Source organism: Poecile atricapillus, chromosome 22, assembly GCF_030490865.1.
Source record: "Poecile atricapillus isolate bPoeAtr1 chromosome 22, bPoeAtr1.hap1, whole genome shotgun sequence".
NCBI lineage: Eukaryota > Metazoa > Chordata > Aves > Passeriformes > Paridae > Poecile > Poecile atricapillus.
This window is the reverse complement of record NC_081270.1, coordinates 6213175-6335070: the sequence shown is the minus strand read 5'-3', so window position 1 is coordinate 6335070 and position 121896 is coordinate 6213175. Positions and strand designations below refer to the sequence as shown.

Here is a 121896-nt window from a genome sequence, read left to right as displayed (position 1 = left end):
CCCCTGCCCTGCTGCTCTTGGTAGAGGAGGACCATGAGGTCACCACCAGGCTGGTGAAGCTCAGGAGGTCCAGGCTGGAGCGTGTGGGAGGTCCAGGCAGCAGGGCTGTCTCTGCTGAGTGCAGTGTGTGGAGCCCTGCTCAGTCCAGAGATCCAAGGAGCTCCCTGGTGCCACGGGGAGCCCAGCCCGCTGCTCCTGGTTATTGCTGATGTGTCTGACACCCCTCCACCTGCAGGAGAAGCTGGGACCATCCCACGGGGTGAAGGGGTTGTCTCCTGACCTGCATAGTTGTGGGGAGACCCCCAGCCCCACAGGGAAACAGCAGAGTCATGAAGTGTCTGCTTGGAAGGCTGCTCTCCCCTTCAGGGGGGGAAGGAGGCACCAGGACCACCAAGGTGTCTGGAATAACCACGCTTGCACCGATGCTGAAATCCCAGAGGTGCTGGCAGGGCTCCAGCTCCTGGTGCCCCTGTTCCTGCTCACCACCCTGCTGCCCCTTTGCCAGGGTAAGTGTTAAGGAATGCCTGGTGCAGCTCTGCAGAGCTGGTGATCAGAGATGTCTCCTGGGGCCGTTTGTGTTCAGCAGTTGGGATCTCATGGCCTGGATGCTGCTCAGGATCTTCTTCTGGTGGCCCATCATGGTGATGCCCAGACTCCGAACATCCCTGGAGAACAAAGATATTGTCAAAGACACCCGTGCCAGGCCCCAGGGACACAACTGCACCCCATGGGCCAGCCCAGGAGCCTGGCTCTTCTCCACTTGCCCATCAGCACAAGGCTGAGGGCCCATGGGCATCCTCTGAGGGACAGAGACGCTGCCATTCCCTTGGGCATGTCCTGACAAGGCCACTGTGACAGCCCCATGGGGAGCAGGAGCTCTCCTGACAGGCTGGTAGGTGACAAAATCGATGCTGTGAAATTGGATTCAGTTTTAGTGAGATGCCCTCAGATAACCCAGTCAGAAAGACGGATGGATGATGATCCTTCCTCATTCAAGAGATTCTCTGATGTGCATGAGAAACAAGGATCACTATCAGCTCAATCCCAGAGCAAAGGCCCCATGCACAGCCCCGATCAATGCACATGACAACTCTTGTCTCTGTCTCTCTGCCTTCCCTTTCCCTGCCCAGGAACCACGTCCAGCAGCTCCAGGGATCAAGGGACAGGATTTGGACAGGGATCAAGGCTCCTTAGAGGCTGAGCAGTGCCAGCCCTGTCACTACTGGTAACAGCAAGGGATGAGAGATGTAAGCAGGTATAAGGGCAGGAGCTGGCACAGTTGCCTTCTTTTCTGCTACTCCTTGGATCCTCCACCTTGGAAACTCCCTAGACAGGTGGGAGATCAAGCTCCAGAGACAGATGTTCTCTAGCTCTCCTTACTTAACCCACCCTTGGTCATGTGTTAATGACCTTCCAGTGATGTCTCCATCCTGGCTGCCCTGAGCAGGGATCCAGTCCTGTGCACGGGGGTCTGATAAAACTCCAAGGGAATGCCCAGCTGTGATTGTTTCCCCGTGATCCCAGAGAAGCTGTGGCCACACTCCAGCCCAGAGATGCCTTTTGCATGGGAAAAAAGAAAAAGACGAGGAGCACAAGGAGACAGCAAGCTCCTGCCTGCCCCTGCACGGGTTAGGTGACCTCCTGGAGCACCTTGCAACCTGAATTACCTCCTGTGGGCCTGTGGTGACATTGGAGAGCCACCACAGAGGTGACTTGGAGCTCACAGCCTCTCAGTACAACTCCCACACCTCCCCTCAAAGCTCAGCACAGCCTTGGACATCGTCCCAAGTCCCAACACCCTTTTCCTAGAGATGTTTCTGGGACCAGGGGCCAACTGGAACGAGCCAGCTGAGGCAGGACAGTCACTGTTTGGGGCTGGTACCTGCACTAGTATTTATATTAAAACGTTAGCCAAGAGCTGTGGCATTTTGGCAACACATCTAATGTTTAAATTTTAGAAGAGATGTACAAATAGGCTTGTAAGTACTTTATATATCTATTATGAAATCAAACATTTCATATAAAGACTAAGTGCCTGCCAGGTAAAAGCATTTTACGTGGTGCCCAAGCTCCATCTCAAAGGAACCTATTTCTAGTTACATTTACTCCTACAACTGCGCTGCCACTTGATGGAAAAATTTTAATTTCTCTAAAGAGAAACCTTCTCAATTTTGTTTATTCCATGGGTATAAAGCTGCATAAACTATGGCAATTTTTTGCTACTCTTTTTTCTGCTACTCACTCGATGTTCATGCGCATCACCATGCCCAGGGAGGAGTAGCCAGCCATGGCAAAGTTGTCCCGGTAGTGCCCCAGCCGGATGGAGTCCAGCCAGTCCTCCACAGTCAAGCAGCTGCTCAGGTCAAGGAGACCCCTGTCCAAACGTGTCTGGGTGAACCTGGGAGCAGAACACAAGGGGTTAAATGAGAAAGGTTGGTCCAGGCTGTGAGGGCCACGTGAATGCTCCTATAGAATCAGGAGAGCATGAAGGTTGGAAAAGCCCTCTGAGATCATCAGGTGTCCCCAAGTGTCTCATCCACAGCTCCAGGGATGGTGACTTCACCACTGGGCAGCCTGTGCCAGGGCCTGTCCACCCTTTTCATGAAAAAATTTTCCCTAATATCAAACCTAAACCTCCTGTGGCACAACTTGAGGTGATTTTCTCTTCTCCTGTCCCTCCTTCCCTGGGACCAGAGGCCAACTGGTCCTGTCAGGGAGTTGTGGAGAGCCAGAAGGTCCCCCTGAGCCTCCTTTTCTCCAGGCTGAGCCCCTCCCAGCTCCCTCAATCTGGAGCCAGGGTGCCCCAGACCCTTCCCCAGCTCTGTTCCCTCCTCTGGACACATTCCAGCCCCTCCACTTTTGTCTTGTCATGTCTTTTCCCCAGGACTGAGGCTGATGACAGAGAGAGGCTGTTTTCTCTTGTTCAGGCTTGGTCATTTCTTCTTTCCTTACCCATATTACATATACACAGAGTACAAGGAGCTACACACACTAAGATAGAGAGGTGCAAAATGGCAAACAAAGAACTTCTTCAAGGTCCTTTATATGGTTCTTTGTCCAATAATCAAATGACAAGTAAGTTATTTATTTTAGTGACCCAATGACCTGTGTGCTGCACTGCAGATTTCTTTATCCAATCACTCATTATTACCCAAAAACCCTTAGAAGAGGAAAATGAAGAAGGGAGAAGGAGAAAGGGACAACACCCTAAATCCTCCATGTTGTCTCTTATTTTCTAAAATAGCTTAAACCCAAAACTCTTAACTTTTTCACCCAGTGACTTAAAAAAACTCTACACACTCACATTCTCAGTTTCTCAACTTTAACAGCTGTTGTTGCCATGAAAACTGAACCTTCTGATCTTGTTTTCATAGTTCTAGCCACTTTCCCAGGAAAGTAACTATAAACATAAATGTTTATCACATTCTTTTTAACAAACGTATTTTGATGGACATTTTGCATGATCAGTGTGATTGGGAAGGTAGTAACTTAATTATCCAATCCCTGGTCATTATCAACAATCTATAAATACTGGAGTCAGAAAAACAAAGTTCTTCTTTTCCTATCATCCCACTGAGACATGTTTGTGTGAATCATTCCATGTCCTTTAGCGACAAGCTGTCTCCATGGTGTTTTGTGAAACTGTTATAGATGCGTTTTATATTGTTGGCTTTTCGCAAATATTAAAATGAATGTTATGTGTATAAGAATGAGAAATTTTGTTGTATTAATATAGTTTTCTATATTTCTGTTATTGATGAAATTTAGAAATAGTGGTATAATACATGTATGTTAGGCTATGGCATAGTATTAAAACAAAAACTACTTCTGTCTGTATAACCCAAAGACTGAAAAAGATAGCTGGAGATCTTTTTTTTCTTTTGTAAACTCTCTTATCCAGATGAAGACAGCAGTGACCAGAACTCTGGGGGGAGGAATTTATTGCATTTCTGGTATCAGAGAATGTAAATCTCAATGGTGCCAAGAAGATTGATCTATTGGGAAAGGGGCAAGAGAAAACTAAACAGAAGAACACCAAAGATCCTAAGAAGAATGGATGAATATGGGTGAGAATTTATGGATATGCAGTAGGATTCTGTTTTTAAGGGACAATCCTTTGTTAGTAAGGTGAATGCAGAGACATCCAGCCATGTCTGTATACTTTATTTTTTCTCCTAATTGTTTTTTTTTATTAAACTTTTAAATCCTATAAAAATTATGTGAACCTCGTTTTTCACAAACCTCAGAGCTCTTTTGGGTGCCAGAGCCAGGCACCACAGATAAGGGCACATATCCCATACCTGTGACCCCAACACCTTATTCCTGCCACCCACACGCTCTGACCAGCCTCGAGCCACCATCCCTTGCTCACACAGGGGATGGAGTTGACCCTCACCTGTTGATGGTGCCCGTGCACTTGAGGTTGTCGGGGTTGCGGATCAGCTTGTCCAGGATGCCGACGATCTGGGAGAAGCGGGGCCTCTCGCTGCGCTCCTTCTGCCAGCAGTCCAGCATCAGCTGGTGCAGGGTGCTGGGGCAGCCCATGGGGGCAGGCAGGCGGTAGCCTTCCTCCACGGAGTTAATCACCTGCCAGGAAGCCACAAGCTGTTGTAGTTGATAGCTTGAAATGTATTTTTCTCATCTTTTAGTTGGGATTTCCCCCCCCCTCCCCCCAGCTTCTCTTTCTCCTAATTGTTTACCTGGCGTCAAGTTACCATGGTTACTGAAGTTTCTCTCCTCAGCCCCACGGCGAGAGGCTGGATAGAGTAAAGAGAAGACCGTGCTGGCATTTCCAGCTGCTTGAAGTTTCTTTAGCCCAGGAAAGCACGGGGTTGGGAGAAGAGAGACCCTTCTTTCCAACACTGAAGTTTCTAACTTTGTTTTTCCTGTCCCAGAATGCCTCTGAGCTATGGAAGCTGAGAGAGCATGCTTACCTTCCCTTTCTTTCCCCCCTGTGCTGCCAGGAAACCAAGCCCCCCCCTCTCTCCCCCTCTGTCCCTCTGTAGAGAATACTCCTATACCTTTGTGGGCTTTTGAAGAAGTTGGTGTCTGTTATTTCTTATCTTGGTGTGTGTAACCTTGATTTGTAGAAAGTTTGTAAGATGTACTAACTGAGAAAAATAATTGGTTCTTTCTCTGATGTTCCCACCCTCCGAGAAACCCTGTTAAAAGAAACCCCCCAGACCCCAAATCCTTGGTCTCTCGTCCTTTGGATTCCCCTTCACAGAAATAAACTGTGGAATGCAAACCAGAGAGAGAGAGTCCCCCCCTGATTTCTTTACTCGCTCTATAGACTTGGATTCTTGAAGAAAATCAGTGAACCCCACAAACATATGCTGGCTCGAAACTCGAGTGAAGAGAAACCTCATCACTGAGCTAGCCGGGCCACACTGGAGAAGATCGAGTCAACAAGCCACCTGGAGCTGTGTCCCTACCCCATGAGAGCTGCCGGGGCCATGGGATGGGGAGCAGGGGGCTGTGCATGAGCTTCGTGCTAAACAAGTGAAGGGCTGAGGGCTGGACATGGCACACATGAAGGAAATCAGGGTTTTTAGTGGCTCAGTAGCCTAAAATATTGCAACTCCCCTCCAGCAGGCAAACCACGAGGGCTGCACTCAGGCTCAGCTTCTGTACAGCCAGGGAGTGGCACTGGCCAGGCTGGAGGAAACTCTGCTTGAAGGAATTGTGTGGAGGAGGTAGTGTAAAGCACTGCATTCATACCCTGCTGTCATCAAAACCACCACAAAATGAAAAAAAAACCTAGAGGGACTCCCAGCACAGTGGGAGATTCATAATACTCATCGGTAAAGAAAGGAGTCCTGTGGTCCTGCAGAGCCAAAATGCTCATTTTACACCCTCCTTTTGGAAATTTTGCCCTCAGGTTGTGGTCAGGATTATAATCTATTTTTCCCTTCAGATTTTATGCTGCTCTTGAGGGTAGGTCTATATATATATATATGATATAGGATATAGGATATATGATATATGATACATGATATATGATATAGGATACATGATATGTGATACATGATATATGATATATGATACGTGATATATTATATATGATACATGATATATTATATATGATGCATGACACATGATATGATATATGACACATGATACATGATATATGATATAGGATATGTGATATATTATATATGAGATATGATACGTGATACATGATATATGGTAAATGATATATGATATATAATACATGATACATGATATATGATACAGGATACATGATATATGATATAGGATACATGATATATGATATAGGATATGTGATATAGGATATGTGATATAGGATACATGATAAATGATATAGGATATGTGATATATGATATATGATACATGATATATGATACCTGATATATTATATATGATATAGGATACATGATATGATATATGATATAAGATACATGATATATGATATAGGATACGTGATATATGATATAGGATATGTGATATATATATGAGATATGATACGTGATACATGATATATGGTAAATGATATATGATATATAATACATGATACATGATATATGATACAGGATACATGATATATGATATATGATATAGGATACGTGATATATGATACATGATACAGGATACATGATATATGATATTGGATATGTGATATAGGATACATGATAAATGATATAGGATACGTGATATATGATATATGATACATGATATATGATAAATTATATAGGATACATGATATATGATACATGATACATATGATATATGATATATATATGATATATGATCTAGATATGAGCTCTGGTCACTCCTGGGAGCCCCAGGACTGCAAAGGCAAAGGCTGTGCAGGGCAGGGATGTGCTGCTGTCACCGCAGACGGGACGCACACCCTGTGCACAGCCCTGTGGGGATGTGAGGAGGGGCAGGAGCTGATCCTTGGGCCCCTGTTGCCCTGCCAGGCTGGCCTGGGGAGGGCAGGAGGAGGTTTGGCAGCACTCACGTCGCGGTTGGTCATGTTCCAGTAGGGCCGCTCGCCGTAGGCCAGCACCTCCCACATGACAATTCCATAGCTCCACACGTCGCTGGCCGAGGAGAACTTGCGGTACGCGATGGCCTCGGGGGCCGTCCAGCGGATCGGGATCTTCCCCCCCTGGAAAAGTGAGCGAGAGTGGAGGCTCAGAGCAGGCAGGGCTCAGCACCTCGAGCTCTGGGACAGCTGCTGGACAAGTGATAAACTGGGGTGGCATCTTCTAAAAAGGACTGAGGAGGTAATCTGCACAAGACAAGCCCGGAGGTGTACGTGAAGGACGACTTCAAGGTGTTTCCAGCAGAGCAAGGAGAACACTGTGCTCTTTTACAAGGTCTTCATGCACAATTTGGTCCCCCAGCTCAAGAGAGAAGGAATTCAGAGTGATGAAGGGGAGCCCTGGGCTACCAGAGCACACAAGCACAGAGCTGACTCTGTGTGCAAGCGGAGAGCCTGACATGAGCAGACAGGGAGAGTGATGGGATGTGCTCCCTGTCCTTCCCTGCTTTGACAGGCAAGGACTGGAAAAGCAGATGCATTCAATTAAAGGACCATGCTGACAAAAATCAGCTATATTTGGACTAAGAATGTTTTTAAGCTGGAAATGTTGTTGCCAGCCATCTGAAGAGGAAAGTTGCAGTCTAGGGGATATTGGGTGGGCTTCCCAGAGCATCTGGGGCAGGAATGGTGCACCATCACCATTCAGAGATATCTGTATAGGGAGAGATATCTGTATTGCTTCTACCCAGCTGAGTCCTGCCCACTCTGGCACATGCCTTGATAAGGACTGAAAATGAACAGAGTCTTTTAGGAGAGTTCCTTGGGAGAAGCAATCCCCTGAGCACGTTGAAGACAGCACAGGAGGAGCTCAAGTTTTTGAACACAAAAGAAACCTGATTTTCAGGGTTCCCTGACTGAGAGCTCACCAGAGATCCTGACTCTGCCACTGCATCTTTGTGGTTCAGCTCTATGCACTACCCAATCTTCCTCCAGAGCAACCAGCTCTGGTGGGTTTTACTGCACCAAGATACCTCAAAGCACCAGAATTTTTTTTAATATTTTCTATGTGTTTCATGAAAATGTATTTAATTTTGCTTCTGATGACGTCCCATGGAGGAGGGCATCAAGAAACAGAGCGGCCAGGTTGGCCAGAAAAATCTCAACATGACAGAAGTGTACTGCATGAAACAAAACCACAGGTTGCAGAACCAATTCTCACCTTTTCCACATCCATGAATGAGGCAGAGTCAGATGGAAAATCCAGTGTGTGGCCACAATGCTGAAGGGTGGACCAGAACACCCTGCTGTGGATTGATGGCTCTAGGACAAGTGAGGAGTGGATGGAGCTACACAGCCTAAGGAGGGACTCCAGTGGGGACACAGAAGCCACACACACACCCATGGGAGCAATGGGGATGTTTGGTAACTCCCTGCCCTCCCATCCTGCTGCTCTTTCTTCACTGCACACTCTGTTCTGGGACGTCCCCGTGTGAAGGACAACACATCAGGGCTCAGGAGCCCTTTGGCTTCGAGCTGTTGGCCCAGACACCAGCGGGAGGTGACACTGCCATTCCTGCCCTACCAATTTCGACTTGAGAGTCTCTGACTCTCCCGTGTGGCAGTGGCCTGGGCCAGCAGCCACCAGCGCTGTGAGCCACCCACCGTGGTGGTGTACGCGGCGTCGGGGTCGTCCTCCAGGATGCGGGAGAGGCCGAAGTCGGACACTTTGCACACCAGGTTGCTGTTGACCAGGATGTTGCGGGCAGCCAGGTCCCGGTGCACGTAGCCCAGGTCAGACAGGTACCTCATGCCCGCCCCGATGCCCCGCAGCATCCCCACCAGCTGGATGATGGTGAACTGCCCGTCGTGTTTCTGGAAAGGAAATAACCCAGAGTTTGTTCCGTGGTGCTCACCACCATCCTGTCATCAAACCCCCAGCACCTCTCATCTTTGGCTTAGTACCCCCTCACCCCCAGTGCCTCCTGCTTGTGCCCTGCCTGCTTCCTGCCCTCTCAGTGCCTCTGGCACGTGCTCAGGCAGCTGTCCCTGCCTCTGCAGTGTCACTGCAGGGAGCCAGACACGATGCCTGGTGCCCGTGTCTGCTGGAGAGGTGAGAGCCCAGCACCCACAGCTGTCTCCAGCACTGGGGTTTCAGTGGCTGTGAGGCTGAGGAGCAGGAACCAGCCCTGGGGGACGTGCAGCGAATGAAAACACCAGCTCGCTCCTTACCCTGAGGAAGGTGTCTAGCGAGCCGTTCTCCATGTATTCAGTAACAATCATTACCAATTTGCCTGCAGAAGACAAGGGAGGTCAAGTTAGCAGAGAAGTCACCTTCCTCCAGGAAGCCCAGTGCCAGGTTTTTACTGGGAGAGACACGAATTCAGGTCTGTGGGTCTTCTGCAGCCCCTCAGACTGGCTCAATGATGGGGATGTGGCAACAACCCAGACAGGTACCCCTCCCTCCAGGTGCTGTTGATATGGCTGGGTCAGTTTTGTTACCCTGCTGAAATTTGCATGCCATTAATGTAAGGCTTTGCATCAGAATGTGCCTTTTTTGAGGAAGACTTCAAATTATGATTCAATACAGGCAGCCTTTTAAAATAAATGCCTTTGAGTAGGACATCTCCCAAACCAACAAATGGTCTGGAAGACACAGCAGAGCGTGGTGTGGAGCTGCCACGGGGAAGTTTGTCCTGGAAGAGAAGGCAAGGGGGTGGCTGTCCCAGGTAAATGCACAAATCTGAAAAGCCACTGGGGCAGTGAAGGATGGAGCGCACCCAAAGTGAGCTCTGACCCCTACAGGGAGATGCATCCCAGCTCTGCCCCGCCAAACACTCCCTCCCCTGCCAGCCACATACTCCTGGTGACCACCCCCTCCAGGTGGATGACGTTGGGGTGGTCGAACTGTGCCATGATGCTGGCCTCACTCAGGAAGTCCCTCCTCTGCTTCTCTGTGTAGCCTGCCTTCAGCGCTTTGATGGCCACGGGAACCTCCTTCTTCCCTGGCAGCTTCAGGCGGCCGTAGCACACCTCTCCCGACTCCCCTGCAAGGCAAGGGACAGTGGGGGCACGGAGAGCTCCTCAGCTTCTTGCACTCACCCACCAACACTGGGAATCCTCCAGTCTGTCAGCATGCTCACAGCATGGCCCAGACCCCTGGGTTTCAGTCTGGATTTTGATCCCATCCAACCCCTCCAGGATTCAATCCTCTGAAAGGATTGCTCAGCTCTGGCTTCCAGTTCAGAAAGGGTGGGAACATCAGAAACCACCTCTGTCTGGTGCCTGTCACTGAAGGCAATGGGCCAAGGGCATTACAGTGGCACTTGCTTTCCTGCTTTTAATGAACAAATTTGAGGGTCTCAGAGCAGCCAAAATAATTCATTCTTCTGGGTTAAGCTCTCAGGATGCTGCTGGTGAAGTTCCAGCTCCAGCTCTGCACTGTGTCTCCCCAAAAGCCCCCTGTTCCTATGATAAAAATTCCCTTTTGTCCTGAAAACGTACCATTCCGCTTTTCTGCAATTTCATTTGCATCTTGTCAGCCCAGGTTTTTCATGGGTGCACGTTGGGACGCCCATGGGGACAGGCTGAGCCATCTGCTGTGTCAGCCTGAGCCGCCAGTGCCACACCTGCTGACGAGCAGCCCCCTGCACCAGGCTGCTCCAAAGGGTTTATTTCACCCTCCCCAAACCCCCAGTCCCTCCAAGGTTTTGATCTCACAAGGATGAGGAGCAGATGAAGCCCTGCTGAGCACGGCTCTGATCCCAGTGGCCCAGGGGCACTGCACAACCTCAGATTTCCCTGGTGCAAAGAGGCAGCTGGGCCCCAGGACTCACCAGACCCAATGACCTTCTCGATCTTGATCCGGGAGGCCTCAATTTCACGGGTGAACTCATGCACAGCTTGGCAGGGGTCCTCGTATGTGTGGGGGTCCACGTAGAATTTGGACTCAGGGAACTTCACTGCCGGGTTTCAAAGTGGAGAGAGGAGATCAGCACTCTCAGGCAGCCCTGCTGGGAGGAGGGACACCCAGCAGCAGGGGCAGGACAGGCTGAGGAGCCATGGAGATGCAGCACAAGGAGCCCTAAGTCACTCTTTGGCCCAGCAGCATCCTCAGAGCAGTTCTGGCTGCCCAGGTGTTCTCCACGTGATTGTCCCACTCCATCACCCCCTACCTCTGCCCCTGGCCTGCTGCTCTCTGGGGTGATCCTGCTGCACTCTCAGTGCACAGTGTTCAACTTCCCAACCCCACAACCAGGATGCCCCTGCCATCAGATCACCCACTCAAGTCTCCCAAAACACATTCCCAGAAGGAGGCAAGATACAAAACCCTTCCCCTGGAAACCACAGCAGTGTCAGGGAGGAACAGTCCATCTCTGCCCATCCATGGACATCTCTTCCCAGAGAGTGTCCTACCTTGCCCATTCTGATAATGCATCTTCTCCTCATCAGAGTCCTGGAAAGCCTTGCTGTACCCACAGTGCCTGCCACGGGAGGACAAGGGTCAGAAGAGAAGCCCCCATTCCTCACTCCCACAAACATCCCAAAAGCAGGGTGGAAGGCAGTGCAGGCTGGGGCTGTGGGCAGCCAGAGAAAACACTTGGCCATCCACCAGCTGCATCCCTGCATCTCACTGGGCTGACACTTTGGTCTGGCTCAAAGTGCTCTCCAGGTGCTCTCCCAGCCTTGGCAGTGCTAAAAGCAAGTGTGCTCCACGTGCTTGGCTCAGCCACGCTCATACAGAGCACACAATCTCCCTTGGATCTGTCTGCTGTACAAAAGATCCCTCCTCTCCTCACCTACCCACCAGTCCATCCAGTCAGCTCTTGTACTGGTAGTAGTTCTGGTACTGGTATTGCTATTGCTTGTGCTACTGATATTCTGTGTATTATATACTACATATATATAGATAATATATATATTATAAAATACTGATTAATATATGATAATATATATTTTATAAAATACTGATTTATTACTATTCAGCCTGCTGGCATGAGGGGGAGATCTGGAAACCAGCTCTGCCTCAGTGAAAGTGGTGAATTCTCTTAGCTGCTTATTAATCTGGACTTATGCTCTGGGCAAACTGAAAGGAGAAAAGTTGTGCCCAAGTTTTCCCATCCCTCCTGTCCCTGTTGGAGACCTCCAGGAAACCCCACTGGCCTCCAGAAAAGCCTTACCTCTTCTTGCAGATCAGAACCACCAGCAAGGTGACAAGGCCAGCGATGAGTGTCAGGCAGATCCAGACAATCGTCATCGTGTCGTAGCGGAGAGACACTGGGAAAAGCAGGGTAGGAAGGGGGTGAGCTGGAGTGGGGAATGCACTGCTGGGCTCAGCCATGTACCTACCCTGTGGTCTTCAAAGATAAACCCTTGGGCTGGCAATGGGGTCATGGTCTTCAAAGATGAAGCGCTGTCCCACCTACTCCCAGTTTTGGCCTCTCCCAGCGTGCAGGGACCATTTACACATGGGGAAACCAAGGAGAGATCTGAGAAAGCCATGGTGACACAGCAAACCAGGACAGGGAGGAGATCAGAGCCTCAGGACCTCCCCAGCTCTTCCCTGCCCTAACTGCTACATCGTTCCTCCCTCTTTCTAATGTATAAACGTAGAATCATGGGATCGTTAAGGTTGGAAAAGACCTCTGAGATCACCGAGTCCAACCATCAACCCAGCACGGCCAGGGCCATCACTTAAACATGTCCCCAAGTGCCACACGAGCACTTCCAGGCATGGTGACTCTACCATTGTCCTGGACAGCCTGTTCCAATATTTCCTATTATCCAACCTAAACCCTGTTTCCATTTGAGTCTGCTTCCTCTTGTTCCAAATACATCAGGAATTCAACCCCGAGCAATCCCTGCGGGCTGAAACGCCAGGGGATGTGCCTCCAGGCCCCCTCCCTGTGTGGCAGAGGAACAGTGGCCGTGGAGAAGGGCATCACCAGGCTCCATGCTCCCTGCCCCACCCTTCCCACACCCCACACCTGCACACACTCACCCGGCTTGCCCGTTTCCACCTCCACAGTCTGACTGAACCTCCCGCAGCCGGCAGAGGTGCGAGCCCGCACCTGGAAGATGTAGCGGGTTGCAGGCTTGAGGCCAGAGATGGTGGCAGTGGTGCTCTTGGATTTCAGAGTTGAGTAGCTCTGCATTTCCTTATCCTGGGGAAAATCCACAACAAAACCTTCTCTGCACCAGCACAGCGACCACAAAGCCTTCCAGAGAAGAAGACTTCTGAAGAAGAAGCCAGCAAGGCTGGCTGATAGCAGGGGCCTCTCTGAGAAAGAAGCTCGCGTTACCTTCTCGTAGTACTTGATCTCGTACTCCAGGATGATTCCATTGGGCTGGTCTGGCTCTTGCCACAGCAGGGTGACACTGTTCTGGCCTGTGCTCTCCTGATGCACCACCACCACCTGTGACGGGGCTGGGGACCAGACACAACGGGTTAGGTGCCTGCAGAGGTGGGGCAGCAGGAGACAGCAACAGGGAAGGGCAGAACCAGAGCCCCAGGCAGGACCCTTGGCTTAAACCAGGTTTCTGGTTTAAATAAAGCCACGTGGAGATGAGTGCTGTGATGGGGATTGCAAAGAGGCTTTCCCTGGTTTGGGCTGCATCAGTCTCTTTGCCATGGAGTAAAGCAGCTCTGAGGAGATGAGAGAGGAGGGCACTGGCCCAGCACAGGCAGGAGGGGACACTGGTGATTTGCTGTGATCTGGAGCCAGAAAGGAGAAGGACCAGGGTGGTTGCAGGTCATGGAGATCCCTAACAGCACTCTGTCCCCTCTTGTTCTACCTGGGGTAAGGGGAGAGGGGCAGAGGAAGAGGGAAAGGGGAGATGATAAGTGTGGTCAGGGTCTGAGCACAGTCTAGAGCAAGGGGTGCTCTACTGCCCTGGGATATTTGTCATCTTCCCAGTCCTGAGCTGAGCCTCTGAACCAGTTCTTGTACCTGTAGCCATGCATGAACTGTCCCTGGGTGTCCTCTTTTCCTGCTGGGAAAACATCCACTGGAAGCTCCCCAGGGTGTGGTGGGTGCTGTGATGGCCAGCTGCAGCCACTGGGTCTGACTCATGGGAAGGTTTCAGGCCCCACTTGTGAGCTTCAAAAATGGGATGTGGCAGCTCTGGGGAAGCTGCCATGGCCATGGCTGCAGTGCAGGGGTGTCACCAGAGCAGCACAGAGGCCAAAAGAGACCCCAGGGGCTGCAGTGGGGCACTCAGGGACTGAAAGGCAGCAGTTTTAGCTCTTTGGGTTTGGCTCCTCTGAGCAGCAGAAAACACTGCTGGTACAGAGCACCCTGGGGAGATTGGACAGGTTGGGATGGTGGGAATCAGTTAAACAAGGGCAAAACCTTTACTCCAAACTGCCCAGGGAATCTGTGCTGCATCTGCCTCAGCCATGCTCAGCCATTGGGGCTGGGGGGACAAGGGTGACCAGCACCCAGGAGGTCCCCCCATGCAGTGTCAGGGTCCCCCCATGCAGTGTTGGGGTCCCTCAGCCCCCTGGAGGGCAGGGCAGCTGGAGCAGAGTAGCTGAACTACCAAATTTCCAACCCCGCTGCCTTCCCAGCACCTGCTCAGAATCCATTTCGCAGCTGAGTGGTCGAAATGGGAATATTCAGCATTTCCTGAGAGCATCTCCATCTGAAGCTCATCAGCACTTGGAAGGATTGTGAGGGATCAAGCCAGCAGGACTGAGCCATTCCTCACAGGCTGGCATTAGTGACAAAGGGACCTGTTCTCACGCCAGCCACGAGCTATCCAGCAGGGCTCCCCAAGTTTCTCCCACTGGTACCCCTGCCACGAGAGCAGAAGGGGCTCAGCATCACGGGAAGTTCTTGTGGGATGATTTCAAACTGGGAGGAGTGACAAGGAGGGTCAGACGCTGCCCAGATGATCTCTCTGCCTGCAGTGTGCTCCACAGAAAAGTGCTACAGAGCAAAGTCCTGTCCTGCCTGGGCTAGAGCACTGCTCAGAGGAATTTCCTGGGGAAACATCATTTAGCAGTCAGGAATTTGCAAAGGTGAGACATGCATGGGAGAGACTTTCCCCAGCAAACCTTGCTGTCACAGGGCCTGACATCGATGGGAGATAAGAGCAGAGCTTGAACTGCTGCCTCACCCTTTGGGAAAGGACAAAAGGCTGGAGGATCAGCCTGAAACATTCATGCTCCACTTAGTGCTCCTATCAATAACAAGTGTTCTCTGTGTCCTGCAGAAAAGGAGCCTCCAACAGTGGCTGCAAGCTCAAGTGGAGGGAACAGAGAAGGGAAAAGCACACCATGAAGCAGAGGCAGAGAAGGGTAAGAGTTACCTTGGGCAGCAACTTGTCCCCAGCCCATCCCAGCTCCCTGACCCAGCTCCAGCAGCAGAGAGGACAGGCTCCTGTTTCAAACCCATCACCAAACCAGGCTCTGGACACTGCTGGAGCACCATCAGCATCACCCCCACGGGCCAAGCCTGGAGGGCCGGTCTGCTCCTCCTACCTGCCTGGTTTGTCGTGATGTTGGCGACCGCGGCTCTCCTGGACTCCAGGCTGAGATCAGAGACTCCATTGACGGCCTCCACCCAGAAGGAGTAGTTGGTGTGTGCCAGGAGGTTGGTGACGGTCAGCGCTCCCTGCACCAGGCTCATCTGCTGGGGCACGAAGCGGATGCCGCTGCCGCAGGCCTCGCACGGCCCCGCGGCTCCCGCGCAGCGCCGGCACCGCACGTTGTACACGACGTCCGCTCGACCGCCCTTGTCCAGCGGCGGGCCCCACTCCAGCGTCACCGAGGTGCCGTTCACGCTGGAGATCAGGTTCACGGGAGCAGAGGGGGGCCCTGGAAGAGAAGCAGGGATTGGGGGCTGAACCCAGCAGAGTGAGGGCTGCTGGTGTTGCTGCTGGAGGTGAATAGGTCACACGGACACAGGTGGAGGTGTGGTGAAAGGAAGAGGTAGTCAGGGGATACTCGGTGTACTCAAGAGGTACTCAGGAGCACTCAGTGGTATTCAGAGGGTACTCAGGGGTACTCAGGAGGCACTCAGGGGTTCTTGGGGGTACTCAGGGGTACTAAGGGGATACTCAGGGGATACTCAGGGGGTACACAGGAGGTACTTGGGATACTCAGGATACTCAGGGGTACTCAGGGAGTATCAGAGTATACTCAGGGAGGTACTCAGCAGTGCTCAGGGATACTCAGGAGGTAGTCAGGGGATACTCGGTGTACTCAAGAGGTACTCGAGGTACTCAGGAGCACTCAGTGGTATTCAGAGGGTACTCAGGGGTACTCAGGAGGTACTCAGGAATACTCAGTGGCATTCAGGAGGTACTTGGGGTACTCAGGGGGTACTCGGGGGATACTCGGGGGGTACTCACGTGTGCAGGCAGCTGAGGGGGGGTCCTGCACGGCGCGGTAGAAGCTGCTGTCACAGCGGCACACGCGAGCTGCCCGGCTCTCCGAGTGGCTGTGCAGGGGACACTTGGCACACAGCTGGTCCCCGGGGGCTGATTTGTAAAACCCCAGCTGGCAGGCTGCGGAGAGAGGGGCACAGGTCAGAGGGATGTGCCTGGGTGAGGATCACCCCACAGCTCAGAGCATCCCACCAGCTCAGAGCTCAGCTGTGTTCTCACTCAGGGCACGGGAAATCAGCCTCTCTCCCCTGCACCTGGCTGAGTCCCCTCCAGCTGTCTGGAAACGGGGCTCTGTGGAAACTTCTGCTCCCCCAGCTGCCCTTCCTGTCAGCCTGACACCCAACTGCTTCACAGGCAAACGTGGGTGCCTCTGCTGCCTGCAAAGCTCCAGGTGTTCCTGCACCTGTGCCTGCTGCCCAGCCCTCGGGGCAGAGAGCACTGCAGGGATCAAAGCACCACACAGCACTGGAAATCTATTGGCAGCTATTCCAAAATAATGTTTATGGGGCAAATTCACAGCCCAGACCTCACTTCATGGTGGTTGCCACAAACAGTGGCTGTGCCCAGGTTCCCAAAAGCGTCTGTGTGGGAGGTTTCAGAAATTAAATCTCCACATCTGGGACATGGGGCATGTCCCTCTGCAAGACCCTGGGGAGCTGCCACACAGAGCAACAAGTTCCCTTGCACAGAACTATAAGGAAAGAGCCTCTTTTGGGAAAAAAGGGTTTTTTTTTCTGACAACACAACCTGCCTGCAGTTCCTCTGCCTCCTCCTGATGCAGGAGCTCATCCCACAGCAGGTCTGGCATCACTCTGCTTCATCCTACCCCCTTCTCCCAGCAGCCCCTCGGGCACATCGTTTGTCACACAAACAAACAGCTCGTCTCTCGTTAAAAAATCGATTTCTTCAAGAGTGACATGTGGCATGTCAGGTATCTGTCTGGGAGTGGAAGGATCTGCCCTCTCCTGCAGGCTCAGATTCCAAATAAGAGAAAGCAGGCTCTGTCTGGGTCCCTGAACTCATGAGGTACTTTTAGGACCAGCTCCAGTGATTCAAGGATTATTCCTGACTCTGACTCATCTCTGGTTTTTCCCACTGAGGTAGTAATACCTTCATTTTCTCATCTTTACCTCCAGTGGCCAGATCTGCATACAGCCTCAATCTTTGCTTTCAGGCATGTAAAAGGGATTTTTTTGTGACCCGGCATCCTCAGTGGGTTGGGTCCCTCCGTGCTGTTTGTTCTGTTTCAAGGTGCTGATTTCCTTTCTTATTAACAGCCCTCCTTTCCCTGCCAGGGATCTCCCTGGATGTTACCAGCACATCCCACCTATCACACACCACACAAGGGTGTTCTTTTTAGAACTGAGCTGCTCTGGCAGTGGCAGCTGAAGGCAGTGCTCCAGTCACACATCCCTGGTGTGGGGAGCACCTGCTGGTCCCTCTCCAGGCTCTGGCACCAGTTTCTGTGGCACTTTTGCACCAAATGCTCTGTTAACAGCAGGGGAGTGACACCACTGGCAGGATGGACACGTGCTGCCCATGCCAGAGGTGACAGACTGCTGTCACATCTTGGTACAGCAAAGGCCAGCAGTTCCAGACTCTGCTCCTAAATTTCTGCTCCTCCACTCCCCAAAGGGCATCAGGGCAAGGAGCAGAAACGCCCAAAGTTTGGGATGCAAGGGAAGGCAGATGTGAAATTGCAGCTGGTTTTGTTCCCCAGCTCTTCTGGCACCTTTCACTTCCTCAAGGGCATCAGGTGAGGAGAGAACTCAGGGGCTGCAGATTTCAGGAGAGGTTTGCTGTTTTTTCCAGCTGCACCAAGACATTTGGCAGGCTCTGGTGCACTGAGATGCAGTGCAGGTCCTGATGATACCAAGAGATTCAGGGACTCTGCCCTTGCCAAGTGGCCCTGGTGCAGCACCCTCCAGTCTGCAGCCCATTGGTTTTGGGTGTAAGACTGAGATGAGCACGGATACACCCTGTTCTCAGCTGGGGACAAAAACCCCAACCAAACTCCAAAATAAATCCGAAGAAAGAGAATTTCCTGTTTTTTTCTGTTAGGGAAAGGGTGGAGACACTGCATGAGCACGGATGGGACAGCCCCAGTCGGTGCTGGGCAGGTGAAGGTCAGGAATTGCTGCCTTTAACTTGTGAGAATGTCCCTTGGACCTGCCAACCACCACCAACCATCTCCAGCCACGCAGGAAAGAGGGATTTGTGATTCCAGAGGCACTGGAGTGGTTCCCCTCACCACTATTTAATTAAGGGCAGAGAAATCAGTGCTACCTCAGGTATGGAGAGACAGGCAGCAGGAAGGATGGGAACACGAAGCACAGCAGATTTTCACGGAGCAATTGTAATCACTTAGCATTTAATGCTGCAAAAAAACCCCATTAATTACCTGTAGCAATGAGTCACAATTATTTTAGGTGCACTCAGGGGGAAAATTATACTAAATGACAAATTACAGGTGAATTTGTGCACCAGGGCAGAGCCATTGGGAGTCAGCTCCAGGCACTTGGACAGCAGGAGCAGGCAGGGAGGGCTGGGGAGCACCTGGGGCACTGCTCAGGCACCTCTGAGTGTCTCAGTGCCCACTTTGGAGGTGTTAGAAATGATAATATAATATAATATAATATAATATAATATAATATCATATCATATCATATCATATCATATCATATCATATCATATCATATCATATCATCTATTGTCTATTATCTATTATCTATTATCTATGTTATATTACATTATATTACATTATATTACATTATATTATACATTATTTTCATATAAACTATATATACATAAACTGACAGGTTATACTATACAAAAGCAGTTAAAATAAGCATAACTTGTACTATATCAAAATACTTGTAGCACAAAAAGTTAATCTATAAATGCAAAATATTATATTATATTATATTATATTATATTATATTATATTATATTATATTATATTATATTATATTATATTATATTATATTATATTATATTATATTATATTATATTATATTATATTATATTATATTATATTATATCATATCATATCATATCATATCATATTATATTAATTATATTCATTGTGTCATAGGCATTAGCAAACTGTTAAAAATAGAGATTAAAAATACCTCTATGTAACCAACTTAAAGAATGGTGCAAAACCACTAATTTCCCTTACATTTGTGAATTGACACACAATCATCTGGAGTGTGAAGTAACAGGACAGGAACATGGGAAGACCTTACCTATAGAACATCCTGCAGGGAGGTCAGAGGTTAAAAATCAATCTAAAAAGATTAAATTAAATTAAAAATCAAATTAAAAAAAGAAGAGAACCTGGAATATCAAGAATTCCCAAGGAAGTTTGGCTAATAAAACATATGAATATGCATGAGCCTCAGGAATGATACAGTATAAAGAAAACCATTTCAAATCTAGGTGTGTTCTTTGGCTGTTTGCCAGGAGCACTCCAGCACTGGACTTTTATTTTATTCTCTATTTATACTCTTATTTTATTCCCTATTAAACTTTTCAGAAATCCTGAAGAGTTACTCTGTTTTTCACAGAGGGAAGCAGGGCACAGGCTCAGGTATGAGATACCTGCAGTACAGGATGCCAGGCATGTCCTACTCTGGACTGAGCTCTCTCGTGACATGTGGAGGAGCAGAACCTCCCAGTTTAGCTCTGGGAAGAGCAAACAGCAGAGAATTGACCAGCAGGAAAAATTCAATCAAATGCACCAGGTCTGGAGCACGCTGGGCTCCACAGCCCTGGTTGTGAAGCCTCCCAAATCTGCAGCCAGCCATCAGAGAGCTGCAGAGTGGTTGTTGTGCTGCCTGCAGCTCTGGGGAAGGTGAGGGTTTCTTTTATTCCCATAATTTTATGTAACTTGCTCTGAGTGTGAGGATCTCGGGTCCTGCCTGTCTGTGAGCCACCAGAAGCGCTGCTGTGTCCCCAGTGCCACCCCCTGTACAGCCAGCCCTGGCTGCCTGTCCCTGCAGCTTGGTCTCACTCCCAGGGTGGTTTTGCAGTGCATGTGGGACAGGAGCAGCCCTTCACCTTTCACTCAGCTCAAACCCTGCTCTCCTACACTTTCCCTACAGCCCAAACCCCTGGGTGATCCTGATAGCAGAGCCTACAAAGCCCAGCGCTGAACCTGTGCGTGGCAGAGCTCCTGTCTGGCCCTGAATCACACAGGTGAGTCCCAGTGATCACCCCAGACCCATTTGGGTCCATCCCATGGGGTTTCACTGATCCCCCCACCCTGCACCACACACCTTGCCTGCTTTGCCCACCAGCCCCACTCTCACGTCTCGCCTGCCCAAAAGACCCCGGAGCAGCAGGTTTGTCTCAGGAACAGGGAACGTGGAGGGATCTGCCAGCCATCTGGAGTCTGATCCATTTGTTTCACTCCCTCTCCATCCTCTGGGGACAGGACAACATCTGCTAATAAGCTGGCAGAGCTCAAGAGATGATGGATGGACCTGTCAGGATACGCTAGCAGGGAACGAGCTGCTCCTCTCCCTCTCAAGTGGCTGCCTGGGAGCAGCGCTCTGCAGGTGGCCCTGGTGGGACCACCAAGGGCTGCTCCAGCAGGGCTGGCTGCCCCCATGTCACCCTCTCCTGGCTCTGTCCTCAGCCCAGGCAGGATGAGGGCATGGCTGGGGGTGACATGGGGCAGCTCTGTGACACTGGTGCCACCAGCTGCCCCCCTTCCTGACCCTCCAACAGATCTGGGCATCTGCAAGCAGCAGAAGAGCAGTCACGTGCCTCCCTTTGGCCATGTTGGGAAGAGATAGAGATGGAAATAAAGGTGTCACAGCCACTGTGACAGCCAGAGACAGGCACCAGTCCCAGAGCCCCCCAGGCTGCACAAGCCAGCACAGAAAATCCCAGCCTCCTTTCAATCCAGTTTCAGCATGATGCCTCAAATCTCAGCTCCCATATGACACAGACGCTGAAACAGAAGCAGGTTATTCTCAGTCATGTCTTCAAATGAGGCACTTTGCCTCATTGCACAAAATCCTCTGTTTTAGCAGGGCTGTGCTCCCCTTTCCCTGCAATCCCAGGTGAGCCCAGCTCTGAGCTGTTCAGTGGAGGGAGTTTGGGGGCCTGGCTGGGCTGGTGCTCTCAGTGATCTCCTGAGGTGATGCCTCACCCACGGCCCTGCTGGTGCTCACACACCCTCCTTGTCCCTGCACTGCCTCATCCCTGTCACCTCTGGTCCCCACATTAGGCTGTCCACAGCCCCACTCCCACCCTGCAGCCCCTCTGCACAGCTCACAGCAATTCCCACCCCCAACAGAACCCACCACACACCCCTCAGTCTGTCTCCCATCCCCCAGACTCCACCTCACATCACTTCCCCACTCCTTGGCCCTTTTTCCCACAATTAACCCACTTCATACCCCATTGTACCCCTGAGTCTTTCAGAAGAGGGGAACAGGAGGAGTTTTTTACCCAAAACTTTGCTTTTATTTCTTAGCAAAGCCAGCAGGACCCTGTGCTTGGTGCTCTCAGCAAATGGCACACACAGCAAAGCACACCCTGGCATCCTTCTTGGTAATACCCAGATTTCACTGCCACCACAACAAGTTGTATTTAGGAGGGTCCTGCCCTTCCAGGTGGGATAATTCCACTTGCAGTGCTGGGAGAACTGGAAGCACAGTTCCAGTTCCAAACTGGAAATCTGCATGATGCTGCTGTAGAAAAACCAGCAGGTCCTGGAGTCACAGAATCACTTAGAATTACAGCCTTAGACTTCCAGAATCCCAGAATGGTTTGGAAGGGGCATCAAAAATCATCCAGCCATGGGCAGGGACAGCTTCCACTAGCCCAGCTTGCTCACATTCAGCCTGATTTCAGTACACACACCTGACTCTCTTCTGCTCTTCCCCACATCTTAATAAAAGGAAAAATAAAAGCAGGAAAATGCCCAAATCCCAGTTTGCCACAAGTGCTGCTCTTCTGCCTGGTGCAGACATCCTTCTGTGGGGGTGGTGCTGTGCAGACTCGTGGAGGTGAGACAGCCTGGCACGCTCAGAGCAAAGGGGTTTTTTTACAAAGCTTATCCAGGGAAACGCTACAGCTTGCTGGAGTAGGATGGAAACAGGCAGCCTAGTGCCAGAATTAGAAAAAAAAGCTGTTTCCCAAACCCAGTCTTGTCAAAGAGTTTTAGACAGAAGTATCCAAAGCTTCTGAAAGAAAAACAAACCCCACAGGTTTCACCAAAGCGAGGAACAAACCCAGAAGGCTCAGTCTGGAGGAAGGGGCGAATGGGGCACCCCTGAAGGTGACAGTGCTGGAGGTGACTCTGTGTCCCTGTTGTGAGGCATGAAAGAGGAAAGGACACACAGAACACCAAGAACTTCATCCCATCCCTGGCAGGAGCTGGAATGCAGTTTGGGGGGGCATGTGAGCCCTCTCAGCACACCCATATGGCTGTGGATGTGTAGAGGAGCTGTAAAATGAGGGTGCCCAAACTTCCCAGGGCCAGCACAGCCCTCGCCCCCGCACAGCTGAGCTCCACCAGCCTTTGGATCCCTTTTTGGAACCCTTTTTGGATCCCTTTCTCCTTCTTGGAGAAGTGTCAGCAGCAGCAGCTTGTTTTCAGGAGGGGAAGAAGCCCTCACACAAACAGTGACATGAGTGGCATCTGGAGCTCCTGCCAAGGGCAGAACAAGTTTCTGGCAGGGCCCTACTGCTCTGTGGGATGAGGAGAATCTTCTCCATGCGAGGCAATCTCACCAAGCCTCTCAATGTGGGGAATTTGAGAGTGCTACGCTACCCCCAGTGTAAGGACTGGTGCAAAATTCCAGGTCTTTCTTTTGCTCTGTGTCCAAACTCCCCAACAACAGCTTCCCAGGCACACTGGAAATCCAGAGCAACAACCTGTGCTCACCACCCAGAGGCAGCCAAATTTTGTTGGAAGAGTTCAAAACAAAAATCCCTGAACAAAAAACCCACATTCCCAAAGCGGTGAATGTCTATCCATCACAGCCCAGCTGCTCTTCACCACTTCTCAGAGGGCCACAGAGACCTGCTAAGCACAAATAAAATTTGATTAATCCCCATCACTGCCCTGAACTCCAGCTTACTATCATTCTCACCCTTCATTTCTGTCAGCTCCAAAACACAGAAAACTCAGAGGAAAAGTGGCACACAAAATAGTCAGCCAAGGTCAAACCCCATATTGTTGTGTTGGTGCTCTGCAGGCACCTCCATCCTTTTTGTTTGTTCCTTAGAAGAGAAAGAAATAAATGGGTTTAGGTGCTGGGGCTCTGTTTTCTTTTGTTTTCCAAGCAAATGCAATCAGCCATTGGATTTTAGAGGCCAGAAGTGATGCTGGAGATCCTGGGATCACCCTGTCCTGCCTCCTCCCTCCTCCAGTGATCCCACTGGTCTGAATTAGCCACACACACAGAGCCCAGCACCCCTGGGGTCCAGGCTTTGCAGTCAGGTCTGTGACAGAGAGCTGGAGGTCCTGGTATGAGACAAGTGTGAATCCAAGGATCCCACCCCGAGGCTGGGTAAGGCTCTAGGAGAAGAAGTCCTTCCTAATGAAAAAGGGATGAGAGCAGGGTAAGATGGCACTGGGAGAAATTCTCCCCTGGGAGAGGAGAGGTGCTGGCACAGGTGCCCAGAGCAGCTGTGGCTGCCCCTGGATCCCTGGAAATGTTGGGCAGGGTTTGGAGCCACCTGGGACAGTGGAAGGTGTCCCTGCCATGGCAGGGGGTGGAAGCTTTAAGGTCCCTTCCAGCCCAAACCTTTCTGTGATTTGGTGTTCCTAGATATTCACAGCTTTTGTGTCTTGGAAAACAAACTGATTTTTTCTTTCTTTTTTTGCTGGGAGGATGCAGAGCTTTGGGATAACCAGGAGGTGACATGATCTCACCAGCCAGTACTCCCTGTATTCTACAGAACACAGCCTTGCAAAACACAATGAAAATCTTGTGATTCACCAACTTTTTTTCATTCCCTATATCCTGGGGTGACTTTATGATGCTTGTATCCCAAATTTTCTGGCATCACAGAAAGGATTTTTGTACAGCTCCCACAGCACAACTTTGGAACTGTTTCCTCTCCTGCCCACGGAAGCTTTGGCGTGGTACACTCATGGCAGAACCCCCGTGGGGGACACCCAGCAGCTCTGAGCCGGGCACCCAGACATCAGGCAGAGGATGCTGCGAGCTCTGTGTGCTGGGACCTGCACAGAAATCCCTCTTGGAGAAGAAAACTGAAACATCTTCCAAGATGTTGGCTTGGAGCTGCAATAACAGGGTATTCCCATAGAATCATGGAATCACCAAATGGTTTGGATGGGAAGGGACCTTAAAGCCCATCTCATCCCACCTGTGGCAGGGACACCTTCCACCAGACCAGGCTGCTCCAAGCCCCAGCCAGTGGCTTCACCTGGGATGTTTTTCCCCAGGTATTTCCAGGGCTTTGGGTATTTCCAGTCTATGGATGACATGTCATTGCTGGATGGGGTTTCCCTTCCTCTCACACAGCTCTGCTCCCCCCTCTGCCCCACCAGCTGTGGGACTTTCTTCATAAACGTCCATGGATACAAAACTGTATTCACAAGCACATAATTACCAAGCTGGGTATTTTCTCCTCTTAATTAGCAATGCCGCCGTGCTTTAATTGCTCGATTAAAGTTGCCCACAAGGAAGGTTTAAGGTACATTAAATCTGCTGATTGGTTCATCAGCATGAATCCCACCAACTGGAAAAAATTAACTGGCTTCCAGATTGCTAACCAGACTCTCCAGGTCCATTTCCACCAGCTGTGTCCCACAGGAGGCACGAGAGAGCTCAGCAGTCCTTTGTCTATTCCCACCTCTCCTTCATTTTGGGGGCTGGAGGGGAAAGGATCCCAGCAGTGGTAGTGTCTCTTTCTACTCTTGTCCAGAGGAAAAAAGTAATTTTGTTGTTGAAGCAGAGCTGGGTAAAGTCTAACCCAGGGCCAGATCCTTGCTCAGCAGACCTGTGTTTGGTGGCTGTTCTCAGGCTACAAACACCCATCCTCATGTGCAGGAATTCGGGATTTCTGCTCCCTCATCACTGTTTTCCATCTAAAGGGAGCAGCCAAACTGAAGCTCCCAAGAGCAGCAGAGGGAAAGCAGCCAGAGCAAGCAGAACACCCAGAGGATAAGATGCCTGCTCCCAAACTTCAGCCAGAAATGTCTGAAAGGCTCCTGAAAGCCATGGATATTCAACAAAGAAGCTCTGTGGGAGCTCTTTGGGAGAGGCATTTCTGCCAAAGGCTCGTCCACCCACTCTGACTACAGGGAAGAGGGTCTGCCCTCTTTTCCTCTTGTTTATTAACAAAAACCCTTCCTGGGAGAGTCTGTGCTCCTGGGGATGGCTGGATGGGTTTGTGCCAGTCCCAGAGAGCAGCACCATGATCCATAGCCATGGCACTGCTGCTGGTGCTCCAAACCAGCTCCCTCTGCGTGTACAACTTGTGAGCAGCTGAACAGATTTTAGCCCAACTTGAAGTTTGGTGAGAGATGCAGCCCAAGAAATAATTCAGACTTGACTCAAAAGGGGGACCCTGATGCAAAGACCATGGATTTACACGGTGCAAGGACCAAGGTCTGTCCACCAAGGACCACCACCAGCACCCGAAGTCTTGGTGGCTCAGGAGCCTGGCAATCTCCCCAAAGAGGGGCTGAGCAGGGCTGGTAGGAGGGATGTGGTTGAAGAGCCACTGTCCCCACCTGCCTGAGCATCCTGTCCACCTCTCCATCCATCCATCCATCCATCCATCCATCCATCCATCCATCCATCCATCCATCCATCCATCATCCATCCACACACAGGACAGGGTACTCATGTCCCAGCTCCCAGACTTTGGGGAGGTGGATTATGTGCCCTTCCCTGCCCACAGAAGCACAACCAGGCTCCCCTTTCCCATCCCTCTAATTGCACTGACCTTATTGAAATGGGTCTCTATTTGTCCTGCACAACAGCTGCATATCAATAAGGTGAATTATGCTGATTGTCTCCTTATCTGATAAATTGCCAGGACAGATCCTTTTCCCTCCTGCTCTTGCTTATTCTGCTGTTTAAGCAGAGCAGTTGCTATTTGCTGTGTGTAAGAGATGTTAACGTGCCATGTGTGTGGACTGTTGCATTTCAAGGAGGAAAGAGCAGTCCAGGGCTGTGGGTGAGGGAAGAAAAGTCCTTCAGAACCTTGAAAACAGAAAAACAAGTGGGCTGTGCTGTGCCAGGAGGGGTTTTATCCTTGGGGTGTCTGTGGAACAAGATGGTGTAGGACTAAATGCTGTGAATGTTAGGAGCTGGCAGACTCCATCAACAGAGGTAGGAATTCCAGCTCAAATCCCATTTCCTCCCAGAAAGGTGCTGTAGCACATGGGCCCAGTCCCAGCTGGAGAAGGGGGCTCTCTGAAGAGGAATCTGGCAAAGGCATTGGGCACAGATATGGGGACAAATGTCTGGTGTGGGGGGCTGGGACACACTGGATGCCAGACCAGCGATGGTCCTGATCCCAGAGCCCCTGGGCTGAGATCTGACCCCCTCAATCCCATGGAAACTGCCCCTCACATCTTTATGGCAAACAGCAGGACATCAAAGCAAGGTGAAATGTGTGGATCTTCCTGTCAGAGACCCCAGCCACCACCCCCTGCCCCAAAAGAGGATCCAACAGGATGGGTGACAGCAGAGCCCCATCTCTGCAAGTCTGCAAGGCCAGGTTGGATGGGGCTTGGAGCAACCTGGTCAAGTGGAAGCTGTCCCTGCCCATGGCAGAGGGTGGAATAGGATAAGCTTTTACATCCCTTTCAACCCAAACCAGTTTGGGATTCTACAGTTCTGTAATGGGGATGAGAGGCAAAGAAGTTCCTGGTGTTCCTACACATCTTCCACCATGTCCAACCTCACCCCTTCCTTCCCAGGTCTGTGGCACTGCCTTACTTCTCCTCTGAAGGGCTGGGAACAGCTCTGGCCATGGTCTGGTTTCCTGAGCTGTCTTCCATCACTCTGGCAGGCCCTTAGAAAAATGAATGTTGAAGAGGAGGGGGAGAAACCTCCACTGTTCAAATATCTTTAGCTTTGACAAATAAGGCGTCCGGCTGTGAAAGGCAGAAGGAAATTAATTTGGAATCATATTTTAAACACTGCCATAGAGGCAAAGTATCTGCTCTAATTTCTCCCCCTGCACACCTCCTCTCCCCAAGCAAAAAAATGAATTTCCCTGATATTTATAGAAAGATTATTAGGGCCACAAGGAGTGATTTATATCATCTCATCCCTGTGACCGAGAATGAAAAATTGCTGGGGTGACAGCCACTGGAATCCCGCTTTTGTCCACCTGACAATTAAAACGGCTAATTTCCAACTCCAGCAGATCCTCTGGGCTTATAAATCATCCCCAAAAGGCGCTTTTCAGCCTGAAAAATGAACTCTGCCCCAATCAGGCACAAGATCAGAGATTTGCATCTGTTTGCCTTCCTGTGTAAATAAATGTCCTGCTGCCCCACCAAAGGAGATGCAGGAGAGGAGGTGATGCTCCTGTTCACTCCATGTCGGGTCATCAAGCTGGGCTGGAGCCAGAAAAATGGAGCAGGGAAGGCAGGAGGGTGACATAACAGAGGTCAGAGGAATTCCAGTGACATTTCTGTCCTGTTTCTGATGCCACAAGGCTTGGAGATACCAGAGAGTGTTGCTGTGTCTGAGTCCATCTGCAGGACCTCCTGGGGACACGTGCTGGACCACGCTTCGTCCTGCCTGTGGCAGGAGCAATTCCACCAGAAATGGGCAGGAGGGCAGAAAAGGGGCTCTGCCACGGCTTCAGTGCCAGGAGAGAGCAAACCCATCCAAGGAACCACATGAAAATGAGGCAGGCAGAGCCCAGCACCAGGAGAGAACAAACCCATCCAAGGAATCACAGGAAAACGAGGCAGGCAGAGCCCAGCACCAGAAGAGAACAAACCCATCCAAGGAATCACAGGAAAATGAGGCAGGCAGAGCCCAGCACCAGCATCACAGCCTTGCTCAGCCTCCTGCCTTTGGGGTGGGGATGTCTTGGGGCAGAGTGTGCAGTACAGGGCTGCTGGAGGGGAGCACAAGGAAGGGCTGTTTGGTCTGTTTGAGCCAATTTGCAGCCCATGCCAGTGCCCCCTCCTGCAGTTTGTGGCCCCACATACACCTTGCACCCACTCTTTGACACGATGGAAGACCTTTTCTGAGTCATTAGATCTATCCCAGGGCAACTTTCAAATCGACTGTCAAAGACAGGCAGAGTTTCACATAAAAGCATTTATTCTGCCCATCCTTCCCACTCTGTAGCTGGAGACCTGCAGGAGCCAGCGTGGGTCCCAGCAGCCCCTGGATCCACTCCAGTCTGGTGTCGGACATCCTAACCTTGAGTCGAGTCTCCCTAAGACAAATTCTCCACTTGACGTTGCCACGAAGCTCAAACAAAGGCCCCGCACTCGTATTTGTGCTGCTCCCCCTCAACACGTCCCACGAAGAAACAGAGAGCAAACAAATCAGTGTGGAGGGCTCTCCTGGGGAGCCTGTGCTCTGTATACACACATCCCTGTGCCTGCTGCTGGTCACCCCATTTCCTTATCTCAGTTTGTTCAGTCGGCAGCTCCAAGCTGCCCAGTGGCACTGAGGGCCCCTGGGAAGGCTCCCCACACCCCCGGACGAGGGGCTGTGCAGCAGCCCTGGGAGGTGAGGGATGGCCACAACGACCTTGTTCCGTGAAAGCTCAGTGGTTTTGGCTTTGCTTTCCTCCCTTTTAAACCCCTTCCAGCGGTGGGTGTTTTGGAGAGGCCAGGGAGCGCCTTGCTGGAGCACATCTGGGATCTCAGCTGCTGGGGGCACTGAGCTGGGGTCTCTGGGCCAGTGATCCATGGCACAGAAAGATGGAGCCAGAGCAGCCTCTTATCTGATGCCAGCCTGTCCCCATCCTAAAGCCATGCCCTGTGCCCCTGTCAGAGCCACAGGAACTCCCAGGGAGTTTGTCAGTGGTACCAGCCACACATTTTGGAAGCATGAAGCCAGCCAGCAAAGGCATGGACAGCCCTGGACCTCCACAGAGAATGCCTGTCCCAGTTTCTGTGAGCAGGCTGCTGTCTTCAGCCCTTCCCCAAAGAGACAAGAGCCCCTTGCAGCCACCCCTCCCCTTGCAGGCACTGCAGGCAAGAAGTAGGGACTCACCCATGCAGGAATCGCGCTGCTCTTCATAGCCAGCACTGCACACACACTTCCCAATGGGCACCAGCCACTCTCCCTCGGCACTGCAGTACATTTTGGGGGTGTCCCTCTCCTCCGAATGGCCCACGCACTCTCCCCGCACTTCCACCAAGGAGGACGAGTCCGCCCCGGTCACCGCCTCGGAGAAGGACGCCAGGTTCCTCACCGTAGCCGGGCACTTCTTGTAGTACACCCGCACCGAGACGATGGCAATGCAGGCCCCGATGTCCTGGAAGGCCAGGTAGAACCCCCTCTTGCTCAGCGGCCCCACACCCCGCACCTCCGTGTTCAGCTTCAGGCGCCGCACGCCCAGGTCCACGTTGGTGAAGCTCTCATCTGCTGCGATCGTGTCGATCTTCAGGAACTGGCTCTCCCGGGTGCTGGTGCCCAGATCCCGGTCAGACTCCATGTAGTAGAGGTTGAAGGTCTCCTTGCAGGTGCCCAGCACACCTGGCATGCTGTTACAGTCCCTCAGCGTGAATTTGATCTCGGCGTAGACGCGCCGCGCCCCGTCCCGCTGGACCCAGTTGGTGCGGAGCCAGTTGTTCTGGTTGGGGGTCATGACGTTACACACCTGGTAGGTGTGGATGGGGCTGAAAAACTCATCCATTTCATTGATGGAATCCCACTGCAGGACAGAGAAAAGGGGTCACTCCAGATGTTCCCAACACCTGGGGGAGCAGGGAGCATGCAGGAGCGTGTGCTGTCTCCCACCCCTCTGCTCCTGTGCCTGCATGGGCAAGGGGAAACGCTGCCACAGGGCAAAGGGAAACGAGGAGCCCTCGTTAACTGCACTAATTTGGGTGGTGACACCCGGCTGCAGCACTGTGGGACGTGCAGCCCTGCTTGCAGACAAGGACACCTGCTGAGGTCCTGGCAGATGTGTGTTTGGGAGGGCTCCCAACCCTCCAGGTCACTGCGAGTCCCTTTTCTTGGTGCTCAGCCTGTCATTTCCAGCAGCAGCAGCAGGAAGCACCTGTGTTGTGCTCACCTGGATCTCGCTGTCTTGTGCTCTGTCCGTGCACAAACTAAACTGGGCGCTTTCCATCTGGAGAAGGAGCTCCAGGGTGGAGAGAAGAAGGTGAAGGGGAAGCACGTACTGAGCACAGGACTGTCAGCAAGAAATGTTGAGCCATGGGGGCTCAGAGGTCCCTCCCTCCCTGCAAGGTGATGCCAGAGTGGCTCCTCAGTGCCCAACCCAGCTGAGACGCTGGATCAGGGCTGGCTCTGGGAGCTGGGACCTTCATGGCTTGAAAAAGGGGTGAAAATTCCATGTAGCTGTGGCTGCAGGGTGAACCTGGGGAGGAGATCCTGAGCAGGATTGCAATGGAGGATGGTCTGGGTGAGTTTAGAGGGACAGGGACATGGGTGTCACACAGGGGAAGGTTGCTAAGTGGATTTAAGTGATAAGAAGGGAGAAGAAGTAGGGATATTTTGGGTGTGAGTTCCATGGGTGAGGGACAAGTAGAACTCAGCTGTTGGTGGCTACGTGACACTTCTGGGGGCTCAGCCTTGCCTCGCATCTCCCTCTCCACTCTCACCAAATGCCTCACCAGGCTTTCACTGCTCTGGGGGCTTCCCACTGCCTCTTCAGCTCACATTTCTGCTCAAACCAGGTGCTCCAATGACACCCCCATGGACAGGTCTGGGACCCCCGAATTCATAGGAGAGAAGGGGAGGAGGAAGAGGAGCAGAGGAGAACTTCAAACCATCTGGCTTTTCCCCAGACTTAGAAACAGGCTTTGAAGTCCCACACCGTGCCCAATTCCAGCTGTGAGGGACAGCCTCAGATGCTGCAGAAACTGGGGAAGGCACTGGCACTCCTACTCCTCTGCCTTCCAAATCATCACCACCTTCCTCAGCCTCAGCATCCCCCTCCTGCACCTTCCCAGGGTCCTGGCTCTGCCTGGAAGCTGGCAGGGAGCAGCCCCCACCTCGGCACCTGTGTGTACCCAGCTGTCTGTGGGGCTTGGGGAAGACAAGTAAATCCCCAGCCGTGCTGCACAGAGCAGGAAAACAAATATTTCAGGCAGCATTATAAGCACATTAAAATAAACCTCTAGGCTTGCTCTGACAGGGTGAAAATGGTGTTTTCTTGTGTTCCATTAGACACAAAACCAACAGCAGGCTCGGGAGAAGGATGCTCAGGTCAAAGGAGGAGAGCCTGCAGCCTTCACCCCAGAGATGTGGGAGCTGACAAGGATCCCTGGGACAAAGCCTCGCTGTGTGACTGCCAGCTGTGCAGGGACAGGGCACAGCTAGGAGAGGGCAGCATGCCTCCAGAGCATGAGAGAGACAGGAAAGAGGTATCAGTGATACCTGTAAGACAGCCCACTCCCTTCTCCCCTCTCAGATGGGAATGCCCTTCCTCGTCTGACCTCCCTGACCTGCTGCGCCTGGGGAGGTGTTGTGGTGCCTTCTGCTCGTCTGAGGGTGATCAGAGCAGTCCCTGCAGTCATGAACATCTTCAGCTTTCTCCAGCATCTCCAGTTTTCTCCTGCATTTAGGAGAAAACTCTGCTTCTCTGTACTGAAGAGCTTAAAGCAACCTGGAAAAGGCAGCAGCTCCAGGTGCAAACTACAGTGGAAGTTCATTTTAAGGGGAATATGCTGGCAAAGGGGGTTGAAGTCAAACCATTCCCAGGGAAGAAAAATGTTTCATGATGCATTTTAAAAAACTGCTTTCTGAATTCCAGAAATGCCCAGGTTTGTCCTGGGATCACTGGGAACATGTGCTGCACTCCGGTGGACAACATGGAAGGGGGGCCAGGCCCTGGGTGTGCTTGGCTGGAGGGATGAGGGCAGAGCCCCTCAGCTTCCCAAGCCCAGGGAACAGCCTGCCGAGGGTGCTGGGCCACCCAGGACACTGTCCTGCTGCTTGGGGTGCTGGAATTGTGTGCAGCACCTGGAACCACCCAGCCCTGGCCCCACACCCACTTGTGCTCCGGCTGCTGCGGCTGCTGCGGCGCTTCCCAGGGGCTGGGAGCCGCTGTCGAAATTAATCGAGCACAAATTAACACAACATCTGTTTCCTGTCGTTCCCCTGCTGAGTTTCCCGGGGGAAGAGGAGCCGAGCTGTGCACAGGAGGAGACGCACGGGGCGAGCAGGGTTTGTGCCCAGGATGTGCCCAGGGTGCGCAGCCAGCTCCCCTTGGCCTTGCCCGTGGCCTCAGCGCTCTCCGCGAGGGGCTGGCAAGGGAAAGATGAGGTTTTTGTGTGCATCAAAATGCTTTGGCTCCAGCTCATCTGGCTGGTTTTGGTCTCCAGGCATTCAATCCTCGCCCAAATCTGGCGGAGGAGATGGAGCTCGCTGCTGCCATGTCCCGCAGGCCGCGGCAGCGCCAGGGCTGGCAGCAGGCTCCCTGTTGGCAGAGCAGGAGATAAAAATGCCCACCTCCAAGCACCAGCCAGCAACAGCCACACCTCCACCCCCGGGGGTGAATTAGGAGAGTTTTACATTTGTGAAAGTTCTGTCAGTTGTGCCCCAGGTGCCTCAGGATCCCAGCCCAAAACACCACACTGGGCCTGCAGGGAAGGTGCTCTGAGGATGGGGCAAGGCTACCTGAGCTCCTGGCTCAGATGCCACAGATTCACAGGGCAACCAAGGCCCCGTGGGCCCTGCCAGGTCCCAGGAGTTGCAGGGCATTTGGGATCACAGAATCCAAGAATGGTTTGGGTTGGCAGAGACACCTTTCACTATCCCAGGCTGCTCCAAGCCCTGTCCAGCCTGGCCTTGGACACTTCCAGGGATGGGGCAGCCACAGCTTCTCTGTGCCAGGGCCTCCCCACCCTCACAGGGAAGAATTTTTTTCCCAGTATCCAACCCAAATATACCCTCCTTCAGCTTAAAGCTTATTCTATCACTGCCTAACCTTGCAAAAAGTCCCTCTCCAACCTTCCTGTAGGCCCTTTTAGGTACCAGAAGGGAGAAGAAAGGATCTGCATCAGGAATCCCCATGACTGGAGGGGTTTTTCTGCTTCACCTCCATCCCAGGCAGAGCAGGAGGGGATGTCTGTGATAGGGGCACCACTGGTTCAGGAGCACAGGCACCGTGCACGCCCCAGGCACTGCTGGCTCTCAGTTCAGGGGGTTGCAGCAGTTTTATGAACCAAAGCTCAGCTCGGACCCACCAGTGTGATAAGATCCCCCAGCGAGATGGAAATGAGGACATCATAATTAACGTGGTGAGCGCACGCACTGGGGGAGGATGTGATTGCATCTGCATTCAGGAGTTTGCCTAATAGTTTAAATTAAAGTCAACACCAGTTATAAAAAAAATTTGCCAGATTATGAAAGGCAGGAGATGCAAACACCAGATATCTGAGTAAGGTCTTATAAGTCTCCCAGGGCCTGTGTGGCACAGCAGAGGAGGAGGAGGAGGAGCAGAGGACAGATTGTGTCCCCCTGGGGCAGCAGCCCAGCTTCCCACCATCCTTAAAGTGCAAAGGAACGAGTGTCCCCAGCCCTGGGACAGCTTCCAGGAGGGATGCCAGCTCTGCCTGGCATAGCAAAGCTTTTGTGGCCACTGAGACATCCAGCACTTTCCTTCCCAGCTTGCCATGGCACCTCCTCGCACCATTGTCACTGGGAGAGGGAAAAAAAGAGAAGGCTGTTATTGCAGCTATAAATCATTAGATGGGAGGCTTTAATGGAGATAATCCCCATGAAATCAGTCACTGCTGTGGCTAAGGAGGGATTTGTCAGGCAGTTAACTACCCTGAGCTTCACTGCAGGTGATTAACTCCTGGTAGTGACCAGCATCTGGGGAATTAGCAATAACCCAGCGTTTACTGAACAAGCACTGGGAGATGAGCTTTTATCTCAATTACCAGTCTAAATCTTTATTTTCCAATGTTCTGTTCCTACACTTCTTTTTTTTTTCCCCCAAAGAAAATTAATTTCACCACAGCTTGAGCTGTAACTTGCTGGTATTCCTGGATCCAGGTAGAGGCTCCAGCTTGGAAGAGAAACCCAAGAAATACAGCAAGAACATCAAAGTGAGGGAGAGAAGAGACATGGCCTAGGCATGAGAGAGCCCCCAATATCTCTTGATGCTCTGGGAAGAAGGGATGAACCTGAAGGGGGTTGGAATAGCAAGGACACAGCACAGCTCAGCTGGGGATGGGGTTTTACAGAGTGGGCTTGGGGCAAAGGGAGACCCTGCTCCCTGAGAGCTCATCCCAGCCATGAACTGGTTGCTGGCTGCAGGACCAGACCCAGGCAAAAAAAGTCTCCTACAAATAGCTCAGTCCTAGGGCTGAAATCCCCATTCCTGGTGCACAAATCCTGCTGGCAGACCATGCTGTGGCTGTGGCTGTGCTTTCAGATCTGGTGCCTCTGACAGTGCTCTCTCTGGGCATTGCAGGATGAAGGAGGGGCACACTCAGCTAATTGTGCCCAGGGGCCTCAGGATGTCCCTTTCTGAGGAGCAATGGGCAGGGATGAGGAGCTCCAAACCCCTCTGAAGGTCTTTCCTGGTTGCCACCCACAAAGCCAACATGGAGCATGCCAGGTGGGATTGCTGGGGGTTGTACAGGGCCAGCAGTTGGACTCGATGACCCTTGTGGGTCCTTCCAGCTCAGGACATCCCGTGACTCTGTGACAGATGCTGGGGCAGCTGCCTGGGTGGCAAAGCCCAGCAGCTCTCTGGGCTGGCCCCAGCCCCTGCAGCAAGGGGGAAACTGTGGGACCACCACAGAAAATGCTGGTGGGGGTGGATGAGGAGGTCATGGGCAGCATGGGGGGCATTCCTCCAGCACTCAAGGTGCTCCCATTCTAATTAGCTTTTGCAAGGCATCATTCAAGCTCCTTAGATACCCTGTGTCTGAACAAAATCATTTCCTGTTTGACTTTGTAAATCAAAGCAGACGATACAATAATTATTAATAATATGTTGACTTATCTCATCAGTGTTTTAATTAGTGAGTAGAAAGGCAATTTGCAAGGGGGCTGATCAGGCTCCCTCTGATCCAGCAGGTCACGTGCTGAGCAAGGAGAAGGGAGAGAAGGGCACTGGGGCACTGGGGTGTTCTGCTGGGGAGAACTGGGATACGGGAGGCATGGCAAGGGAAAGGGTTGACCGCACTGATAAGAGTTTAATTTTCAATGCAAAGGGAATTGTTCTGGGAAAGGAGCGAGCTGCAAAGCTCCTGGGAGCCCTTTGAAGTTATAATTGAGAGGAACCGCAGCCTGCGGGACAGGGATGCTCCCGGTGACCCTTCCGCTTCCTGCACGTGTCTCTGGGGTGGAGGTGAGGGGGGCGATGCAATTAAACCCCTGAGCAGCAATTACAGCCAATTACCCCTCAGTTAATTGTCTGGCAAGAGAAAATGTCAAAACAGGCCAGGCGTGGCTCCCTGATGGCCTGACACTCCCCGGGGCCCTCGGCACTGCTGACCCTCTCCGTGCCCACTGCCCCCAGCTCCTGCTCCTCTGCTCCTGCTGGCCAGGACAAGCCCAGAGAGGGAGGAACCTTCCAGTGAGACCAGCTCACCTTGCCCACAGGGGTGATGAAAACATCACTTTGCAAGTGGTACCCATCCAGCTTTGCCCTGGCTGTGCAGACAGGTCAGGGCTCTGGATTCATCCCTGAATTTGTGAATGTCCAGCACAGGATGCTGCACCTCAGCTGGCCAGGGAAGTCCCTGGTGTGGTGGGATGAGGCTCCTGTAGGCTCCTCAAGCTTTTTGTCTGCTTTGGGAGTGCAAGGCCCTGCCCAGCACAGCTGGCTCAGGTGGGTCCATCCTCACCCAAGTGACATCAGTGGTGCAGTGGATCCCACCTGCATTCCTGCCAGGGAGCACGGGGGTCATCCAGGAGAGTCCTGGGCAGTCTGTGAGCAATGGAGAAACATCCCTGACTCCCAGAAAATCCCAGAAACATTCTCCCTTGCAGGGAAGCTGAGGAACCCCTGGCCCCTGATTCCATGGATGTGTGTCAGGCTCCTGCAGGATGCCAGGATTTGGCAGCAGGGCTGGGATGAGATGACAGCTGATTAGTGACAGGACAGCAGTGACAGCCAAGGGCAGCCACGAGGAGGACAGCATCTGCCTCATCCAGGCAGAGGCAGAGGAAGGTCCCCTGGCTGGAGACCAGAGCCAGGCAAACCCTCACAGCAATCAGTTTTTAACAGGGGCCCGTTAACAGCATCGCCACAGGACCTGGAGGATTTACCAGCACCAGCAATTTTGCAGCCAAGGATGTTTTTTCCTCAAAGCTGGGCTGCTCTGAGAGCTGAATGAATTGACAGGTCTGAAGGCCCGTATTTATGCAGGAGATCACATCACATTAGTTCCGCGGTCCCCTCTGACCTTGTACCTCTCAATCTCTTACATTCCCAGGATACTCATCATTGCAACAACTAACTGCTAAAATTAGAGCCCAGTTAACGATTTAATGTATTTACATATATGATAAAGTCCGATAGAAATCTGATCGTTGGTATTATTATGAATTCAGTGTTCTGATCACTCCTGCTCAAGCAGTGCTGGGACTGAAAGTCTCAAGCAACAGATCAATGAAAATTATTAGAGGCCTGGGAAGATTTCTGTGGGAGGTGGAATTGAAAAGATTAGGACCGTTTAGTTCAGAGAGAGGATGAAAAAGAATGGACATGAAAAATCAACACAGCAGCAACAGCCAGGTAGGCACCCCAATTTTGCACGTTTTGTGCCTGCAGAAAGCCCCACTGTGCCTTGCAGTTGGTCCTGTGGGTATTTATGGGATTGTTTCTGTTCACTAAATGAATGAGCAAAATCCTCCCAGCCAGGTCACCCTGACATCTGAAACTCACTATTTCCAGAAAGCTAAAAAACCTGGGCAAACCTGGGGGTGGAAATGGAAGTGAAGGGAGTGTGTGGAAAGGATGCAGGCAGTGGGGATGGAAGGAGGCAGGAGCACGTGGGGGTCACCACCACACCATCCCTCCTGGACACGCAGGGCTGTGAGTTTGCATGCCCATTCCTGTAAGATGTTATCCCCAGGGAAGGCTCCCCTGCCCCCCTTGCCCAGTTCCCACAGAAATTCCTCGGATTACAGGGGGTTGGGAGCTTCCTGGTCATTTGGGGATGTTTCCCCTGGTGCTCACCCAGTGCAGTGAGGAATGAGATGTTTCTTAGTGTGTCCCACTCTTGAATCCCATCAAAGTTCAGGGCCTGGTGACAGCCTGCTCCCTACCAGGGGACATGGAGGGTTAAATGGCACTTCCAGAAGAGCTGTATCCCTCTGCCAGTCTGTCAGGCTGTCATTTTCCCAACAGATGTGGTCTGTTTGCCTCATCAGCACTGCCTTGGAGCTGAGGTGTCCATTCCCTATCCATCCCCTGACCCCTGCCACAGCGACCCGTGCTGACCCATCCCACTGGGGTCCCCCCGTGCCAAAAAGTCACTTCATACTTACCCCATGCGAGGGATAAGTCATCCAGCCCCAGTCTCCCAGGATTGTTGACGTGTCTAGCAAGTTCACTGGAAAACACAGGAGCAAAAGCTGAGTTAGAAAGCTTTGTCCCCGTCCCCAAGGAGGGAGGAACAGAGCCACCATGAAGAAGCCCTCTCCACGTGCCACTTCCATGAAAATGCCCTTCACCCATCAATCTTTCACCAGGGACTGCCTGGCTGGATATGGATATAGATATGGATATGGATATGGATATGGATATGGATATGGAGTTTGGGGATAGCAACAAGAGATGCTCCCCAGAGCTGGTGGTTCAGGATAGAGTTGGGTCCTGGCCCCAGCACTGAGAGCAGTGACCTTTTGGAGGAGAGGAGACTGCAAACAGCAGGTTGGAGGCAATGCAAAGCAAGGAATGGTTGTGGAAACAAACTCCCAGCATCAGGTTTTCCACCAGTCCCACCGTGGGCCAAGACTGATGCAACTGGAGCACCATTCCCTGGCTTGGACACTTCTCCTCTGGAAGCCCTTTGGGCTCAGCTGCCTCCCAGCATCACTGGTTTGAAGTCTGCACTCCAGCAGCTGCTGTAATTGCACACTGCAGTGCCCAGCTCCAGCACAAAGAGACTCCCCATGGTCCTGGCTGACACCCCACTGGAGAAGTCCATCAAAGCCAAGCCCTCCAAATCCTTGCCACCACCTGGAGCCCAGCTTAAAGAGGAGACAGAGGCAAACTGCAGGAAGAGGGGAGCAGATTGCGTGGGGGGAGAGGCGAGGATGCCTTCCAATGTGCTCAGAAGCTTCCTGTGGAAACCTGTGGAGGAAAGCAGGATGCGGTGGCACTGCTGCCTCTGAGCCATCTGAGCCCCACACCCAGATCCCACAGCATCAGGCAGAGGAGAGCCTTGCCTTGCCTGATAACCCCCAGCTGCTCAGCACCTGGGGAAGGAGCCCAAGCCCCAGCTCCATGGTGCAGATCCAGAGGGATGGAGGCTTGGGGGAAACTGCCAGGAATGAGTGCAGCGAGCACCAGGACTCTGATGCCTCAACACCCCCCAAGAGCACCAGGCTCCCACAGGGACCCCCAGTGCCTCCAGCTTTCCCCCATTCCCTTTATCCTGAAGCCACACAGTGAGGTTTCATCCTTGCTGGCTGCCTTTTCCTCACCCTTGAGCAGCAGCAAAGTGGACCTGGAGGCACCTTGTCACAGCATCCCTCTGCAGCAGCAGGGCTGGGCTGGTCCCTGGGCTCAGGAGGCACGGTGGCCTCCTTGCCAGGACCAGCTTGTCACAGCAGGGACAGGGCATATCAGGACAGCAGCTCCAGTCCTGGCAGAGCCTGGGCTCAGTGTGAGACTGGTCCCTGCAGCCCGAGGAACGGGTGCCACTTTCATTTACTATTACCAGGCAGGGAAGGAGAGGGGGGAGAGAGGAGCAGGGACGTGAGCTGGCTGTGAAACACCCGGACGTTATGCTCCTGACAGAGCAGATTAGGAGCTTTTGAGGCATTTATTAATGTTAGCAGAACAATTTGAAAGAATTTCCAGGGTTTCTTCTGTGGTTCCATTGGCCCAACAGCAGGCCAAGCCCCTCCACTCCCTGCGCGGCGCTGCTCCCACTGCTAAAGAGGCCCCTTGCCCTCAGCACGGAGTAATTACCTCGGAGATCTCAAATCCATTTTTATTTGTTATTGTTAATCTGAAGATTTTCTGCCTATTTTCCCTGGGTAATTCACCCAGCAGGAGCCCAGGCTTGGGAGTTTCCCTATTCACAGTGCAGGAGCACAGTCCCGGTGACCCTCAGCAGGCAGGTTGCAGGGAGGGGACAGCTTTTGCAGACCCTCTCTCCCCCTCTCCGTGGTCTCTGCACCCTCTTTCCCACGCTGGGATGCTCAGCAATGGATGTGGCTGCCTCCCACTGCTCTGCAGGCAGCAGGAGGAGCCTGCCTGGACTGGGATCCATCATCAGGAATGACGCTGAGAGCACACAGTGGGGTGTAGCCCAGACTTGTCTGCCAACCCTGTGTGGGACCTGGAGCTGGCTTGCTACACCCCATCCCACCACCCTGAGCGTGTGGTCATCACCCAGTCTCACAGAGATGTCCCCAGCACCTGAAGGAGTCTTCTCCTTTCAGTTGCTTTGGTTCCCAGACAGCCTACACCAGCTTGCATCCCCTCCATGGCCAGATCCCTCTTTGCAGGAAGAGGATAAATTCCTTTTACCCCCTCACTTCAGCCCAGTGCACAGATCCCTGCATTTTAAGCCCTCACAGCTGGCATTGCACAGCACAAAGGCACCGTGTGTCCGAGAGCTCCTGTAACTCATGGCAGAGCACTGGATCCCTGACACACTCTGCTAGGGGGACACCAACACTCCCCCAAAACCCAGCTGGTTACAGCCCAGCTCCAAAGGGAACCTGCCACACCTCGTGTGACAAGGGCTCAGTGCAGGTGAGCTCCCGGCTGCTGCTCTGGGCGTGATGCTCTGAGCCTGCCTTTGATGCCGCACAGTGAGCGAGACCACCACGAAGGACCCCTTTCAGCCAAAAGATTTTTTTGGAAAATGCTTGGGAGACCTCTCTCCTACAGCTGGGCAATTCTCTTTGATGCTATGGACTGTCTGCACGTATCAGTCTCAAACCCTCAGCTCCATTTTGTTTCCCTTAGCACCATTTTGTCATTTCCCTATTCCGCGCCTTGGCCTTGCCTGGGCGTATTGAGCCAAAACACCAGGAGGTGTCAGGGGAAATTCTCACCCTGCTGGAAAAGCTGTCAAGCCTGATTGCCCGTTCAAATGGAAGCACCTAGGAGCGAGCAGGTCGCTTCCCAGCACAACTGGGGCCTCACGTAAGGCAGACCCTCTTGCTGAGTAAAGTTGCATGGTGCAGTGGTGCATGAGTACCATTGCAGCCTCACAGACACAGACTGAGCAGGAGGGTGTGGATCAGTGTATCATCTATGTGCATATTGGATTTACACCTGTACCTCTGCTTTTGGATCTATTTCTGCATCCATTTCCATACCCACATCTACCAAATTCTAAACTCTGCTTGGGATGAGTGAGGGAGCTGAGACTGGGACTAGCATCCAGAGGATGTGTGTTTTCTTGGGACCATAGATCTCTTGTCATACGGCTATATCTGTATCTGTACATCTCTAGCTTATATTTATATTGATATCTGGGTCATCTATATCTATATATCTATATCTATATCTATATCTAATCTATATCTATATGTCTATATCTTTATCTAGATATATCTATATATTTATTGATATCTATCTATCTATCTATCTATCTATCTATCTATCTATCTATCTATCTATATTTCTCTATCTGTATATCTATATTTTTCTATCTATATATCTATATCTGTATCTATATCTATATATTTATTGATATCTATCTATCTCTATTTATCTATATATCTATATCTATATCAATATCTGTATCTATACATCTATATCTTTATCTAGATATATCTATATACTTATTGATATCTATCTATCTATCTATCTATCTATCTATATCTATTTATCTATCTATATATCTATATCTGTTTCTATATCTATATCTATATCTATATCTATACATCTATATATCTATATCTATATCTATATATCCATCTATATATCTATCTATACTTATATCTATCTATATCTATATCTACATCTGTCTATATCTATATATCTATATATCTATCTCTATCTATATTTATCTATATCTATATTTATCTGTATCATCTATGAAGACTGAGTGCTGATTTGCCCTTCCCAAGCCTTGTGCTGGTGCCCAGAGCTCCTGCAGGGATGGATTGCATCCCTACAAACGGGTGTGGGAGCACCTTGGGGGTCTCACATCCGATGGGCTCACGCTATCTGGGGGAGCCTGTGCATCCTCAGCCCACTCCAGCTTCATGGTGGGGAGGTGGAACCAGCCTGGGGGTGACAGTGGGGGACCAAAGAGGGCTCTGAGCATCCTCACTAATTGTTAACCCACTGGTTACTCCCTCTAATTACTCCATCTCCGTTAGGCAGGGGCTTTGTAGCGCAGGCGTGGGGAGGAAGGGTCAGTGGGAGCAGCCCTGTTCCCTTGGGCTTCAGTTCCTCTCCATCACAACTTCAAAGGCCTCCCAAGATTCACAGCAAGGCTCGCCCCCATGCAACAACGCCTTTTGCATGGATAATTAAACTCTTTCCAGTGCAGGTTGGCTGCTCCCCGCTACCCAAAGACCAGCAGGCAGGTCTGCACACCCCACAGCAGCCCCACAGCCCCTCTCCATGGGGCAGTGACACAGGGAGGGATATCCACAGTGAAAAGGGAAAGGGGCAGCGAGAGGAGGGGAACATGCATTCATTTCCCGTAATCTGGGGCAGAACTTGGGAGGGGAAGGTGGGGCCAGGGTGGGTGAGCTATTTGTGTCCCACAGTTTAATCCAAGGGCCATGAATAGCCAGCCGTGACCTTTCCAACTCGGGAGGCAAAGCTGAGACACAAAGTCGTGTCTTCCTGCCCTTGGAACATGGCAAGGGGACAGGATGGGAACTTCACTTTCAGCCTCCTGATCCCTGGGACAGTATTTATCTTTAAGGAATGAAAAATAACCATTTATTCCCCAACACAGCAGGGCTGGGAGGGAGGAGCAGCATTCCTGGAGGGCAGCTCAGCTCTCCCCTTTTGGGAGCTGAGTGCAGGGATGCTCCCCACGGATCCAGGTCGGCAGTGGGTGGATGCTGTGCCAGACCAGGCAGGATTTATCCAGCAGCTGCTCATCCACAAGGCTGCACATACTCAGGACACAGCGGGGATGGGGCTGCCCTCGGCACCCACCGGCCTCGGCTACCCAGAGAAGGAGTTTAGGAAAGCACCGTGGGTAGATGCAGGAAATCTCATCGAATCTGGCAGGAATTTTGGATTTCCACACTTCTGGAAATGCCAGAATCAGGCTGGAAAATAAAACAAAACAAAATAAAACAACAACAAAAAAAAAAAACAAAAACAAAAAAACAGAGAAGAAATATACCAACCAAAGGAAAAAAAAAACCCCACAAAAAACCCACAAAAAACAAAACAAAACAAGTTAAAAAGAAACACTTTCAAACAAAAGCAGTGCTGCTTTTTGGCTGTGCCCTAATTCCCATTTCAGGATTTCTTCTCAGACCTCCAGATTGTTGCTGTGAACTTTCTGTATTTAATTTTATATCATTTTGTAATGCATCAGGAGAGGCAATGCCCATAAGGACTGCCCAGAGGGTCACCCCTTTTCACTATACCCAGAGCAGGAGATACTTTGATGTAGGAAGAAAGCTTGTTTGTTCAATCAGTGCTAACAAAAAGCCTCAGTTCAGGTTTTAAAAATAAAATTATCAACCTGATCCTTCCAGCCCCTGCATGATATCATGTAAGATAATGTGCAGCACAAGAGCATAACCCGTGGTAGGACTGAAGTGTTGTGAAATAATGCAAAAAAATGAAACAAAACAAAACACCCTGAATAAAGTATTTCTAAGGCTAAAAACCTTGAAATTATAGGGCAGGGTTTTTTTCTTCCCAGAAAAAAAAAAAATAAAAAAATAAAAAGCACATCAAAAGCCAAACAACAAAAAGATGTTCCCTCTCGAAACTACAGGTGAGAAAATAGAGATGTAAAATGCTCATGTCTCCTGCTCGCTTTGAGACTCCCAGAGCTTGTGTGCAGTGGGACAGGCAGGGAGAGCTGGGCATGCAGGTGTAGGAGACCCAGATTAAACACAGTCCCCACCACTGGCAGGGTGTTACAGTACTGGTGTGTGTCCCAGTCCAGGTGTGTGTCCCAGTCCAGGTGTGTCCCAGTCCAGGTGTGCATCCCCAGTCCAGGTGTGTATCCCCAGTTCTGGTGTGTATCCCCAGTCCAGGTGTGCATCCCCTGTTCTGGTGTGTATCCCCAGTCCAGGTGTGCGTCCCAGTCCTGGTGTGTCCCAGTCCAGGTGTGCATCCCCTGTTCTGGTGTATATCCGCAGTTCTGGTGTGTGTCCCAGTCCAGGTGTGTGTCCCAGTCCAGCTGTGCATCCCCAGTACAGGTGTACATCCCTAGTCCAGCTGTGCATCCCCAGTCCAGGTGTATTTCCCAGTCCAGCTGTGCATCCCCAGTCCAGCTGTGCATCCCCAGTCCAGCTGTCCATCCCCAGTCCAGATGTGCATCCCCAGTACAGGTGTATTTCCCAGTCCAGCTGTGCATCCCCAGTCCAGCTGTGCATCCCCAGTCCAGCTGTCCATCCCCAGTCCAGCTGTGCATCCCCAGTCCAGCTGTGCATCTCCAGTCCAGGTGTATTTCCCAGTCCAGCTGTCCATCCCCAGTCCAGCTGTCCATCCCCAGTCCAGCTGTCCATCCCCAGTCCAGATGTGCATCCCCAGTCCAGCTGTGCATCCCCAGTCCAGCTGTGCGTCCCCAGTACTGGCTGCAGCCCGGCACTGCGGCACTCAGCAGCTCCAGTGGAAGCTGAAACTGGAGAAGTCGGAACATCCTGGGCTGTGCCGGGGCTCGAGGATGAGTGTGCAGGGCTGGACAGGGCTCAGAGTGAGCCCACACTTCCATGTCCCTGCTCCTGGAGACAGAAATGAACTGTTTCGGGCTCTAGGGGTGTCTGGGCTCGTTGTAATTCAGGACAGAAGCAGAGGAGGAGGAGGGAAGGCCCTGGGGATGGAGGGTGAGAAGGGTCAGGGATTCAGAAATTCCATGGAAACATCCAGTGTGAGCAGGGGGAGAAGCAAGACAGCGGTGAGGCTGAGGAAGGTGCACTGGGGTCCCTGTGGCCCTGCAGGAGGCACAACTGGTGCTCCCAGGTCTGGGTTTGGCCATCTGGGAGTCCCACAGGTCTTGTCTACCACAACACAGCCCTGTCCATGCCTGGACAGCCACCCCTTGATACCTCATCTGGCTAAAGCCCTGTGAGAACAGAGCCATTCAATGCCCACAGCACCAAAGGGTGGCTCCCACAGCACCAAAGGGTGGCTCCTGCCACCCCTGAGCACCGTCCCCAAAGGCAGAAGCTTGAGGAACAGGTAATGGACCTGCCCCCAAACGGGCACTTCCCACTGAGCTGCAGTCCAGGTACAGGGACAGCCTCCAGAGCTCGTGGTACCACTAATGCAATATTGTGACAGCCTTTAAAAATGACACTGGAGTTTTCTAACACAAAATAAATGTGTTCTGCTTGCAGTCAGCAGCACCTCTGTGGTACAGGATCCAAGAAATGGGAGCTGTGTCCAGAGGGGTTTGTCCCAGTGTCCTCACACTAGTCCTGACTCCCTTTTCTCCCATCTGTTTGGTATAAGAAAACAGACACAAAAGAGTTTTCAGCTTTACTCACTGAGGTTTCCAACCCCTGCTGCATTTTTTGGACACAGAAGCTCGTGCCAGGACTGCTAACACCTTCCCAAGTCCTTTTCCCAGAGAATTTCACTCCCCACACGTAAGCTGCGTGCCCACTTCGATATCTCCTGCCTGTTTGGGATTTAAACTGGATTACCCCACACTGCCCATTCCCCCCGTGACTCAGGCTGAGCTGACTGGAGATCTGTGCCTGAATCAAACCTTGCAGCACCCTGCAATGCCACTCTGCCCTTCCCACCCATCCCTGCGTCCCAGCAGTCCTGGCACAGATTTGAGTGTTATCCTCTCTGGAATCCTCACTAGGGAAACGTGGGTTGTGCTGGTTTATCTGGATTATCTGGAGGGGCTTTGCATGGCAGTTTTTCAGGCTGTCATATGCTTTTTTCCTTAATTTCTCTGAGGACATCTTTGCTCTCACACCAGTTGGCCACCCTAAACTCTGCTGAGCTGTTTGTACCCCCGGTGGCGTTTTTAAAGCAAGATTATTTCTTTTAAAGGCTTTTTGCCTTTGCTTTCTTAAAAATAGCTTTCTAAAACGGAACGTTTTCACAGACAAAAATACCAATACTAACCATGTTTGAGGGGACAGGCTGAATATCTCACGCCACTGGTAATTAAATATCACAGAAGTGCTTAATAATTGCATGGAAGGTGGATAACACAGGAGGTGTTTCATCCAAGGAAAGACCTTGTGGCATCGTTGATGCTGGGATGGAACTGGGATGGAACTCATCAGCTGCAGCCAGCGCTGTTGCCACTCACTAACGTGTTTAAATAAGCATTTTAAATACGAGAAACCGGACACAGAGCAGGAGATGCCACAAGCACACAATAACCAGGGTTGGAGGTAAAGAAAAATCACAACAAGGAACCTCCAGAGCCCAATCTGCTCGTACCCACCAGGGCTGCGAGGTGCACGGGTTGAGTTCACCACTTTCACAGCCAAAAAACACGGGCTCTTTAATCCTGCAGGAAAAGCCTAACAAGAACAAATGGCTGGGAGGTGAAGCCAGGGAAATTTGTATTAGAGAAAGAGAAGCCCGGTTTTTTAAAGGCTGGGGCTGATGAGCCCTTGGAACGGATTATTAAAAGCAGCGGTGCCTTTGCTGATGCCTTCAGATAAATGGAAAATACTTTTCTGGATGTTATCCCTGGACCAAACACACCTCATTAGACTTTACTGGGGTGCCTGGATCTGATCCATTAAGGAGTTACATCCTTGGCACAGCTGTTTAAGACGCCGAGTACCGCGCATCGCCGCGGGCAGGACGCGGGGTTTGGTCCATCTTGAAGGCGATTTTCCTTTTCCAGCTGCTCCCTTTGGGATCGGTGAGGCTGAAGGGGTTAAAGCCTCTGTGACAGGGGAATCATTTTGAGTGTTGGCCAGGCAAACAGGCTGGGTTAGAAGAATGAACTATCAAAAACTGTCAGGGCATGAATAGAGTTATCATATGAATGGATGTGCCTCTGGAGATAAAGGCAGCACCGAAATCTGCCAGTGAGGCCGGCAGGGACAGGCAAAACACAGGACCTGAGCAGAACAAAGAGCAGAGGTGTCGGGATATCTCCTCAAAACCGGTGCTCCCCCAAAATCCTGCCGCCACCGGGACGCGCGGGATGAGCTTCCACCCTTCCTGAGCATCTTTGGGGGTTCACTGTTTTGGTGGGGTGATTTGTCTTCCAGCAATCAAAAAAAAAAAAAATAATAAAAAATAAGGAATTCTTTCCTCCCCGGAACGATTTGTCTGGTTTTCAGTTGTGCTTAAATTTGGCTTCCTCGGATCCATTCCCACCATCGCCAAAATGGGAGCTCGTTTGTTGTCACTGGAAGCAACCCCTTGCAATTTCAGGAAACGAGAATTCAAGGAGAATGAAAGAACCTGCCAAAGTAGGTTTTTATGGGTTTTTTTGTGCAGGTGCATTATTTTTCTGCAAATTTTGGAGGCTGATTTTTCCAGGAAGTTTTGTAAGATATTAATACAAGAGGGATGGAAATTAAGATGGCACCAGAAACATATCCCCCTAAGCCTACCTAAAATTATGCAAATATTTGCTTTACATATCAGCATTTTGGGAGCAATCAAGAAATTAAACACCCCCAAATTTTATTTATTTTTTTTTCACTAAGCCTAAATCAGCTCCCTGTTTCAAACCAATGCTTCTCCATCCCCTATCACCAAAAGTCCATAGAATTAAACGCTCTTGTTTCCTACCCTTACAGAGGAACACAAACCCCCACAGCCTTTTTAAAACGGAAAAGGAGATTTCCTCTCCCTTTCTGTGCCGTGCCTTTCCCGCAGCCCCGACTTTGGCATTGCTGCAGAGGAGTAGGAAAGAAAGCATTGAATAAACATGCAGATTAGTTTTTTTTTACCTTTTTTTTTTTTTTATTATTATTTTTTCTGTTTGAGCAGAGGGGCAATTAATGAGATTACAATGAGAGATTAGCGGGGGAGACCCCCATGAACCCTTCCCCGTTCCAGCAGCAAGCAGCTGGGTTTTCCCAAGGTTTCCCAAGGTTTTTCCCGCACCCCATCCCTGTTGAGTGCAGGAACAAAACCCCATCACCGCGCCACGAGGAAAAGATGAGCATCCCCTCATCGGCTCTGCATCCTCCCCTGTCCATCACCCCATCCCCATCAGCTGCTGCTTGCCTCAGCCTGCCTGATGTGCCCCAAAATGCTGCGGGAAATGTCCCCAAATCCTCCTTCCCTGCTTCTCCAGCTCCCCACACGGACCCCTCCAAGCTCAGGCGCGGGCCATGGGGTGTGTGAGAAGGTCATGGGGGCAGAGCTGAGCTGGGGGCATCACCTGGGAGGGAGCAAACCCCCACCAGCAGCATTTGAAATGCCATTTTTCAACAGAAAATACAATTTCGTAGCCCCCCACCCGAGCCCCAAATGTGATAATTCTGCTCGCCCGATTTTCTTTCTATTTAACAAAGATATTTAATATTTTGTTATTTAACTTCAATTTGTGCTATAATATAAAATACTCTATTCAATATTTAATATTTTAAATAATAATTTAATATTTTAAATATTAAATAACATTTTATTGCACCTATGCAACTCAGTGTGCAATAGCGTAAATATTTTTAGTCTCTCATACTTCTTATTATTGAAAATAACTTTTCTACCTCCCTGCTCTAAAGCAATTCAATAATTTCAGACAATTCCTTTTTTCGGTGCTCCAAATAAAAATCTTTCACATCCTGCAAATTTTTGCCCCTCTTTAAAATCAAAAATCTGAGTTTTGGCTTTCAATGCATTTCGCAATGGCTGCCGTGCTGAAATGGGGGATTTCCCATGGAATGGTGATTCCCTTTTCCTCCTATTTCTCGGGCACGCCTGCACACGAGACTGAAAGGAATAAAAAATATAAGCTTAAAACTTCTTGGAACAAATATTTCAGGAAAGAGAAAATCACTGGGAGCTCTTGGAAAGAAAAAAACCCTAGGCTTGAATCAGGTTTTTTTGGTTTTTATACACCAACTGCCTCCCAATACATGCATGCAGAGCGTAGCACACCCTGGCCTGAAATTTGCTTTGCGGTTGCAATTTTCCACCTTGCAGCTCCCAAACCAGCGCTGGGTTTAGCTGGGGAGCGCAGCCAGGGATGCAGGGCACGGAGAGGCTGTGGGAGCAGGCAGAGGTGATGGGCAGCGAGGCTACACCCTCACACCGCCATCGCCACACGCTCTGGGAACGGGGCACCAAAGCCTGGCTCAAGCTAAGCCAAGCTCTAAGCCAAGCTTGGGCTGAGCTCAGCGCTGTTGCCCACATTTCCAGCCCCATGCCAGGCTGCTCAAAGAGCAGCACCACAGCCCGTGCCAGCAGCTGGGACAGCGGGAACTGGCAGAGCCCACAGCCACATCCCAGTTCCGCTGCTCACCTTGGGGACCCGGCTGGCACGGAGCGCCCCGGGATCCGCGGGGCCACGAGCACCGTGGTGGTGGTTCCTGGAGCATCAGCAGCTTTCTGCAGGCTCCCACACCTTTTCTTGATGCCACTTTGTACCTCCTGTCTGCTCTGAGTGATGTCCAGCCTGCTTGGTCTGCCCCAGAGCCCAGCGCATCCCCCTGACCAAGGCTGTGATTGAGGGTAGCTCTGTGCCCAACAAGTCTTGCGGGGAAGGCAGGTCTCTCCCAGCAGTCCAGGGCCTGGCTGTCCATGCAGGCACCATAAAACCCAGCCCAGCATGCAGGGATCTCCACAGAGGACAGCAAGGAGGCCCTTGCCTCGCTGGTCAATGCCATGTCCAGGCAGGGCTGTTTGGTTCTGCGGGGCTGCAGCACTGAGAGCATCCTGCAGCACTCCCGGCACGGGGCACGGGGCAGCTGCTGCATCCCACAGACCAAGCAAGGGCTGGCAGTGTCCAGCACCATCCTGCTCCCTCACAGCCCATCCCCAGCAGCCAGACCCCAACACGTCCCCCTGCACGGGCAGCAAAGCAGATGGGAAAAGGAGCAGCAAGAGGGCCAGGAAGCAGGCACTGGGCAGAAAACAGGGTTAGGGCCAGCAAAGAGCTGGAAATTTGGCACAGAAGTGAGGAGGATGCTGGTGGGTGTTGGACGATGGCGGTAAGCACAAGGACCCAGCCCAGCAGGGTGCTGCAAGGTGCACGAGGCGCAGCGGTGCAGCCCTTGGGCCTCGGCGAGCTGCAAGGGTGGCAGGGATGCAGGGGCAGGAGAAGGGAGAGATGCCACCAGGCAGGGAGCAGGGCCCCGGGGCTCGCTGCAGAGGCTGTGCCGTGGCTCTCAAGCAGAGCAGAAGGGAGGAAGGATGCTGCTGCCGGTGCCAAGGACACGCTCGGGAGCGGGAACGGCAGATCTCTGGCGATGGAGATCAGCAGACCTGGGAAGCAGCCGTGCCGCCAGGGAGACAGGACACAGGGTGGGTGGCAGGAGCAGCACCGCCGAAACCGAGGGGGGCCTGAGACCCCCGAGTAGGGACGTGGAGAGGGGCCGGGGATGAAGGCAGCCGGCAGCTGGGCAGAGCGGCCGGGTGGAGAGAGCAGGCCTGACGTGGCTGACACCAAGATGTCGGGAGAGCATCCTCAGCTGCATCCCTGCTTCCCACTTCAGAAGTTTCCAGCCCTTTCTCTCAGCAGAAGTTTCCCACCTGAGCGCCCTTTCCAGCTCCCCTCATCCTGTGCACAGCTTCCCGTGCCCATCCTCTCTCTCCATCACAGCGCTCACCGCCCGGCCGAGGCGCTGCTGCCAGCCCCGGCGATGGGGAGCGCCGGTGCCGGTGTCCCTGTCCCCGTGCAGCCACCCCTGCATGCTGCAGCACCGGAGGGAGGCAGAGCTGCCGGCATTGCTGCAGACTCAGGCTCTCCTGACCAGCTCCGAAGTTTTGCCTCCGGTGCAAAAGCTCCAGGATTAGCAAACTCAGGCAGGCAGGAACGTGGAGCTGCGCTCCCCTGGGAGCACGGAGAGGCAAAGCCCGGCAGGGCTCAGCCTGTTCGGACACATCCGAGGAGCCACAGCCATCCCCAGGGTGCCCCTAACGCTGCCCCATCACTCCAGGGCCGCCCCGAGTCCTACCTTCGCTGGTGGTGGCCGAGAGGCAGGCAGCCAAGGTGATGACGATGGAGAGCGAGGATGTCAGATCCCCCTGTGCCCATGCCATGGTCCGGAGGGGGCCACCAGGTGCAGGACGGGGCCACCTCGGTTGTCCCAGCACCTCTGCGAGCGAGCTACCTCTGCCCGGAGCTACGGCGCTGGCCGGCTAATGCAAAGGCACTTTGCGCACATTGCTCGCAGCCACACGGGCGGGCGAGCAGGGAGGGAGCAGCCTGCCCGTCACCGCTCGCAAGCCAATGGGCTGGGTGGGCTCTGCAGAGAGCCCCCCTTTCGGTGCTGAGCCCCCCTTTCGGTGCCGAGCCCCCCTTTCGGTGCCGAGCCCCCCTCTCCGCACCCAGCCCCGGCATCTGGAGCCGGGCTCCGCTCCCCGCTTTCCCCCGGCCCCCGCCCTCGGGATGCTCCAGCGGTCCCCGCTGCATCTTGTGCCCCCCATCCCGCCCCGCTGCTCTCGCCGGCAGCGGCCGGAGACAAACTTGGAGCCCTGCGGGGAGCTGTGCGCTCGCTCGGGGTCAGGTGTGAAGGGGATGGGGTCACCCGTCCCTCCCGGTGTGCAAGGAGAGGAAAACCCCCTGGAAGTGCTGCCCTGCGCTGAGGGAGGCGGCTGGGACACCCCCATCCCGGTGCTTTCCGTGCCACACGGTTCTGGGACAGACTGACAGACTCACGGCTGACCTGTGGCAGTGGGAGCAGGGACAGCACAGGGCTCACAGCGCCCTGGCCACGGCCACGTCGAGGGTCAGCCCTTTCCAAAGCACTTTGGGAAGACACAGCGGCTGTGCCAGGGTAGAAAGGCTGGGCACTGGGCAGGGGTGTCCTGTGAAAGGGGCCTGGGGCTCCTTGGGAAGCACAAAGCATCCTTCCCACACCCTCCTCATCCCTCCTGCTCGGAGCCACCAGAATCGCCGAGCCGGGTGAGCACCTTGCTCAGCATTAAACACTCGGCATCTGTCAACAGACCCCCTACAGCCACTACTGCTTCCCCATCTAAATGCTGAGCAATCGTTAATACCTGCCCGTGGTCAGCACAGATGCTGAATCCCATCCACACCACGGGCAGTGACTTTATTTGTTCCTTGCACTCGTGGCCAGCGCCTTGCTCTGCCCCAAAAACTCCCCCTGGACGAGGCACACAGGGCAGGACAGGTATCCCTGTTGTCTGCCAGGCCATTCCTTGGAAAAATCTCATCCCAGACGTGCTCAGTGGGGACAGGGAGGGAGAGGGGGTGTTGCACACCATTCCTCTCCGTGTGTTCCCTGGAGATGCTCCATGCTGGGGCATCCCACGGTGCTAGCAGCAGCTTTCTGCCTGGAGGAGTGAGAGGAGCTCCCCGCCCGACTCCCGGCTCAGAATGGCAACAATTCCTCATTCAGAAGGGATGAGGAGCGTACCTGCAGGGACCTGTCTGCAGCACTCATCACCAGGACCTGGGAACAGCACGGAGCCTCGGGTCCCTCCAGGATTTTTACCCTGCCTGCCTGGGAAGCCGTCGGTGCTGGAGAGATCCTGTCATCAGCGGTATCATGGGATGGGCTTGCAGAGAGGCTCGGGCAGGGGCACAGCTGCGGCTCAGGAAGTCACCAGAGGTTCCCAGGGCAGCTGGCAGAGCGGTGCTGTGGGCTGGGGGTGCAGCTACACCCCCTGGCCTTTGCAGTGCACCTCGGAGCAAAGGGCTCAGGGCTGATGGTCTCCAAAATCACAGCAAGCCACCAGGAAGGCCCAGATGATGCCACAGGAGCTGCACCCCTGCAGCTGGGGGGAAAGCAGATTTTCTGCCAGCTATTACATTGCTACTCTGACCCAGACATTTCCATTTGCTGAAAGGGCTTGTCACAGCTCAGGGCTGGATCCTTCAGCTCTCTGTCCCCCAGTGCCCTGGCAGAGCCAGGAGATCCAGAGGAATGCTGTTCACACTGCCACCATCCTCTGGCTCTTGTGAAACCCCCCTGCACAGCTACCTCCAGTTCTGGTGTTCATCTGGAGAGGAGAAGGTTCTGGGGAGACCTCAAAGATCCTTCCAGGGCCTAAAGGGGCTCCAGGAGAGCTGGAGAGGGATTTTGGACAAGGGATGGAGGGACAAGATAAGGGGAAATGGATTCACATTCATACAGGGCAGGGATAGATGGGATTTTGGGAGGAAATTCCACCCTGTGAGGGTGAGGAGGCCCTGGCACAGAGAAGCTGTGGCTGCCCCTGGATCCCTGGGAGTGTTCAAGGGCAGGCTGGGTTGGGTTGGAGCAACCTGGTCTGTTGGATATAGGGTGGAACAAGATGGTCTTTAAGGTCCCTTCCAACACAAACAATTCTATGATTCTGTGATCTCAGTCCCAAACTCTGGGAAAAGCTCTGGGGAGGCAGGAGCCAGTTTTGGCCTGCCAGGACTGAGTGATTCCACTCCCAGTGCCATTCCCCTAACCCTGCAGACCTTCAACACATCCCAGCTGCACACATGGGCTCTCCAGTCCCCTGGTGCCACCCCAGCCCCACCTGTGACAGGACTGTGGGTCCTCTGGGTCTTGCAAAGGTGCCAAGAGCTACCAGCTCTTGCAAAACCCACAGGTTTTGGCTTTGCTGTGCTCCAGGATCGCAGGGAAGCTGGGCTGGCCGAGCACTGTCACACACTGTAAAGCAGCTTTGCAGGAGCCAAGACACAGCCACTCCAGAAATGCCCCAAAATCCCTTCCAGGGAATGGGAGGCCTCTCAGACACACTGTGAGCTCAGGGGAGAGGGGCTGGTGAGTGCTGGGATGCCTGCAAGCAGTGGTGGGTGCAGCAGGGAGCAGGCTCAGCGTGAGCTCTGTACCACAGCACTGCACACACGCTGGGCACAGAAGGGCTGTGGGGGTAGGGGCTGACATTCTGCTTTCCCTGGACACTTGGTTTTGTGGTCAGGATGTGCCTTGAGTGCATAATCAATGCCTGTGCATCGAGGCTGGGCACTGTCAGGGGTGCTGGAGCTGGTGCTGGGTCAGACACTCCTGGGATGCTCCTGGCTGGGAATGCAGAGCCCATCCGTGCTGGGATCCACGTGCAGCCACAAGGGCTGGTCACAGGGCATCCCAGGAACCCCAAACACACCAGGAAACAGAGGCATGGAGGGCATCACAGCAGCATCCCTGTGTCTCTCCCCACCTGCAGCCTTCCCCAGGCTCCCATTCTGCTCCCTCTGGCCCAGCTGCCTCCCCCTCGTGCTGAGCTGCTGCCTCTGCTCCTCCACCAGTCTCTGGCCACGTCCCTCAGCCCTGGTCCTGCACCTGGCTGTCACTGAGATGGGGAGGATATTTATAGATGCAGCAGAGAGAGGAGGGCTCAGCTCAGACAGGGAGATCAGCAAAGGAGGGAGCCAAGCCTGGGTTCACCCCCTTTTAGCAGCACCCGGGTCTGTGCACTTAGCAGGCAGGCCACAGCCTCCTCAATAGCTCAAACCTGAGTGCTTGCTGCCCTTTGCAGCCAGGGATTGCAGCCCTGAAAGAGCAAACCTGTGCCTGGGCTGAGGAGGGCAGCCCTGTCTCTGGTGTCCCAGCACTTCTCCAGCACGCCCAGGCACTGCTGATGTCCTGCAGGGCCACCTGCCTTAGGGGCAGGGCTGGTGGGGGCACCACAGGGGGCTGCCATCGAGGGAATGGCACCATCTCCACAGCCTTGTCACTCTGTGGGGCCACCAGCAGAGCCAGGACTCCCTCCCTGCTCCAAGCCCTGCGGAGAAGGAGGTGCTCAGGGCAGGGACAGAGCAGTGCTGCAGGTCCTGACACCTCTTCATCCCTGCTCTACATCCCTCTCCCAGGAGGATACAGGATGGGACAGAGCCGTGGTCCAGGTCCTGACACCTCTTCATCCCTGCTCTACATCCCTCTCCCAGGAGGATACAGGATGGGACAGAGCCGTGGTCCAGGTCCTGACACCTCTTCATCCCTGCTCTGCATCCCTCTCCCAGGAGGAGGAGACAGGATGGGACAGAGCTGTGCTGCAGGTCCTGACACCTCTTCATCCCTGCTCTACATCCCTCTCCCAGGAGGATACAGGATGGGACAGAGCCATGCTGCAGGTCCTGACACCTCTTCATCCCTGCTCTGCATCCCTCTCCCAGGAGGAGGAGATGGGACAGAGCCGTGCTGCAGGTCCTGACATCTCTTCATCCCTGCTCTACATCCCTCTCCCAGGAGGATGAGACAGGATGGGACATGGGTGCTCTCTCCCAAGCCCCGTGCTCATCTCTGTCCCGCTGATCAGGAGGAGAGGATGAGCTGTGCATGTCCCTGAGCAGCAGCAGCGCTGCACAGAGCTCCAGGATCCTCCCAGGAAAGCATTGATTGTTGTGGGTAGGAGGACAGGGCTCCTGGGGGACTTTCTCCACCCAAATAGCCTTAAAACTGTGCTCCATCCACAGACATCCAGACAACAGCCCTGAATCCAAGGAGCTTTAAACCCTGAGGTTTAACAAGTCAGATTCCTACTACCCTGAGCCCTCCACGCTGGCTGTGCAGCAGAGGTCACAGGACAGGAGGAGGGTTTTGGACACATGCAGGACATCCACCAGCAAAGTTTGCATTTGGAGCCCCAGGCTGAGCTGCCAGCAGGAATTCCCAGAGAGCTCCAGTGTACCCCACACGAGGGTGCCTGTGGACAGCCCTTTAAACTGGATCTGCTACAAAACATGCTGACAGGTTACCTACATCCTTCTAACAATTCACCTGGAGCAGTCTGGCTGCTAAATCACTGTAATTCCTTGTGCTGTGTCGGGGCTGGAACAGATTGCTCAGCTGTGAGGCTGAGGATCACAGGGACCACATCTCCCTGCCTCCTGGGCAGCCTGACAGGTTTTTTTCCCTCTCCAGTGCCTGGGGATTGTTCTTTTCCTAATGTGCCAAGACCATTTTTTCAGCCAGGTGTTTGCTTGAATCCTCCCTGGGGCTCACCAGCATTCCCATCATTGCCTGGCCTCCTACCCAGGGGAGCACAATCCAGCCAGGATCTTTCATGACTTCCCATGGCTGAAAATCTCCTCCAGTCCTTCAGCTGGCCAGTGGTTCCCACAGTCTTGCCTCACCAGGAGTGATGCCAAGGGCTGGCCCTCTCTGCTGGCATCAATGGAACAGCCTGGGCACCTGCTGGTGATGGTGAGGAGGGAGCAGCACCCTCCACCTGGCTGTGCTGAAGGACTGGAGGAGATCTTCAGCCATGGGAAGTCATGAAAGATCCTGGCTGGTTGGTGCTCCCCTGGGTAGGAGGCCAGGCAATGATGGGAATGCTGGTGAGCCCCAGGGAGGACTCAGGCAAAAACCTGGCTGAAAAATGGTCTTGGCACATTAGGAAAAGAACAATCCCCAGGCACTGGAGAGGGAAAAAAAGCCTCTCAGCCTCCCTCCTCGCTATCACCAGCAGGTGCCCAGGCTGTTCCATTAATGCCAGCAGAGAGGGCCAGCCCTTGGCATCACTCCTGGAACCCCTGGCCAGCTGAGCAATCAGCACCCAATTAATTCAGGTCAAGGCTGGGGAGGCTGGGCATGCCTCTCCTCCTTGTCATTATCAGAAAGGCTGTGTATTAATGTCCTTTATATTAAAAAAAAGTCATCGTATCATAATTTTTTCCTCATTGAAAGAGACAATTTGGAACTGGAATTGAGACAAACACAAGCCAGGAGAAGCGACTGCAGAAGGGGAGAGTTTAAGGAAGGTCTTTAGGTAATATCCATCGTTCCCTTATCAGTGAGGATATTAAATGTATTGAAATGCTAAGCAGCTCTTTAAGGGCTGTCTCTGATTTTCATTAAACAAGCAGGGGATGAGCAGGAGGGAAGGGGATGCAGCACTGTTCTCTCTCTAAGAAATTCTGATTGCTGGATATTAACAGCATTAATGTCCTTTTATCCAAGAGCACCAGGGTTGCACTTGCCTTCTTGCCTATTCTGTGTCTTGCTGAAGTGGAACTAAGTCTGCTGTCTAACGTGGGCACACAGTGGCTTTGGAGCTCTTAAGGACCAGGGATGCACAGCAAGAATCGCCCAGGGATCATGAGTGGGGTCCCTGCACCTCCCAGTCCCACCAAGTTCCTGCTACAAAAGGAGGTGTTAGCTCATGCCCTGGCAGAGCAGTCTGGTCCTGAGATGAGCAGCCAGAAGTTTAAATCAAGTGAAATCACCCCAACAGCCCCAGGTCCGAGCTGGCAGCATCACCTGAGGGATGGCGGGGGACTGAGCTTGGAATGTGTCTGGCATTGAGTCCTGGTGATCCCCAGACATCTCCAAGCACAGAGAAAAATCCTTCTGTGCCCTGCCTGAAGGAGAGGGGAGCACCTCTGCCCCACACGGTGCTGTGCTGACTTCAGGCACTGGGAACCACCCAAATTCCCACCAAATGGCAACGTTGGAGGGAGGGAACCACCACAGCGTGGGTGGACAGCAGGGCTGGGGCCACACAGGACCACAGCAGAGGGTTTGGGGGGCTCTGCAGAGGTCCCCAAGCCTGTCTGCAATGCTGGCATGGCCAGCTGAGCACTTGCAGCAGCCAACACTCCAGCTCTGCACCCAGGCAGGGCTGTGGCAGCCTCTGAATTTCTCTGCCCACAGCCCAAAGATGCTTTGCTGGCTGAAGAAGCAGAGGTGCAACACAGTCAATCCCAACCACTTCAAAGCCACATCACGAAACAAAAGCCATGAACTGGGTGCTAAAATGACACAAGGGCCACAAGTACACCTCAGCACTCTAAATATCTTTCCTTTGCCTTCCAGTTTCTAACCTTGGCGTGCCCCTGGCGCAGCTCTGAATGGTCACAGAGGCTGAAGGTTCTGCTGCTAAAGGTTCCAGGAGCTGGGGCTTGAAAACACCTGAAAATAACACAGCTGCCCACGGCATTTGTGAGAGACAGAGGCTGTGGAGGAAGGAAGACAGCCCTCATCCAGTGTACATGCACTTGGAAAAGAAAGGGGCACAGGGACAGCCCCAGAGCTCTCTGGAGAAGCTACAAACAAACAGAAATTAGCTGGAGCTGATAAAACAGGGGCTGCCACAAGCCCACAGCACAGCATGTGTTTAACCCCAGTCTCCAGAGCCCAGCAGCTCCAACATTGCCAAAGGGAATGGCTTTGTGGGCTAAGCAGGAGGTTTGAAATGCTCAGACTTGGGGAAAACACAGGGTCCCTGCAGGACAGCTGAGTGACACCCAGCTCAGAACCCCTCTCACACAGGAGCCTGGCATCCCCTGGTAGCCTTCAGGAACACACAATCACAGAAGGATTATCTGAAGGTGCTTTATTTAAAGAGTTCTGGGTGCCAGGGGTACACAGACCCAAATCTGACCCCACTTGGTTTTGAGCTGAACATGTTTTTATATTCTATCATTATATAACTTAATTATTAAACTTACATTGTTCCATTGCATGCATTGATTTTACCCAAGCATGGATTTCTCATGATCCCCCTCAAACCCCTAACATAATTTCTCATTCTTTAAACAATAATCATATCTAATCACATCTAACAATGATATTATTTATCATATACTGACTACACAGATGCATTTTCACATGATCTTAGCAAGCATGAGGTCTAACATTTCCCAGGGCCTTCCAAGCCTAACTTTCTTTCTAACTCCCCAAATTTTCTATGATTTTAAAATCTTTTACTATGGCCCCTGCTCTGGGCCATCCCTCTCGTGTCTTTGGACCCAGCTTGTGCTTCTTTCCTCCCAATTTATTCCACACTTTTCTCCACTCCTTTCTGTCCTTGCTCTTTCCTTTCTCGTGCATGGTTTGCTGTGTCCTGTCTCTGGGGCTTTATCCCACATGGACAGATGAGCAGCACAGATGGCTGTGCCACCTCGGTCCCCATCCCCTGCCACCCATCACCGCCTCCTCTCTTCACAGAGCTGGTCACTGCTCCCAAAGAATCCCAGAATAGTTTGGCTTGGGAGGGATTTTAAAGCTCATCTTGTTCCCTGCCATGGGCAGGGACAGCTTCCCCTGGCTAAGCTGCTCAGGGGTTTCTTTTCTCCCACACCAGAAGCAGCAATGAGAGAAGAGCTCCCCAAGGCACCCAAACCCCCTGATATTTCTGCTGTGGGATACAAACCCTCCACTGGATCAAACGGGGCACTCCCATGGTTGTTTCCTCTTGTGCTTTCTCGACCAAAATAATCAAACCTGCCTTTAGACACTGTGATGGGATGGAGAGGAAAGCAGGACAACCTCACCAGCCGTCTCCAGAGCCCAGCATTCCCAGTCTGCCATGCCAAACTAAAGATCTGTTTGGCCCCAAATCACGGATGCTAAGGGCCAAAGACACAAGAGGTGCAGAAAAAACCTCCAGGCTCTTCTCAGGCAGCCCTTGCACAAGCAAGAGAATGCTCTGATGCTGTTGAAAATGTCAACTTCACTTCAAGCACATTGTTTCTGCTGGGAGTGGAAATCTCAAAGAGACTTAATTACAGAGCTGGGCAGACCCAGACAAAATCCTTTTGAAAGCTGACAAAGAGACGCTGCCCAAAAATAATTTTGATGCTATAAAAACAACCAAACAAAGCTGAATTTCAAATGGGATGAGTAATGGGGGAACAAAAACAAAACTTATGGGAACAGCCTCAGGCTCTTCAGAGCTCAGGAAGGGTTTTTTGTGGTGCTGCTCAGGCAGGAGCTGCTCCCACAGAATGGGACTCAGGTCCTACTCACCTTGGCTTTGCTTTCCCAGATTATTCAATTAAAACCGTCTCTGGAAATAATTAACAGATTCACTCAGAAATTGTCCTGAATATAACCTATTTAAATATATATATATATATATATGTATATATATATATATATGTATATATATATATATGTATATATATGTGTATATATATATATGTATATATATATATGTATAAAATGTATATTTTTTGTATTTATATACTCAGAAATTGTCCTAAATATAATCCATTATAATACATAAATATAAATCTAAATATATAATATATTTATTTTAATATTTTAATATATTTATATATATATTTATATTTATTTATTTATTTATTTATATATAAAATATATAAAAGGCCTTCATCAGTTCAAGGGTCAGAAAAAGGTGAAAAAACAAACTGAAATTTCACAAAGTGCATTCAATTAATACTGTCTCTGGAAATAATTAACAGATTCACTCCACTCAGAAATTGTCCAGAATATAACCTATTTAAATATATATATATATATATGTATAAAATATATGTTTTTTGTATTTATATACTCAGAAATTGTCCTGAATATAACCTATTATAATATATATAAATATAAATCTAAATATATAATATATTTATTTTTATATTTTTAAATATGTATATATAATATATATTTTTTGTATTTATATACTCAGAAATTGTCCTGAATATAATCTATTATAATACATAAATATAAATCTAAATATATAATATATTTATTGTAACATTTTAATATATTTAGTTATATATATATATATAAAATATATAAAAGGCCTTCATCAGTTCAAGGGTCAGAAGAAGATGAAAAAACAAACTGAAATTTCACAAAGTGCATTCAATTAATACTGCCTCTGGAAATAATTAACAGATTCACTCAGAAATTGTCCTGAATATATATATATATATATATATATATATGTGTGTGTGTGTGTGTGTGTGTGTATGTGTGTGTATATGTGTGTATATATATAAAAATATATTTATATATATAATATATAATACAGTATCTATATTTTATATATAATATATTAAAATATATTTTATAATATATATAATATAATATATATTATATTATATATTATATATTTGTTTATTATATTTATTATATATTTATTATATTATATATATTATATATTTTTATATATAAAATATATATGTTTTCTATTTATATGCTTGGAAATTCCCGTGAATATAACCGATTATAATATATAAATATAAATAAAAATACATATATATATATTTTAAGATATATATTTATATATGTTTGTTTATATATATAAATATTTATATTTATATATTTGTTTATTTATATATAATATATACTTGTTTATTTATATATAAATATATATATTTGTTTATTTATTTATATATAAATATATTTTTATATATGTTTGTTTATTTATATATAAATATATATTTCTGTATTTGTTTATTTATTTATATATAAATATATTTTTATACATGTTTGTTTATTTATATATAAATATATAATTCTATATTTGTTTATTTATTTTATATATAAATATATATTTTATACATGTTTGTTTATATATAAATATATAATTCTGTATTTGTTTCTTTATTTTATATATAAATATATATTTATATATGTTTGTTTATTTATATATAAATATATATTTCTGTATTTGTCTATTTATTTTATATATAAATATATATTGTATATGTGTTTGTTTATTTCTCTATAAATATATAATTATATATTTATTTATTTATTTTATATATAAATATATATTTTATATATGTTTGTTTATTTATATATAAATATATATTTCTGTATTTGTTTATTTATTTAATATATAAATATATATTGTATATATGTTTGTTTATTTATCTATAAATATATAATTATATATTTATTTATTTATTTTATATATAAATATATATTTTATATATGTTTGTTTATTTATATATAAATGTATAATTATATATTTATTTATTTTATATCTAAATATATATTTTATATATGTTTGTTTATTTATATATAAATATATAATTATATATTTATTTATTTATTTTATATATAAATATATATTTTATATATGTTTGTTTATTTATATATAAATATATATTTCTGTATTTATCTATTTATTTTATATATAAATATATTGTATATGTGTTTGTTTATTTATATATAAATACTTATTTATTTATTTATTTATTTATTTATTTATTTTATATATAAATATATATTGTATATGTGTTTGTTTATTTATATATAAATACTTATTTATTTATTTATTTTATATATAAATATATATATTTATATATTTGTGTATATAAATATATATATATATTTTTTTTTTTTTTTTTTATTTTTTTTTTTCACAAAGGAAGTGTATTCAATTAACACTGTCTCAGGAAATAATGAACAGCTTCACTCAGAGATTGTCCAGAATATAAGCTGTGTTTAACAGAAGGAGGAAAAGGCTCAGGGAGGACACAGATATTTCCCACAGACAGGACTCAGGTCTTGAAGAGAGATTTCAAGGGCTTGACCAAACCTTGTTCTGCTGCTGCCTGCCCAGCTGAAGGCAGTGGGATCAGCAGCCGAGTCAGGAGCAAGGCTCACATTGCCAGATTCTGGCTGGTTTTTCCCCTTGCCATGTTTTCAAACATTGTGAGGTTTTCCTAGCCTGCAGCATGGAGTTGATTTCTCCCCTGGTTTGGGGAATTTGGGCTAAATTGAAGTCAAGTGGCTTCAGATGAGAATGTAATCAAACTGCAGATATTGCAAGGCCTGAGAGGAATGCCCAGGAATAGGCAGGACAGACACTGCAGTCATCTTCCTCTTGCTCTGACTGACAGCAAGCTGTCTCTAATTTTTAAATATACACATTTTTTCCCTTTCTATCTTTGGAAACAGTCTCTCCATAAGGCAAAGTAAACAGGTTTAATACACACAGCACAGACAAGTCTCTTCACCACTCTCAGAGGTAGCTCCAGGCAGATTTACTCACTCCAGATTCTCCTCTCCTGTAGCCCATCCCAGGTGAGCAAAGCTCTGGCACAGGTCCTGTTGTGCTGTGTGAGGTTCCATGGGCCACCAGGCAAGAGCCAGCCAAGGTTTTTTTATAAAGATAGAAGAACTGCATAGTTCAGAGTTATTTTATACCATCAGAGCTCAAAATGAGCCAGGTTGTAGCGATTTAAACTTGTGCAGAAAGTCTGGAGAGACCTGCCAAGTTTTGTGATAACATCCTAACATCTGCCCACAAGGCAAGAGTGTCTCCTTAAACCCCTCAGCCCACCGAGGCAGCACCCCTAGGTCCACATCTTCTTTCTGAGCTCTCACTGAAAATGAGCAGAGTAATTCTCCTTCCCAGCAGTGTTTTGGGGGTCTTGAAGTGCCCTAAAAAGCAGAGTAATTCTTCCTCTTCCCAGCAGCATGTTGGGGGTCTTGAGGTGCCCTAAAAAGCAGAGTAATTCTTCTTCTTCCCAGCAGCATGTTGGGGGTCTTCAGGTGCCCTAAAAATGAGCAGAGTAATTCTCCTTCTTCCCAGCAGTGTGTTGGGGCCCTTGAGGTGCCCCAAAAATGAGCAGAGTAATTCTTCTCCTTCCCAGCAGCGTGTCAGGGGTCTTGAGGTGCCCTGAAAAGCAGAGTAATTCTTCCTCTTCCCAGCAGCGTGTTGGGGGTCTTGAGGTGCCCTAAAAATGTGCAGAGTAATTCTTTTTCTTCCCAGCAGCGTGTTGGGGGTCTTGAGGTGCCCTAAAAAGCAGAGTAATTCTTCTTCCCAGCAGCGTGTTGGGGCCCTTGAGGTGCCCCAAAAATGAGCAGAGTAATTCTTCTCCTTCCCAGCAGCGTGTTGGGGGTCTTGAGGTGCCCTAAAATTGAGCAGAGTAATTCTCCTTCCCAGCAGCGTGTTGGGGACCTTGAGGTGCCCTAAAAATGAGCACAGTAATTCTTCTCCTTCCCAGCAGCATGTTGGGGTCTTGAAGTGCCCTAAAAAGCAGAGTAATTCTCCTTCCCAGCAGCGTGTCAGGGGTCTTGAGGTGCCCTAAAAATGAGCAGAGTAATTCTTCTTCCCAGCAGCGTGTCAGGGGTCTTGAAGTGCCCTAAAAAGCAGAGTAATTCTCCTTCCCAGCAGTGTGTCAGGGGTCTTGAGGTGCCCTAAAATTGAGCAGAGTAATTCTCCTTCCCAGCAGCGTGTTGGGGGCCTTGAGGTGCCCTGAAAATGAGCAGAGTAATTCTTCTCCTTCCCAGCAGTGTGTTGGGGGTCTTGAGTTGCCCTGAAAAGCAGAGTAATTCTCCTTCTTCCCAGCAGTGTGTCAGGGGTCTTGAGGTGCCCTGAAAAGCAGAGTAATTCTCCTTCCCAGCAGCGTGTTGGGGACCTTGAGGTGCCCTAATTTAGGCACTTGGCTCCCTTTGAAGGCAACTCTGCTGCCTGTTGCACTTCGTGTCATGCCCTGAGGGTCTCTCATCCCAGCCCAGCCCCTGAAAGCTTTGCTCCATGCCCCGTGTTGCTGTCATCTGGCTATGCAGGAGGACATTCCCTAACACCTTTCACTCCTCTGCTCCTCCACTGACAGCACCCAGGTGCTGATGTTAGCAGAAATAGGTTCTTATCTGGTCAGTGGCACGCTCAGGTGATGCTCACACACAGCAGAGACAAGTCTCTTCACCACTCTCAGAGGTGGCTCCTTTTGTAGAGATGCTTTTCTGTTTCCCTCTCAAATATCTGTATCCAAAGTAAAGCAAGTTGCCTTGACCTGGATATTTAGAGGCCATTTGCCTTCTGCAGCAGCTCTTTCCTTCACTGCTTTGAAGAACTCATCTGAGCTAATAGCATGGGCGATTTCATCTTTATCCTCCCCGTGCATCTGCTGGTGCTTACAGGCTCTTGCATTTGCTGCCTCTCCCAACTGCGGGCGCTTTAATTTCGGCGTTTATCAGAGCTCAGGCAGCATTCAGGTGCTGTGCTGGCTTCATCCCTGCTCTCAGATCTGCTCTCATCCCTGCCACGGGTCACTCTGCTGCTGTCAAGTGTTTTCAGCGGTTTTTGAAGGTTCCACACTGCTCACCCTTCAAAGGTGTCACTCTGGACAGGGTGACTTCTTGCCTGGCAAATTCTAATTGCTGTGCCCAGTGTTAGCCCTGCAACAAGACCTTGCTCAGTGCCCGTGCCTCCCTCTCAGTTGCCTGTTCTCCAGCCACACATCAGTCACCAGCTCTTCTGAGATTTCCCTTTCTTTCAGTGCTCTTTGATTAAAGCATGTCTTTTATATGTTTCTTTTTTTTTTTCCCATGGTGTTCCCACATGCCTTGGGTTTCTGTGCTGCACTCCCATAATTAGCTTCCTCAGCCTCAGTCAGCTGAACCAGAGAAATCAAATGCTTCAGAACCAGCCAGTGGCAAAAATAAGGACTTAACACCTTTGTTTTTACCACAACTTGCTGCTTCCTGTGGCTGTGAGAAAGCTGCTGGAAGCTCTCTGCCCATGCCAGGGAACTCCAGCATCCTCCCAGGAGCAGGTCAGGAGAATAAACACTGCACGAGTGACCAGCAAACCCACCCGTGCTGTGGGGCAGAAACATCACACCTCTGTAGGAGACCCTTTCTGGGGACGGTCTGAGACACAGCAGAGACCTCTATAATCGAGTGAGGTGTTAGAAGTTTATTTCAGGGTGTGAGAGAGAGAGAGAGAGAGAGGGAGCTCTGCTATGAGCCAGCAGATAGAGCTCAAGGCTCAGAGAGAACAATACAAAAAGGGGTAAAATATGAATACATGAGCTCAAGACTTCAGATTGCTAAGAAAGAGAGGGACAGAACAGAAGTGAGAGAACCAGGGAAAAAGAGCATGTAGAAAATGTGAGGCAAGAAGGCCAAAAGAGCTAAGAGAGAGAGCTAAGGGCGTAGTAAGAGAGTAGCAAGAGAGACTAAGAGAACCAAGAGAGCAAACTCTCTTTTACAATTACTTATATAATCTATACATTTGAATATTCTATTCCCTCACTAACCAATCTTTCTAAGTATACTTATATACTTATATATATTACTAATACAGTAACATTTGTGTGTGACCTATAGAAATCGCTATTTTTGCATATTTTTAGTTATCTCAGGGTCCTTCAGACCTTTCCTTATAAGGGTGGGAAGAGGGGTCTCAGCTTGGTTTTATTGGGGGACAGAATGTGTTCTGGCACACCAGACTGGTTCATTTGAATTATTCAAACCCTGCTTTCATTTGTATTTCTTCCTTAGCCTTTCTGGCTAAAGAGTCATATTTATAATTTCTTTCTAATTCTACCTTCCCAACACACCTCCCTCTGCCCAAGAGGTTTGAATCCTCCAGGAGGATTTTGCCTCTCCAGCCTTTGGGGAGCCCCTTGGGGAGATGCAAGCCTTGAGCACAGCCTCGTGCAGCAGCTCACCTTTCTTCAGGGCTTGGAGATGTTGGAGTGTGAGACACAGAATGTGAGTCCTTGTCTCTGATCCCTGGCTCTGAGATCCAGGAGAACACTGAATTTCATACAACATGAAATTTATGGGCATGTTTTCATGGTGATACATGAAAACAACTGTTAAAGTTAGATAGAAAAGCTAAAAGTGTGAGTGTGTAAATTAGAAACTTTTCTTTAGTCACTTGGTGAAAAAGTTTGAGTTTAAACCAGTTTAGAAAACAGAAGACAAGATGGAGGATTTAAGGTGTTGTCACTTTTCCTTTCTTCTTCATTTTCTTCTTCTAGAGGTTTTTGGGTAATAGTCAGTGATTGGATAGAAAATGCCACAGTGCAGCACACAGGTGTTGGGTCATTGGGTCATTAAGAAAAATAATATATGTGTCTATTGTTAATTGGATAAGAATAAGTATAAAGATAAAAGAACTGCATAGTTCAGGGCCATTTTGTACCATCAGAGCCCAAATGAGCCAGGTTGTAGTGATTTAAACCTGTGCAGAAAGTCTGGAGAGACCTGCCAAGTTTTGTGATAACATCTTAATAAACACAAAAAACAAAATCCTAACGAGCTTTGGAGTTTTCTTCCTGACCTGGAGAACTGAAATAAACAGAACTCCCTGTGAGGGAGTATCCCAAAGGAGCTCAGAAGAGACTGAGAAATCCAGGTGCAAGAAGTGCAAGCAGAATCAGAAAAACAGATTAAAAAGTTTCAGGAGAGACAGATTTTGTCCCAGCAAGGTCCCTGTAGGGTCAGATGTGGAAACCAAACTCAGAAGACCACTCTGGAGTTAGGAACACACCTTAGAAAGAGCAGAATTTTTGGCTTCTCTGCTTTTCCCAAGCTCCAGAAGACACCAGCCTGTCCTGGAATTATTGCAGGTGCCTTGGACTGGGAGGGTGGGTTGCACCAACCAGACTGGTTTTGTGGGGCCAAAATCCCATTAAAGATGTTGCCCAGAGTGGAGACACACGAGAGTGAACTGTACCAGGCTCTCACCAGCCAATTAAAAATCTTATTTCCCTGCTTGACTGGGAAGCTCAGTCTTGCACAGCAGACCATCCATAACATGATCAAGGTTGAAGATTTCCAAACCATCTTTTTCCTCTACCCAGAAGGAAAGGCTGCTGCTCCAGAAGTTATTAAATAAAATGGCTGAAGAGGAGAGAAGGGGACAGAGAGGACAGAACTGCCTTTGCACAGCAGATTAGAGACCTTTTCCCTCCTTTGCTTGCAGGTTTACTCCCCAACTCTTGCCTTTCCCTAAAGCCCAGGCTGCAGATTTCCTGTTCAGGCAACTTCCTCTCAAGTTCTTCCACATGCACATTCCATGGAATGCCCTTGTCCTGCCCCATAGGGTTGGAAAATTATTTTATACACTCCCAAAGACACTGTGAGCACTTCCCATGCAGCAGAAGAGAGGAGATGAGGACAGCCTACATCCAGGGGTGGCAAATGTCCTAAGGATGTCCAGCCTGGCACCAGGGTCTCCCACAGAGGGGACAATTTCCTCAGTGGACAGGAAGGAATTGCTGCAGCTGGCTGCAGGAACCAGAGCTCATCTGGAGTGGAGTGGAATGGAATGGAATGGAAATAGAAATAAGAAATAGGAATGGAATGGAATGGAATGGAATGGAATGGAATGGAATGGAATGGAATGGAATGGAATGGAATGGAATGGAATGGAATGGAATGGAATGGAATGGAATGGAAGAATAGAATAGAATAGAATAGAATAGAATAGAATAGAATAGAATAGAATAGAATAGAAATAGAATAGATTAGAATAGAAATAGAAATAGAAATAGAAATAGAAATAGAAATAGAAATAGAAATAGAAATAGAAATAGAAATAGAAATAGAAATAGAAATAGAAATAGAAATAGAAATAGAAATAGAAATAGAAATAGAAATAGAAATAGAAATAGAAATAGAAATAGAAATAGAAATAGAAATGGAATGGAATGGAATTTAGAATAGAATAGAATAGAATAGAATAGAATAGAATAGAATAGAATAGAATAGAATAGAATAGAATAGAATAGAATAGAATAGAATAGAATAGAATAGAATAGAATAGAATAGAATAGAATAGAATAGAATAGAATAGAATAGAATAGAATAGAATAGAATAGAATAGAATAGAATAGAATAGAATAGAATAGAATAGAATAGAATAGAATAGAATAGAATAGAATAGAATAGAATAGAATAGAATAGAATAGAATAGAATAGAATAGAATAGAATAGAATAGAATATCCTGAGGTGGGAGGGGTCCACAAGGATCATGGAAGTCTCCTGGCCCTGCACAGACAGCTCTACCTCCCTCTCCATGCACAAGGAGCTGTTCCAAAGCTGTGATGCCTGGGGTCAGTGCCAAGATTCCCTCCTCCTCCTCCTCACCTCTTATCCACTCACCTGCAGGACAGCCCTGCAGGGAGAGGAAGAGCAGGGATGTCTGGTTGCAGCAGAGCATCAGGAGCAGGGCTCAGGGCAGGGCTTAGGGCAGTGCCTGCAGCTTCCTGCCAGGCCACTGCAGTGGAGCCTGGCCTGCAGCAAGCTGCACACAGCTGCCTGCACTGCCAGGCCTCCTGCTGGGCACCAATCTTCATCTCTTTGAAATCCACATTAAAATACATGAGCCACACTCTCTGGCCAGGGCTCCCAGCGCTGGATAATTGCCTTTTAAGTGCTTTCTAAATGCAAACTGCATGTCATTCTTACCACCATCGCCACCTCCCCTGCACCAAGTCTTTGATCTGCTACATGTCATGACAATATTGCAATTACCCTGTCAGTGTCGGGAAGTGCGGGATGGGAAGCACAGGGATGAGCCAGGCACTGGAATCCTGCCCTCCCGACCCAGCCTGCAGGCAAGGGGCTGCCAAGAGTCCTGCACAATGGCTAAGCAGCATTTGGGGCTCATCAGGGAGGAGATGGATCCCCTCAGGTGAGGAGGTGCTGCAGGTTTAGGTTGGAAATGCAGCGGATCCTGGATTATGCAATGGATCCCTGGTGATGTGATGGAATCCACAACAACTGCTGTGTGCAACTTGCTGGCTGTGTGCTCTCCATCCTCTGCAAGGCAGCTGCAAAGTCCTTCTAAAAACCCATCCAGGTCCCTGCCTATCTGTCCTTTTTCCTCAGCCCCACGAGCCCAAGATCTGCTGTGTGCTGAAATGGCAAAAATCACTCAATTCACCCCAAAACCAACCTAGAGTCACAGAATAATAGAATCACTGGGGTTGGGAAAGCCCTCGAAGATCATCAAGTCCAGGTATTAACCCAGCACTGCCAGATCCATCACTAACCCATGTCCCTAAAGCTACACATCTACACATTTTTTAACCCTTCCAGAGACTTTTTCTGACTTTCTGCTTTGTGGGAAATGCTGAAGAAAAGAAAGAAAAGAAAAAAAAAAAAAAAAAAAAGAATGGAAAAAGAAGCCAGTACCATTCTGGACTGGTCCCAGATGTTGATTTAAAGGTGCTATTTACAGACCTGGCAGCAAAGCTGAACTCTGACCCAGCCACCCCATCCTGGGAGGATGCAGCTCTGAAGGCAGCAGCAGTCAGGCTTCTCCACAACTCACTCCAAATTCTGTGCCAGCATCATTCCTGGGTTCTGGGGGGCTGCTGGGGACCTGCCCCTGCCATCCCCAGCACCGCCAGACCCCGGGGCAGGGCAGATCCTTTGCACAGAGGTGAGACAAGGCGGTGCTGCTCAGCAGAGCGTGGCTCAGAAAACCTTTAGGGATGCCCCACGGACACGGTGAGGAGCCCTGAGGTCTTTTAGGTCTTTTCCTTCCCCCCCTGCTCCATCTGGCCCAAACAGGGAGGGTGAGGCTGGCACACAGGTGGTCCCCAGCAGGATGGAAACGCTGCAGAAAGAACCTCCCGGTGGCAGCAGAGCCTTTTGGACACGTCAGGAAAAACGCCCAGAACGCTCCTAATGCAGCTCTGTGGCACCATGGCACTGTCCACAGCAGCACCCTCCTGCTGTCACTGTCACCAGACAGGGGCCCAGGACTGAGGAGCAGCTCCCAGTGTGCCCAGAGCAGTGTCCCAAGGACAGGGCACAGGGAACTGGCAGCCCCAGCAGGCACATCCCTGCCTGACCCTGGGGAAAGGGGACAAACACAAAAAGCTGTATGAACGCTGCTCTCCTTCCCCAGTCACTCTGGATGGGTGACTCCCTTCTGTCTGTTCCTAAATCCTGCAGGGATCCTCTGAATATCAATTTATTTCCACATCACACGCCCCTCTGAGCCTCCCAGCAATGCAGCTCCCCCTCACTCACCACCTTTACTCTGGAGTACCCAATTACATCTCAGGCAGGATTTCCCAATCTCCAGAGCTCCAGTCCCACCTGCACTGAGTGGCCAGGACTCAGCAGGGAGCTGTCTTTGAGCTCACCCCCACTTGCATTCTCTGCCTTGGGGTGCAGCACGGCTGGGGACGTGCAGCTGGCACTGCAATCCCCATGGATTGTGTCTGCAGCACTCAGCTACCTCAGGAGGGATTTGGTGCTCAGCACTGCCTGGGAGCTGCTGCATTTCACACCTGGCTGCTCATCTGCAGTGTGCCAGTGGCCACCACCACAATCTTTGTGCCTACGAGTGGCCACAGCCACAATCTGCCTGTGGGAGAGGGAAACACCACACCAGGAGCTGCTGGGCAGCTCTGCCATCTGGGGAGGCAGACAGAGCAGGGCAGAGCAGAGCAGAGCAGAGCAGAGACCCTGCCTTGGTGGGAAGATGAAGAGATGTGGAGGCATTGCAGGCAGAAATGAGCTGGTACTTTGTCCTCTGCTTCCTGCTGCCTTGGATCCCACAGGTCACTTGAACCCTGCTGCCCCAGATTCCACAGACAGATCACCTGAACCCTGAGAAAGCTTTTTCCTGCATCCATTTACAGGAAGGGCCCTCTCAGCTCCCCAGGCACCTCTTGCTTTGTTGAGGGTGGCTGGTGGATGCATCTCTCCCGTCCCATTCATTATTCTATCCATCTCACCCTTTCATTCATCCCTTCTCAAACTAAATAGCTCCTTTCTCCTCTCTTCTCATGTGGAAATCACTCTCCACCCATTATCATTTTCATGATTTCACTTTCTGCTGTATCCACTGCGATGAGACAGGAGGACGCAGCAGTTCCCGGCGCATTTCTGGGTGTGTGGAGCATCTGCCTTCTTGTCTTGTCTTAATGCATGTGGAAAAACTCATTTTCCTCCCTTTTAGTGGCGATACCATCCCCTGGTGAGAGCTCAGTGCTCTCTGTTCCCAGGCCCTGTCTCAGTGCAGGGGCACTGGAAACACATCTGAGGGTTTTGTTCCCTCTCAGCTGTTGCACTTTAATTTCCTTCTTTTCACCCTCTCATGCTGCTGTAGGAAGATGCAGCGTGTACCTCCCCATGGTTCCTTGTCACCCTGAAAACTCAGCTTCTGAGCTTGCTGCCATGGTTTTCTAAGGACTTTCCCAGGACAGTAACTGTAAACATAGATATGTGTACATTCTTTCTGTTCCACGTCTTGTGATGGGCATCTCTCATGGCCAGTGCAGTGGGAAAGTGTTATCCTGACCATCCAATCCCTGGCTGTGGTCAGAAACCTATAAATCCTGGGAGGAAAAATAAACTCTCTCTTCTTTTCACCACACCTTGACCTGTGTGCGTGTGATCTGTTCATCTTCAGTGGTAACAGTTCCTCACCTGGATATCAGGAGCATGGCCATCCTTGAGAGGGGTGCAGTGGCTTGGAGGCATTTCCAGCTGTGGGTGGTGTCCCAGCCATCAGAGAAGTGCCAGCACCGTGCAAACAGCAGCAGGCCAGGCTCACTCTGCCTGGCTCAGCCTCTCTGTTCCACCCAACAGAGCAGTGCTGGGACAGAACCTCTCCCACCTGGGAGCTGGCTTCCAGCTCCTCCAGCCACTGAGTCAGCTGCTCAGAGAGCTGAACAAACACTTGGGCTGCTACATTCCTGATAAGGCTCTTTTTTATTCTGCAAAACAATGTCACACTTCTTATCTGACACAAATCCGCAGTGTTGCTCCTGTAGCTCTCCAAAGCAGCGATTTAACCCCAGACACGTTGCTGTGAACTTGGGTAATTATAGCTGCAGCTGCCTCCAGCTCTGCCAGGGCTGTGGGTGTTACAGGTGCTCTGTCTCAGCAAGGTGAGCAGGATTAGAGACATCACCCTCCCAGGAGATGGTGGCTCAGTCCTGGAATATAAATCAGCCTCTTCTCCAGGTGGATGTGTCACTTTGCTGACCCCCAGAGCGTCCTGCAGTGCTTTACAGCAGCTCCCCTTGACTAAGCAAGGCATTAGTGATGGCAGCTGGGCTTTGTGGTGTGCCCTTTCATGGCCAAGTGGTTTTTGTGTGTGGTTTCCAGGTGTCACACCAAGCCTGACCAGCACCACCAGCAGAGCCTGCAGTGCTGAGGCTCAGGGTGGCTGCTCCTGCCTCTCCCCTGCTCTCAGCAGAATTTGAGCCTGAAAGCACAGGTGAAACCCTTCCCACCCTGTCCATTCCCTGTAGAGCCAGGCCAGGTAAGGAAAGGCCAGGTGACCAGCTCAGAAGTGCCAGCTTGAGGACAGCCTGGGGAGATGCTGCCCTGCCTGGATGCTTGCTGGGCTTAGGGAGCCTTCCTGAAGGGCACACCTGACAGTGAGGAGCATCCTGGCACTTCCCAGGAGATCAGAGTGCTCCTCCACGAGGTGGGAACAACCTTTGTGCTGTTTGTCCCCAGCTGTCCCCAATGCCTGAGGCCACAATCACCGTGGACAAGTTACCTGGGCTGGGCACAGCGGGGACAGGGAGCAGATTGACACCGTGGTCCTTGGGGTGACCCTCAGGGACAGTGACATCTGCAGGGACATCACTTGGGTCACAGCTTGAGACCCTTGAGTGGGGCCACCCTGGCTCTGCCCAGAGTCCCAAGGCCACCTGGGGCTGGTGGGGACAGCAGGGGACATGGCCAGGCTGGCAGGAAGGACAGAATGACGCCACAGTGACATTTGCAGCCTGATCCCAGGAACCTTCTCAAATCCTGACACATCCCATCGCCACCGTCTGGTGGCAGACCTCGCTGCTGGAGAGAAAACCTGGGAAACCCACATCCCCTGGGCTGTGGGAGAGAAATGGGAATTTCCCAGGGTCGAGGACAAAAGGATGTGTAAGGAGCATCAGCATTGTGCACAGGGCTGGGACAAATTTCAGGTCTGATCTCTGCATGTCTAATGGAAGAGAAGCCTCCCCACACAGGCTGTTCCACTGCAGCAGGGACAGGCTCAGATGCACGCTGAGGGAGGCACGCAGATCCCAGCATAATTAGCCACAAAATAGACTTTTCAGTATCACACAATGACAAAAGGGGGAGAAAAAAAAAAAAAAAAAAAAAAAAGCTCTGCGTGCTGATAATTCCTCAGCGCGCCTTGGTGACAAGGAACTGGGACAGACCTGAGCTTCCACTGAGCCAGAGGAAAAGGTATTTTTAAAAAGCAGATTATCTGGTTAAACAGAGGGCAGGGGGCTGAGCCAGGAGATAATGGGGGTGTCTGTGACAGCTTTATTAGGAAGTGCCTAACGTCGGAGTGATTTCACAGAGGCTTTCAGAGCAGAGGCTGACTCTGAGAGCTGGATCCCCACCAGGGAGCCTTGGCTGCACTGTCACACGAGCTCAGATGGCTCCAGCTCTGTGCTCAGGGGACAATGGGAGAGGCAGGGATGTGCTGGAGGGTCCTGCTGGTCCTCCTGGGGCACCACCCGAGGGTGGCAATGGGCAGGTGCTGGATCCATGAGCCACCATCAGTAGGAGTAGCTCTATTAATCCACAAGAGGGGAATGCTCAGGAACACGGGGAATGTCATTGACTCCACCATCAGGACTGGCAGTCCTGGTCCAAACACTCCCAGGTTTAGCAGGGGTAGGATACAACCCTTCCTTGGCCTTGCAGCTGGCCCTCAGGACACGCTCCCCTCCCTTTTTGGGGTTTCCTTGTTGCTTCTGTCTCATTCCTTGCTGTGTCGTGTTCCCATGTGATGCAAAGACCCCTCAAAGCTGGCATCCCACCCGAGCAGCTGACCCCAGCCAAGGACAGTCCTCAAGGGTGCTGGCACTGCCCAGGCTCCCCAGGGAATGGGCACAGCCCCAAGGCTGCCAGAGCTCCAGGAGAATTCAGACAACGCTCTCAGACAAGGGTGGGATTGTTTGGGTTTTCATGCAGGGCCAGGATTTAGACCCAGTGACCTTTCTGGGTCCTTCCCACCTCAGAATATTCCATGATCCTATGATTCTCATCACATCTTCAGCACCTTTCTGCATCGAGGGCCTGCAGAGAGTTACTGTGTCCAGCTCCCAGGGTCCTGCTGCCCTCCTGGCAGCACAGCCTGTCTCACACAGACACCTCCTGGCACTGACCCCTGTAGAGCTGAGCCCCAGAGCTTTGGGAATGCACAGAATACATGGATGGGATGGGTGCATGGGGATGGGGCACAGCATTTCCTTCTCCAGACTCCTCTGCCAGGACAGGGTGCTGCCAGTCTGGCAGCAGGGTGTCACCAGGCTGCTCTAGCAGGATGCTCACCACTGAGAAACCCAGGCTGTGATCACCCCGTTCCCAGGGACCAGCCAACAATGCAGGGTACCAGAGAAAAACAAGGCTTTGCTGGCGTGACTCCCGGCCTGGGTCTCTGGGAGCAGCTGTAACTGGAACAGGGGCACTTGAACCTGTCTCTAATCCCAGATTTTACATGAGCTGAACAGGTCCTGCCACTTGCCTGGGGCTTCCCGTGGGATTGACAGCCGCTGCCGTGCTGCCCGGGTGCCCTGGCCAGCCAGAGCTGCCCCGAGTGGCTCCCACCATCCGGGCCAGGGCTTCCCTGGGAGACAAGGGCAAGCTGGGCTGCTGGGACTGGCCCTGAACATGCCCAGCCCCGGCTCTGTCCACAGGCATCAGACAGAGGATGGAAATCCAGGTCCTGGGGAACAAAAGGCTGCGGCGCCTCTGCCCCCAAAGCCGCCAGCTCAGCGTGAGAGGATCCCCAGGGCCCAGCGATGAAGCTGTCTCTGACAAGGGGAGCTAAAGATGCAAGAGGCAGCATGAAATCACGGGTGACAACCATAACAGGCAGCTCCAGACGTGAGAGGGGGAGCAGGAGCTGGGCTGCATCCACCCGGGAGGCGCAGCCGCCTTTGTGGCCAGCGCTGCAGGTGCCATTGCACAGGAGGGGAGTGTCACTGCCTGGTGACACTGTCCTGTCTCACAGGGACTGGGAATTGTCCCAATCCTGGGCACCATTCCAGCTGCTGGATCCTGCTGTCCAGTGCTGCAGCCCTGGATGAAATGTATTTAACGCAGAGGGGATGGCAGCACCCAGAGTGCTTCACCTTCGCTGGGCTGCCAGCCTGAGTGCCCAGCTAGGACAGAAAACACTGGCTCATTTCCTTGTGAAGGTATTTCTGTTCCATTATCAGTTTAACCCACAATGCCTGAGCCCATCCTGTCAGACCCCAGAGCTGTGGAACAATCTGTCTGTGCTGGGATGTTCTCTGTGCTGAGATGTTCCCTGTGCTGGGATGTTCTCTGTGGTGCTGGGATGTTCCCTGTGCTGGGATGTTCTCTGTGCTGGGATGTTCCCTGTGCTGGGATGTTCTCTGTGCTGAGATGTTCTCTGTGCTGGGATGTTCCCTGTGCTGGGATGTTCCCTCTGCTGGGATGTTCCCTGTGCTGGGATGTTCTCTCTGCTGAGATGTTCCCTGTGCTGGGATGTTCCCTGTGCTGGGATGTTCTCTGTGCTGGGATGTTCCCAGTGCTGGGATGTTCCCTGTGCTGGGATGTTCCCTGTGCTGGGATGTTCCCTGTGCTGGGATGTTCCCAGTGCTGGGATGTTCCCTGTGCTGGGATTTCTCTGTGCTGGGATGTTCCCTGTGCTGGGATGTTCCCTGTGCTGGGATGTTCCCTGTGCTGGGATGTTCTCTGTGCTGAGATGTTCCCTGTGCTGAGATGTTCCCTGTGCTGGGATGTTCTCTGTGCTGGGATGTTCCCTGTGCTGGGATGTTCTCTGTGCTGGGATGTTCCCTGTGCTGGGATGTTCCCTGTGCTGGGATGTTCTCTGTGCTGGGATGTTCTCTGTGGTGCTGGGATGTTCCCAGTGCTGGGATGTTCCCTGTGCTGGGATGTTCCCTATGCTGACGTGTTCCCTGTGCTGGGATGTTCTCTGTGCTGAGATGTTCCCTGTGCTGGGATGTTCCCTGTGCTGGGATGTTCTCTGTGGTGCTGGGATGTTCTCTCTGCTGGGATGTTCTCTGTGCTGGGATGTTCCCTGTGCTGGGATGTTCCCTGTGCTGGGATGTTCTCTGTGCTGGGATGTTCTCTCTGCTGGGATGTTCCCTGTGCTGGGATGTTCCCTGTGCTGGAATGTTCTCTGTGGTGCTGGGATGTTCTCTGTGCTGGGATGTTCCCTGTGCTGGGATGTTCTCTGTGGTGCTGGGATGTTCTCTGTGCTGGGATGTTCTCTATGCTGGGATGTTCTCTGTGCTGGGATGTTCTCTGTGCTGGGATGTTCCCTGTGCTGGGATGTTCCCTGTGCTGGGATGTTCTCTGTGCTGGGATGTTCTCTCTGCTGGGATGTTCTCTGTGCTGGGATGTTCCCTGTGCTGGGATGTTCCCTGTGCTGGGATGTTCCCTGTGCTGAGATGTTCCCTGTGCTGGGATGTTCTCTGTGGTGCTGGGATGTTCCCTGTGCTGGGATGTTCCCTGTGCTGGGATGTTCTCTGTACTGGGATGTTCCCTGTGCTGAGATGTTCTCTCTGCTGGGATGTTCTCTGTGGTGCTGGGATGTTCTCTGTACTGGGATGTTCCCTGTGCTGGGATGTTCTCTCTGCTGGGATGTTCTCTGTGCTGGGATGTTCCCTCTGCTGGGATGTTCCCTGTGGTGCTGGGATGTTCCCTGTGCTGGGATGTTCCCTGTGCTGGGATGTTCCCTGTGCTGGGATGTTCTCTGTGCTGGGATGTTCTCTGTGCTGGGATGTTCCCTGTGCTGAGATGTTCCCTGTGCTCTCTGTTGTGCCAGGGATGCTCCCATCACCTCCTCCCACCACCAGCTCCACATTTCCCCTTTGTATGCCTCTGCACAAGGGCAGCAGAATTTAGCCACCCTCTCTTTCAACTTTTCCCCTCTCTCCTTTCCCCCAGTCTGTAACAAATCAGTGAAAAGAGGGAAGAGAAGAGGCTCCAATGACAGATGGAGCTGGCACTATCATCTCTCTTAACTGTCACGGAGAAAATCACACGGCAGCCACTGAAATTCAAATTAGAGTTTTGCTGAAGCTGCTAAAACTCATCAAAAGATATCTTTGAAGTCCACTGGCAGGCTGGCCATTTCTTTTAAATTAGTCCCTGTTGAAAATGAAATTGCAGGGAGTTGGTGTATTAGCATATTGGAGTGAGAGAGACAGCATAATGCTGCCTTTCCAGGGAGCAGAGGCAGTTTGCTCCTGCACAAAGCCCACATTCCAGCCGGGCTCTCACTGCATTAGTTGAAATGAGAGAGTCGTTTCCAAGCTCCCATTAAGGGGCAGGGCTGGAGCTCACAGGGAAGGTGGCAAAGACAGGTCGGTGCTGTCCCCGTGTCCCTGCCCTCGGAGCCAGGTCCCTGCCACAGCCACACAAATGAGGAGCTGCCTCGTTAGAGGAGCCAAATTGATGCCCAGGGGAGAGGAACCCCTCCAGTCCCAGCCCAGGGAAGGCTGGTGTGGTGTTCAGGATGTGCAGCTCATCACAGCCCTCTGGGGGGATGCAGAGCCAGGCTCAGTCCCACAAAAGCAGGGACAGTCCCCTCCCCAGGCTTCTTCCACATTGTGCTTTATTCCAGCACCTTCCAGACGGACTGGAGTCAGCATCCTGCTGTGCCAGAGGTAGCTGAGCCCCAAGGAAGGGCCCTGGAGAGCCCCAGACCACCCTTGGAGAGCTTCAGCAGCACCAGCAGGAGCTCCAGGCAGATTTCCTCTGAAAATCCAGCCCTGAAAAAAGGATCAGTCCCAGCAGAGGCTTCTCCTCCCCTGAACCCCAGGTGCTTTGCATCCCTAAGGTGCCTGTCAGAGGTGAGAGCAGGCATTCACAGCCCTGCTGAGCCAGTGGTGGGACTCCCCCGAGGCACTGGAAACCAGTGGATTCAGCAGGATGGGGGGCAGTGACCCCAAGAACAGCTGCAGAATCTCCCATTAGCAGATTTTTTTTCAACGCAGACAAAATTGGTCTGTCAACCTGCTCCAGCTCAGTCCAACCAGGATTTGCCCAGAAATACTGATTTTTTAGGATGGGTACCAGCCTCCTGCCCATCTCCCAGGTCCTCCCCTCTCCTGGGAGGCCAAGCACAGCATTCCAACCCTTCAGGAGGTACCAGCCACTGCTCCTTCTTTTCCCAGCTCCACCAGCCCAGGACACAGAGTTTCCTTTCCTGCCCTGAATCTCTGAGCAGAGGTTTCCCAATCAGCCCCAATCCTTAGGCAGACAGCTGCTGTTGGATAGAGCTGTTTCTTTCATCCCTGATGTGATGGGATTTACAGTGGCACCAGTCACACTCTGGTGTCTTGACACAGAGTGTCTTGGAGCCAAGAGCTATCGGTGGCAGATTTCACAGGGCTCGGAGAGGGGTTGGGAGCAGGTCAGGGGTGGAGAGCGTGGCCAATTCCCCCCTGAACTGCAGGAGACAGAGCAGAACTCGCCCCAGAGCATGTAACCTGTGACATTTTCCTGAGCTAATGCAAATTGCAGCAGCCCAGGCAGAGGAGCTCCTGCCTTCACCAGCACACTCGGCACAGGCTGAGCAGAGGCTTTTGCTGAGGGTTTTGTCAGAAAGGTCACACAGTCCAGGGCTGAGCCTGTCCTCCAAATTGTTCACTCCTTACTGTGATTTTCCCTGGATTTCTGACAAAGCAGCACAAGGAGGCACAGATCCAATCTAGCAAATACACCATCAGAGTGCACAGTGAGAAGGATTTTCTCCACCACCCTGGCTAGTTCATGGCATTTAACTGCGTTTCCCAGCCTGGAGTGGGCTGAACAGCAGTGTTGGATGGGCTGGGGACCCTCTGAAGGTCATGATGTGGTACAGCTCAGCATCCCAACATCCCAGGCAGGAGCAGCAAGCAGGGAAGGCAGTGCCAGGGTTCTGAGTGTGTGCTTCTGACACACAGCCCCAAATTCCCTGCTTGGGAGGAGGATTGAAGCAGCAACTGCAGCTTGGCCAAGGCCACCAATCTCCAGCTGGGAAGGAAAAGCAGTGCCCAGGGACCACTGGGAACATCCACCATTGCTTCTCATCATATCATGGAATCATGGAATGTCCTGAGCTGGAAGGGACCCCCAAAGACCTTCAAAATCCAACCCCTGGCCCTGCACAGACACCCCAACAACCCCACCCTGTGCCTGGGGGTGTTGTCCAAACCCTCCTGGAGCAGCCTCAGGGCTGTGCCCATTCCCTGGGGAGCCTGGGCAGTGTCTGCACCCTCAGGGGGAAGAACCTTTCCTGAAATCCAGCCTGAGCACCCCAAGCTTTGATAAGCAGGTGGTTCACAACTGGTGGGATCCCATCCTGGCCAGCTCCTGCAGGGTGTGCCCAGGCAGGGACACCTTTCACTGTCCCAGGTTGCTCCAAGCCCCATCCAGCCTGGCCTTGGGCACTTCCAGGGATCCAGGGGCAGCCACAGCTTCTCTGGACACCCTGTGCTGGTGCCTCATCACCCTCACAGCCAGGAATTCCTTCCCAATATCTATTCTAAATCTCCCCTCTTTCAATTTAAGGCCATTGTGAGAGGAAGGAGCCACATTTTCTGGAAGGATGGATGGTAGGAGAAGCTCAGTCTGTGCTGGGCTGAGGGAACCACTCTCTCTTCTTTCTGCTGGGGTTTGGCATTTTGTCTGCATGGGGACAGTTGGGTGTGGGTGATGGATGGCCTCACAGCGAGCTTCCAGAGCTGCGTGTTCTTTGTGCTGGATCCCTGTAATGAGGTCTGACAGCACTCTCAGGTCTGCTCTCCTGCTCAGCATTATCTTAATGAGGGGGCAGATGAAAAAGAAAACTATTTATATATATGTATATGTTCTCATTCAAGAGATAAACAACACCCAAAGCTGAGTGAGCAGAGTTTGGAGAGGCTGGAGCAGGGTTTGGAAACTCTGGTGCTGAACATCCCAGCTCTTCTCACTGGAACTGGGTCACTGTTCTCCTTCCAGAAACAGAAACAGCATCTGCAAAGAGCCCAGGCCCAGCAAACACCACACTCCCCAAATTCTTCATCATGATTGTTTCAGTCAGTTCCATCTCATCTCTATAACTTGTATCCTGTAAAAATTTAAATTTTAATATTTTAAATATTAAATATTAAATTAATATTAATATTAATTAATTAATAATTTTAAAATTTTAAATATTTCAACAGATCTTAAACTTAATGTCACACAAACCTAACGTCACCTAAACGTAATAAAAAGTACACCTAAGAAAACTTAACATTACTGAAACTGAACACAAATTAATCTAAATAGAAATTAAACTTAACAGAGCTTAAAATAACAGGCTTAAAATGAAGAACACTTCACTTAAACTTTACAACACTTAAACTTGATAACAATTAAACTTAACAGAACTTAACTTTAACAGAACGTAAATTTAGCAGAATTTAAATGTCACAGAACTTCAAATTAACAGAATGCAAACCTAACATCACTTAAATTTAACAAAATTTAAACTTAACACCACTTGAATTTAACAACACTTAAACTGAACCTTAGCATCACTTAAACTGTACAGAACTGAAAATTAACATCACTTAGATTTAACAAAACAAAAGTCAGAGTTGAGAGTGTTCCTTTCAAAGTTTCAGATAGAACAGAATTGAACTCATTTTGACTCATTTTTGACAAGAAAGCTATCAAGAATTTGTCACCCAGCAGTTAATTAAAGTTAATTAAAGTTGTGTGCAGGCAAACAGCTGATTTATGATGGAAATAGCTGCAACATGGATTTACTGCAGAGATTAGAAAGGTGTGGCAAATGTGAAGTGATTTTATATCATTTAGTTCGGAGAATAGTGCAAATATTATTGAAAATATCCCTTCGTAGTCAGGGCTTTTCTGGTTGCCAGGGTTTATTAAAGTGCAGCTTTACTCAGAAAAGTGACAGCAGTGGATATCTGGGCAAATTGCACTTCAAACCTGCTCAGTTCACAGGTGGTAAAACAGCTTTTTGAGATGGACTGTACAATAGATTAATTGTATTTATTTATAGTTTTATATATATTTATGAGCTATATATTTATATAATATAGATTAATTATATATTATATATTGTATGTTGTATATTGTATATTGCATATTTTATGTATTATATTATATATTGTATATTGTATATTGTATATTATATCTTATATCTTATATCTTATATCTTATATCTTATATCTTATATCTTATATATTATATATTATATATTATATATTGTATATTATATATTGTATATTATATATTATATAATATATTTTATGTTATATAATATATAATATATATTATATATTGTATATTGTATATTACATATTACATATTGCAAATTGTCTACTATATGTTATATATTCTATATTCTATATTCTATACTATATGTTATATGTTATATAGTATATATTACATGTTATATATTATATATTGTATATTAGATATTGTATATTCTATATTCTATATTATATATTATATATTATATATTCTATATTCTATATTCTATATTCTATATTCTATATTCTATATTCTATATTATATATTATATATTATATATTTTATGTTATATAATATATAATATATATTATATATTGTATATTACATATTACATATTGCAAATTGTCTATTATATGTTATATATTCTATATTATGTATTATATATTATGTATTATGTATTATGTATTATATATGATATATTCGATATTATATATCATAAGTCATATGTTATATATTATATATTATATATTATATATTATATATTATATATTATATATTATATATTATATATTATATATTATATATTACATATTACATATTATATATTATATATTATATATTCTATATTCTATATTCTATATTCTATATTCTATATTCTATATTATATATTATATATTATATATTATATATTTTATGTTATATAATATATAATATATATTATATATTGTATATTACATATTACATATTGCAAATTGTCTATTATATGTTATATATTCTATATTATGTATTATATATTATGTATTATGTATTATGTATTATATATGATATATTCGATATTATATATCATAAGTCATATGTTATATATTATATATTATATATTATATATTATATATTATATATTATATATTATATATTATATATTATATATTATATAATATATAATATATATTATATATTAGACATTATATATTATATATAATATATATTATATATTATATATTATATATTATATATTATATATTATATATTATATATTATATATTATATATTAGACATTATATATTATATATTATATATTATATATTAGACATTATATATCATATATTATATAACATATAGCATATAAAATAACACATAATATATATTAGATAACATATGTATTTTATATATATTAAAGGCAATACGAGATACGATATAAGATATAATACAAGATATAATAAAGTAATGAGATATAGAAATTTAAGGATAAAACATCACACTGCCATGAGTTTCGTACATTTTAGGTCAGTGGGTGTTTAAGACTGAAGAGTGGAACTAAACTGCTACAAAGTCGTGTTTTCAGGTGATTCTAAAGGACTGAGCTACTCCTCACTGCACTTGTGGTTCATCAATTTAAATTGTTTTGATATCAAGTCCATTTCAATTTATAAGTGGCAAGGAAGAATAACTAAGAATCACTAAATAGCTGTACCTCTCTGAAATGCTGTCACATGTATCTCCATGGCAAAATATCCTCGATAAAATTACCTTACCAAAGCTGTGGGGTAAAAAAATCCAGCAAACAGGTAAAAGCAGCACAGTTCTTTACAGCAGAGAGTTGTGAGCTAATTATATCTATTTCTCAAATAGCTGCTGCAGATAAAACTCAGGGTTTGCCTTCAAATGAGCAAAAGAATGCCTGATTTATGAGTGGCATTAATTGCTGTGGCTTAACATTGTGTTCCATTAATATCCACCCAAAATATTTCCAAGGAAGGATCTATCAGATTTTCTAAAGAGCCACAATATCTTACAAATATGAATCTTCCTGTGCACAAACTAAAACATGAGCCACATAATGATATGTGTGGCTCTGAGGGTATCCACTTGCAAATATTTTCCCAGGTATAGAAGTTTCTAATTTTCATGGTGACAGCTAACATCATTATAACTTAGCAAAGGATCGGTGTTAATTCAGTCCAATCAGACTTTTAAATCAAAATTCCTGAAAAGGCATTATACATCCCACAGTTTTACCAATCACACAATATATCAGCACTTCTGTTGAAGAATTTACACCTCGCCAAGCAGCCTCAAAGCAAGAAATTATGTAATGTGGAAAGACACTGCCTTCACACACCTCTCTATCCTGTCAAAATCCACAGCTCACCGAAAATAAAAGGTTAATTTTAACATTTCCAGTGCTGATGTCTGTGTTGTGGGGTTTGAGTGTGCATCACCCTTTAACTGAACAACAAACCCTCCTGTCCCAGCCTCCACAGGGCTCTGATAACAGAGCAGCCAAAATCCGTGTAAGAGGGAGGATAACCAAGAGATCTCTGTGTTTCTGCGTGTCCTCCTGCCATTCTGACAGCCACATTTATATTCTGTGCAGAATAAATCTGCCCTGTGCCCCTGAGTTGGGGTTCCCAGGTGGGAAGAGCAGGAGCTGCACGGATGCTGTGCTCACCTGTGCAGGACACAGAAGGTGCAGCCTCTGACCAGGTGAAAGCTCTTCCTCCAAGGGAGGGATGGGGACAGGATGAGGAAGAGGATGAGCCACAGCAGTGGTAATGGGAGAAACAGCTGCAGGTGCAGTTGGGCTGCATTTCTCAGTGTAAATCCCAAACCAACGTGTAACAGAAACACCTTCCTGCCATTGCCACACCATCAAGAATTACCCAGAGCTGACCAGGAGCAGCCTGAGAAGAGGCTGCAAATAGCACCTGAGAGCCCTGCTGTGGCTCTCAGGAATGGTAAATTTGGCATTACTCAACCAAGAGCCTGAGCTTTTCCCTGCTGCAGGACAGCACAGCCCATCACAGAGCTCTAAGGGCTCTGAAGCTGCAGATCTGCATCAGCAGGGTGAGAGAAAATAGAGTTAGATGAGACAGGTAAACTCAGGTAAACTGCACTTACATGAAAATTCTGGAATGGGCTTCCCCCAGCACTTATGAGCAGCCAGAAACAAAATGTGTTGATTCTGATTAAATTGCAGAAAATAGTTTAAATGCAACAGAGGTCCCTTGCACTACCCAAAAGAGAGTTTTGGACACCAGGCTTCCACGCCACCTTCTGCTGGAGAAACAGAGGCTTCTTCCAGATCCAGAGGAGCTGGGAGCCTGGGATGCTGGGATGCTGGATCTCAGCCCCTCTGGGCTTCTGCAGAAATAGGGGAGAGGGAGAGCAACATGTAATTCACAGATTAATTTTGTGCCAGAGCAGAAAAGCTCCTGAAGCAGCTGCTGGGCCACAGCTGGAGCAGAGAGCCTGCCCTGAGCAAGGCAGAGCTTGCTGCCATGCAGCAGGCATCATTTGATGCTCCCTGGCTGGGTACCATGTCTCCCCCCCATCATTTCAAGAGACAAAGAGAGGAGATGGTTTCTTCCTCCTGAAAGATAAATGCCTCCAGATTGTAGCCACTCGACAGGTCCACTGAAATTCATCAGTTCTGACATGAAATGAAAGCTGTAATAAATCTCCCCTGTTGAATAGGAGATCAAAGGCAGATCATTAGAGCTCTTGGATTACCCAGTGAGAGTGCACTTCCATCAGCCACTGTGCTGCCAGTCCCCCGTGTCCAGAGTGACCCCTTTGACAGTGCAGCTTTGACTCTAAAGAAAAGAACAATTTTCCTATGAGAAGGTGCCCCTCTCCTGTGCCCACCTGTTCCCTGACTGCTGTCAGACAGCTCTGTGTGGCTCGTGGCCACGTCCTTGGCAGTGACAAGAGCAGAGTGGGACATTGCTGCACCCCACAGGCACAGCAGAAGGATTTGGTGTTGGCCCAGCCCTCAGGGAAAGTCCTTCCCCACTTCAAAAATCTCCTGCATCTTCTTTCCAGGAAAGGGAAGTCATCCCCAAGGTTTGAGAACTATCCCAGCTCAGCTGCTCTCCTTTAATTAAAAACAGACCTCAAAACTGCAAGGTAGAGCCCTGCAACCCCAGAGTGGGCCCAGGTGTCCATGTCACTCCTGTCTCTGGAGTGATTTAGGATGTTCTGCTGATTTTCCACTCTGTTCTGTGGATTCCCAGCAGGAATCAGGAGCAATCTCTATTGCCTCTCAAAACACATTTGCTGGCAGCAGCCTGTGATATGGCCACTGTCTCAATAAGCTCCACAGGGAAAATGTTCCCCTTTCTCAAATCTGTGTGGGTTAACCCCTTCTCTGTGCCTGGGCCATGAGATCCCAAACTCAGCCAGTCCCCTGGGCTTCCTGATTTCTCATTTCAACCTCAGCAAATGTTCACACATCCAAGCTGCCATCTGCACGTGGGTGCAGGGGAAGCTTGTGCAGGAGGAGCAGAAGGTAAGGAGGCTTCGAGCTGCAGGTGGTGGCATCCTATCAGCAATAAAGCTGCTGGTCCACCCTCCCTGGCTCCTTGGTGCTGTTGGGGAGGATCTTCTCCCAGCCTAATGCTGATCTGGTGAGACAGTTGTGCCTAAGCCAGCTGGAGAGCGAATTCTCTAGTTTCATTTCTCCAACAGCATAAGGCAGTTGGGTCTTTTCTATTGCCCTGGCCTGTGGATTGTTAGATTTTCACCAGAACAAGCTGGCAAACATCATCTGACGTCCCTGGCTCTGCACAGTTGGGACACAGACGTTGCTGCAGGTGCAGCAGAGCTGGGTCTGGGCTGTGGGCTGCGTGCCCAGCCTGGGGACAGCGAGGGGACCAGGCCCTGTGGGAGCCACACAGAGGGAACTTTATCTCCATGCAAAACGTGTTGCACATGACAGAGTGAATTTCATCCCTGGAGAGATTTTTTTTTTTCCCCCCTGAGACCAGGTTTGCTGAGCTTAGGTCTGAAATGAGGGACCATAATAAGTCCATTAGCTTCAGAGGAGTTATCCTGAGCACACAGCTCGGCCTGTGATCCCTCATTTTACAAAGGGCTAAACACGGAGAGGTTTAGCAGAGCAAGTGAGAGAACCTCTGCCATTTTGCACGGCTGTGATGTGAAAATCAGTGCTGGGGTGAAAGTGGGGTTATGTGGGATTTATTTCACTGGCTGAAACACGTGATCCTGGTAATCAAACTTCTCCTGCTGTGGCTGCTCTTCTGCTCTGCAGGATGGGGCACCAAAGGGTGTCTGGGACATGGAGGATGTGTAGGGGGGTGTCCTACATGGGGTGTCCTGTGATACACCCAACCACACATGGTATCCTCAGTTCCATGCTATCCAGAGAATGGGAAGTCCTGAAGACACAGGTATTGATACACTGAGCACCCTGAGAAAAGACACTTTGGGTGGATTTTTACTGGGTACCAGCCTGGCTGGCTGCAGGGAAATGTCTGCAGCTGGGCAGAAAGCAGCAAAAAAACCATCCCAGCACTGGGGCTCCGATAATGAAGAAACAACCCTGCAATTTGTAGCTGAGCCCAGAGTTTTGGAAGCCCATCTTGAGGCTTTTGAAGTGCAAACCAGCACAACACCCCCCATTGCCCAGCTCACCCTGGGAAGAGCCCCAGCCCTTTATGTCACCTCCAGCACAGAAGGTTTCCCGGAGCCCTGAGCACAGTCCCCACTGGACACTCACAGATGAAACTGCTGAGCAAGATCAAACACAAACCATTCCCCAGGCTCCCCCCCTGCCTGCTCCAGCTGCCTGATAATCCCTCTGACTGAAAGGGAACCTGAACCCTGAGTGGTTTCATGCACTGGGAAATGGAGCTGAGCCCCCAAACCCTCTTTGTGCTGGGATAATGGTCCTGGTGCCCTCCATCCCCACACTGTCCCAATCCCCACTGGCACTGACCAGCCAGCAAGATGAGCTCTGGAGCTGTCACCACTCTGAGCTTCAATCCAGCATAAACCAAACTTTTTGTTTAAGGTAGTAGTTTAAAAATAAAAAAATAAAAAAATAAAAAAAGGAAAAAAAAAAAAAAAAAAGCAGTCTATGTCTTTGATCTTGAATAAAGCTTTTATCACAGCGCCTTCAGTCCCGGTGAGCGAAGGGGATTATCTTTCTCTCGCACAAAAGTTCACCTCCTGGTGCAGGTCACGGGAGGAAGATTTCACTGGAGTGGGAGGCGTTTCCTCTGGGGCATTCACCTCAAGTCCGGCAGGCAGCTGCTCCCAGGGAAACCTTTTTATGAGCTAACCTACTGCCTCAAATCCTTTCACATGCAAAGGGAACAAAAATAAGAACCCTCCAAAAGAAAGAAGCGGACGCAAACTCCCTGACAATCACTGCCAGCCTCATTTAGCAGCAAAGACCTCAGCTCAGCATCCTGCCAGCTATCCTAACTCCCAGTGAACAGCCAGGACTCAGGGAAGCCACTTGGGGCTGTGTCCTGGCCCAAATCCAGCCAGAGTAGGGACTGGATTTAGCCTGGATGTGGCCTGGATGTGGCCAAGGGTGTCCCTGTGATGCTCTCCCCATGTCAGGCAGGCTGGATCGGTGAGGATCATCCCTTTAGCCACAAATGAATGCCAGATGTTTTCTGCCTGCAGTGGGGCTCAGTGCCTGTGCTCTGGGCAGCCTCCCTGCCCTCGCCAGCCCTGCCTGTGCATCAGGCACTGTCAGATAATGGCATTTACTGAGAGTTCCTCCAAACTCCTGCCTGCTCCTGGCAAGATCTGGGGTTCTTGAGGCCAGGCAGCATCACCAGCACCCTGGAATCTGTATGCACCCACCTCCACTCTCCTACAGCCACGGGGAGCAGGGTGCTGCTGCCCACCTGCTCAAGGAAGGGTGCTGTGGTGCTAGAGACCCAAGCTGTCCCTCTCCCAGGACAGTCATGGAAATGACAAATATGCTTTGACATCAATTATGTTGCTTTCTTGTTCAGCCAAGTAGTAATTAACTTAAGTGAAGCAATTAGGTAAACTTATCAAGTGAAGTTTGCAGTACCTTAAACAAATAGCTAATTGGGTTGGGGAGGAGTGGAGATAAAAGGGGATGGGATGAAACTCCCAAAAGGGGCCTGGGGGTCCCCCGAGGCTGAGGCTGCTGCAGGCATCAGTTCAAGGGGGAAATTCTGCGATGAGTGAAACATCCCTCCTCCCATCCATAGCTCTGAAATTGTCCCTCCTGCTCTTCTCAGGACACAGGCAAGAGGCAAAGACACGGCCCCAGGGGTCTGCTAAGAGCAGTGGTAAGAGATGAAGTGATGGATGGGGACCCCCACAGTGTACAGGAGTCTGTACAAGCAGGTCTCAAAGCATTTGCTGATAATAACAGGTGAGGCAGAGGAGGGACGTGGACACTCAGTGATGGATTCCCTGCAGGGACAGCAAGGACACAAGTGACTGTGCCTCACTCTCAGCCTTCTCCCCCAGAGGAGCAAGAAGGGCTGGGTGTTCTGCTGGGACAGATGGTCACTGCCCCATGGAAAGGTGGGACAGAGGCATGGAGAGAAGCGCCACAGCCCAGATACTCCTGGGAGCCCCTGTGCTCCCAGGACCCCATCACTTGATAAAAGACTTAAAACTCTGAAAAAGCTCCCTCAGGAATGACAGAGAGTCAGCACAGCCACGCCAGGCACCAGCCCCATGTCCTGTGAGGAAATGGATGGTGTGTCCCTCGGGCAGGTGATGCCACCATCCCACCCTGGGGCACCATCACTGCTCAAAAACCCTTCCAGATTATTTTCTCCATGGTGCATCCACTGCCCTACCTGTCAAGCCAATGAGCTGCTAAATTTTAAGATCTAGTTTCCAGATTTCAGAAGAATCCACGGCACAATCTGCTTTTTAAGGGTTGCTAAGGTGTTGAATCAAAATGCAATACTATAAATCTTTAATGCACCCCCGTGTCGCAATGAAGCTGGAATATTTTAATCACTGAATAATGAAGTCAATACTCACCAATCTCAGCTGTCATTAGAAGAGTCACATGCCTCTGTGTGCCCTGCTGGAGAGGAAATTTTGCAAGTGGACTGGATTTGCCCAGAGGAAATGCAGGCAGGAGCACCACAGCAGTGGTGGGACATGAGTGGGTGGGTTTTGCAGCTCAGTTTTGTGACCAGTGATAGTAAAAGGCCTTAAAATCTCAGAAAATTCAGGGACTTAGGAAGAAAATTAGGTTTGGAAAGCCCTGGGAAAAGCAGGCCCTGGGAAATGTTAGGCCTTGTGCTTGCTAAAGACCAGGTCAAGCTGCACCTGTGTAGTCAGTGTATGATAAATGATACAATTGTTAGATGTGATTAGATATAATTATTGTTTAAAGAACATGAGGAACAATGTTAGGGGGCTAAGGGGGGATCATGACAAATCCATGCTTAGGTAAAAACAATGCATACAATAGAACAATGTAAGTTTAATAATTAATATGTAAGTTGTATAACGATAGAGTATAAAATATGTTCAACTCGAAAACCCAAATTGGGTCAGATTTGGGTCTGTGCACCCCTGGCACCCAGAGCTCTTTAAATAAAGCACCTTCATAGAACCATTGGTGGTTGTGTGTGTTCCTGAACACCAACACCAGCACTGAGTCAGCTGCTCTGGGCAGCACGATGGACTTTTTACAAGGGCATGTGGTGACAGGACAAGGAGTGCCCATCAGATATCACTTCTGTTCCACTCTTTTTGAGGTCATGATTTCACAGCTGGGGCTTCCTGGAGCTGCTCCCCTAGATGCCCCAGGGGCCTGGAACAATCCTGCCAACCAATCCCTAAATTAATTCCAGCCTGGACAACACCATAGCCTTGCAGCACTGTAACGAGGTTTGGCCCTCCAACAGTGATAGCCAAATTATTTACTTCAGATCTGAGGGTTTGCAGTGATCCAAAGGGATTTCTTTCCCCCTCAGGCTGCTGCAGAAGTGTTCAGTGGGTGGCAGAAGATTTTCACCTTTAGTGCATGAGTCCAGTCACCTCTGAAGAGGGGACCCTGAGTGAGCTGGACCAGCATGGCAAATCCCATTTCCTCATCGATTTTCTTGCAGGATGCTCTAGAGGTTGCTGGGTATATGTATTTGTGTGAGCAAGGGATATTAGAGACTCATGCCGTGAGATTATAACCAACACCAAAGGTTGTTCTCTCCTAAACCCCTCTTTTAAGGCATTAACAACTTTAAAAAAAACCCAACTCTTTGTGCTGGAGATGTCTCAAGCTTCATCACAGATGAAAGGTTTTTTTTGGGGGAAACCTGAGCCAAAATCTCTGTGGCTGTGTTCTGCATTATCTGAGCTTGTATTAAAAATAAAAAAAAAAGAAGAAAAAAAAGAAAGTGAGGCGGGACAAGCACTCCCTGCTAATACCATTTGTTATAATCCTCTTCTTCCATCATCCTGCCCAGCAACAGCCACTTGGGTCTGCCCCTGCTCCTCCTCTGAGAGCAGCATGTGTGCACCTTCCTGCTCTCTCCTTTCCCTCTGGAGCCATCCATGCCCTGATCCAGCTGTGCAGGCACCTGAGATGCCCTCCTAGACCATCCCTTGGGCAGGCAGCTGGGAAACTCCTGCCCCATCCCCTCCCTGCTGCCTCTGGGGCAGTGACCAGGCTGATTCTCTGTTCTCAGCAGGGCCATCAGCAATGCCAGGACAAGGCAGGAAGCAGAGAGGCTCAGCAGACAGTGGAATTGTGTGGGAGGGAAAACCTCATCCAGGCTGCTCAGCATACGAGTGAAGAGCGTGGAGGAAGACTCGGCAGGAGAGCTGACTGAGGTCAGGGAGGGATGTGGCACGGTGGAAAGGGCAGGGCCAGAAGAAAATGGAGCAAGCCCTGAATGAGCAGAGACCTGCCCCAAACACACAAGAGCAGAGGGTGGGGATAGCTCCCCTCAGACTGCCCCAGCCCTCCTCACTGCCCCAAATTAAACAGCTTGTGCAGGTGAAGCTGCCCAAGGTTTGTTTGGGGTCCCCAGAGCTCCAGGAGCGTGGTTTCCTCCAAGGCACTGCTGTCAGTGCTGGGGCTCAGCAGGGCACAGCACCACAGCAGAGGCACTCTGGGGATCAGAGATCGCTGGAGATGCCAAAGTCTGAACCCTCAGGGCCCAGCCAGTGTCCCCAGGGATGAGAAGATCCTACAGCCCCTGCTGAAGGAAGCCCTTGGGCCTCCATTCATCCCCCTGAGCTGCAGCCACTGATTCCAGCTGCTTTTGGATTCTTTTCGCTTCCCATCATGGCAGACAGGAGTTTCCATGTTTTAACCAACACCAGTTAGTCCCCCCTCGAATTACAGGTCTGAGTAATCCCCCCAGTCCAGGGGAAAGGATCGTTCCCAACAGGAGACCTCTCCCTGCAAACACCTGGCCTGAGCACAGCCCCAGCACTGAGCTGGTGCCACAGAACAAGGAGATTGTGTGTCATTGTCCCCTGAGGGTGTGGCAGGGCTTTGGAAGGGGGAGAGCAGCAGGGCAGGCTCAGGGACAGGAGCACAGCAGAGTGTGGGGCTGCACCCACATGGAGGAGTGCAGGGACCCGAGCATCCCGTGGCTTCCCAGAGCTGCTCCAATGTGCTCAAAATAATCTCTGGAGCATCTGCAATTCTTTGCCAAGTGCTGAATCATCTTCCTGCAATGTTTGCATTAGGAATGCAGGAGTGGTAGAGCCCTTTGCAGAGAGCCAGGGAGGCGGGGACAGGAACGGGCACCGAGCAAGGAGAGCATCAGCAAGGATGTGCTCTGTGTGCTACCAGTGCCAACACCTGGCAAACACCTGGGCACATCCCAGAGGGACACAGGCTGAGTCTGGGCACGTGGCAAGGCTGAGGGTTTGGTGTCATCACCATGAAATGAGTCACTGTGAACCCCCAGAGCAAGTCCAGCCTGCCCTCATCCTGCAGGGAGACCCAACCTCGCTCCTGGAATCCCAAATCCAACCCCCTACCATGGGTTCCCATCAGCTCCTGGCCAGCTGTACCACCAATGATCTGGAACAGCAATGCCTCGCCTTTAAAACAGAAAAACCCTTGGAGCCACAGAGAAATGGATGAGTAAAAGGGGTGTATTTATTTAGACTTTGACAGAAACTTTGATAGAATCCTACACTGGGGGATTTGAAATCTTTCAGCTTACCCTGGTTACACACAAGGACACAAGAACTCGTGTGTGTTTAATAGATCTTCTGAGATGTGGCAGATAGCAAAGGATTATCTGGGTTAGTTCATGTGAGAGGCTGGAGGGAGCTGCAGAGGGAATTCACTGCTTACAGAGACTGTCTGTGTGGCAAGGGGAATGCAGTGTTGATAAATGGGAGTTCACACTCACCACAGGGATCATCTGACCTGCTCCTGGGTACCAACAAACTCACCATCATCTATAACCCTGCTGGAGAAAGCCCCATGTCTACCAGGCAGCTCAGTAATAACAGCTTTACACGCTCAGAGACAAAAAAAAATCAACTTCAGGTCAGAAGTACAATGTCCTAAACCAAGGTGATGTTAGTGTGGCATTAAGGATCAGCTGATGGGGCAGCTCCACTCTGAGCTGGAAAAAATAAAAATAACACAGGTTGGATAAAGGGAACAACCCCCACACTTGTAATTGCCAAGGGGTCCTTCCAGCCATCCCACCCATCCTCTACCCAGCACAGAGCCCCCCTTGTGACTCCTGCAGGAGGCCAGAATGGGAACTCTTTACCTGTAGATTTTCCAGATGTGCCTCCACACGTCTCTACAGAGAGCAGAGCATGGGCAGACACGTTGAGAGGTGCCACCCCTGCAGCATGAGCTTTGGGAAGAAGGTCTGGGGGATGGCAGACCAGGGCAAGCTGGGTGGAGGGCTGGGCTGGAAGGTGGCAGGACCTAGTCCAGGTGAAGGACAGCAAAGCAGAGGGACAAGGGTGGCTGGCAAGGGCTGGAGTTTAACTCTTCCCTACCAAAGTGGTGGCCAGAAGGACAAGGTCATCAAGTAGGTGACATATGGCCTTGGCCTCCTTGCCAGAGAAAGCCAGATTCACATGTCAGGGTGAGACATCTTCACACCCATCAGCAGGTTCAGCACAGCTGGAGGGGCACAGATTATCTCCCCAGGCAGCCTGAAACCTCAGGCATGGCTCTGCTTACCTTATTTCAGCCAAGAGGAGGAGGGCAAGCTCCATCTCCAGCAGGAAGCCTCCAGTGGGTGGAAAACCTGTATTTGCAGAGTCCCAAGCTAGATCTGATCTATCCAGACAGCCCCATTTATCCAGACAGCTCCTTTGTGCTGCTAGCGAGGATGTGCACACCAGACCCATCCTGGCCAGCCCTCCCCAGCAGCAGGAGGCTCTGGGGCCAGCAGGAAAGGCTCTGAGAGGCACAGAGGAGAGCTCTCCATGTGCTGCAGGGCTCTAAGCATCCCTGATCCATGGGATGAAGGAACACAGGCCAAGAGAGTTGGCCCTGAGCTCCCTGAGAGCAAGACACAGAGTGACTACTCCTGTTAGAAGTGGAAAGGTCACTGTCTGGACTGGCCACAATGCTGGGCATCTCCAGGCTGTCCAAGACAAGGGAAACAAGGCAAATCTAAGCATTTGTGCTCTGCACAGATGGGCCCTGACTAGTGTTGATGCTCTTCAGCACTTGCCAGAGAGCAGAGATGGCACCAGCAGCAGCACAGGGGCGAAGGCTGCCACCAGTTCTCTCCTCAGCCATGCCAAGCAGTGTGAGCTCCTCCACTCTTGTACTCTGTGGCACATTTCCCACCTCTTGACTCGTGCTGGTTGTTATTTCCTGCACAGTCTGCTGTTTACATGTCACATTCTGCTGAGGGTGAGCAGCTGTAGGCAATGACATGTCCTTGCAGTGATGCTCAGAGCAGGGAACGCCTTCTGACCTGCCCAAAGCAGCTCCTAAAGCCCCCAAATATCGCTCAGGACCCTGCTCTGAGCAGCAGCCCTCAGGATGCGGTCACACATCCTCAACAGTTCCCTCCTGTCCCCATGCAGCCAGCGTTGCTCCTTCCCAGGCACACAGCCTGACATTTAGAGCTGCTCAGCTGTGCCCATGTGCTGGGAAATTCAGATCCTACTGCTCCTTCAGCCTCTGGCTCAGCAAAGCCTTGCTGTTTCCTCACAGGTCACAGAAATCAGTGCCATGGGATTGTCCCAGCCCCACTCCCACTGCAGATGAGAGCTCTGTAGCACAACACACAGAGCATCCACGTGGCTGTTCTTACATGGACTAAGAACCACGTTTTATCAGGTTTGCTTAACATGATTAGAAGTCTGGGTAGATTTCCTGCTCTGAGTGATCATAAACGGTGCAGGGAAAGAAAAGAGGGAGCTTCTGCTTCTAATAAAAGGAATTACTGTGTTAACACAGGAAATCAGGAATTGTGGGGGTTCCATGCAGCTGATTGTTCTGGGGGCTCTGGCACATAAATTGGAGAGGCAGCTGAGCACCCATCAGCCAGCCTGCTCCTCCCCAGGACAGATCACCGAGCCCATCTCCTGGGGACATGTCTCAGATCTCACTGCAGCACAACACAAAAATTTGGGAAAGCCCCTGTGGCTGCTGAAGCAGCTCATGTCTGTGCTGTGAAAGGACACTCAGGTTTGCTGAGCTGGATGGAGGTCACTGGAGACATCACTTCCCTTTTCCAGTGCCCAGATTCACTGGGGACATGCTGGCAGCCTGCCAGATCAATAATAAAATTTGCCACGCCATCAGCATCAGCTGGGACAGCCAGGGTTTGTCCAAATCACAAAGAGAGTTTTCAGACCACTGGTATCCATTTTATTCCTGCTCTCCCCAACAAGAGGCTTCAAGAAACATCCAAACTGCCTCTGTGCTCCCACCACTGCCATCCCTCACTTCTGGGCAAGCAGCAGAACTTTGCACCTAATTACAGACAGGCTGGATTTAAATACACTAAAAGCCTTAACCCCAAAACGGAGCCTTGAGCACTGAATTTGCATATACTGTGTTAAAATAACACTTGGGGGCTGTGAAATGACACTTTGCAAGGGAAATGTCAATTGAGGGCTGCTCAGGGCCTCTGCTGTACCCAGGGCACTCTGCCTTCTTCCCAAGGATCCCACAGCAACAGGAAATTTTTGACCCCAGGTCAAAAATGGGAGTTGTGCAGAAAACAGACATTTGCTAATGGCCACAGGCTTAGTCCTGCACCCCAAATTCAAGGAGATTGTGCTGCTTTTGGCTGGGGTGGAGTTCACTGTCCTCACAGTGGCTGATGCAGGGCTGTGTTTTGAATTTGTGCTGAACACAGGGTTGATAACTCAGAGATGTTTTTGTTATTGCTGAGTGGGGCTTACACAGGGCCAAGGCCTTTTCTGCTTTTCCTAAGGCCACGCTGGGGAAGAAGTTGGGGGTGGTTGGGAGGTTGGGAGGAGGCACAGCCAGGACAGGTGACAGGACAGGTGACTCCAACTGACCACATGCCATCGTGCTCAGTGTATAAAGCTGGAGGGAAGAAGGAGGAAGAGCTCATCTTCCCAAGCTGCTGTTCCATGGGATGGGGCCCTGCTCTCCTGCAGGTGCTGAATACCTGCCTGCCCATGGAAAGCAGTGAATTAATTCTGTTTTTCTTTGCTTGTTTGTGTGGCTTTTGGTTTCCCTATTGAGCTGTCTTTATCCCAACCCACGAGTTCTCCAGGTTTTACCCTTCCAGTTCTCTCTTGGATCCCACTGGTGGGGGAGTGAGCAAGCGGCTGTGAGGGGTTTGGCTGCTGGCTGGGGTTAAAGCAGGACAGAGATGTATAAATCATAGAATCATAGGATGCTTTGGGTTGGAAACGACCTTAAAGCTCATCCAGTGCTACCCCCATGGGCAGGGAAACTTTCCACTGTCCCAGCTTTCTCCAAGCCCTGTCCAGCCTGGCCTTGGACACTTCCAGGGATCCAGGGGCAGCCTCAGCTGCTCTGGGCACCCTGTGCCAGCCCTCCCCACCCTCACAGGGATTAATTCCTCCCCAGTATCCAATCTAAATCTATCTCCTTTTAGCTTAAATCCATTCCCCTGTGTCCTGTCACTCCAGCATTACCTGATCTAACATCCTCCATGGGATGTCACTCCCCAGTTTGTTACAGGCACTCTGCCACTTCCCCAAAAGCATCTGGCAGCTGCAACAGGAGGACACAGTGGAGGGCAGGATGGTCTCATGGTCCAGCCTGACCTCACAACAGCTTCTCTGCTTCCTTAGAGGAAGGTACCAAGGTCAAGAGGGGCACAGGACTCCTCTAAAACCCAACAGCTCACCCAGCACCCAGGATAAGACTTGAAAAAAATCATTTTTTTCAATAATTTCTCTTCCAGACAATTGCATCACACAAAACCCCACAGCTGCATCTCTCCTTCTCCATATTTTATTTTTACAGAGAAAAAAAAAAGGAGCATAAGAAGAAACCAGCAGCAATCAGTATCTCTGGTGTGGTACACACTGGACCAGGATGTGTCCTGGGAAATTCATCTCCCTCCCGGGTAAAACATAGGTGTTGCTAATGCTGCAATTTGCTCTGCTGTGCGTATCTCATCCATCAAGAAAGAACTGGAATGGGGGGAGTGTGAGTTATTATCTCCTCATAATGATATGGGAGCTGCTCACTGGGCTCTGTAAAGCTGCAGAGCTGCTGCTGGGTGTGTGCTGCTGGCAGGACTCTGCTCTGGGTATGTCCACACAGCATCTTGCAGGAGGGATGGACCCAAAAAAGACAAACCACCCCAATCTAACACCTACACTGTTCTCTTTTCCAGCAACAAGGACCAAAGGGATCACAGCCAACAGGTCCCAGGCTCATGTTCTGCCCTGTCTGAGCTGTCTCTGCCCTAGGATAGAAATAAGGCAACTTCTCCTCAAGCCTGCTGAACCTTTTCCTCCCTCCACAGTTTTTCAGGAACAAAGAGAGGTCAGCTTCACCACAGTGCTCCCTGCAGATATTGGCTCACACAGAAAGGCCAGACACCTGTAAAGCATTGTCTGGACAATCCATTTCCCACACCAGAGCACTCCCACAGCTTGTGCAGGATTTCCACAGCTCCCAGCCCCCACAAAACGGGGAACAGCTTCCAACTTCACCAGCCCATGGGACAAAATCCACTGCTTGCCTCCCAGCACGTCTGTTCTGAAACCACCAAGACACAGTTGTTTGTTCTGTCCCCAGTGCTCATCCAAAGTGCTACACAGGGTCCAGGCAGGCATGAGATGGGCTCCAGCAGTTCCCCCTCTGGCTCCTCTCCTCCTGGCCAAGGGGCATCCCAGGTTTTTCACCTCTTCACTCAGTAACAGGTGCATTTCACTCTCCACAGGTGGCCAAGGCTTAGTTTCAGGCTCTTTAAGCAGTGATATTCAGGGTTTGGAGGTAATCTGTCCAGAGCTTGGAGTTTTCCTTCAGCCTGGCGGTGGCTCAAGATTTGTGGCAGTCCAGCTGGAAAGCTCAGAGGAGCTTCCACAAAGCTCAGAGGAGCTTCCACAAAGGTGCTGAGGCACCTGGGCACTAGCACTAATCCTCAAGGCCTTGAGCACCATCTCCTGGTCACTCCTGGATTTAGAGGCAACTTAACCTCATTGCTTCCTGCACGGCACCATCCCTGCCAAGCTCGAGGGGACAAACCTTACAGCCCTTGAAGATGTGCAACACTTGAGCAGGGTCACTCATACTGCAAATAACACGAGCACTTGAATATCCCAGGTTCAAAATGAGCCCCTCTCCTGAGAGCTCTGCTGCTCTCTTCTTCCAAGTTTGAAGGGGAACAAACTCTGGCATTGGCACACGCTCCTGTGTCACCATCTCGGCCTGGTGGCACTGAGCAGCCTGCACAAGATGCTTCTGGAAAGCTCCAATCTGTTCCCCTGCCATGCTGCCGTGGCTCTGGGCAGCAGGATACAGCAGGCACTGCTCCCAGCGTGTTCCCGGGATCCAGAGGGATCAGCGCTCCGCGTGTAAATATCGCAGCGGCGGAGTTCAACCTTTTGGCATGAGGAAAAGGAAGATAAATGCTACCAGTCCTCTCAGAGCCACAGGAGCCCTGCATCTATCTAATTGCACTTCATAATGGATTCAGCAAGCCATTAATTATCAGATTATATTTTAGGAAGCTGAGGATAAAAAAGCTTTATGAAATTTAGTCTTAAAGGAACTGGTGTGCACAATGGAGCTGTTGCATCATGCCAGCACCAGAAAAGCAAAGTTTACAGTAGGTACTGAGTGCATTTTACAAGGCAGAGCCCCCTGTGCCAGAGGAAGGTTCTTGTGCAGTCACAGCAGCTATCCCACACTCCCACACCTTCATTAGTGCCACAAGGGACACTGGCACACAGGCACAGCTCCTTCCCCTTCTTCAGCATGTCCCTGGTGAGTTAGAGGCTGGTGGCAGATCTCAGGGCTGTTTGCTCACAGAGGGGATGGATGTGCCCAGACCTTCCTAACAGACCCACAGCAAAAATATGGATGGGATCAGAGCTGTGTGGCACAAGGTGCCATCCAAACAGTGCTGAAGTCATTTAGCACAACTCCCAGGAAGTCTCTGCTGAAGAAGAGAGGCCCAAAGTCAGCTCCTCAGCTCTGTGCTGGAACAGTTCTCCAGCTGCTCAACAATACAGGTGAGAGCAGAAGGAACAAAGCAGCCCTTACACCTTGCAGAGGAAGATACCTGTGAGGACATCACTGATTCAGCCATAAAAATCTCCAGCCTAAATTCTCAGGACAGCTTTTTTTGGTTTCCCGTGTCCATAAGCCCCAGCTTTGTCCTGCACCAATCCTCTGCTCTCTGCTCACAGCAGTGGAGGATCACACCTGATTCCCATCTCTTCCTCTGCTGCTTTATTTCTCATGTGCTGGGGGAGATGTGTTCTACCAGCTGACTGCAGGGAGCCTTCCCATGCAGTGAATGTCTGTGAACCTCTTCTGTCCATGGTCATGCTGTGCTTGCTGCATGCCTGGGATTGCTTTCCCAAAGAAGCCCCAAATCTGCAGGTGGGGAAGCACACTGAGCTCCTGGACAAGCCTAGTGGATATCAGGTGCCAGGCACAGGCACCCTCCTCTGTCCCTCACTTGATTTCTTCACAAATCAGAGTGATTGTTATCAAACAAGTTCTCCATAGTCACTGTCACCAGCTCAGAGCCAGTCTGGCTCACTTGGGATTTGGGCAATGTCACATGTTTGGCATCATCAAAAGAGATTATGTCCTCTGCTGCTCCTTGCTCTGATGTCTGAGTCACCTGTGTGGAAGGAAAATGAGCCAAGATTCAGACATGTACAGCACCACTTTCTCCTGGATCCCTTTGCTGCTCACACCTTTCCCAGCCCCAGCTCAGATAATAACATTTAGCTTCACACCACAGGTCTGCAATTACAACAGGCATGAGACTAATAGGAAACACCAAACCACACACACCAGTGATGTAAAAGAAGACAGGAGAGTAATTTAAATATTTCTCTCCATAAATTGCTATAATTTAGCTCCACAAGCAGTCGTAGACAGTAAACACTCTGTGATTATCCACTGGAGGAATGCCATCCCAGGGAATCTTGCACACTGGGCTTCCTCATCCAAGGAACTCTTCTTGAATGATGGATGAGATATGGAAGAGGAAGAGGCTGGGTTGAACTGGGCCTCCAAACAAACAGCTGCAGTGTCACAGGGTGTCACTGAGATGTTAACAACCCCTGAGTAACCAGGCACCTCCACACACACTGCCAATCCTCCTCCTCAGCCCCTAAAGTCATGACTGAGCTGCTTCCCCTTCAACAAACCCACTTCATACCAGCACAGAAATCCCAGAGCACTGTGGGCTGGGGGTTTGCATCATGGACCCCTCCAAGAATGGGAAATCAGGGAGCAGAAGGGGCAACAGGTGCCACAGGATGGATTTGGGAATACTGACAGGGTGGGAGAGGAGGTTGGATGAACAATGCAGTGACACAGAGCAGTCCTTACCTGTACAATCTGGGTGGTGGCTTGGGAGAAGGACACCCTGGGATGCTCAGTGCTGAGGTGCCCCTCCAGCTTGCCCTGGGAGGGGAAGAGCTCCCCACAGAGCTCAGAGATGAAGGTGCTGTCTGTCTGTCTGTCTGTCTGTCTGTCTGTCTGTGGAGTGCTGGCTGGTGACGTGGTTCTGCAGGAACAAGCACCAACACCTCACTCTGTTTCTCTGTTGTCCCTGATGAGCTGAACACAGCTGAATCCCTGATCCTTGTCTCATTCACTGCAGGTCTCCTTTGGGTGTGAATTCTTGTTCCCTTGTAGCAATGTGCTCCCACACACATTCCCTCCAAGGCATGCCATTTGCAACATGACTATTTTTATTCTTACACTTCCTGGCAGCTGGAAACTTGAGTGAATGAGATTCCTGAGGATCCTGATGGGCAGACAGCAATTTGCAGCCAAAGCCCATCTCTCCCTACGGACTTTTTTCCTATGGACTCTGCCTCTGTACATTTTTTTTCCCTCTGCCAACCCCAAAATGCTGCATGTGGCCAGGAGAGACACCCTGATGCAGGAGAGTGCAACAGCAGTGCTGGCATGTGAGATCAACTCCTGGCTGCACCAGCTCACCTGGTAAACCTTGTGACACATTTCACAGGTAAAGGGCTTTCCCCCACCATGGGTCACCATGTGGCACTCCAGGAGTGATGGGGCACTGAAGATTTGGGAGCAGGTGAGGTGGTGTTCCTGGGAATGGATTTGCAGTGTTCCTGCGGGATGGCAAAGCTCATCTGGCACTTCTTGCAGTCACAGGGATCTTCAGTGTCTGCTGCCCAGAAACAGCAAAAAGCAGAGAGGACCATCAAGGCGAGAGATTAAGAGAGAAATTCACAGATGGAGGAAGGGAAGGGAAGGGAAGGGAAGGGAAGGGAAGGGAAGGGAAGGGAAGGGAAGGGAAGGGAAGGGAAGGGAAGGGAAGGGAAGGGAAGGGAAGGGAAGGGAAGGGAAGGGAAGGGAAGGGAAGGGAAGGGAAGGGAAGGGAAGGGAAGGGAAGGGAAGGGAAGGGAAGGGAAGGGAAGGGAAGGGAAGGGAAGGGAAGGGAAGGGAAGGGAAGGGAAGGGAAGGGAAGGGAAGGGAAGGGAAGGGAAGGGAAGGGAAGGGAAGGGAAGGGAAGGGAAGGGAAGGGAAGGGAAGGGAAGGGAAGGGAAGGGAAGGGAAGGGAAGGGAAGGGAAGGGAAGGGAAGGGAAGGGAAGGGAAGGGAAGGGAAGGGAAGGGAAGGGAAGGGAAGGAGGGGGAATATTCAGTGGAAGATTCTGAGCTACTATGAACAGTTCCCTGAACAAAGACTTCTTGGAGACCTGAATCTGATCTGCAGCAAAGCCAAGGGAAATTCACAGATGAAATATTTTCCTTCTTCTCCCATTAGAATGTTTCTGTTTTTATGACACTAAATTGAGTTGTTATGCATGCACTCGCTGCTCTGCTGCCATGCCAAGGTGATCTCCAGAACCAGCACTTGCCCTGTGCCACAGTGCAGGACCTCCTGCTCCCTGTTAGCTGGACAGCATGGGACACCAAAGGAACCACCAGTTAATCTATCACTTACCAGCAGACTCAAATCATCCCCTCCCTCCTCATTTTCATCATAAGAAATATTTGTGCTTCTGTTTGTTCAAGCTGCAATTTGAGGAAATTCAGTTCTGTGTAATTAAGGAATGCCCCTCCTTGGAATGGGTATTACCACAAGATAATTAACCATGCTGGGAATCTGGTGTTTCCAGAAAGCAATCGTGCTTAACAAATGACAAAGCCAAGTGCCTCTCGGGAATGTTTGCTACAGAGGAAATTATCAGCATTATGAGCACAGTTTTGCTTTCTACTAAATCCTCATTTACATTTCGCTGCATGTTAATTTAGTTTTGAATTTTATGTGACTTCAGAGTCTCTTGATCTGAATTGCACAGGGTATGCCTAAATCCACCTGAACTTGGAAGGTTGTCCCACCAGGCAAAAGATGGGGGCTCCTGAGTCCCTGAGCCACCACAGGCAGGCAGCAAACAATAAAATCCCACCAAAACAAAACATCTAAAAGAATGATTTGTAATGGTGTACAATTACAAACTAAGTGTAGGATTCCCATCAGCACACTCTGCTCCACACAGGAGACCACGAGTCAGTGACCAACACGAGCAGAAATGCTACCTGAATCAAACAAAGCACAGCCCAAATAAATTTTTCCCCCCATCTCCCTCATCACAAGCAATTTCAAATAAGACACTGAATTTAACTTCAAGACATCTCCAGCTTAGGAGAATTTTTAGATATTTGTTTTTAATTTAAAAACAGTCACTACCATCCAGTAAAGTCACCAATGGAAGTTTAGTTTATTTATACCTTTACCATCAGAGATGTTTGCTGTTCCCAAACAGTTGTTTGCAGTTCTGCAGTTGTCCAGCAGAAGCTGGAGTCCAGGGAAGGATGCTTCTTCAGAAGCTTCCCCAGAAGTTTCCACTTTCAGGGTTTTCTCTTCATTCTGAGCAGATTGTCCATGGCTTCCCTCTGAGAGCTGCTTTCACAGCAATCCAAAACTACCTGTAACAAAGCAACAGCCACAGAACTGTCTGTGACAGCTTCCTACAAACTCTTGGATCTGAGCAGAGAACAGAAAAACAGGAACACAACACTGCACTAGATCCCAAGCCACTGCTTACACCACTGAACTGGAAGGGGTTGGAGGGGTATGACAGACATGTCACCTTCAAAACAAACCTGCTGGGTTTCTACCAAGTCCAGTTCTGACAAGCAAGAACTACTTTTTCAAAGAAAACAAAAGTAGGCTTAAAAAGAGTGTTTAAAACAACATTTTGTGTAATATTTTTTAGCGAGTACTTTTAAAACTGACAGTCTTGTTTCCCTTGTCTCCACAATTTTTCTGGTAGCCATCAAAAAGTTGATGGCCAGAAGAAAATATTCTCATTACTTAATTACTTAATTAACTGAATTATTATTTCTGTGATGAGATCATCAACATCTCTTACATGAGATGCAATCATGGTAGTTTGGAAAAGCTCTAGGATGACAGTAAAATACCTGCAAAGCTCCTGCAACCTGGCAAATACAGGCTGACCTCCTTTCCATCAACACTGTCCTCCTGAGCAGAACCTCTGCAGGGCACCAGCCCAGTTCCCTGATGACAATAAGCACTACACAATCCTATCAATAAAATTATTAAGATCTGTCCAAAAACTAGTTATATTTTTGCTCCCTTTCCTCTGGTTGGTAAGCTCTTCCACAGCCTCATTCCCCTGCTGATTCTTCTGATTTTCAGCTGAAATTTATTCATGGCCAGTCTATGTCTGTTTGTTCATGTGCCAACATTATCTTTTAGATTAAAAAGCCTTTCAAACTCTCTGAGGTGTTTACCCTATCCTTCCTCTCTGATTTCATTATAAGAGCATGATCATATTCCCTCTCAGTCTTCATTTCCCTTGTCTAAATAAGGCAGCTCCTCTCATAAAACAGCTTCTACACTCCCCTGGACTTCCCACTGAAGATCTGTCAAGTTCAAATATGAATTGACCTTTTTTGGACCAGACTGGAACAGAAATTTTAGATGAGGTCCTAACTCTTAGTTCTCATTACTGCACCCAATGTACACCCTTCACTTCATACCACCACATCAGTCAACTCTCACTGCTCAGTTCCCCAGCCATGGAACTCATACAGAATCATAGAATCATTCAGGCTGGAAAAGCCCTCTAGGAGCATCAAGATCACCCAGCAGCCTGACGTGCCACAAGCCTCTCCATAGCTCTGCAGTATGTTTGTTTGCCTGTCCAACATTTCAGCCATTCCCTGAATGTCCTAAAGCTCTTCCTCAAGTTATTCACTCACTCAGGTCTGTAACCTCTCATATAAGTTCTTCTCTCTAATTCAGGATACAAACTTCAGACAGTTCCCCTACCTTTAACATAAAAGAAACTAATCCAACAGCTCCTCCTGCGCTCTAATGAGCACCTGAACTCCTTAATTAGTTTCTCTCATTTCTAAAGATCTGTCCTTTTATAGCCCAAACTCTGTTAGTGAACCTGCTGATGTATTCTCCCCTTCAATTCACACTGACCTGCCTCTAGATCCTTTAGTCTGAAGTCCTCTTCTGAGAAAACACAAAAATAGGTACAAGAGCAGCATCCTTTGGGGAGCTCCTGCTGTAACCTACCACTTCTCCCAGGCAGAAGAGATGTCCCTGGCAGTGGGAGATGCAGTGGTGACATTTTAAGACTTATTTGGACACCACCAGGTGAGACAATTAGAAAACATCCCCCAATTCTGCTTGCAGTAGGATTTTTCCATCCCCAGTGTAGCCAGTTAAAACTTCTGCAGTGGCCAACAAGCTGATACCTGTGTGAGCTCTGAAGCAGCTTGGTTTGAGCATCAAGGTCTGCAGGCACTGGAGTCAAAGGGGAGGAAAAACACATAACTCAGAATACCCAGGTGTCTTCTGGAAGAGCCTGAACAGAAGGAGCTGATGTTTTTATTACCTATTCTGATTTTCTGGGTTCAGGGCTGCATTGGGGACTGCTCACTCTGAACTCTGCAATAATCTGCAGTGTGGGGCACCAGGCAGGAGAAGTTACCCACTCTTCCTCTGTATCCACTTTATTTCTCTTAAGTGATAACCTGTGTCCAAATCCTCCACCCCTCCCCAATTACAAAATCACCAAAAAAGCCACAGAAGTTAAGCACTCAAAAAAGAGAAAGACTAGATTCAAAAGTTACCCAGAAAAAACAGATTTACAAAGATGCTTCACAAAACATCATATACTGGTTTTCCAGCAAAGAAAATCAAACTTGCTCCATTGCACAGCTCGGACCATGCACAGAAAGAACCCAGTTGCCAAGAAAAAAAGGCTGTTCCATGAGAAACTCGTGCTTGTCTTGCTGAATAAGTGTGTAGCTAATGAGGCAGTGACAATGAGAAGAAAAAGGAAAGCCTCATCTTTATGAACTTCAGAGAATTAGATCTCATCCCTGCCAGCCCAACGCTCCAGTGCAACACTGAATGAACCAGGTAAGATGAAACCTTCAGAGGTGGCTGCTAATTCCATGTTTGTTTTCCCAATTCTACACCTGAAACACCAGGGATCCCACCTGCATACATGCCATGGGCCCATCATTTGATTCAGTTTAATTCCTGGAATAATTAAACACTTTCCCACTTGTTTGAAGGAGAGGGAGTGGAATTAAACAAATAAACCCCTCCAAGGTGAGTCTACACTTGGCAATTTCTCTCTTGTTTTCTTGTGCCACAGCAGGACAGAGCTCTGCCCACAGCCTCACCAGAGTGCTCCCCAAATAGATCTGTCATTTGATGGAAAATTTGGGCTGAAACAAGAGCAGGAAGGGATCCCATAGACAGGAGTAGGATTTCGTATTCGGAGCAGGGTTTGGAGGCTCTGTAGCAAACAGAGCACATGGTGACTGGTGAGGATGAAAAGAAACACTGTTCCTCCACCAAAGGAGGCAGGAGCTCTGCAGGACAGGATGATGCAGTTACAGGCTGTATCCTGTGCCCAAGGAGCAGAATCATGATGGCAGAGATGTGGTTTATTACAGGGAGGTTGTGTTTGGTTTTTTCAATGTGAAGGGAGATAATAAAAATTGCTGAATTTTATCCACCTAATTCTATGAAGACACAGAGAAAAGAGCAGGAAAAAAGTGAAGCCTTTAAAAGAAAGGCTGCATTGCAACACAAACAGGCACATATGAAAATCCTAATCTCCCCACTGCAGATGAAGCTTCAACTCCAGCCCCCCACACAGCCACAATGCCTCCAGCAGATGCCGAGTGCTTTGCTGTACTCACACCCTGCTCTCTCCTCTCACATCTCCATTCCAGCCTCAGCTATGTGCTTTCAGAGGCAAAAACTCATCAGTCCCCAGCCACCCATCATACCCCAGCCCACGAGGACAGGACAGATGCCTCTGCTGGCAATACCTTTTTAGATACCTTATTCCAATCTGTGTTTGTGCTCAGGGATGCTCCATGCTGGGCGTGGTGAGGGACCATGAGACCTTAATTGAGGGGCTTATGAGCTGGGCAGAAGTTCTCAGCCCACCTGTTGTGGCTCTGATCAGGCTTACTCAGACAGAAAGTAGAGATCATTCATGCCACTGAACACAACTTTCCACTCACTATAATCCTGTGTCTGGGGAGCTCAATGATGTGACAAACTAGGACAGGAGGTCAAGCTGTGTCCTGATCACAGCATGTGAGGGCACCCTGTAAGTTCCAGCTGCACTGGGTACAGCCAGCTCCCCTCAAAGACAAAGAAAAGCAGGTTATAAACAGCATTTTGTTCTTTATGACTTCTGCAAATCAGCATACAGAGTGCGGTTGCTTACAGAAAAGGAAAGTAACAGTCCTCCCCACCAGCTGCTGCCTGCAACACATAAAAAATGAAACCAAATCATTTAGTGGGTGTGCTAGTCTTGCAGGCAACTGTGTGGTAAGAGCTGTAAAAATTACATAAAGCTGGGAGACAGCTGAAAGGGAAGCTGATGACCAGGAACTGACAGGCAGGCAGAGGAGAGGTATTAGTGGTTCTGCTCAAACTCCCCTAGAGTCTTGTCCTCGTTCCCTAAAAGGCTTTTTCAGGGTATGAGGAGTACCAGACACCTCCTCTGGCCCCCTTGCATGGGTAGTGTGACACAGATCCTGGTCTCCAGGTTGCCTTCACTGCTCAGTTTTCACTGTTGCCACAATCCAGCACAGGAGGACCTGAGACCACACACGTGCAGTTGATGTTGTGCAGAAGGCAGGTGGAAGTGCCAGCAAGGCTTGCCCATCACCTAAACCATGTGTATAATGCTACCTTGAAGACTCACACCCCACCCTGCCCACACAGTTTACCTAATTCAGATTTTTTTTACCCACTTCTCTGAGGCAGTCAGGAATCCCTCTTCTACTGCCTCCAAAGCTCTGTGATGGGGCTCAGCTGGATCAGCTCCTCCCTACAGCACAGCAAGCCAGCGGTCAGCGTCTCTTCCTTGGCTGTGCTCTCTGTGGGGAAAAAGTTTCAGAAACACAAGAGAAGAAATAAGTCAGTCTGAAGAAACTGACAGGTTCCTGAAGCAAGGGAGACTCTCTGAAAGATCTAAGTGAATAGCAAAGCTCATCCCAAGCACAAGCAGCAGAGGAAAATCACTTTACTATTCTCTTTAAACTCTGTGAAAGGAAATGTCTCATTTATCTAACAGAGCACAAAGCCATAAAGCGAGCTGGAGGTTAACACCAGGTTTGCAAGGCCACTGTTTTGTGTCAGACTGGAGTAAAAAAGAAGTTTTCAATCCCAAGCCTCAGCTGTGCTCTGACCCACGCTGCCTGCCAGCCATTGATCCAGCCCTCCAGGCAGCAGTGGGGAGAGCCCTGCACAGCTACACCTCCTGCTACAGGCAAAAATGCTCCAGGATCTTGGATAAACCTCCCACACCCAGATACAGGATTCCTCTGTAAGGTTGCCCACTCACTTTGCCAGAGGTTGCACCCAATTTCCTACTGCTTGATGTGGGGCTTCACTGCTGCCCTGTTCCCTCTCCAGCAAAGCTGCTCTCAGCCCAGGATTCATGTCTTGAAACAGCTTCAGAAAAGACACGAAGGTTTGAGTGTCCAGGGGCTGAGCATCCTGAGTGCCTCTATCCTGGGTGTGAGCATCCTTCACTTTGCCCACCAGCTTCTGACTGTTCCTCTGCCTTGGCCAGACAGGCAGCCAGAGCCTACAGCAGAAACACAGGAAGGCTCAGAGAACAGTCAGCTGCCCTATACAGACAGACACAACAAGCAGAATCCTGGAGTTTAGGTCAGGGGACAAAAAATGAATCTGAACAAAAAAACCAATCATACAGACACAAAGCACTGAACCCAAGACCTGCCCTGGGAAGAAGGGCAAGAAGCCCTGCTGCCAGCCCTTATCCAGGAAATCCCAAACTGGAGCTGGTTCCAGCACCAAACCTTTCTTCATGTCCAACTAGCCAAAGACCACTAAGTGTAAAAGACCTGACAAAGCATGAATTTAACTGCTACTTTGGAAGGCAAAGCAAGGGCAAGAGATACAGGATCTTGCTGCAGGATCACTTGCACAGAAAGCAGAGAGCATTTCAAGTGGAACTTACAGGAATCTCTATTCTCAATCACTATGGAATTCTGTCTCATAGAGAAAACTCTGGAGAGAAGGCACGTGGGCTCTCAGCACACCTGGCAATCAAACCCAGAGCTCCAAAATCTACTTCAGTGACCTGAAACAGCAAACAGAGGCGGACGTGCCTGTACAGTTATGGAAATAAAAGGCAAAGAAATAAGCTGGAACTCTTACTCCCATTTCCCCAGAGTCCTTTAATGCTGTAAATATTGCCCCTGAAGACACATGCTCCCCAGCTCTCCAGGAGAGGTGCCAGCCTTTCGGAGCAGGCAGCCTTTATTGGAGACTCCAGGGATTCCATAAAGGTACCTTTGAAGTGGGAAGTTCAGCTCCGCTCCAGGGAGAATGGGCATTTTCTGCTGTCATTGTCATTTTTATTCCAATGATAAAAAGGCTGTATGCAACTGCTTGGGGCTGCACCAGGGGCCGGTGGACTGGCTTTTCCTAGCAGGTGTAAATGCTCACACATCAGGGCAGTGTGGCAGTGCAATGACCTACTGCAACCACTCGGCAGAGGGGAAACTGCAGCAGCCCCAGCTCTCCCCACTCACGGCATTTTCTTGTCGAACAGAGAGTGTGGACATGAAGGGCTCTGCTGTAAAAAAACCACAGATGTGCTGAAGAACAAACATAAAGTTATTTTTTTAATGCAAACATTAATTTGTAATGAGACTTGATAAGCAGGTCATGTTTGTTCTCAAGGTTTGCGTGCCTGGCCCCTTCCAGATCAAAATGAGCATGTAAAACACAAAATATCTCCACTCTCACCATCCTAGAGGTGCTCAGATCCTGTCAAATCCATGTTTGCACTAATATGGATGGAAAGTATATATATATATTGCATTGTTGCAATATATTTTTCAATTTTAGGGGTTTTTAATTAAAAGCAGCACAGCACTGCTACCCAGAGCCCCAGGTAACATCCCTTCCTCAATGCATGGATTTGGTTAATAGAACTGAGTTTTCAGTAACTGAAATATTCTGCTATTTATAAGCTCTTTCCAGAAGACACTTCCTTGTACACGTTGCTCAGTGGGAACAACAGCCTTGTAGCATTGCTGTGAAAGAGCACACAGTATATTTCAGACTTACTTCGAAGCACTAACAAGACCCAAAGATCCTGGAAAAAAAATGGAGAAATACCAGCAGGAATCCTTGCTTCCACTTAGTCACAATGTACCCCCACATTACAGCCTCACCCACCAGCCTTCCACTGCCTGGGGCACTGCAAAACCCTTCATGGCCACATTGGCACAAATTAGCACACATCCAGTTCCACGTGGGAGGAAGAGACTGCCTCTGCTCTGGGAAACTGCATCACCAGGCTTGAGCCTGGTCAGAGCTGTGCCACCAAACAGATCCCATGGCACCCCAGAGGTTTGGTCCCAGTTGAGGATATCAGCTCTGGTGGCTGAAACACTCCCACCTCAGCACCATGGAACAGCCTTCCCAGTTCATCAAAAATCCCCATGTCCACAGCAGCCCCATGGCAAGCTCTGAACAGGAACCTCTGCAGGTTAAGGATGCAGGAGGTCTCCTGTCTCCACAGCATCTCCACATCTTCCATGTTTATCCAGAGAAGACCTCAACCTCATGTGCAAGTAATGTACATCGTCCCCAGCAATGGCCCACAACTGAGACTGAAGAGGGATGTGAGGAGAGAGGGAGGGCAGCAGCACAGTCACTAGCCCAGCTGGCCATTAACTCTTCCCTGCAGGTGGGTGAGCATGGTTATGGCTTTTCATGCCTGATCCATGCTCCTGGCCCCCACTGTGAGAGCACATCCCAGCAAAAAGCCACTTTATTGACTATTTCTGAGTGATCTCCTTCAAGCATTAGCTTTAGAGTAAATGCAAGCATGCAGAGGGTGGTGGGTAGGGACCTGCAAGTGACAGATTGGGAAGCACCTGCTCAGGGTGGCAGAAAAAAGCTGACTCCCTTCAGACCTGAGGGACATTCAGGTACACTGCAGAAGGCTGACACTGTGGGGAAACTTCCACAGCCACAATCATCAGTCCCCCCTAAATGCACACTGCTTTGGGTTTTGATGTACAGAAGGTGAAGAAAACATAAAAAAGCGATTGGAAACCTGCATGGTTAGTTAGGGACTGTTCCACTGCTGGCTTTTCTGAGGCTCCATGGTTATCCAGCCTTAGGAAGCTGAGCAATGCTGTTCCCTAAGCTGCTGCTGCTCGCAGGGTCAGTGGCATGGACAGCCCCACACACCTGAGCCTCAGAGAAGCTCCCCACCATTAATTCAATCAACTACCAATCAGCTATTGTATTATGCATACAGTAATCAGAGAAAAACTATGTTCATATTTTTCCTGTAGAAATATAAAGGGATTTTTTTTTTCAAGCCTGCATCTGTATATGACTCATGAGGGAGATCCCAGGAAAGCTCTGTGGAAAACTCTGACCCCCTGCTTGCTCCACACAAGAAAAGCTCAAACTTGTACAAAAATACACCAGAACAGAGGAAAAAAAGTTCTCTAGCTCTGTCACATGAAAAAAAAAAAAAAAAAGCCAAACTCTCACAAGCTCTCTCTCCTAATCAGGATGCAGAAGATAACAGGAAACTTCTTTCTTCTGCCTCATCCAGAAATCCCTGCAGCTGCAAATGAAGGGCGACAATGACTGGACAGGCCCACAGGCAATGGAAATGATCCACAAACACAGTGACATTTATTCTACGTGGGAGAATCAACACTCCCCCACTTCATCTGAACCTGGTAGTAGAGGGAACAAATGAGCTGTGCAATAATTTGAATTGAGTTTCTCTAAGAGAGCACAGGAAGATAAGACTTGACATCAGCAAAGCTCTTCTACGCTTCCCTAAATTACTGCAATTTCAGTCTTGTTCTCGTTTCCAAGCAGGTTTCATCCAAGCCAAAACCAAATTAGAGAGGAATAGTTTATGTGAAATATACAGAGAAACTATAAAACAGAAACAACCCTAAAAATCACATCTCCCTAAACTGAAAAGCAATTCATCTGCATTTTTCAGTCTCGGGAGCAGAACAGAACATCAAACTCAGAGAGAAGCAATAGTTCTCACAAAAGCCAGCCCTGCACCACAAACCTTGTTGGGGAAAAAACCCAAAACCAAACGAGTCTCTACTGGAGGTAGGAGGAAACAGGCAGGAACAGTAGAGGGGAGCAAAGCAGAGTGCTGCACAGAACAAGATTCCATGTAGGGAAGAGTTCACCAGCAAAGGAAAAGAAATAGAGAGGCATTCAAGGCTAAATTCCACTGAAACCACAGGAGCCGGAACACCAGCCTTGGTGCCAAGGGGCAGGCTGGCAAAACACCCCTAAACTCCTGTGGCTCTACTGCCCAAAACAACCAGTGCTTGCCTAGAGAGATCAGCTGCTTCCAAAAGGTTCCCGAGAGAATAATCCTGAGGAATGGGGGATCTTCCCTGCAGCAGGGCATGCACACCCAGCAAGAATGATTTCTACAAAGAAACGGTGTCTCACCGGCTTCCAGACACACTTTTACCTGCCCCGAGGCACTTGAGACTTCAAACAAATGACTAGCAAAAGAATACAAAGAAAGGGAGGGGGGGGAAAAAAAAGAGGAAAATAATCCATTGACATCTACCACTGACACAACCTCAGCCCGAGTTACACATCCCAGTTCGGCTCTTTGGAGCTGAACTTGCACTTCAAGCATGACTTTAAAAATACACTGCTGTGTTTCCCCCCCTAAAAGGAAACACCAGGCTCTTGTGGGGAAAAGCTGCTGTGTGTGCTGGAAACAGTGCTAAGGTCCACAGGTCCTGCTGGTCCCAGAGGGGAGCTCAGAGAGGGACAGATCTGGCTGAGCCCTTGCTTATAACAGGCTGCAGACTGTTCTCCCACTGCCCTGGGGCAGACGCTTTTCATGCTTGTCACAGTTGAAAAGTGATTTTTCAGGAAGGTTTAAAGAAAATCCATTTCTCATTTATTCAGCATTTATTTGTAGCTGCAGAAAAATTGTCCAGCTACCGCTTTGCAGTCAGACACCCAAACTGACTCTGAGTTTCACAACCTCTCACTTGGCTCCTGCTGTAACAGCCCATTCGGGAGCACAAAAGGCCAGGAATGGATCTGTAAACTTTCCCTACTGGGTCCAGCAGTGACTGCAAAGCAATAGCAAAGGGGGCTGTTGTGCAGTGCAGAAGCTGCAGCTCACCTGCCTGGGCACTCCACTGGCACCAGCAACAGGGACAGGACCTGCTGGAACGGGGGCATGGAGCTGGCAAATCCCCTCTGGCAGCACCGATCCACATGGCACAGCACACACCCCAGCTCAGCTCCATTTGTAAAACCCTAAACCTGACATAGTTATCTGATCACTGTAAAAAACAAACATACAAAAATCTAATTCTTTTCTGAGCAGGGCACTCAGAGGTGCTTGTCTGCCCAGCTGGGATCATGCTTGCTACTGCAAATATGAATTAGGACCCACATCTCTCTCCTAAAGCCCCCAGTATTTTATATTCCACAACATCAGGAGAACCAGCTGCTAAGGGAACACCAGAACATTTAAGGGCTCAGCAGAAAACAATCCTGCACTCCCCAGCTCAAGGGAATTCTCCTCCCTGCCATCACAGGTTTGGGGTTTATTTCTAAGATGTGGTCTTGGGCTTTTATAAGCAGAATGCTACAGTGGTTAAAGTGTACCATGTCCTGTGATCACACTGTTACTGGAGGAACTTGGATCCAGACAGCTTCCAGCCAGCAACTACATGGGAACCTAGAGAGCGTGGCAGCCCCCAGCCTAGGGAACAACACTGCTCAGCTTCCAAAGGCTGAATAACCAGGGAGCCACAGAAAAGCCAGCAGTGAAACAGTAATAACTTTTTCCCCTTCAGGAAGGCATGCAGGGCAGTTCATGCAGCTTGGTATGAAAAATGCTCAAGCAGAAATGGCTGAGCTGAGAGCAGCAAGTGCAGTCCCATCCTTGCTCTACACTGGCCACAGCTTTTCTGCAGACTCTGGCACTGCACAGCCAGCATGAGTGCTCACCTAGACTCACCACAATCATTCCCAAGCTCCATGTCCTCCTGCTCACAGCAGTACAGACATCACATTCTGTGTTGCCCCCGAGCTGGGACCATGAGTGGCATCTGGCTACCACAGCTCAGAGCCCAGAGAACCCTTCAGCATACACCCAGCAGCAGACTCAGTTATCCCCTCCAACAGGAATGGAGCATCGTTTCCCTACTCTGACTGCTCTTCGAGCAGCACATTGGCAGGAGAAGCACCATGGGGCAGCACCCAGCTCCCCTGCCACACCCTGTCCCATCCCTCCCTCAGCAGCTCTGCCTGTACAGAAAGAGCAGCAGATGCTTCACAGCAAGACAGTGCCCAGGCTTGGGAAATCTATTTTGGGATCTCATATGTCAGTCGTTTACAAGTCGATACAATTCCTGAAGCAAATGCCATGAGCAGAAGGAGTGAAATCTGGGCTGGAGCTCTCCTACAACACAAGAATATCTTCAGGGCAGGACATCCTTCTTTACCTGCATGCCCAAGCCAGCTTGCACTTAGAGATGCTTCTCTCCAGGGTGTTGCTCAGGTGAGCACATGTTGCCCTTCAAACAACCAGGCACCAGTTTCCCATGAAACAGTTTCCTAAACAAAGCACAAACTATTACAGCTCTTAGTAGGGGGAAGAAAAAACTTGCATGAATTATGGAAGTAAACACACCTACCTCCTTTTGAGAGGCATCAATTTCTTTGCACTCTTTGAGTCTTTTCAGCACAGCCTGGGTATCAGAAAGAGCCTCAGAGAAAACACTTTCATATTGAACAAAGAAATCCAGTTTACAGCTTTTGCTCTCTGCTGCTGTGCGAGAGAAACAAGATGAGCTATTTGCTAATTGAATGGATTCGCAGAAAGCATGATGTGATTGAAAGGCATCAGTTTGTAACCAGAACATTGGCTATAATAGGAAAACTGTGACTTATAAATCCCTTCTGAAGACATCACACAGCCTGGAGGGAAAACCAACAGTTTATTTAACACCAGTTATAAATGGAACATTTATTTTAAACCCAGTACAGCCTCTGTTTTCCTCCCATGCTGAACAGGAGTTTAAAGGATAAGGTAGCATTAGCAAGCAACTCTGTTCACTTGCTGTTAGACAAATTGTCTAATCAGCCCCATGTCCTGCAGTAACACAGATCCCACTGCATGGCAATCACATGCCTGGGCAATAAAAGTTTTGCTCACTCTGGCAGAGCAATGAGCGTGAAGCAAAAACCAAAGGAAGAAAATCTCTGCAGAACAGGGGGACATGTTGCTCTTGCTCCCAACCCAGGGCAAACTAAAAAGATCAAACACAGAGTAAAAATACCCCAAAACAGGCAAATGTGAGCCAACATGTTCGTGTTTCAAATAAGAGGCAACGCTGTGCCCAGATTTGTGATGTCTCTCAGCTAAATCCCTCAATTGCCCTTTCCCCTCTAGAGGTTCAGCAAGTTTCTCTTCCATACAGATGGAAGATGAGCAGGGCCATGTGAATATTAGAAACACAGGTCTGCTTGCAGTCCAGGGCCTTCAGCACCTCCTTCTCAGCATACCATGGTCTCAGCTCACTGATTTATGAGTCTTTTCCTCTAAAATGTAATTTTTGGCAGAAGTCACTAACCCTAATTCCATCTACCAGAGCCTCCCTTTAACTTCCCCCACTCCCCAACCCACTGCAGGAGGGAGAACCGATAGGACATCTGCTAACAGAATTTTTATCAGTGGGACACCTGGAGTTTTCATCTAAGACAGACAAGATAAAGATGTTACTGCCTTGTCCACACTAGGATGCCTATGCTGGCGTGGCCACAAAACAGTATGAGCATTAGAGAAAGAGCACCTGGATGGACATCTCTGCCCTCAGGAGAAGCATAACCTAACAGCAGGGTTGGAGCTTTAACAAACCAATGCACATACACCAATCTCAAAGCTCTGCCTCACATGAAACCAGGCTAGAGCAACTCACAGATTGTATTAAATCACATCACAAGCTGACACTGGGTGCAGGCTGAGCTAGCATCTCACTTCTCCAAGGCATCAACCACTCTGGAGATCAGCTTTTGTGGAAGCAGGACTTCCTGTCCACAGGCAGGCAGGACCCCACTTACTTCTGCATGGCACTGCCTGTGGTGGCTGTGGGAAGACAAAATAGAAGAGACATCACCTCATCCCAGAGCTACAGAAGGCTGAAAAACAGGTTGGTGGATACCAGAAATTCAGGAGAGCTCTCCTGCGCAGCCAAGAACTCCCTCAGGCTTTAAAGATGAAGTGCTATGAAACTTGTTTTTCAGGCACCAGGAGATCACAGATGGTTTTGGTATCACCTCAAAACAGAGGTGTTACGCTCCTCAGTACTTCTGAGTACTTCTGAAACAAGAGCACTTCTCTGGAAGGCAGAAAAACCTGAGTGGGCTGATAGGCCACCCTCCTGCCCTCCAGAGCCAGGGATTCTCCAGGCACATCGCTACCAAAGGCTGGCTGATCTGCAACTCATCTTTCCAAGCAGCAGATCCACCCCCACCCCCATGCACAGGGCCAGCCACCTGTACTTCCAGTCAATCCAACATGCAGGCTCTGCTCTCCTCCCACACCATTTTAAATCACAAGGAACCAAGCTGCCATCAGCAGAATTGCTGCTGGTCGTGGGAGAAGAGACAGACCCGATTCTTTTGCCAGACTCCGTGTAATAGCACTTTTAGTCCACCCACTCCTTCCCTGGAGCTGAAGGACTTCCAGTATCTGAGTTGAAATTGGGTCTGCTGGTTAAATAATAATAGCTATGACTCTTCCTACAAAAGGATAAGCAGGAAACATCGATGTCCTGGAAGAGACGTCTGCTCACTTTGCCATGAATATCCTCCTGCATGAAACCCATTGCTTGCACTGTGGCAAGCTGGAGGAAGCAGCAGCACCGTCTGCTCCCTCTATTCCTGGCAGGAATATAGAAGACATATTTGCTCATGAGAGCTCAAAACAGTGAAGCTCTAAGCAGCTACCAGCATGTCCTCTTCTTCACTACAGCAACTCAGAGCACTGGAAAATGTGTCCTGAGCAATTAGCACAGACATATTTGTTTAAAAACATTTTATTTCTTTAATTATAGGGACCCAAACCATCCAATACCACCAAAGAGAACAGGCATTTATAACAAGGGGTGTTGACCAAGACTAGCCTCAAGGCAATTGCACCCTACTCAGAGGACACTTCAGGCTTTTATTCAGCATTTTATTCTGGATCTCTAGAGCCAGAAGGGACCACCATCAGCAATCTGATTGCTCATCCATCACTGCCTCCCAGATTTCCAGGCTCAGTTTTGGCTTGGGTTTGGCTAAAGTCTCCCTTCCAGTCAGGAGCCCAGTAATGATAACTGATTTTTAGGTGGAGGACCCTCCACTGCCACACAAATTACATCTTGTTTCTCACCCGAGTTTGTGTGGCTATGTCTCCCAGCCATCCTCCAGATGACTTTTGGGAGATTTGGCCGGGGGACTGGGCAGAACTGGGAGTCTCTCAGAGCAGGTAACTGATAGCTCAGCAGCAATGAGCGCTGGCAGAGCCTGTCTGCCTCTGCCAAATTAAAAAAAAACCCAACAACTATTGCCTCACTGCCAAGCCCTCCAAGCATAGTGGTTCCACAGCCTACTGCTCTGCTGTAGCCATGCAGAGACAGGGAACTTGCAGTGCTCACAGGGATAATGAAGCTGTATAAAATCACCCTGCACACCCAGTGCAAAACTGAAAGAAAGGAAGTCCTATGCAAGCTCTAAAAATCTAAAACTAAGAAGGCGGGGGGAAAAAAAGTGGACAGAAATAAGGAAAATGGGAGAATCCAACTTTTCTGTCCTCAGTTAATGCCACTTCTGTTGGAGCTGATTGGAGAGGCTCACAGGAGCACCCCACAACCCTCCTGTTCCCCACACTCAGCTCTCTGCTTGGGGAGCTAAAATCCAAAGTGGTCTTTGCAGGAGGTGTGGCTGCCAGTCCAGGAAGGCTCCCTGCCCTGTGAGAGGAGCTCACCCCATCCCAGCCCATTGGCACTCAAAGGCTCATTTCACAATCCTCATGGAAATCAGTGAACGAAGCAGGACAGAAAGCTGGGATACATCTCTTGTGTTGCTCAGCCCTGCAGTCCCTTGGGCATGACAGTGGCCTCTGAGTGAGGGGCAATGTTCTGTTTTTAGCTCTGGGGAGCTAAGAGCAGTGACAGCCTTAAATCACAATCTGAATACTTTCTGCGCCTGTTTACCAGTTTCCTGTTTTCTTGTTACCAAGGTGATGATCTTACACTGAGGGTTATTGGAAAGCCAGAAAATCAAGGACTGCAATTCAATTTTCTTACCTCTCCCACAAAAAGTAATTCAGCCTTTGAAGTGCTGAAAGATGCTGAGGGGTCATTACTTGTCTCTAGGGCGCTCCAAAGGGGCAGAGCAGGCAGCTCACACAGAGGATAATGTGAAATCCAGCACAAGGAACCAGGGCACACCAATTTGTTTTTCAATCTATTTTGTTGCAGTTCAGAGCATCAGTGCAGACTGGTAACAGAGGAAAATAAGCAGCATTTTGACTAAATTCAGGGCTCCAGTCTCTAAAGGCAGCAGAATATACCACTCAAACCCCACACATTTTGGCTGTCTGTCTGCACTGATGCTCTGAATAGAAATACAATAGATCAAAAAACAAAAACAGCTCTGCTACAACTCTTAATTGGCAAGTTTTCTTCAAAACCAAGAGCTGCCCCAAAAAGCAAGCAAAATCATGCAGTGAAAAACCTGCACAAACTCAAAGAAAGAGACAAAGTTTGCTCCAGTCACTGCTCAGCCACGGATCACTGTGCCCAAGAATACCAAAAGTGCTAATTATAATTTCCCTTAACATCCTCAAAAAACAAAAGCTGGGCATCTGAACTGCTTTTTGTCAGGAAGGTTTACATCACAGAAGAAGATGTGTTGCAATTTCTTAGTGACTTGTTTAAAAAAAAACAAAACTACACTACTTTGACCAGTTTTTGTGACCCATTTTGCGTCAGCAGAAGTTCAGGAGCCATTTGTTCCCACAGCCAAGGGCAGACATGGCTCAACACTCCACTAAGGTACCTTGATGCAAAAACCTTTAAAATTACACTTCTCAGAGATGGTCACCCCAAAACAAGTCTGATTCCTTCAGACTTCTTAGTAAATACACAGAATTACTGGAAGCTATGACAGTCCAAGACACCTGGACTTCCACCACTGTCACCTCCTCTTGTCAGTGAGGCTCCTCCTCAGCCCCAAAACTCCATTAAGACAAAAGAACTTTCAACAGCTCTTCAAACATGAGTGCAGCTCCTCCAAAAAGGCAGAGGAAGATGCAGCATTGTGAAAGCCAAGTAGGGTTTGCTCCAGAAAGCCAACATGCTTCCTCCATCTCCTGGAAGAATTTTATAACTGCTGAGCTGCTTTTTGAGGAACGTCTTTGGCATCTTCTTTAAGTGGTATGTCCAGGAAGCTAAAATATACTGGAAAGAGGAAACAAGAGTGAATGAGTAGGGGCATAGATGTTGGGAAAGGACCTCTGTTCTGGTCCATACTCAAACAGGCTGTCCCTGTCTTTAAACCAGGGTGTCAACCCAAAGTCCTCCTCAAATACAAGACACTTGGCATATCTTAACCTGCAGAACCCTGCACCTCAAAGAACAGATGTGATTAGTGGTCCAAAGCAAGGAGAGGAATATGCTGTGACCAAAGCACAAGATAAACCCTTTCATACCTACCTTTAAAAAACTTCCTGGAGGGTCACACAGCCCTAATGCACAGCTAATATAACACCTTTGGAGGGTCAATGGAACCCAGAAGACAGGCTTTGGCTCGCTGGTAGAGACAAAATTTCTGATGAAACATATTTTATGTGTAGGTTACAAAAGGTAAGGCCTCTGCCACAAGGCAGAGGGAAGATGGGGAGTGTTTTAAGTGAGAGGGACTGCGGTTTTTGGGCACCCAAGGAGCACCTACAAGGCTGACTTCGATTTAACATGGGAGGGGTGCGGGAGTCCCCGCTCCCGCTCAGGTTGAAGGCAGAGGTACCCCTCGGTCCCCTCAACCTCCTCGGATGTTTCGTAGGAGCTGGTCCCTCCCTGCGGGTGGGGAAGCACCCACCCGTCCCGTCCTGGTCCCCGGCTCCCCATCCCGAGGCGAAGCGCCCCATCCCCGGCGCGGCTCTGGCACCGAGGCGGGACAGCGAGGGGTGGCTGGAGCCGGGACAGCCGGGCGGGATCGCCGAGCCGCCGCGACCCCCAGGTACCGAGCAGGCCCGGCTAAATGTTTTACCTTTATTGGGAGCGGCGGACACAGCGGGCGGCAGCGGGAACAATAAAGCTTCAACAACAGCCGCCCCTGTCCCGCCCGCTCCCCCTCACGGCGCCGCCATCTTGGGGCCGCTCGCCCCCTCCCCACTGCTGCCTTCCAGTCGAATTTTATGTCCCCTGGCTGAATTTTCTCACCTTTTGCAAACGTAACTGATGTAGCCAGGTAACTTCTACAACAGAAGTTGCTTAATGGAAAAAAAAATAAAAATCTTGTGTTTCAAGCATCGCGCAAGGTCACGTCACCGAAATAAATATGCATTAGATAGGCGGAGAATATGTGTTCGATGGGCAGGTTCGTGTGAATGTTGCTGCATAAAAGATACAGCTTTTTACCCCTTGGTGCGCTTGATTTGTGGAAACCTCCACCTTACACCGTGCGCGGATTAAATGATGTCTCCTTTCTGAATGAGACGTTTTGTGTGTGTTTTGGGAGCTCCTAAAACCGGTAAGAGAGGCGCCCCGGCCCGGGCAGCGCTGAGGGAGCCGCCGGCCATGGTGGCCGCTGTCACAGCCCCACCTCGTTCCCTCACGGACTCTGGAAGGGCCTGCCCGGGGAGGCGGTGGAGTCGCTGCTTCTGGAGGCCTTTAAAGAAATCGTATTTAGTGCCATGGTCTAGTTGACAAGGTGGTGTTGGCCTTTTTGAACCTAATTGTTTTTGTGATTCTGTAATAAAACGTTACCTTTCCTGTGTTAGGGGCTCATTCCCTGAGGGAGGTGGTAGTGTGGCCGGGGTGCAGGCTGTGGGCAGCCAGCCATGAGGGGCATGTGGGGCTGAGGCAGCAGGAGACATGTCCACCTCAGCGTCACCTTTGCCTGGCCCAAGGGAATGTTTGGGCAGTGCTGGACCTTCCAGCCCACACCCTGCGTGTACTTTGGGGTGCTGGCTGTGGGACATGGGGCAAGCGGGCGCTATCTGCTGCTCCATTACCCGCTTGCCCAGTTTCCAGCCATTGGCTTCCCCGTGTGCTGTAGGAACAGCTCTCTGTGCCCTCCTGGCAGCATCTCACCAGGTGTGCTGGAGAGGACACCTGTGCCACCAGGGTCACCTGGGGTACCACGTCTAGAATTGGGGTGCTGGAGAGGACACCTGTGCCACCAGGGTCACCTGGGGTACCACGTCTAGAATTGGGGTGCTGGAGAGGACACCTGTGCCACCAGGGTCACCTGGAGTACCACGTCTAGAATTGGGGTGCTGGAGAGGACACCTGTGCCACCAGGGTCACCTGGGGTACCACGTCTAGAATTGGGGTGCTGGAGAGGACACCTGTGCCACCAGGGTCACCTGGGGTACCACGTCTAGAATTGGGGTGCTGGAGAGGACACCTGTGCCACCAGGGTCACCTGGGGTACCACATCTAGAATTGGGGTGCTGAAATATGTGCGTGTCACAGGCAGGGATGTTGGGGTGTGTGGCTGCTCCTAGGATATGCAAATAGCTAAGAAGCCCCCCAGTGTTGAATGCCACCATATTTGCCCAAGTTTTGTGTGTGTTAGCCATGTGTCAGTCTGTGTGCAACAGGATGCAGAGTGGGACCAGACTGTTCTCACAGCCCATGTGCCAGCATCCTGCTCTCAGGGCAGGAGTGACAAGACTCTGATCTGTATTTCTGTCATAGCAGGGATGCTCCTTGTTCTTCCCCAAGAACCCAATTTGTATTTCTGTCATAGCAGAGGTGCTCCTTGTTCCTTCCCAAGAACCCAATCTATATTTCTGCCATAGCAGAGGTGCTCCTTGTTCCTTCCCAAGAACCCAATCTATATTTCTGCCGTAGCAGGGGTGCTCCTTGTTCTTCCCCAAGACCCCAGTTTGTATTTCTGTCATAGCAGAGGTACTCACTGTTCCTCCCTGAGACCCCTATCTGTGTTTCTGCTGTTGTAGAAGAGCTCCTTGTTCCTCCCAGAGACCTCCCTGTGTTTCTGTTCCCTGTCCCTCTGTCGGTAGCCTGACCCAGCCCGTGGCTCACAAAGGGTCTCTGGTGGCATTTTTTTCAGCAGCTCTGAGAGCTTCCAGATGGCCCCAGTGAGTGGGACTGGGCCTG

At 49.6% G+C, this 121896-nt stretch overlaps 1 protein-coding gene across 1 annotated transcript; it reads right to left on the bottom strand.

The window, feature by feature from the left end:
- Positions 1–550: 550 nt before the first annotated feature.
- Positions 551–51065, bottom strand: EPHA8 (EPH receptor A8). Its single transcript, XM_058854990.1, has 17 exons — positions 50944–51065; positions 38032–38096; positions 29599–30262; positions 16367–16522; positions 15495–15830; positions 13312–13436; positions 13011–13173; positions 12190–12286; positions 11426–11493; positions 10846–10971; positions 9871–10056; positions 9242–9303; positions 8675–8884; positions 6986–7135; positions 4397–4587; positions 2243–2398; positions 551–665 (listed from the first exon to the last, which is right to left on the bottom strand). Exons 1-17 carry the CDS (start codon positions 51026–51028, stop codon positions 551–553), a joined length of 2955 nt encoding a protein of 984 aa, XP_058710973.1. The 5' UTR covers positions 51029–51065.
- Positions 51066–121896: the final 70831 nt, after the last annotated feature.

What these genes read in the sequence shown, in the direction of transcription:
- EPHA8 (XM_058854990.1), bottom strand. Translation starts at nt 51,028, where the DNA reads ATGGCATGGGCACAGGGGGATCTGACATCCTCGCTCTCCATCGTCATC. An exon ending in CCCCTCAGCTGCCTGCACAC is followed by an intron (nt 15,831 to 16,366) that starts GTGAGTACCCCC and finishes CTTCTCTTCCAG; the next exon opens with GGCCCCCCTCTGCTCCCGTG. An exon ending in GGAGGGGGTGGTCACCAGGA is followed by an intron (nt 9,304 to 9,870) that starts GTATGTGGCTGG and finishes TGTCTTCTGCAG; the next exon opens with GCAAATTGGTAATGATTGTT.